Source organism: Rhipicephalus sanguineus, chromosome 5 (genome assembly GCF_013339695.2).
Source record: "Rhipicephalus sanguineus isolate Rsan-2018 chromosome 5, BIME_Rsan_1.4, whole genome shotgun sequence".
Lineage (NCBI taxonomy): Eukaryota > Metazoa > Arthropoda > Arachnida > Ixodida > Ixodidae > Rhipicephalus > Rhipicephalus sanguineus.
Window position 1 is genome coordinate 84,962,119 of NC_051180.1, and position 144,179 is coordinate 85,106,297.

The 144,179-nt window shown below is 46.6% G+C and overlaps 4 protein-coding genes across 4 annotated transcripts in view; all 4 read right to left on the reverse strand.

The window, feature by feature from the left end:
• LOC119393930 (uncharacterized) overlaps nt 1-8,698 on the reverse strand; it is a 103,200-nt gene extending 94,502 nt beyond the window's left edge. The window contains exon 1 of the mRNA XM_037661123.2: nt 8,399-8,698. Within this exon, the coding sequence (XP_037517051.1) occupies nt 8,399-8,453 (55 nt within the window). The 5' untranslated portion in view covers nt 8,454-8,698. The remainder of the gene's footprint in view (nt 1-8,398) is intronic.
• Nucleotides 8,699-30,192: 21,494 nt separating this feature from the next.
• Nucleotides 30,193-105,495, reverse strand: LOC119393931 (beta-mannosidase-like). The gene is made up of 10 exons (XM_037661124.2): nt 105,340-105,495; nt 103,751-104,055; nt 76,743-76,828; nt 73,553-73,731; nt 72,502-72,678; nt 54,759-54,856; nt 51,048-51,192; nt 45,442-45,650; nt 41,313-41,504; nt 30,193-30,696 (listed from the first exon to the last, which is right to left on the reverse strand). Exons 2-10 carry the CDS (start codon nt 103,916-103,918, stop codon nt 30,193-30,195), a joined length of 1,758 nt encoding a protein of 585 aa, XP_037517052.1. The 5' UTR covers nt 103,919-104,055; nt 105,340-105,495.
• A 5,952-nt stretch (nt 105,496-111,447) lies between these two features.
• Nucleotides 111,448-125,263, reverse strand: LOC119394782 (uncharacterized). Its single transcript, XM_049415986.1, has 11 exons — nt 125,120-125,263; nt 122,751-123,344; nt 121,583-122,667; nt 120,328-121,504; nt 119,791-120,229; nt 118,762-118,908; nt 117,183-117,331; nt 115,941-116,146; nt 112,671-112,741; nt 111,536-111,636; nt 111,448-111,480 (listed from the first exon to the last, which is right to left on the reverse strand). Exons 1-11 carry the CDS (start codon nt 125,261-125,263, stop codon nt 111,448-111,450), a joined length of 4,146 nt encoding a protein of 1,381 aa, XP_049271943.1.
• Nucleotides 125,264-137,392: 12,129 nt separating this feature from the next.
• The window catches only part of LOC119394783 (beta-mannosidase-like), a 163,995-nt gene continuing 157,208 nt past the window's right edge, over nt 137,393-144,179 (reverse strand). The window contains exons 18-19 of the mRNA XM_049415987.1: nt 140,112-140,303; nt 137,393-137,761 (exon numbers count right to left, since the gene is read on the reverse strand). Coding sequence (XP_049271944.1) covers nt 137,393-137,761; nt 140,112-140,303 — 561 coding nt within the window. The remainder of the gene's footprint in view (nt 137,762-140,111; nt 140,304-144,179) is intronic.

A 144,179-nucleotide genomic window follows, 5' to 3' on the forward strand; every position in this document is an offset into this window, starting at 1 on the left:
CTACGTGAATTCGTTTTCACCACTGCAGGCATTTACAATTGGTCGATGACACATACATCCGTCTATGCAGACCAACTAACATGTCTCTCCATCATTTTATTGAAACTACTTCATTAAATCCTTTGCTTAAGAAATAATCATTTATGACTCATATTTGCATTTTGCTGTGTTGTGTGCGTGTGCATAACCTTAATTATTCTCACACGCGTTTATTACCTTAGTGTTCCTGGCACAAGCGTGTATGTGCATTAAAATTTGAGTCTACTATTGTAATAAATTATTCTATAGTGTGTTCTGTTGCCACCTTCGCCTCTGCCTGATGTATAGATAGAGAGAGAAAACCTAGTCAAGCGGATATGGCCGCCATTTATTCTCAACCCTCTTTCTCTTTTCTCTCGCATCTTTCTATTCACTTTCCCCAATCCCCCAGTGCAGTGTAGCCAACCGAAGGCTTTGACGGTTAACCTCCTTGCCTTCTGTTTCCTTCCATCCATCCCTCCATCAACGTTATATTGCTTGAATTTATTATTATTATTATTATTATTATTATTATTATTATTATTATTATTATTATTATTATTATTATTATTATTATTATTATTATTATTATTATTATCTTTTTTTTTGAGGTTGGTGCCTATACATGGCTCCGGCTGCTCCTCTTCCCTTACTTATTAGTTAGCGTCACGAACTTATAAATAAAAGTAGACTCACTCACGGCAATGTCCATTTAAAAGGAATGTTCCCACGTTATGCATAATGTCTACGTGATGACAACAATGTTCACACACAAGACACACAAGAATCGTTCGCACTTTGCCGAAGAGTTCATCTCACAGTCCTTTGTATAATGTGATCACATCACACAACAGTCACTGGGCCCTTGCCATCACTTTAAACACAGCTGTCTTGAATCACTAGAGGCAACGCGAAACATGTGACCAGAAGTATCTCAATGTGAAGAATAATTACAAATGTGAATCAATACTTTTTTGATATTCCCGACTCTTCTAAAAACTGTACTAGGGCGCGTGCAGTAATGTTTTGAAGAGTTTCTGTTGGTTATGGACCCCACACTTTTGCTAATGATAGCGGCCGTCTGTCCAATCTGCTTAGTTTTTGTAAGAATTTTTTACGGGGAACAGCATAGTTTATGCAGTGTAGAAGGAGGTGTTCTATGTCTTCTTCTGCCTCTTCACTTATTATTATTATTATTATCATTATTATTATTATTATTATTATTATTATTATTATTATTATTATTATTATTATTATTATTATTATTATTATTATTATTATTTCAGCGGTGAGGGTCCTTCTCAGGGCGCCGTTTCTGTAAAGGAACTACCCCCCATGGTGCTGTTCATTCAAAAATAGCTTTTACAACGTCTTGGTTGCGAGTGGTCTGGTGAAGGTGGTTATTATCGGGGAGTCCCAGACACCCGCGGCTTGCTGGTAGCAGCAGAAACATTGTTTTCACTTTCTCCCAGCTTATTTTCACGTAGGAATGTTTCCGATGTGCGTCGTGAGGCGTCTGCCTCGCAGCGTATTAACTCAACGTGTGTGGCGTAAAACATTCGGCCGCTGTGTTGAGTCTTGATCGCGGCAGCACGGGTTCCAAGGGCTTAAGATGAAATATTGCTGCTCTTTTTTTTTCTTTGCCTTGTACTCTAAGTAAGTCTACTAAATTTGCCAGGAAGCGAAAGGAAAAGCAAACTGCAATATAAAGCAGCCATATAGGACTCGCCAGGATGGCATCAATATCGGTACACAGTAAAAATGTTTGATTGGTAAACTAATTTCGCACTTTAGCATAGCACAGAGCTACGTGCATGAACTCGACGCGTACGGTATGTTCATTAAATTTTTAAAAATTTGAGAAACGTAGAGTACTCACGGATCACAACGCGACATCGTTTTGCTTTCTTTCTTGTTATTCTTTTTTCTTCAGTATAACGACTGCTATGAGCAATCGTTCTCGATAACCGCGTCGTCTCGCGGCAAATCTGGCCGTTCAAGGTAGTATTGGGTGTGATGCAAGTATTCGAGTCAAAGTTACGCCGATATGGAACCAAGCGTTGACGCTGGAAACGAAAGTAAGCGCATTGCATAGCCACAAATGTTCGGGTTTCAATCCGTGGGTACCGCATATTGACTCCGGAGATGTCATATGAGTGTCAGGCATAAAGAAGACATCTCTGCTATGCTGTGTGAAAGCAACTGCTTGGCGAAATGTGAGACGCGTTAAGCAAATTCTTTTTTTAATATCAAATCTAGGCTGGCGAAACGTATACAGCAGGCACCACGAAACCTAGAAACTAAAATTCGCCGCGCACAATTTTGACTTACGCTCACGCGTAGCTCTAGTGTTTTAACTGTATACCGCTTAGACAGCTACCGAATCAGTAGGCAGTGCCTTAAAAATTCCGCCGAGCTGAGAGCGAAAATCCTAACCAGCGGTAATTTAGAGACCGTTGATGAAGCTTGTGAGAGCGACGCGTAGATTGACTGCATCTAAACTAGCAGTACAGTTTTGAGAGGGCGAAGTATGTAAAGTTAAACTACAATAGAGTCGAGCAAACACACGAGAGTTGCTAGGAGCCGGACGACCGTACTGTCAAGAAAACAGCATAGTTCAGCTCACGTAGCACGTGACCACAGCGTGCTGCATGAGTTATGCTCGCGACGAACAAGCGTGGGAAGCCGGAGCGCGCGCTTTTCTAGCCGCGACAGCTGGCCGAGAACGGTCGACAAATGGCCCCAGGGGTATGCGACTTCAACGCCGAGACTAACTTGTCTTTTCTTTTATTTTTTGCTAGCCCAGCACATGGAACACACGAGTGGCTGTAAGCCCACAGCTATGAAAGTGGGCGTCCGCAAACACGGCGCAGCCACAATTCTCCCTTACGTTTCCTCAGTATCACCTTGTTTTTTTTCAGACCCGTTAACCTCCTTGAAAAACGACAACGCCTGCGTAAAGTCACACTTTTCTTTTTCTTATTTCTTCGATTTACTGTACTTCCGGTTTCTCCCCCCTTATACTTTCCGTGTAATAGATCAAAAAAAGAAGAGCTGTAAGAAGCGAAGCCGAAAAGTTCGCACACCGAAGGCGTTATTCTTGAGGGAAACGAGGCGACAGGAAAACGTCATTCTCGGCCTTGCGTGTTTTTTTTGTTTGTTTTTTTCTTTCCCAAACTATCTGTTTCCTTTGCCTCTTACTTGTCTTTTTGCTCTTTCGTGTGCATAGGTGACCACGCTGGCACGTGTTTTCTTAGCCTTCACTCTGTCTCCACTGTGCTCCCAAGGTGCCAACTCCTCCGCCGTTTACTGCTGCCGAAGGTTTCCCCCTCGCTCTGCTGTCATCACCAGTGCATGTTTCGGTCCATTGCGCCGATGCTTGTTTCTTTTTTTGTTTGCTTCGTTTCAACCTTTAAGGCAGCTTTAACGCGCGTAAGTGAGAGCGAACAGCGTTTTAGGCGACCCGCGTTTTTCTGAAACTAAACCAACGCACAGTGGCGTAAATCCAGAAAGATCACAAGAGGGTACACATCAGACCATGGCGGCCATTTTGTTTTTATACGTACGGGTCGTATTTTTATTTACGTAAGAATTAAACCATGCTTTGAAATAAAATTTGAAAAACGAGCATGGGGTCGGAACTCGAGCGATTTCATTGTTCTATTCAATCTTCTTTGAACCGGTCGAGCGGCTTTTGCGATTTTTATAGTCTGACACAGCTGAGGGGTATTCAACAAAGGTAAACACTAAAAAAAATCGGCCCTTAAAAATGTTTAATGCGCTATACTTAACTGTCGAGTAATTCAAATATGTGATGTTTTGAAGCTAAATCTCAAGGGGGGACACTTGCAAGGGGTGTCCCCGCCAGTCTGAGCACAAGGGGGGTCAGGACCACCCTGACCCCCCCCCCCCCATGATTTACGCCAGTGCCAACGCATGTTTTAACACGCAAGTTATGCGTATATAGACTTCTTTGTTATATGGAGTAGCAGTAAAGCAGACTTTTGAGCGAATTCGTAAGGTTCCAGAAAAGGTAGCGCAATAATATTGCAGGCAACGCAAGCGCTTGCCGACGGAGGTCATATCGCGATAGGAAGGTGCGACGTAATTTTTCAAAGCCCAGTATCTTATCTTTTAATAATATCTGGGGTTTAACGTCCCAAAACCACGATTTGATTATGAGAGACGCCGTAGTGGAGGGCTCCGGAAATTTCGACCACCTGGGGTTCTTTAACGCGCACCTAAATCTAAGCACACGGGCCTCAAACATTTTCGCCTCCATCGAAAATGCAGCCGCCGCGGCCAGGATTCGATCCCGCGACCTTTGGGTCAGCAGTCGAGCGCCGTAACCACTAGACCACCATGGCGGGGCAGTATCTTATCTCCTTTGTACATTTTTTCGTGTTCCCCTCTGTTCCGCTCTTTTAGGTACTCATAATTGTTCCAATTTTTCATGAACGCCTTTCTCGTACTATACGTGTTCGTTTCCTTCAATGAAACAGCGGGTGCAGGTAGGCTGTTGTATTGTCCGCTTCTCTCCCTTCGCATTTCTAATTTCTGCGCACTTTTTTTTTAACAGCAGTAGTAGTAGTGTCTTATCCGGAAATGGCAGCAGTTACATTAGGCATGTTGCAGATACGTTCGGTTTTTATGATGCACGCCACTGTTTTCGTAGTTTTAGAGTTAATCAGTTTCCTTTCCTTCTCTCGTTTACTGCTCCAACAAACACAGTGCACGAAAAAAGAAGCACACACACGTCACTATCGAACACGAAACGAGAAATTTCTGTCTAGCTTCAAGGAGCAGCTGCGGTATTACGAGGCATAGAAAGAGAGTTAGGTGCCGTCATGACCTATTTTCAATCGCATCGTTGTGCTTCTAAGGTCTTCGCTTAGTCGAAAGCCTCGGAGTTAGGAGTCCGTAAAAGTGCAGCTTCGATAACGCAATTCTGCGTTGTAGAAACAAAAAAAAAATTTACTGGCGCAGAAACGACTACCTGTACATTCGATTTTCCTTACTCCACTGTTGTCATCATCTGCGACTTCCTGGAGCTAATGCGGTGTAATCTTTTGAAAATTATTACGAGTGATGCCTCCACAATTGTGAAACTTCAGCGCCGCGACGAAGCAGTTAGAAAAGGTAAGCTTTACTGAAGAGCACGACATCATGGCCGGCGAACAAGGCGAGGGTCGTAGCTGTGACGCAACGTTACAGTGGCGTAGCCAGGGGGGGGGGGGGGGGGGGGGGGGGGAACACCGGGCCCGTGCCACCCTTCCCTCCCGAAACAAATTTCTGCCTACGCCACTGCACCGTTCACGGATATACCGGGTGTTTCAAAGTTAAATACCAATGTTTAATAACCACGCGATGCTGTCTGCGCAAACTCTGCTTAAATTGGTGATTTAATGAGTTTTGACGGTCACAGTTATTGCAGACAATTACAGCCATTCTCGAGGTTCTTCTTAAAATTCGGATTTCTCTAGAATTTAGAGCTGTATATCGGCGGCCAAACCCTGTTTCACGCTCTAGGATCAGCTTTGTTGAAGGTTGAAGGGGGTTCTGACACCCCCCGAAATTTTTTCATGCTTTAACTTTTCGGGTGGCACTAAAATACTTGCACGATTCACAGCGACCACCAGTTGCCAAAGTTAGCCGTACTATACACAAATACCCCCCGAAAAGAATTCCTGGGTACGGCCCTGGCTACGGGCCTTACTGTACACGCTAAACGTCTTTTCCGGCAGTTTAATCAGTGTTGCCAGCGCTGACACGATACGCTATGACTTCTCGCTTGACATCCTCGCGCTTGACTTGATCACGACGAACATGTGACAAAACGGGCACCACATTTTAAGTCTTCACGAGAGGCGGGATTACCAAGAGCAGTCGCAACACGTCAACAAACAATGCTTATAACAATCCATATTTTGGCAAAGCCATGGGTTTTAATTGGGAACATTGGCCTTCGTTGATGACGTACCTCGCAGACGGGATTCGCCGGTCTATATTTAGCGAAGCGGTCCCTCAGATTAGCTGATCTTTTATGACAACGTCTGTTTCTTTTCTTCTCTTTCTCCATAGTGGTGGGCAACATCCGAAGATGCGGAAGCGCCTTGACTGGCACTGCGACTGTCTCGAATATTGAGACGGCAGCATGGGAGAAACCATGTACTGTTCCGGAGAAAAAAGAACTAACATTACCCCTGGTTTTGCGTGCCAAAACCCCGATACGATTACGGAGCACGCCGTAGTGGAGGGCTACGGAAATTTCGACCACCTGGGGTTCCTTAACGTGCACCTAAATTAAAGTACACTGGCCTCCAGCATTTCGCCTCCATCCAAATGCGACCGCCGTGGCCGAGATCGCAGCCGCCACTTTCGGGTCAGCAGCCGAAGAAGGAAAAAAAAAAGAAGAAATGCAAAGCAACAGTTTTTTTTATTGCTTCGCTGGTACTGCAAGACCAAGAGAGCGAAGTGGCGCCGGTGAGGACTCTGAGCTCTTGACCAGGCAGCCTGCCTTGCAGTGTTCTTACATGCAATAAGAGGGACTTTGCAATAGTTGGATAGCCATCATCAGTCTTCTCAGCAATATAGGCTATGAAGCCTGCATTCCCCGCCGACTCCGGCCAATCGGGAAGCAGGATAAATAGGGTGGCGCACTCATGCCAGCAACCCAGGCTTCATTGCACGTCTAGTCATTAAACGTTGAGCTTCGCCAAGATCTGGTTTACAGTGACCTTAGCGTTCCTTATTTAGAGCGTAAACGCGTCCAACTGACTTTGATCATGCGCATTCGGAAATCTTAGGGCATTGGAAACTATTCCAATCTGCTAAGAGATCCAAGTTGTCACGATGAAGGCGTATCGCGTCTTTCCTGGTAAACTATAGATACAGTGGAATCAGACGTGTTCTGGCGATGCCGTCAAATGTGGAAAGCTTCAGCGCGAGGTGCCTATATTCGGCACTCGCCAAGTAACCGATTTCTCGCTATAATCCAGCGTTACGCCGGCGCAGGCAGGTCATAAAAGCGAACACTGCGACCGATATCCGTGGCATCGAACGACACCAAGTCGTAAGCGCTGGCCACGCAGTGACAACAAAGTGCTAACGAACCTAAACTATATGAGAAGGAATCGTTAATCTCATTCCAGGCATGCTCTCGGCCTATACACTGCGAATCGAAGTGCAATAAATCTTCCGGGACAGCTATACACGTGGTAATCTACCGTGCCGATATGCAATCTCTGCAAACCTGTTGTTATATGATCTGCACTGCAAGAAAAGAAAGAGTACAAGTTAATCTTTCCGGTGGGTTCTGGCTCGCCACGTATACGACTATCTTTAAAGAGACAAACGTTAACTATCTTTCGGGTCCCACTACTCTCCTGCGAGACTATAATGATCTCCAAAGAGAGTTCACGTGTCTCTTTAAAAAGTGTCACATACATGGCGAGTCAGAACTCGCAAAATAGAATCAAAGGACTCTTTTTTTTTTTCTTCTTAGAGTGTTGCACCGAAACTGCGTGTCGATTACGGCCCCGTAGACGTCAACGTCACGTACGACGGGAGTGCGGAAGCGCAAAGAAACACGCTATTCTGATACATCTACGTCGACGAACACGTGCTTCGCGTCCCGCATAAAAAGCGAGACACGGATGCGCTTGGCTGCTCCGGATAAAAAGCGGTAGGGCACGCGTGTATACGTTGGCGACGTGGAAAGCAAAGGTCGCGAAGTAGCTTCATATTTATGAAACGGCACCACGAAGTACAACAAAATCACGGAGGCACACACGAAACACAATTAAGCGCCGAACTCCCAACAACTTTTATTCGCATGTGCGGAACACAAATATATACCCACACGTGGCGACCCACAGATAACAAAAAAAAACATATAAAAATAACCCTCTACCCAAATAAGTACAATATTTCTTTGTATCGCAAGACGATAGATAGGAAGCTGATGCATGGCTCTGCAATTTTGTATATACCAAGCCTCGATTATATGTGTTGGGAAATCGCTGCGCATACACTTGGACGAGCACAAGGAAAAACAATGTAGAGAGAAAGAGCACAAACTATCAACTGTCTACATTTCTTTCTACATCGTTTTTGTCCTGTGTTCGTCCGACTGTATGCGCAACGATTCCCACCATAAAGATGCAACAACTCGCCCAGCAAGATGTTCTTCTAAAATCCTCAATTGTCTCTCGATCTTCGTGTTCTGCGTGTGTGAATAAAAGTTCACTTGAAAGTTTGGCGCTTGTGCTTCGTGCGTTCCTCCGTGATTTTGTCGTAATTGGTGGCGCCGTTTCGTACTTATAAGTGCATACCGACTCGCCCAATTGTCAGTCCTACTAAAAGCGAAGTAGCTTCTCACCGGACAGCGTGGCGTAGGCCCACAGCGCCAACAGCACGGGTACGCATCCATCCATGCACGCGTCGGCGGCGGCGGCGGCGCTGTCCGGGAAGCAGCGACGTCGTGCCGCACTCGCGCCCACCGCCGCGGGCGCCGCCACTTGGCTCTGGTCGAGCCGCCGGTCTGCGCCCCCTCGAAGCACGCGCGCCGTGCGAAGAGGCCCTGGGCGCGCGATCGCAGCGCACTCCACGGGACCAGCCCCGTTCGCGAGCCTCGGTTCAACACGAGGGAAAAACGCCGGTGTCCCGACTCGCCACAGAACGCGCGAGTGGAGTGGCGTTGAGGCGCGACTCCGTTTTCTTAAACTTCTCTCCCTCTCCTTCTCTTTCACTTGTCCTCCCACATCGGCGCGGGTGGCCAATTATTGCCGTGAAACACTTATTTTTTTGGAGTGTGAAGGATTCTGTACGGGAAGTAAACTGGGAACTGCTTAACACCCCAGTATACATCAGAAGTATGTTAATGAGAACTAACAGACAATAATGCCAAGGAAACAGGGGCGTAGCCACGTTAGGGCACACCGGGCCTGTGCCCCCCCCCCCCCCCCCCCGAAACTTTTTTTTTGCCATAGCATACAGAGCAGAAAATGACACTCGACCACATCTGCCTGCTCGTCCCCACTACAGATCAAGGAGGTGCCCCCCCCGAAAAAAATTTCTGCCTACGCCCCTGCAAGGAAAGTATAGGGGATGTTACTTGTAGTAATTAAGATATAAATGTGAAGAAAGCACAGAAGACGAAGAGATAACTTGCCGCCGACAGGGGCCGAACCTGCGGCAAGTTATCTTTTCGTCCACTTTACTTTCTTCACATTTATATGCCTGTTACTACAAATAACATCCCCTATACTTTCCTTGGCGTTATTGTCTGTTAGTTCTCATTAATATTGTGTCTAACAAAGAAAAACGAGCCCTTGAAAAGCCATCTTCTTTCCATCAGAAGTATGTGTCACTTGCTAAATGGAAACACCTAGATGCGCATTCATTGTTTCTTGGTTGATCCGGTGAACTTTTTTTTTTCTTCGGTTTATGTTGCAATATCTCGATGACAGAATTATCGCTGTTTTTAGGCATCGTATACGACATTTTCGTACTTCCACATATATATATATATACACATATATAGCAACTTATCTGGAACCGCAATAAACAGAAAAAAATTATAGCCAGTTCCACGCCTGTGAAATCTTAGTAAACAGCGCAGATGGCAAGCAAGCGCCACCAGTTCTTAGCGAATGCAGGTTGAGTTCTTTATTCGTCTTATTCGTTCTTTATCTCTTTCTATTAGGGGCGAAGCTCCTTAAAGCGGCACCCGTTCGTCCCTCGTAGTCGTAGTGCGTAACCAGTCGTAACACTAGTACCAGATCTTGACCTCCAAGGTGGTGCCGGTGGGAGATATTTCCTCTGCGTTGTTGAACAATAAAAAATTCGCAGCGTGCGCGTTAACTAAAAGCCGAATTCTTCCGTCTCTCATTCCCCATTAGCAGCCATTGGCATGTTCCAGTAGGAAACGTTAGTAGAAGTAGAAGTGTAAGTGTTAGCTAAAAGCCGACTTCTTCTGTCTCTCATTCCCATTAGCAGCCATTGTTTACCTCCAAGGTAGTGCCTGGTGAGATTTCTCCTGTGCGTGATTAAACAATAAAAATTTTGTTCAAAACCCCGTTGATTGATGAAATAAACCAACGAAAGACGCCAGATGTTTTCTAAAAGCAAAACGAAAGAATGCCAGATGTTTCTAAAGCAAAACGAAAAGACGCCAGCTGCTTAACGAAAGACGCCAAATGTTTACTAAAGCAATGGTTTTCTAAACAATGAAAATTCACAGCGTACATGTAAAATTAAAGTGAGCTGCAAGTCGTCATAACTCTCATCGAACCTTTAGTATAAACGCGCCCGATCTCACGTCGGTGATGATGTATTGGGCAGAATTCACGGAAGATTCACGGTTTACCGATGAACCTCCGCAGCTTCGCCCACTCATCATCATTCACTCCGTGGATATGCTGTGATTTTTTGTCCTCTCTCCTCCCAACCCTCAGTTCTTTTTCCCACCCCTTGCTATGGTATACTGTACATGATTATGCCATGGTTTACCCCCTCACCTCCTCCATTTCCTCCTCACCCTCAGCTCCTATTCCCACACCCTTGTTATACTGTACCGGGCGTACCAACTATCACGAAGCATGGTTTTAAAAGAAAGAAGAACGGTGTTACGCAAATGAAACCTAGTACATATTGTTTTCAGTAGACTGGAGTAGCCATCACTAATTCTTTTGTTAATGAGCTTTAATTAATTAGTAATAATTTTATTGATAACTTGACAAGTACTCACCTAACTATCAAAATGCCAATGAGGCATATGTAAGCATGTTCAAATGACATCTAACTGCAGTATATTTTTCAACAACGTACTAATTACGTGCTCATTTTTACCGGCTGATAAAGAAAGCCCGCGAAATATGAAAAAAAAATAATACGTGACTAGCTCCCACCCGCAAAAGAAAGCAGCGCCTTCAGATAAGTTTCCTGCAAGCAACCGCTTTGCCTGTTGTCCGTTGCCAGAGGCAGCGTTTCCGACTTTGGCAAGGTCAGGCGCCAACATGCGTCGCATTCTTGCAGGGATTCACTCCACTCAATTGTACGCCGCTATCATTATGCAGATCTTAGGGCCGACTGTTTCCATTGATAACGCGGCAGGGGCGCTGTTCTGATTACAGCCTGACTCTGTAAGACCAAAGCGGCTCGTTTCTTCTGCCGGGGCATGGCAGATAGGGCGATCCACATCTTTTTTCCTTTACGGTGGCTACCTCACAGTGAGCCTGTTTGAGGGCGCAGCTTTCTGATGCGCTCAACAGACTATAGTCGGATACAGCTTAAGAAGACAGGAGAGGCCCCGCCCAGACGACCGAAGCGCGGCAACCGATCGCCTCCGCGACTAAAGAAATAGTCCCGCTCAAGCACGCGCCGATGTTCTCCGAAGGCGGAGCCACCGGCCGTCCCGCTCATGACGTCAGTCCCGAGTGAGCGCCCATTGGAGCAGGCTTGTGTTCATCCGCCTGTGAGGTGGAAATGCCGCTGCCTTCTAAAGTTGTATTCGACTACAGTCCCCTGTCATTTTTCAGATTTCGCGGGATTTCTTTATCAGCCGGAAAAAAAGAGCGCGCTACTAGTAAGTTATTGGAGATAGCGCAGTTAGATGTCGTTTGAACATGCCTATATAAGCATAACTGACATTTTGATAATTAGGTGACTACTTGTCGAGTTATAAATATAATTATGACTAATTAATTAAACTTCATTAACAAAAATAGTAGTGGCTGCTCCGCTGTACTAGTAACAATATAAACTAGGTTCGCTTTGCGTAACACCGTTCCTCTTATTTTAATCGTTATGCGTGATAGCTGGGACGCCCTGTATCTATACATACTACGCGTGGCTATGCTATGCTAGGAGCTGCTTGGGACACACCCACTGTCTGTGGCGCACAAACTATACTAAACAAGGCTATGCCACGCTTTGCCTTTTCCCCTCCTCCTTTCCTTTCCTCTCACACTCACTTCCTTTTCCCACCCGTTTGCTGTACTATACTATGCATGGTTATGCTATGCTAGGAGCTGCTTGGCACACACCCACTGTCTGTGGCGCACAAACTATACTAAACAAGGCTATGCCACGCGTTGCCTTTTCCCCTCCTCCTTTCCTTTCCTCTCACACTCACTTCCTTTTCCCACCCATTTGCTGTACTATACTATGCATGGTTATGCTATGCTAGGAGCTGCTTGGCACACACCCACTGTCTGTGGCGCACAAACTATACTAAACAAGGCTATGCCACGCTTTGCCTTTTCCCCTCCTCCTTTCCTTTCCTCTCACACTCACTTCCTTTTCTCACCCGTTTGCTGTACTATACTATGCATGGTTATGCTATGCTAGGAGCTGCTTGGCACACACCCACTGTCTGTGGCGCACAAACTATACTAAACAAGGCTATGCCACGCTTTGCCTTTTCCCCTCCTCCTTTCCTTTCCTCTCACACTCACTTCCTTTTCCCACCCATTTGCTGTACTATACTATGCATGGTTATGCTATGCTAGGAGCTGCTTGGCACACACCCACTGTCTGTGGCGCACAAACTATACTAAACAAGGCTATGCCACGCTTTGCCTTTTCCCCTCCTCCTTTCCTTTCCTCTCACACTCACTTCATTTTCCCACCCGTTTGCTGTACTATACTATGCATGGTTATGCTATGCTAGGAGCTGCTTGGCACACACCCACTGTCTGTGGCGCACAAACTATACTAAACAAGGCTATGCCACGCTTTGCCTTTTCCCCTCCTCCTTTCCTTTCCTCTCACACTCACTTCCTTTTCCCACCCATTTGCTGTACTATACTATGCATGGTTATGCTATGCTAGGAGCTGCTTGGCACACACCCACTGTCTGTGGCGCATAAACTATACTAAACAAGGCTATGCCACGCTTTGCCTTCTCCCCTCCTCCTTTCCTTTTTTCTCACTCTCACTTCCCTTTCCCACCCGTTTGCTGTACTCTACTATGCATGGTTACGCCATGCGAGGAGCTGCTCGTCACACGCGCGCTTTCTGTGGTGCGCACCCGGCCGAGTTTTCTGCATGTTTACTACACCGGCCTCACTCCGAGCTTAAACAGCTCCACTGCTGAAATATGAGTCAAGTAGCTAGACATAACTATTACATCTTGTAACCAAAGAACATACGCGAGTCAATGACTAAGCTAGGAGTGATGAAGGTATATATTTCTTTTTTTTAAATTGACGCTTGCATCGAGCACGTACGCACTAAAGTAGGGCGTTTTCCACTGAAAAAAAAAAAAAAATACGGCAACGCGACCTCAGAGTCACGCTTAGCTCACTTCATCGCATTATGACTAAACCCATAAGGCAAAAAAGAGAGAAAAGTGCGGGACAAAGTGCAGAACTAACCTCCAGACAACTTTTCACTGATAAGGGCACATCATGTACTATGTGGAGTTCGGGAATGTATAGTACACTCGAAATACACTGAGTGCATCTCCTGTATCCGCAGCAGGTTAGCATTAAAAATAAAATTATTAGAAAAATAACGCGCGTTAGGGCAACGAAGAAAATGTCTAATACAAAATAGCAAAAATTAAAGAAAGCAACGTAAAACAAAAAGAGCACTGCATCGCGATCAGTTAGGCAAAGTTAGACCTTAGAGCAAACTTACCTTCTTCTTTGTATTTCATTTCTTTCAACGCGACTACATTAAGTATAACGCAATACTATTTCTACTACTGGTTGCCACACGTATACTATAGTGTGCAGTTGAAGCGAAAACGAAAAGCGCCCACCTATAAGGACCTAGAAGAAATTCGCAGCTAGGAGAAAATGAGAAACAGGAGCGTCCCGAGGGAATATCAGATATTTTAACGCTCACAACAAAGTAAGAAACAAAATTAAAGGTTACGTCTTAATGTCACATCGACGCTAAGCCAGTCTTGACGATCCACGGCGCGCGATATCGTCCACGTTCTCAGAACATCGAGTGTTCTGGCTACACGGTCGGGTTTTTGAGAGCAGCCGCAAATAAAATAAGAAAAAGAAAATGAAACACGAATAAAAGTTGTTGCTTCTTTTTTTTACTTTTATTGCTCTATCCCTTTCGCATTAGCAAATGTGACCCGAGAGCCTTGCACTTTTACTCGGAAAAAAAGAAAAAAAGATACAGTAAGTCTTGTTCGCCAGCGGCATTCCCAGTGGAGAACAGCATCTTCCCCATCGTATACTTCCTGGCTGTTTCAAACGTCTACGCAAGATAAAAGCTTTTTTCTTCTTTTTCTTTTCTATTTTCTGCGTCACCTGGAAAACATACTCACAAATTAGATAGAAAGCAGAAGAGAACATACGGCGTCGACAGTCTCTCATGTTCAAGAAAATATATTTTTTAATGTTACACAGTTGAAGTTCACGGGGTGGGTTTGGATGAATGCTGCTCGACGCTCAACGCCTTCTTTATATCTCCCTACCCTCTCCATTTCTCCCATTAATTGACCGTGCTTTTTTTTTTTTTTCGCTATCGTTCTCGCAGGAGGGTGTATGCCATTTTATTTCTTTAAACTTTTTTTTTAAATCCCCGACACGATTTTCACTATCCCTTTCCGAAATCAACTTCCCGAAATAAAAAAAAGGTTATCACAGCCTACGACGTCTAATTTCGCTCCGCCTCTCTTACTTTTGCATCAACTCGTTTATTTGTAAATTTATGACACAAGCACAGCCGACGATGCGGCGGGTTTTTTTCGCAACCTCGTCCAGTGCTAATCGCTTCAGGCTGCCAGCGACACTGCATTGAAAAAACGAGACGCCCCTATGATTAAGTGCACAATTGATGCTCTAGAAAACGAGTACTTGCTTTTGAACTCGTGCGCATGATCGAACGTTGTCGCTTCTATAATATAGCTTAAGATATCGCTAACGATCTTTATTAGCTGGGTATACAGTGACTGAAGGAGCCTCCAGAACACGTGTCCGGCAGCCTGTCGTTTAGCAAAGCTGGTAAAATACTAAGTTCTGCGGAGCTATTGCGCATGAGCGGTCACGTAACTTCCCAAGTAACTGCGGAAGAAAGCAAGAAAGACGTGCGAAGAAGTGCGGTGCAGGTAACCACTTCGCACGCACATAGCTCATCTTTTGATTTTTCAATCAACATTTAAGGTTATTGAGAATGTCGAAACTGGTATAAGTTGCAAGGTCTCAGTTGCATCAGTACAAGTGCGGAATCAGCAGGATCGCATACTGCTCAAAGCGAAATTCATTCACGTAAATTCATACAGCATCACGAAGGCATTATAAAATGGTGTAGGAAGTTGAGAAACAAGAAAACAAAATTCACAACAACGCGACTTGTTACAAAGCCATTTTTTGCCGGCGCACTCTTCCTTTCCCTCAGCTATGGCGACGCACGGTTTTGTTTGCGCCTGAAAGAAGTAGGGTACTTGGAGTATAACCGCCTCAAAGTGGTAAAAGTTGTCACAACAAGCACGATAATGTATTGCAGAGAACTGCATTCAGCAGGCAATGTCAATGTTCAATGTTGGCACGACCGTTCTCTTCTTACAGCACGTAGAAATTATTCATCATTCTATTGTCCACTGCAGGACAAAGACCTCTCACAACAATTTCCAATTATCCTTGTCATGCCTTAGCTCGCACCGCGTTATGACTTCAAGTTCATTTTATTTCCGCAGATAAGCGGCGGCCGTTCTCGAATGCACTTCCTTTCACTGGTCAGCCATTACAGAACTAAAAAACACCGGGTCCCTTATGTATTCCCTTAAGACGACTTGAAGGCGAAAGCCATCTTTTTCTTCTCCGTCGATGTGTTGATCCTGTGCTGCCACCATACGAAAGCTTTCAGTACATAACGTGGTGTTGCACTGCATCCGTGATCGGCCCACCTTTGACCAGGCTAAGTGATGATGTCATCATGTGACACCACATCACAATGACGTCATGATGACGTAATAATGACGTCGCACATTTTGACTATCTGAGACGTCATGATGACGTCATATGGTGGCGACATCACGTGACGATGATTTTTTTGTATCGCTCGTGTTGTCCCCGATGCCGTGGGACGCCAACGGCCAATTTTCGCGTTAGATGAGGCGCCTAAGGCTTTCGCCTTAAAGGGGTCATGAACCACTTTTCCAAGTAATCATCTAATGACCTCAGTATCGGAGTTTACTGCCTCCCGAATCGATTGCCGCAAAAATTTCTCAAATCCGTTAAGAATGAGCGGAGTTAAGGGCTTTCTCTCTTTTCTCGTGCCGACGAGCGCACTGGAAGCTAGACAGAGAGGAATGGCATGGGGCTAAGAAGTTACGTCAGCGCGCGTCATGAAACGCGATCACTCTCCCGCTGTGATTCGCGTGCGCGAGTGCGGCTACCGTGTAAATTTAGCAGACTGAGGAGTGCGGCGCGGGCAAGTGGCAGCACCCTGTGGCAAGAAGCGCATCTCATCCGGCTATCGGCCAATAAGCATGCTATATCTCTTGCGACGTAAACTGGCAGATCCGCGACGTCAACGTGCAGACGCCCCGCCCACCGACGAGAGTGAGAACCGGCCTCTGAAAAGAGGGCGCCTGAGGAAACGGCAACTTCGCGCTCCGCTTGTGGCCTTTACGCGGCGCGCACGACTGTAATATTTTGCAGAGCAGTTCATAGCCGTGTCAGCTTTCCGCAGGATGTGTTTCTTCAACAAGCACAAGGGGTGCTTCATGACCCGTTTAAAACAGCCCTGTGCGGCCCAGTACGCTGTGAAAAAGCGGCGACAGCGGGCTGCACTGTGTTATGAGAAAAAATGTGATGCAAAAGTTAGCCTTTGTTAGAAATACGTATGCCCACCTCGTCAATGAGGAATACGCTGTTCCGATACGCCTTACGTACTGGCACCTCTGGTGTGCGATGGCAGTGAATTTCGGCCCATCGTTCACATCTTAAAACGGCTGTTCTAAGACGAAGACGACGCATGAAAACAAGCTCTGTGATATTAACAACACAACCAAACCATTTCGAAGGAGATGCTAATATTAATTCTCTAATCCATTAAAGTGTTTATGTCACATTTACGAACAATTGCGGGCTCGATGGCATGCCCCGCCAACCATTTCTTTTTCAAGTCAACACTCTGATCCCTCCAGCACGCCTATTTCTTTACCGCTACCACTTCCCTTCGTGTCTGAATTGCCCATGAACATACGCAAATGGAGAACACATGCCCGGCTCCCTTAAATCCTCTCGCTATCGTAACCCCCACATCCCCACTGGCGGGTGTGGTTGGCGTCGGCGGCCTTCGCCGACAAGCTGGCCATGATCCTCTTGGCGGAGGAATATCTATAGGTGTTACTCGGACCTGTAGCTGTAGGTTGTTTCTCTTCTAAAAGTGGGTATTACCATGATTACCTTTGTCGTCATCATGGCAGGATGTTTGTTGGCGTGGGTAGCGGCCCATCCCTTTTAGTATACAATGACAGTGTGCGATTTTGTGATAGTATGTTGACGTTTGGTCACGAGCGGCATGGAGGAACCGCGAATACGTACGAGACCGCCACTTCAGACCCGCGTAAGATTACCGAACAAACGTACTGAATATAGAAGCAAGCACTGCGAGATCAACCACTGGCCAAGGCCGAACGAACCAATGTTCAAACCGATTAGAAAGCGGATGTCCATGGACGATAGCGAACGATCATACCGGATACCCTTCAACCGGTCCCTGCCTGCGGCAAGCTATCTTTTCTTTCACTTTTCTTTCTTCATATTTACCTTACAATTACTGCTAAAAACATCCCCTATACTTTCCTTGGCATTATTGTCTGTTAGTCCTCATTAATATTGTGTATAACAAAGAAAACGAGCCCTTAAAAATTAACACTTCTTTCCTTCATTCATAGCGAGGGTCTCGTTCTAGCAGACTTGATGCTTTCAGGTAGTATGCGAGGGATTATTGGTCAGCTGCCAGCTCGTAATAAGTTCACGTGCTACGTGACGCCAACAGGCAGAAAAGGAGTGTTCCACACTCGCCGTCGTGGCTACTGGCGGCGCTGACTGACGCTCCCACGTTTAAATGTACATATATACCGTATAAAGTGGACGGGGGGATGGCCGCCGTGATAGCTCAGTTGGTAGAGCATCGGACGCGTTATTCGAAGGTCGCAGGTTCGTTACCTGCCCGCGGCAAGCTATCTTTTCGTCCACTTTTCCTTCTTCACATTTACCTAACAATTACTACTAAAAACATCCCCTATACTTTCCTTGGCATTATTGTCTGTTAGTACTCATTAATATTGTGTATAACAAAGAAAACGAGCCCTTAAAAATTAACACTTCTTTCCTTCATTCATAGCGAGGGTCTCGTTCTAGCAGACTTGATGCTTTCATGTAGTATGCGAGGAATTATTGGTCAGCTGCCAGCTCGTAATAAGTTCACGTGCTACGTGACGCCAACAGGCAGAAAAAGAGTGTTCCACACTCTCCGTCATGGCTACTGGCGGTGCTGACTGACGCTCCGACGTTTAAATGTACATATATACCCTATAAAGTGGACGGGGGGATGGACGCCTCGGTAGCTCAGTTGGTAGAGCATCGGACGCGTTATTCGAAGGTCGCAGGTTCGGTCCCTGCCCGCGGCAAGCTATATTTTCGTCCACTGTTTTTTCTTCACATTTACCTTACAATTACTACTAAAAACATCCCCTATACTTTCCTTGGCATTGTTGTCTGTTAGTCCTCATTAATATTGTGTATAACAAAGCAAACGAGCCCTTAAAAATTAACACTTCTTTCCTTCATTCATAGCGAGGGTCTCGTTCTAGCAGACTTGATGCTTTCAGGTAGTATGCGAGGGATTATTGGTCAGCTGCCAGCTCGTAATAAGTTCACGTGCTACGTGACGCCAACAGGCAGAAAAAGAGTGTTCCACACTCGCCGTCATGGCTACTGGCGGCGCTGACTGACGCTCCCACGTTTAAATGTACATATATACCCTATAAAGTGGACGGGGGGATGGCCGGCGCGGTAGCTCAGTTGGTAGAGCATCGGACGCGTTATTCGAAGGTCGCAGGTTCGGTCCCTGCCCGCGGCAAGCTATCTTTTCGTTCACTTTTCTTTCTTCACAGTTACCTTACAATTACTACTAAAAACATCCCCTATACTTTCCTTGGCATTATTGTCTGTTAGTCCTCATTAATATTGTGTATAACAAAGCAAACGAGCCCTTAAAAATTAACACTTCTTTCCTTCATTCATAGCGAGGGTCTCGTTCTAGCAGACTTGATGCTTTCAGGTAGTATGCGAGGGATTATTGGTCAGCTGCCAGCTCGTAATAAGTTCACGTGCTACGTGACGCCAACAGGCAGAAAAAGAGTGTTCCACACTCGCCGTCATGGCTACTGGCGGCGCTGACTGACGCTCCCACGTTTAAATGTACATATATACCCTATAAAGTGGACGGGGGGATGGCCGGCGCGGTAGCTCAGTTGGTAGAGCATCGGACGCGTTATTCGAAGGTCGCAGGTTCGGTCCCTGCCCGCGGCAAGCTATCTTTTCGTTCACTTTTCTTTCTTCACAGTTACCTTACAATTACTACTAAAAACATCCCCTATACTTTCCTTGGCATTATTGTCTGTTAGTCCTCATTAATATTGTGTACGACAAACAAGAAGTAACTTTGGAAGAGATTCGACGCTATTTGCCGCTGGACCAGCAACGGGTTTCGTGAATATCACGAGGGAAACTGGAAATCCTACCGAAATATGAGTAATTCGTATTGGACTGAAATATATGATCCATACGATGTGAACAGAACGCACAGAGTAGATGCGTATGTATGAAAATAAACAAACGACTGCGCAAATGATCGCGCGCGCGCGCGCACGCATGGACGCACGCACGCACTCAGGCACACACACACACACACACACACACACACTACCGTACTATTACGAAAGCGCACAATGCCAGAACGTCCTTACTCTTGCCACCAAACGCTTTCATGTCGATTCACTAAATCTTACGACTTGCCGGCGGCACGAAATAAGTACTTTTTACCGTTCCCCTATGTATTAATTGCAATGCTAGACGCGATATACACTGGTTCTGCAACGCTCACTTTCAAGGCAGGGCAGCTTGCTACACGTATACCTTATGAAATATGCTTCGCACAAAGTCAACAGCGAATTAAAGGACTACCGAAGAACACCAAGTGGGCTATCGCAGGATGATAGCCGCCGTCTTTCTGAAGATTTAAACTCAGTCATGACAGCAAAGGGCACTGGGACGTCTTCGAGCCATACGTTGCGTTGACGGGTAACATAGGAAGTGTGCAGTAGAGTTGTGGTAGCGCGATGTAGCTGAAGACTGACTCCTGAGGTAACGACAGACGTGTTCGCGACGTGTATGATCGTGCTGAAGCATTTTTTTTTCACGTGCCACAAGTGAAAAACCCCGGGGACCTGGAACGTACACACAGCCTCCTCGTTAGCACTGCGAAGGCAACGGTTTTTTTTTTTTTTTGTTAACCACTCGTTCAAATAGCCGTAGCGAGAACCACGGTAAGTTATGCTTACCCAAAGTAATTCAAAAGCAGTAAAGTCCCGTATGGAATGAGGATATCATCGATGAGTGCAGAGAAGCCGTCACGGTAAGCTGTGGTCTGGTAAGTGCTCCTCACTGAAACGTGCGAGGGATAGCTCATGTGCAGTGCCAGGCTGGATGTCCTTCTCCTGGGCCGCAATAGAAAACAAACGTTGGAAGCCTGAAAAGCCAGCTTTTCAACCACTCATTAACATAGCTATAGTAAGAGTCATGTGAACGTTCTGCTTGCTTAAAGTGTAAGAGCAGCAAAGCCATGTTTAACAGTAGGACGTCATCGACTATTGTAATGAAGCCATCACGGCCACACTTGGACATGTGGCGCTTAGGGTGATATCCATCGAATCGAAGGCAGGAGAGCAAATATGTAGCTAATAACGCTGCAACAGGGGCTAGTTGGTACGTGCCAGACCTTGCAGCGCATTACAATATGCAGAAATATGTATATAGCTGCAGGCCGGATACCTTCGTACGCCGCGATAGAACAGAAATGTTTGAGGCCTTCAAATACGCGGAACTTATTTGCTAACCACCCGCAGAGACAGCCGTAGAGCGAGACGCATTTCACGATAGTTACCAATAGCAGTGCGATGAAAGAAACGACGCTCCTTGTGGCAGCACCACATATATCTCACCGCTATCTCCCCTTGGGCTGAGGGGAGACAGGCTTCGACGTATTTTCGACGGTTCTACAGGCTTCGACGCAGGAACGGGACATCTGCCGGTTTTACGGGATCTCAAATAATCACCGTGGTTCTGGTTAAAAAGTGGAAGTGAGTAACGCGCGTACTCGCCATAAACTGCGGTCGTGCGCGAGCTGTGCTGCATTGACTCGCGCACTGTAGGCGGCACGTGGAAACACGTTATCTGAAAAAGCCTCAGAAGCACATAGTGGGCATGGCACCCTGGATAACAAGAGCAAAGGAAAACAGACGAAAAACTTGCAGTAGTACCAGCAACAATCTACATTCCGGTCGCAAATTTGCTTCCGTCAAATCACACTTCATTCAATACCCCTTCGCGCACTGGCAACCTAGTCATAAAATAACAGTCCGGTCGCAAGAGTATTCAGAACGGGTCAATGTCCCTGATGCAACCGAAAGAGGAAAATTTCAGCTATCCTGCCAAGCGTAAGCTGCCTTCCTAGTGTTTCGCTGTGCCTACCCGTCCTCTTCGATTCCATCACGGGGAAGACTCGCTGTGGCAGCAAGCCGACCACAAAACCTTGGGCTTACGAACTGAGCACCAAAGCAAACGATGCAAATTAATGATTGAAAGGATGACAAGTTCAACAAAGCTGCCACCCTCGCTAGCTTGGGGCCCACATATTGTCCTACTTCCTACGCCGTGACAAAGCTCACCACGGTCAGTTCACGCTGGTGCAAGAAGTGGCTCCTTGACTATGACGGGCCAGCCGTCGATGTATGGCGGACGGATGAACGGGACATCCCTATGGTGCACTTCTCGCTTATCTGAAATGACAAACAGGTTCTTATATTTATGCAAGCGGAAAGAAACAACGTACTCACTCACCATGATCAACTTCCGTGCGTGAGCGGGCCCGTGCCCCATGCATTGAGCATGAAAAGCGGCGCGTCGAACGAAGCGCTATGTCGAAGCTCAATTTGCGCTGCAAACAAACGCGCCGTTTGCCGAAATGGGTGAAGAGGTAAGGCCGACACCAAAAAAAGAAAAAAAAAGAACTCGCACCAGCCGCAACAATTGCAAAAAAAAAAGGGGCGCTTTTGCCTGCAGCACATCTGCGCTCTGCTGTAGACCAAAGTCAACGGTCGTTGTCCGATGCTGCATCTATAACTAAAGCTGGCGAGGCAATTCCTCATCTTGCGACATCTACGGTGCGCGGGCTGAACCGGAGAGCTGTTATCCGCCGGCTTGCGGTAGGGCTGGTAAGGCACGATACGCCCCAAGGATTGAAATAATACGTGCCGGTCGTCACATGCATTCAAGTAGCTCGAATGGTGGGCGATGATTGCCGAGAAAGATGAGCTTTAAAATGTCCACGGTAGCTGCTCCAGCGCAGGAAAAGCATTGAAGGCATTTCTAGGGAACAGCCGGAACGCGCCGACTGCTGCGATGTCGGCAGGCGTGCCGGGCACGAAGCCTCTCGAAATATGCCTCGCATTTTCCAGTTCCGAAGATGGAAGCCCGTTTTTGTAGAGTGCGCATAAATGTAGGACCGGAAACACAAGTAGCGTGCAACATCGCCGCGCACTGCAGCTATTGATGCGTAGGTACACCATTGCTATTTTTTTAATAATATCGCGCGAGAGTTGACCCTTAGATATGGTGGCGCCTTATGTAGGTGAGAAGCACCGAGATTTCATACGTGATGCACCAGCGCAGAGAGCACACTCGTGTACGAGCCGGTCGACAGCAAATGCAAAATGGCGGCCCTAGCTCTCAGATTCTCGCCTCTTGACGACGACGATCACGATGTCTAGACCTTTGGCGCATGCGCTGGTACGCCAGGACATCTTTGTTCTTCGAGCATTGGCCCGATCTGGCAATACGTCACTCGCTCGCACACCGTCACTCCGTTGTTATCTCCGCGATCGGCGGTCAGCACAGCGGGTGATGTGACGAAAAAAATAATCGAATGAAGGATAAATCGCAGCCCGCACGAAGTTGGACGAACACGACACATTCTTGAAGCTGCTTCTGCGCCCTTTGACAGCAATAGCGTAAGCACTGTCGCCGTTGTTTTACTTATAACAAGTTAGCAGGCGCTAGCATTGGGATCTTGGCGCTCTTGTTGCGACCAGAACATGACTCGCGAAAATCTCCAGAAAATCTTACTTGAGCTACTCTTTACAAAGATGGGAGAGGCTCACGAATGATGATGAGAGCTAAACGAATTTCATGTTTTAACGATACACGTGACGCCGAATACAGAGAAATGCTAATAAAGTATCCTCCATTCATGCAACACAAGCAATTTCGCGCTTTTAATATTGAATATTTTATGTTCAAAGCCTGTTTTCGCTTCTATCTGCTTGGAAACATCTTTTTTCTTTAATATAGTTCAACACTAGACTACTAAGCCGGAAATCCTTATTGCATTCGATTCTATTCACACTTTTCGTTACTCAATTGACACCTCGACGGTAGTTCAGCCGAAGTCAATTCTGACACACGTGTAATATATATATATATATATATATATATATATATATATATATATATATATATATATATGTTACACGTGTGTCAGAATGGACTTCGGCTGAACTACAGTCGAGGAGTCAAGCACTGGTTGGGCTCAAGCACTTAATTCCACTTGAAGACACGAATATGACTGCCGACATTGTTATGAGCAAGTTTCCTGACTTATTTCTTTTTGAAGCTATATGAGAAAGAACCAACTTCAATAAAAATAAGGCTCCCCGGTACCACTATTTCTTTTCAAGATGTATTCAACACAACGCGCCGTATAGAGTCCATGACAGGTCATAGGGTACTTGCTTGGAGGGTGACGTGTATTAAAGGAGTCGTGCGAAAACGGGCGCGAAACGCACCCCGTGCCCGATTGCGACGTTTTCTCTAAAAAGACTTCTTTCAGAAAAAAAATGAAATTTTGTTTCGTAGGTACGCTCAGGGGTGGTTAAGCAGCTTGCAACCTACGTAAAAAACACTGCAAACAACGTCAAAAGATAAGCCGGTCCTCAGTTTGTGTTTTTCTTTATTGTTTCTCACAAACTTTTTGTACACTCTAGAAGGCAAGCCCTGTAAAAGCTACCACACACACAAAGACCTACGAATAACCTCCTGCAACACCTTTTCAACGCTGGGCCTCGTCTTTGACACTCCTTGTGCGGAGTTTATTAGCTGCTACGCAAGATCGCAGTTCCTTCAGACCGTTTTTTTCTTTCTGACTGTGTTTTTATACGTGACATCGTTTTGATCGGAAAGCAATAGACAGATGAAAGTTGCCAACGGCTTTATCGAGACATTTGGCCCGGCGTCGACCCGCTGTGACCCAACCCTCTTATCTGGCTTCGTGCTCCGTCGGCCGAGGTAAACGGTAAAGGGATTGCGCTGACGCTGTATTGCACCCCCCCCCCTTGCCCTTCTCCACCACTCCCGAGAGAAACTGTCGCGCAATCTGCTAACGCCAGCGGTGCCTTGCGACGGATGGAAGCGTGTCCGCCTGAATGCACGACTCGAAAGAGCAAAACGGTTCACCATGGGAAAAGCTGGCTTCCTCGCTGCTAACTATCATCGACCTCTTCACGCCTTACTTGACGCCGTTACCGCTCAAATATTGTCCCATTAGTAACGTGCAATGCAGCGAATGACGCTGTAGCGAGTGAACCCAGCGATGCGAGTTCAGTTCTGCTTCTGTTTCACGCGGCATAGATTAGCGTTAGCGGTGCACACGTCAAAAATCAGAGAGGCATCCGAAGCGTGGTTATATTAGTTGATTCCCGTTTTCGCGGATGTTCATTCAGGCAGAAACAACGAGCGTTATAACACGATGTGGGCGAATGGATTCCGCACAGTGGAAAGCAAAGGCCTAGATATTGTGCGACCTCTCGCCTGCAGTGATTTACTCTCAAGGGCCCGCACGTTTAACGTACTGCCGTCATCGTCACAGTATAATCAACGTACTGCTCTTAAATATGGGGCATAACATGCGTGAATATTTATGCAATCAGTTGCCGTCGTTAAATAAAAACTCACGAGGCAGTGAACATCCTCTTCAGTGGAAGTGTATATTGTCGAAGGTATAGTAGTGTAGCTGACCAATACAACTACTGGGAAATGGGCCACGACATGGCGAAAAGTTAGCGTTAGCATGAATTGAAAAGCGCTTGTACGAATTATTATCCTTGTTAAAACGCTGAAACAGTTTGGTAACGCGATGGCAGCGGAGTGTGAAGCTTATTTGGTTGTGTACCTTACAATGTAAGACCATTCGAAAGCACCGGTGATGCATCGACACGGGCAAACTGCGTCCTGTGGACATCCTGTGAAGGTGCTGTCACCCCTGTAAAGTTGTTTTCGCCGCATGGCACGCTCGTCCCGTAGATTAGACGCAGTTAGCTTAAAAAGCCGCCGAGCGAGAGGTGGCGCTGTAATCGCGCGGTGTATAAACACAGGGACCTTAGCGGTGTAAGGTGAGCAGATGTATGGATGGATGCTATGAGCGTCCCCCATTATAGGCGATGCGCAAAGCGCCGACGACGCCATCTGCCGCCATGGCTCGGAAGCGCTCGCGGGGCCCGGCGAGCAGTGTTCCCGCGAGCGTATATATACGCGAGTGCACGGATGGATGTGTTTTTCATCGTGATTTAACGATTCTGGCGGGCCTCAGCGATGTCGAAAAATACCTGCTGCGTTGTCGGCTGCTCAAACACACACACACAAAATCGCCAGGAACGCACATCTACAGGTTTCCGATGCTATTTCATGAGCGAAAGCGACGGCGGCGGTGGATTGCGGCTGTACGACGTAGAAGCTAAGCAATCCCGCTTTGTTTACGGCAGTGTTAGAACGATTACCGTGTTTTTATTTCTTCTTTTTTGTCGCCACGTTTTCAGCGAACGCTACTACGTTTACACTTGGTCGCCTCGCCTGCATTGTAGACACTACAATTCACATGAGGTTGTTATTACTGATAAGACGCGATACCTTGGCTCACTTGAAAAATGAATGGCGCGAAGCGCAATGCGAGAGAATGTAGGGCAGGTGAAGCGCCGTGGAATCACACGTGTGCTGTACGAAATTGGCTGCATTCTACCTATTGATGGCACTGGAATGCGATCATCGGTGCAGAATGTTCGCTGTGCGCTTCTGCACCGATGATGACAAGCTTATCGTTTATTTTTTCACAAGTTTATCGTGCTGGTTTCAAAGTTTTACCAACGCTGACCCTTCACGTGGTCGACCCTGTGAAATCTATACGCCGGTGCGACAGCGCTCCCTCAAAATCTACTATATCAGCACATGGCACATAAACGAAGCTACTGTGTCGAGAAAAAAACATTGGTTCACGCGTCAACACATGCAGGCGTTAGTGATCGGGACGTTATAAAGAAAGCGGTGTACTTACGATGAGCTCCACTTCGTAGGAGAAGCTTGTTGTCGATTGTCTGTGACAAACACTTGTCGCGTATGGGGACATTGTCGTCCCACACAGCTGTGACATCGGACACATGTCCACTATTATAAAGTGCGGCTCCTTTGCGCACACTGCTGCCGCAAAAGTAATTATCTGGGACGCGCACAACCGGCGAATCGCACGCGCGCAAATGAGGCATCTGCTACGCGACCCGCGAGCGGTTCCAACGGCCGCCGCTACGCGGCTTTCAGTGGCGCCCCTATAGGCGCTGCGCATCGCGGATAACGGGGCGGTGACGTAAGCCACCAGACTCGACAAAAAGAAAAAGAATAAAGAAAAAAAATTTCTTTAAGTTGGCCTAATAGGAGATGGATGGATGCATGGATGGATGGATGGATGGATGGATGGATGGATGGATGGATGGATGGATGGATGGATGGATGGATGGGTGGGTGGATGGGTGGGTGGATGCAACAGACATGCTATGAGCGTCCCCCCCACCCCATCCCCCCCGAACGGGGCGGCCACCAGCCTCGACAAAAAAAAAAGGAAGCTCCCTCCCCCCTTTTTTTTAAGTTGGCGTAATGCCTTGTCTACTACGATTAAATCAATCTCACTATATAGAGAAAAAAAAACAAGTTCACAGCCCAATTCTCTACCCCTTACGGCATAATGTCCTTATTTTTCCCACTATTTATTTTTGTCCTCTCTCTCTAATATTCGGCCACCAATACTCTAACCGTCTCTTACTTATTTTAACCACGGTGTGTTCAGTTTTCCATTGTTGTCCCTGAAACCCAAGCCTTCATGTAGGCTCCTGCCCAAACGTACACCTGGGTGGATATCTCTACATTCAATCAGGACATGCTCCACTGTTTCCTTATCTTCCCCACAGCATGTGCATTGTTGTTCTTTACTGAATCTCGCCTTATAACTACGCGTTCTAAGGCAACCCGATCTCGCTTCGAAGAGTAAAGCGCTTCCCCTCGAATTATCATAAAATGCCTCCCTCCTTATTTCCTTTTTGCCCTTTTGGTAGTTACTCAGAGCCGGTTTTTTTTTATCGCTGCCATGCAGTAAATCCTCTCCGCCTCTCTGACTTTTCGTTTAACGCTCTTTGTAGCCGTATCGCTTACACTGCCAGCCGTATATTTACTGGTGAGCCTCCTAGTTCTTTTTCTCCACTGCGTGTCAAAGCTCTTCTTATACAAATAACGGAACGCCTTCTCTGTCCATCTACTCTCCTTCATATTCCTTCGCCTCTCTTCGAACCTCATTTTGCTCTGAGCTTTCTTCACCTCAAAACTTCACCTCATTTGTCGTCTTCCCGTGAGCACCCAACGCGAGGCGTCCCACAGTCCTTTTATTCACATCCATTCCTGATTGCACCTCTGACTTCATGCACACCACTGACCGAGTTCCCAAATGTAAGCCTCGGAACCATTAGACCTTTCCACAGACCTCGAAGCACCTCGTACCTATTGTATCCCCATAACGCTCTGCGCTTCATTAATGCAGCAGCCCTCTTTCCCTTTGATGCCGAGGCTTTTTCCTGTACTTCCATGTACCTATCGCCCTCATTTACCCATACTCCGATGTACTTGCATTCGCTTACGCTTGGTATTTCTTGGCCCTGTATTGACACCGCCTGATCATTGGGATCATTGAACACCATCAATCCACATTACGTTACACTGAATCCTAGTCCTAGAGCTTCACCTTCCCTTCCGCATATATCCGCCAACCGCTGTATATGATCTCGACTGTCCGCGAATAAGACAATATCGTCAGCATAAAATAAACTTGGAAGGTTCTGCTCAATCATCACGCCGCCCTGTTTGTGCGACAGATTAAGACCAATGTTGCTACCTTCTAACTCTTTTCCATTCGCACCATGTAGAGCATGAATAACAGCGGGGACAAAGGACATCCCTATCTCAGCGCCTTGCATTCTCTTTGCCACTTATTCCTTCCCATTCTATGCAAACTGTATTTTCTCGATATATCTCTGTATACAGTCGTCGCCTATGCCCGTCCTTTCAATATGTCCCACAAAATTTCCTGATTAATGTTGTCGTACGCCCCAGCGCTGTATCCTATCGCTGTTCCCCACAAGCCCAGCGCTGTTCCCCACATGCCCGCCTATCCTCGTCCCCTGGCGGGGACGAGGATAGGCGGCCGTGTGGGGAACAGCAGCGAGTCTTTGTGGTTTGGCGGCTTGCGCAGGCGGAGGTCACCCGCGGTGGTTTTACGGCGACGATACCGCGGATCGTTTCCACTGGACCCCTCGTGGTGAGTCGAACGTCGGCGACGCCGCATTCGCGGTACCTTGTATATGCGCTATGTTGCCTGGGTTTGTTGTGTTTTCTATGTATTGTATTGGTATTAAGTAAGCGTGTTACTAGTTATGTATTAGAATCGGCTGGGGAGCTCGCCGTGATGAAAAACAGTGTTTAATAAACGTGTACGTGGTTGCTGTGGCCGACGACGTGACTCTCTCCGCGTGTTCCGAGAGCAGCGATCTTTTCAGACTCCACAATCTTCAAACTTGTTGTAGGTATGAAGGCAATTTCGAGCAGTCATGTTGATTATTGATAGACTACTCGGCATCTAAATCGATTCTAAAAGCAACAAACCATGTAGCACGTGGACGAAGCTTGTTCATGCAACAAACAATCAGCTGACTAGCACACTTCCCGGCTCGATGCGTTTTCTTGCTTCCGGCACACTTCATATGAAGTGTAGGCACAAGCTACTCGATAAAGCTTTTGATTGATTTCGGAGCCATGGCTTCGTTATCCAGAGTCATCCATCGTGAAAGCGTAGGGCCGAAACGCTCGATACTAGCTCGGTCTAAAGCATGTGTCTGTGTAGAGGCTCATAGAATCTTGTAGGCCTACATATGCTCTAAAAGTAAAGACCTTGCGCTCAGGTCTCATGTGTTCAGTCTCTTCATTTGCGCGCTAAAGCCCACCATCCCGACTCTTAACTAATCCGAACGCCGGCAACAGCAGCATGTACAAACGGTAATAAATCCTAGCTTGGCCTGCGTTTTTCTGTCTTTTCTTTTTTGGGAAAGATAATACTTTCACTGCTTCATCGAGGACTAATGAACCCTTCCTCAAGCAGCCCCCTAGGAACGGAATATCGAAAGAACTGCATCCAAGCTCATTCATTACTGCAAGCGAGGGATGGAGCTTCCTTCAACGAAGTCGTTCGGTGCAAGAAAGAGTATAGCTACAATCCCGGTGCGCCTTAACGAATAACCAAGTCAGTATCATAGGCATTCATGGCAGAGTACACTTTAACGATGCAATTAGCCATGGGTTCTTCTCTTTCGTTTTGCTCATAATCACAATTATTCCATCTCAGCACAGCATACTTCACGAACGTAATTGCTCCCACAACAGAGAAACGCTGAAGATACCGGGACGGCGGTGATTTTACTGCAAACGATGCGCATGCTTAGGTGAGGTAACCTTGCAAAGCGCCCTAGTTGGGCCCCACCGAAAGGCATTGTTTCTACACTCTCGTCTCGATCATTGGCGAGTAGTGGTATTTGGACAGGCAGTTCAGGCAAGTGGCCGTGAGGTTGGAGCGAAGCTGGTCGGAGGTCACCGACAGGCCGCTCGTGAAGGTCACGCTGATCTGGCGTTCGGTCATGACGAAGCCGTTGTCCGAGAAGCGACCCCTGATTTTGCCGGCCGACAGCCAAACAAACAGCGCTACGCCGTCCGTGGTCAGGTCGATCTCGTGGACGTTGGACTTCTCTTCCGTCGTGTTCGCAGTATCTCTCTCCGACTGCTCTCGAATTGACGTCCGGTTGGCGCCTTCCGGGAATTCGGCGGTCGACGGAAGGTCGCGAACTGTTGTTGACCCTATGCTGTCTGGGGCCTTCTGTACGGTTGACGACACGCTGTGCAAGGTGTTACCGGTTGTCACCGAGGTGTTTTTCCAAATCAAGTTTCCAGACTCCTTAGCCAATGGAGATTCACGTTGCACAGGCTCGCCGGCTGTGATGGTAACCTGCGCCAAGCGCATGCATGAACGTTTTTTTTAAAGGAGAAAGCCTTGGATGCCCCATCAAACGCGAAAATTTACCATCGGCGGCGGCAACACGAGTGATGCAAAAAAATCATTATGTGATGGCGTCACCATATGACGTCATAATAGCGTCACAGGCAAATTTTTTGACGACATCATGAGTCACTATGACGTGTGACGTCACATGATGACGTCATCATACGTGGCGCCTTTTTTTTGTCTTAAAGAGCCAAATCCAGAAACCAAAACTGGGCTAAATTTCATGGGAACATAAAGCATGCCTAAGTGTCTTTCAGATTTAGAACATGTGTAATCATAATGGGGCCCCAATTTCTGATTTCGAAAATGAGCCAAATGCAGCACCTGTCCGATTCAAACTGAGCCCGATTCATTAAACCAGCGCTGAGTCAACAATTGTGGCCAAAACCACCAACGTGGCCACATCCAATCTATTTCATTGGTTACCTAGTTGCTTTGTTACCGCGGTTTCGCTCCACAATTGCTTTTTTCTTTGGCGAGCTCGTACTTACTGAAGGACACAATATTGTAAGGCAAAACTCGAACAGAAAGAGTAAGGTGCCGACTGTCCTACTCCTACCTGTCTGTTAGTGTTTCTCTTCGAGTTTTACGCGACAGTATCATATTCTTTTTTCGCTCCAAGACGGTATTGCAACAAAACGGCAAGTTGGGCTAGTTGGTTGTGATTCATTTTTTCACTCGGTCACAGCGCAACACAAACAAGGACGGTATATTTGAAATGGAAGACAACGGAAATGAAGTTATTGGGCACCGATTTATTCCTTGCAGAAGAAGAATTGATCTTAAATGGCGAGGCATAAAACCACCTAGAAATTTAGAAGAAGATCTTAAGCATTTTTGGAGGCCTCCAATAGATGCCAGCAACAAGAAAACGCTGCGGACAGTCCAACACAGTGCGCATGGTTCAAGGAAGGAACACTCGCTCTTCAAGTCTAGTCATCGCCATTACGCCCATGAAACAAACGACGGCACCGATGAAAGCACAAGATGGTGCTAATTTTGTCGCAGAATATTGCTATGTCATTCCTGCGCAGCAATTTAGACTACTTTTATACAGTCAGATCAAGTCATCATTAAATGCTCCAACCTATAAACGCTAAATCCAAATTTTACTCCTGAATACCGACAACAGTGAGCTGTATAGATTTTAGCCGCAATATAGGTTTGAAGTATTTTGCTAGCAAGAGCACAATGGCAAGAAATTGTTGGAGCAGGCCCGACCATATTGTCAGTAGCAAAAAAAAACGGCGTTCTTAGTCTCCCATAAAGTAGACTTGGCTCTTAAAAAAAGAGAAAATAAAAAAAAAAATCCGGCAGATCCCACGCACTGTGGGAATCGATTTAATGCGAAGCAACCAGCAAAGAGCTGCATACATCGCTTTGTTAGTCTTTGAGACAAATGAAATCATTCATGCCATAGCATATAGTTCACCATATATCGCATGTTTGATATGCACGCATGCATGCAAAACTTAGTATATACCAATGCCAATGAAACATATATTCTGGTATATACAATGCATGACCTTTCATTTATATTCATCACGCACTCGTATCATGCCATAACAATTTTGGTATATTTACACTTAAAACGGCGGAAGCGCACCATGACAGTGTCATGTAAATTATACCGTACATGACATGCATAACATGATTCGCATCTTAAACGTGTCATTTATGTTCGCCATACAATCACATCGCGCGATACCAATTTTGGTGTATATCAAACGAGCGAAATGGCCGCGAGTGCACCATGAGTATGGCATGTAAATCATGCCGTACATAACATGCGTATCATGATTTTCATGTCACACACCTGTCACTTATGTTCGTCATACAGTCACAGCGCGCAATACCAATTTTGGTGTATGTCAAGCAAGCGAAACGGTCGCGAATGCACAATGATCATGGCATGTAAACCACGACATACATGACGTGCATGCCATGGTTTTCATGTTACCACCTGTCATTCATGTTCGTCATACAGTCGCGTCGCGCAATACCAATTTTGCTGTATATCAATCTAGTTAAACGGCCATGAGTGCGTCATGAGCATGGCATGTAAATCATATCGTACATGTCATGCATGTCATGACTTCATGTTACCATCTCTCATTTACGTTCGTCATACAGTCACGTCGCGCAATACCAATTTTGGTGTATGTCAATCTAGCGAAACGGCCACGAGTGCACCATGAGCATGGCATGTAAATCATGTCGCACATGTCATGCATGTCATGACTTTCATATTACCGCCTCTGATTTACGTTCGTCATACAGTCGCGCCGCGCAATACCAATTTTGGTGTATATGAAGCTAGCGAAGCGGCCGCGAATGCATCATGAGCCTGGGGTGTAAATCATGACATACATGACATGCATGTCATGATTTTCATGTTACCACCTGTTATTGATGTTCTTCATAGAGTCACATCGCACAATACCAATTTTGGTGTATATCAATTTAGCGAAACGGCCGCAAGTGCGCCACGAGCATGGCATGTAAACCATGTCTTACATGACATGCGTATCATAATTTTCATGTCACCAAGTGTTATTTATGTTCGTCATACAGAAATATCTCGTCACAGAAGTTTTCGTATATATCCATTCATATAAACGGCCGCGAGCGCCCCGAGATTATGTCATGTAAATCATGCTGCACATAACATGCGTGTCATGATTTGCACGTTAGGACCTGTCATTACGTTCGGCATGAACTCTTGTCACGCCATACTAAGTTTGGTATATATGAAATAACGGAACGGCCGCAAGAGCCCAGAGGCCGTGGAATGTAAATCATGCTGTTCATGACAAGCGTGTCATGATTTTCATGATATGACCTGTCATTTATGTTCGTAATAAGGCCATGCTATGACACACCAATTTCGGTATACATCCGATTAACGAAACGGCCAGGAGACCACAAAGTCGTAGGCGGCTATATAGATAGATTAGATAGATAGATAGATAGATAGATAGATAGATAGATAGATAGATAGATAGATAGATAGATAGATAGATAGATAGATAGATAGATAGATAGATAGATAGATAGATAGATAGATAGATAGATAGATAGATAGATAGATAGATAGATAGATAGATAGATAGATAGATAGATAGATAGATAGATAGATAGATAGATAGATAGATAGATAGATAGACAGACAGACAGACAGACAGACAGACAGACAGATAGATAGATAGATAGATAGATAGATAGATAGATAGATAGATAGATAGATAGATAGATAGATAGATAGATAGATAGATAGATAGATAGATAGATAGATAGATAGATAGATAGATAGATAGATAGATAGATAGATAGATAGATAGATAGATAGATAGATAGATAGATAGATAGATAGATACGCTGAAAGTCGCAGATGTTCGCTAAGAAATGCTTCGCATTTAAAAGCACACATATGACATCGTCGCTTGGTGAATTGTGGGCCCATTACGGAGGCAGCGCAAAACCAGGTGTGGTTCAAAACGCTTTCAGAAGGGGTGGGGGGGTATCGATACATCGACTTAGAAGAAAAAGAATACGATGGCTTTCGTCTTCGAGTCGTCTTAGGCGAATGCATAAGGGACCCTGTGGCCTTTTTGTTTTTCTTCAGCGATAGCCTGGTAAGGCGAGCAAGCCACTGCCTTTATAACAGTGGATATACGCACGGACGTACGGCCTGTTATAACGCTAACCTGTTGTTTTACGGTCAGCAGAGTGAAAAGCTGCGCTCTGTCTCCATCTGTTTCTCTCCAGAAGCACAGTGGAAGAGGCGAAACGGACAACGTATACGTTCACGTCATGTGAATACCTCCTACAGTTGACCCGATTACGCATGACAACGTACCCTCGACAGCCCGATTTATTCTTTTTTTTCTGTGAAAGCAAGTGTACATGTATTTTAGTTAACTTCGGAACATTCCCATCATGGAAAGGAGGTCCTCAGCGTTATTCTCTTGTCCAGCGTAAAGCCAAGTTGATCGTAGATGCTCGTAGCTACGTGCACACCTCCGCTTTATGAAAACACAACCACCTTGTAAGTTAGTGAGCGAAACGTAATAATAATAATAATTCCCAGAGCTTTACTTGCTAAAACCACGATATGATTACGAGGTACACCGTAGTGGAGGTCTCCGGAAATGTGGACCATCTGGTGTTCTTTAACGTGAATTGACATCGCACAGAACACGGGCCCCTAGCATTCAGCCTCCATTGAAATGCGACCGCTGCGGCTTTGATCGAATCCGCGAATTGTGAGCGAAAAATTCACAAAAATTCTCACCAAACTAAAACAGAACTCATCCTAAACTTTACATACTTTTGTCTGTTTTATAGGTAGAACATGCGTATAATTGAAGCACGAAGGGTATTGTATTGAACGCACCCAAAGTTCACGCCACTATTTCGATTTTCTTTAGAAAAATGAGCGTGTCATTACTTTTTCCTGCCTTGCTTCATAAACTAACAATAAGCATGTCGCAGCACGCCAGACGGCAATGAATAGTCACTCAATAATAAAAAAAAACGTTTCTTTTGTTTGTTTTCTCTTCCGCAGACTTTTAGCACGTCAGCCAACGCGGTAGCGTTGACGACTTCATGGCGTGTCGCCCCAGACTGACACCAAAACCTGGCAACCTTGGCCCAATATTGAGGCCAGCGTTGACTTCAACATCGATCGTCAAAGCACAATGCTGGTATACCAGAGTTCTGACACGTTGCCTAGCATTTTCCTAAGGGCCGCAACAGCGTCGAAACAGAATAGGTTGTCAATAATGCATATGGCTTTATCCCCAACAGTCCCTGTACACGCAAGTTTAGTCGCTATCAATTTGACGTTGTTATGCGCAAGCGTAATGAGGAGGCCAGTAGGGAGATAAGCGAAGCCATACACAACCGCACTCGAGGAAAACCAGGAAGGAATAAAAAAAAAAGCCGGCAGATCCCACGCATTGTGGGAATCGTTGTAATGCGAAGCAGCCAGCAAAGAGCTGCATACATCGCCTTATATGTCATTGAGGAAAATGCGTGTCATGGTTTTCATGTTAACTCCTATTATTTATGTTCGTCACACAGTAACGTCGCGCAATACCAACTTGGGGGTCGATCAACCTAGAGAAACGGCCGCCAGGGCACCATGAGCGTGGCACGTAAGTCATGCTGTACATGACATGCGTGTCATGACTTTCATGTTAACTCGTGTTATTTATGTTCGTCACACAGGCACGTCGCAAGATATCAATTTTGGTGTATATCAAGCTAGCGAAACGGCCGCCAGCGCACCATGAGCGTGGCACGTAAGTCATGCTGTACATGACATGCGTGTCATGATTTTCATGATAACTCGTGTTATTTATGTTCGTCACACGGTCACGTCGCAAGATACCAATTCCGGTGCATATCAATCTAGCGAAACGGCCGCCAGCGCCGCATGAGCGTGGCACGTAAGTCATGCTCTACATGACATGCGTGTCATGTTTTTCATGATAACTCGTGCTATTTATGTTCGTCACACGGTCACGTCGGAAGAGACCAATATTGGTGTATATCAAGCTAGCGAAACGGCTGCCAGCGCACCATGAGCGTGGCACGTAAGTCATGCTGTACATGACATGCGTGTCATGATTTTCATGATAACTCGTGTTATTTATGTTCGTCACACGGTCACGTCGCAAGATACCAATTTCGGTGCATATCACTCTAGCGAAAAGGCCGCCAGCGCCCCATGAGCGTGGCACGTAAGTCATGCTGTACATGACATGCGTGTCATGATTTTCATGATAACTCGTGTTATTTATGTTCGTCACACGGTCACGTCACAAGATACCAATTTCGGTGCATATCAATCTAGCGAAACGGCCGCCAGCGCCCCATGAGCGTCGCACGTAAGTCATGCTGTACATGACATGCGTGTCATGATTTTCATGATAACTCGTGTTATTTATGTTCGTCACACGGTCACGTCGCAAGATACCAATTTCGGTGCATATCAATCTAGCGAAACGGCCGCCAGCGCCCCATGAGCGTGGCACGTAAGTCATGCTGTACATGACATGCGTGTCATGATTTTCATGATAACTCTTGTTATTTATGTTCGTCACACGGTCACGTCGGAAGAGACCAATATTGGTGTATATCAAGCTAGCGAAACGGCCGCCAGCGCACCATGAGCGTGGCATGTAAATCATGCTGTACATGACATTCGTGTCATGATTTTCATGATAACTCGTGTTATTTATGTTCGTCACACGGTCACGTCGCAAGATACCAATTTCGGTGCATATCAATCTAGCGAAACGGCCGCCAGCGCCCCATGAGCGTGGCACGTAAGTCATGCTGTACATGACATGCGTGTCATGATTTTCATGATAACTCGTGTTATTTATGTTCGTCACACGGTCACGTCGCAAGATACCAATTTCGGTGCATATCAATCTAGCGAAACGGCCGCCAGCGCCCCATGAGCGTGGCACGTAAGTCATGCTGTACATGACATGCGTGTCATGATTTTCATGTTAACTCGTGTTATTTATGTTCGTCACACAGTCACGTCGCAAGATACCAATTTTGGAGTATATCAAGCTAGCGAAACGGCCGCCAGCGCACCATGAGCGTAGCATGTAAATCATGCTGTACATGACATTCGTGTCATGATTTTCATGTTATGACATGTCATTTATGTTCGTCATACAGTCATGTTACGCCATACCAATTTTGGTGCACATTCGATTAACCAAGCGACCAGGAGAGCACGAAGTCGTAGGCGGCTAGATAGATAGATAGATAGATAGATAGATAGATAGATAGATAGATAGATAGATAGATAGATAGATAGATAGATAGATAGATAGATAGATAGATAGATAGATAGATAGATAGATAGATAGATAGATAGATAGATAGATAGATAGATAGATACGGTCAAAGTCGCAGAAGTTCGCTAAGAAATGCTTCGCATTTAAAAGCGGACGGTTTGTTTTGCGTCTCGTATTTCTGCAGAACTACGAGTCGCAATGACCAGCTGTGGATCTAGCCTGCCAGAGACGGAGGAGGCCTCTACGCGCACCGCATTTGGGATAAGCAAATAATCTTCATGCTACGACGAAAAGCACTTTGCTAAACGAAGTGCGCGCTCGTGGCTGTTTGACATGTTTGGCACCTACTCAGTCAGAAGCTATTGTGTCGTTATTGTCACTTTAACGCTCTCTGATGCCGTGCACTAAATAACCGTAGTACGCGCACTAAATAAAACATGCCTCGCGTGTGACAACTGTGATGGTCTTCTTGATAAGGACTGTAATACACGCCTGACTTTATTAATATTTCTGTCGGAACTAGACCATTTACGGGGACCGCTGTCTTTAGTTCCTGTCCTTTTCTTTATGGTTGAACTGACGCGGAATGAGTAAGGGCAAGAACCAGTGGGGATTCCTCTATTGGGGATTACTCCAGTGGGGATTACTTCATCCAGGGACCAATGAGGATTAATGGAGCACTCACAGACTGAAACGCGAACATTTAGGGCTATGTGATGCAGGTACTTTCGTTTCCAGCGTCTGCAGTTCGTGTCAAATCGACGTAGCTTTGACTCCAACACTTACATCAGAGCCAACGTTACCAGATTTGCATCGACATAACCAGAGGCGTGCGCAGGGTTCCTCATTAGGGGGGGCGAAGGTTCATCGCAGCGCCCCCCCCCACCATAAAAAGTCCATGTATGGGCAGATTTTGCCCCCCCCCCTCTTAGGTGACTAGAAAGGTCAATGTACGGGGCAGATTTTGCGCCCCCCCCTCTTAGATGATCAGGGGGGGCGGCCGCCACCCCCCCTGCCCCCCCTCTGCGCACGCCTATGGACATAACGCGGTTGTCACGGGCATTCGATCATAGCAGTAGTTATAAAAAAAATATAATAATAACGATGTGGCGTTTTAATTCGTGACTGAGTACTGTAGATGGCTTCGTTCAGTTGGTGTGTGCACGTGGTCCTTACTAGTAATAATCGACAGCGGCAACTGCGTCTTTCTTGGCAGCTGTACTCAGAGAAATCATTGTTTAGTGCAAGTATGCGGGAGTGAATAGTTTACATAGTAAACCTCGGTAATACAGAAGGCTGCATACTCGTGTGCAGGCCCTAAATGCATGCCTTATATGTGTGTTCGTGCAGTTGACCGCGGAAGTATTTTGCGAGCTCTTCTGCAAGTCTGTGGAACGAATAAAAACATGGTGAAACCCGTAATATACGGCATTATGAGTGACAGAGTGACACAGCCGGTAAAGTTGACCAGTGGTAAAGCATGGGTCGCGGCAAACAGCATACGATGTGCTTTTCTTACAACTAGACGTTGTGCCAGGTACAGGATGATCCTGAAAGTTATTATGAAGCAAAGTGTAACATCGAAGAATCATTTCTTTCACTTGCATAAAATACCACTTAGCTTCGCTAATGTTCTCTCATTGTTAACCGAGATGTACATGCATGATGCCAAGTTTCCTGGGAACAGCATGACGAAGCAATTCCTTTTTCAGAGTCTTTTTTTTCTTTTCACAGTTTTCTTATGCCTTGAAAGCGTGACCTTCTCCACAGACAGCGCGATTAGTACTACAAAAGATTATATTGTAGCGAAGATAAACGAATGATAAAGTGGGCCACGATCTTCATTGACATCTAGTGGGTCTATCTCTACCGCGCATTGCTCGTGAACGCCGCTCGCTCTCAGGGTCCGTGAATTAAGCCGTTGATCAAGCCACCGGTCGACTCGTATGCTAGCGTTCAATAAACGCCTTTAGGTGAACCGTGAGGTTCAATATCTATAGTTTATAGAACACCACTGCCTTATTACAGAGCCATCATCAACCCCCACCACCCTTCCGATTCCAGCCTTGAGACCTTAGCAACAACTACCACCACAACTAAAAGAGTCAAGGCCACTGCTTTCCGAACCATGCCGTCTCATAACGGAGTGGGAGACAGTTTGTGCGATCAATTGGAGACAGCAGAAAGCAAGCTGCGAGGCTTACATCGTTTTGCTTTCGGCCGCTCGAGGTTTCGGTGATGGAAAAGATGGCAACAAAACACACCGACCACTCACTTGGACGCAGTTGCGCGCTTGTCAACAGAGGGACGTTGCTATGCGTAGTGTTGGCCAAAAATAGAAGACGAATACATTGGTACTCCGCTTTCTTTTGTCGTTTGCGGCTCAGTACTGATAACAACTTTTTTTTAAATATCCAGCGATCTAAGACGCCTAGCGTCGACACCGTTAGGCACTCGTGACCACCTCGCCATGACGTCACTCATTATAAGAGCCCTGTTCTAAGTACAAATTATCTTTCAACAAATGAGAAAGAACTGCGTTGCATAGGACTCGACACACCATCTACGATTGGTTGCATTTTGTGGTGACTCCACTTGCCAAGCGTGGTGGCTACTTACAGCGTGACAGAGGCGAAGTGCTACAGATACGTGCACTGTGCGATGTTAGTGCACGCATAGACGTGCGCACGGGGGGAGGGGGGGGGCAAAATCTGCTTCGTACATTGACTTAGTAGGAGGGGGGGGGGCGCCATGGGGAACCCTGCACACGCCTATGAGTGCAAGTAACAGAATTACCAGATGATCAAAATTCTCGGAACCCTCCACTGCGGTGTGCCTCATAATCATATCGTGGTTTTTGCAAGTAAAACCCCACAATTAAGTTATCATCTTACAGCGCGAGAAAAAAGTGGGAGAGGGGCTACGTCCTTGAATGTAACAGTAGCCGCTGCTGCTGCGCTCCCCTCTTTCCCACTCTCTCTTCTTGTTTCTCTCTTTCATTTGATATCACCACGCCACAGTCCTGTACAGTACGTATGAGTATGACAACCACTGCGCTGTAAATCACTTGCCAGGTACACCGAGACCGACGGCAATGCCACTAATGCTCGCTGATTAACACAGCCACGAGACGTTTCGCGCAGTCACAATAGCGTCACCAGCGTCTATCATGAAGACTTTACTCGCCGCTTCCACCTCCAAAATATCGCACCGGTGACGTTGGCCGAAACTGTTTTTCGTGAGGAGATAACCCATGATAACTAGAGAGAGAGACCGCTGTACTATGGCGGACGCCGGTGACGCCGTGATATAGTGTCGTCGGGAACGTTTTACGGCTGTGTGAATCGTCCCGCCATGGTAATAGTGTTCCACAGCTGACCCGAAGCTCGCGGGACCGAATCCCGGCCGCGGCGGCCGCATTTCGATGGAGGCAAAATGCTATAGGCCAGTGTCCCTAGATTTAGGCACACGTTAAATTAAAACAAAAATAAATCTTTCGAAATAAATCTTTCAGTTGCGAGACAGCGCTCGTACTACGCACTCTGTGTTCCTTTCGTCTTCGTCTTTAGCGCTGCATCAATCATGCATGCATTCCAACTAACCCAACTAGCATTCCAAAAGAACGCCAGTTGGTCGGCATTTCTGAAGCCCTCATAATCATATCGTTGTTTTGGAACATAAAACCCCCCAAATTATTAGACGGCTGTGCGAATCAGGCCTATCGCCGCGACCCACTTGAAGCGTCACGGATGCGATGTCCTTGGCGAAGCGAGGCACTTGCAGGAGCAGGAAGTTCGAGGACAGCGTCGCGTTGTCGGTCGCGTTGAGCAGGCGGAACGTGAAGAAACTGTTGTTGCGGTGGCACGAGGCCGAAGCCAGCAGCCTGGACACGTTGGCCACGTATGCAGCGTGGGCGTAGCTGGACACCTGCGCCAACCGGGCCAACGGCGAACACGAAACGCACAAAAACGTTGCGTTAAGGCATGGAAACACGTTACTCACGCGGTCGTTAGTTATATAGCATGCGAAGGACGCGAAACTAATATCGTAATTCAGCGAAAATCACGCCCTCTAAGCCGCACGCTGCCAACACTTGCGGTTCGTAATTAAAGTGAGGCGACGCCGGGTGGGCACCGGTCACATATTAGAGAAGCGAAGCAGGCCTGAACTCGAAAGTAGACAAAAAAAGTAATTATAAAGATGAGGAACCAACAGCTTGATTGCTTTTGTTTTCGTTCTTCTTTATGTGCGATGCTCAAATCATGACACGATAGTCCTGCAGTGCTCGTGATATCAGATACCAGCACGTAATCCTTAAAGTATTTTTCGTTTGCAACTTCACATGCTGCCTTATGGAACGGGTGAGGGAGAAGGTATCGGTGAACAGTTTCTGTTGGCGTTTACATAAAACCTCATGACACGACCGATTTCCCAGCGAAGCAACATCCTTGAAGTCAAGCATTAAGAATTTATGCAGTACTTCATGGCGTTTCGTTATTAGGAAACGCAAACTGACACCTCTGCAGGACCTGCAATGGCTGCTTCATTGCGTGAAAGAGCGAATAATTTATGGGAGCTTCATACCAGCCATTATTCTTTCATGTAACTTTCCCGAATGGCCTGGGGTGGAGTAAACATTCATGATAAATGAAATATTATTTTTTCTCGTATCTTTTCGCTATGTTTACAGAAAAAGAAACTGTCGCTATGAAGTACTTAGCGATGCCGTTTGCGAGAAAGTGTTAAATAAGGCGACGAGGTACGCACAACACTCATGCGTGGCCACTCATGTGTTTTGAGGCTATGCTCGCTTCATTTATGTCGCACGCTTTCCGTTCGCCAAGTGTAGGCTTTATAAGATCTCGTAAGAAAGTCCGCTCCTGCCCCTTTATCCTGCCACCACTCCTTCTCTCACTTTCTTTCTCTCTCTCTGCCATTTCGAACGAATGGTATGGCGAACTGCTCCATTAATGTGATACTCCTATATATGCGGTGAATTTTTTCCTCTTACTGAATTCCTGCAATGCCTTTATGGGGATACTACAGAAAGGGGCACGAATGGGGGAGGGGGGGGGGGGGGGGAAGGGGTTGAACATACAAAGTATAGATAAATAAACACGTTACTACTCGAGCTGTTATTAGAGGTACGAAATACATTACTAGAAGTACACGACGAGTGACTTCAAGTACAAAGACATATCACTACACAGTTAGCGCAATATGAAAATATAATCATAACTTTCTTTTGTATGCCTTGTTACTGCTAATCTAACCCGCATATTTTGTTTTGTTTTGGTTGTTTTTTTTTTTACTATCATCTCTGTTATACCTTGTTTCACTGCTATGTAAAGCGTTCGCTTGTATTTTTTTGTTTTTTTTTTTTTTTTGGGGGGGGGGGGGCTGCCGGCCAGGCTCTGCTGCTCAAGCCATAGATGGTTTTAGCAGGCCAAGCCACATGTACTGCTTTACTTAAAGAAATAAAAAGTATTATTGTTACCAACAAATGGTAAAGTTGACAAGTCACAACGATCAAATAAAGGAGATTGGAATCGGTTACGTTTACTGCATGTTCAACTCCAAGGGGGTTGAGTCAATTCGCCAATTGTTTTTGAAAAAGAAGGCGCTAGCAATACTAGCCTGAAATAATAGACATGCACTTTTTTCGTGAACTTTTTTCGTGAATGCTTTGGATTGATATGTGTCTAGAGTGTGAGGTGCAAGTACATCCCTTTTCGTTACCCGGAAAAAATCTGTAAAGAGCATGTAGAAATAATAAAGTGTGCAGAATGTAATGCGCCCGGCTCGCTTGCGAAATTCACTTAGGAGGAAAGCGATCTGGCAACACGCTCTAGTAGGTCTGAGAGTGCACGAGCTTCGCAATGACCGTACGTCGCTAAATAATAAAAATAAAAGGCTAAACAAAACAAAAAAAAGAATAAACGCCAACCGGTGCAGGTGCGTGGCAAGTTTCATTCTTGGAAAATGCGCTGCTGCGCATGACTCTTGCAAGCCGCAGTGAAAAGCCATTAATTTTCCTTACGCCTCGCCTCACCACAAGAAAGAAATTATGACCGGGCGTAGATTTTTTCCTATCTTCCTTCCTCTCACCCTCAAGTGCCTCCCCTCCCCCAATTTCGTAATATTACGTCAACCAAAACGTGCCAGAATGGCAAAAACTGCGTAGTCAAAAAAAAAAAAAAACGTCCGTCGTGAAGGCAAAGCGTCTTATGCTACTATTATAATTTTGCAACACTTTATACTATGCATAGAAAATTACTTTATTGCGATTTTTTTTGGGAGCTTGACAGTTCCTCCTGCTTGCTTCCCTATACATTTAATATTTCATCATTTCGCTATTTTTCGTTTTATTAAGTCCTTACTATACCTATTTAATTATCGTTTCGGCAGGTACGAAGAATCGAGGCCAATTATAATATGCAGAGATCAACTTCTCAAGTTCTCTCCTCCTGGTACCACCCCCTTCCTTCTTTTTTTTTCCTGACGATACAGGCATCTACCTTTCTTGGCGCAGTCATAGCTTTGTTTGGTCCCAAAGCAGGAAATAAGCAAACCTGATTTCTCAATCTTCATTACGCAAGGTTTAGTTGCACTAAATGCCTGTAATATAAAAAGATGCTTGCAAGAGGTAATGTCAAAACCATGCGCAATAAGGCGAATGCGAGTTAGAAATCACGACATAATAATTGGAGAACCAACCATTCCCCAGCCCCAAAGTAAGCCTTTCCAAAAACTACCGTCGTGCAGTCACTTATCAAAGCTCGAGGGCGGCGCAAAGATTACGCAAGCGCGCTCCCAGCCGGCTCGCGGCGGGACAAGTGGAAAACTTCGTTGGGCGGACATGCACGCTATTTCTGCCATAGTGACAGCTGCAAAAAAAAAAAAAAAAAACTATGACGAGCAAATAGAAGAGCCGCCGTAATCTCCACCAAACAAACCACATTTTTTAATATCGCGCAGGGGGAGTAAGCATTCGCGCAGCGTAAAAGTCATCCCCAAAATGTTATCATATTCGTGTGACTTGTTTTACAGTAGCCGGCTTTGTGCGTAAAGCGCATGGGGACTAAAGTGGCAATATTCGAAGAGCGGCGGAGAAACGTACTTGCGTTTGCAGCGCGCATGACTCGTGAAAGTTTTCGTTCTTGCTGCATTTATAGCGTACACCAATAACTCAAGAAAACCGCAATTTAGTATCACTCTCACGAGTTTAGGAAACACAGCTACTAACCTGATGGACTCGGTGAGCACGCCGTGTCAGTGGACCACGCGCTTTCTTTCTTCCTTTCTTTCTTTCTTTCTTTCTTTCTTTCTTTCTTTCTTTCTTTCTTCTTTCTTTCTTCTTTCTTTCTTTCTTTCTTTCTTTCTTTCTTTCTTTCCTTCTTTCTTTCTTTCTTTCTTTTTTGTACTCAGATCTTTTCCTTTAACGAAACTGTGAACAAACGAATCCTTTAAAGCTTCAAATAACGTGAGGATGTGGATCGATGAATCCAACCGACCGACCGACCGACCGACCGATAAATTGACAGATCAATCAATGAATCAATCAATGAATCAATCAATCAATCAATCAATCAATCAATCAATCAATCAATCAATCAATCAATCAATCAATCAATCAATCAATGAATCAATCAATCAATCAATCAATCAATCAATCGCAACCCGTACAATAGCTGCGACACTGCCAGAAATGATGCACTCTAGGACGCTGTGACTATAACTATGATTCGACTTCTCATCGCAGCCATGCTTGTGAAAAAAGTTCGAAGCATAATTAAGCAGAAATTAACAACTGAAAGCACTGGATCACGCGGCGATGTTACGAGTGATCTCAAAAGGTTCGCACCGTGATGTTGTGCGTGAGTGAACTCTTGGGCTCCAGCGAAGCGTAGTGGTAGAGCTTGACTTCCAAAAGCAGGTCGTAGGGTTCGTCGCGGTACAAGTCGTCTAGCACGTAGACAACCAGGCGGCCGCCTTCTTCGTACGGAGACACGAGCAGAGGCGCAAAGAAGCGCTTCGCGAAGTAGTGAAGCATCTTCCATTCGCCCGCGTAGTCTGCACCGGCGAGCGAAGAACAATAGATATACGCAAATTCTAAGTTTATACTATTCATGAACTTCACTTTGCTTAGTGCGTATGCTACAATAGATGCGATAGTTAGGTACTCGTATGAATCGGACGAACTTGCACACAACAACGTGTTAGTTCCAACGATTCGGGTGGAGTCCTAACGGACACCGGACCGCGGGCGAAAGGTTTGAACTAGATGCGTCATTCTTCGCACGTTCGCCCGCTTCGCATGTATGCTTGAGTTTGATGGTGTGATTTAGCTCGATATATAGCACTGTGTTTCGGTCCCGTTCTTTCGTGCGACCGTTTCTTCGCTTTACAGTTTAGAAGAAGAAAAAAGGCCAATGTAATGCGTAGAACTCTTCATGGACGCATAACTTAAATGATGATGTATGCACAATGGTGGTAATATAGCCTTTAGCAATAACAACACGCTAACTCTGCAACAGCAGCGACCCAACCTCCAACCTTAATAATAATTGATGGGGTTTTACGTCCCAAAACAACGATATGCTTATCAGGTGGGCTCATAAAATTTTGACCATCTGGTGTTTTTTAGGGTGCACCTAAATGTAAGTATGCGGGCCTCCGTAGCATTTCGCTTCCATCGAAGTGCAGCCGCCGCGGCCGGGATTCGATGCCGCGACCTTAGGGTAAGTGGTCGATAATCTCCAAACTTAAAAGTCGCATTCGGTAAGCTGGAGACTATACCCATCAATAAACGCCGTTGTGGCTGTTCGTGCTTAACAAATCGTTTAATAATCGTGATCTTTGTGTCGCCCTGTCTTCAAGCAGAGTGTGCTGCCATTTCACTAGAATAAAAAGCTCGTAATTTATGATTCACTGACGCCCACAAGCCCATGTCTTCGTATACAAAAGGTTACGATTGAATCGCGTGCAAGCGACATACTATACTTGTACGCACTCAACGAAAGTTCTGGCGTTTTACTCTTATTTCGTCGATCATAAATCAATATTAAGGTATCACATGTCATGTTTCATTGATTCAATAAAACAAACATGACCAATTTCAATATGTGCTTCAGCTGGCTGAAGAACGGAAGGCATGGCAGCGACTGAACATCTTAGCTGACATTTCTTAAAACCCTTTCACGTGGGCGTTTCTCGCAAAACTTCTTTGTTTGCTGCGCTTATTCGAAGCTGCACGCAAACAAACCTCATCATAAATTGCATTTCGCAACTGAGTGGGCCTTAAATTTCGTGCCGACGTATAGAAAACACTTGTGTTCCCGAAAACATGCCGGGCTCAAATTCTGGGATCGTCGCCAGTATCTCCCGGCCCCTTCTACAACCACAGCTTTTTTTTTATTGAAGAACCCGCTTTTCAGAAAACTAGATATCTTTTTTTTTTTTTTGTAACACGATACATGCGCTACAGGAAAAAATATTTAGACAACATTTATCGGAAGTGAAGCCGAGGCATCGTAAAAAGGTTACACGGGTCATAAAACCACGCGGCTCTCCTTTAAGCAGATGTACATGCTCGTACGATAGACGTGTTATCTGAGACAAAATTAAAAAAAAAGTAAAAAGAACACTCGACAGCCCACGTTTCCAAAATGCCCGCGCTCCTCAGCAGCACTAAAAAGAGGGAGAAAAAAAAACAAAAGCTAAATTCTTCATGTCGCAATACCTCCCTTTCTAAATAACAACGGGGAAGCAACTCTGGCGAATTAAAAGGCCTCGCGTCGTGTATGTAACACAAGCGCTCCTACACACTATTTGTGTTTGTTTTCATGCTGGCTAGCTTGCTTGATGGCTTGCTTGTTGACTTGCTTGCTGGCTTGCTTGTTGGCTTGCTTGTTGGCTTGCTTGTTTTCTTGCTCACTTGCATTGCTTGCTTGTTCGCTCGGTTGTTTGTTGATTTGTTTGCTTGTTTGTTTTTGTTTGCTTGCTTGCTCGCTTGTTTGTGTGTGTATGTGTGTGTGCGTGTATGAGTGTGCGTGCGTGCGTGTGTGTGCGCTTGCTTGCTTTCTTGCTTGTGTTTGTTTGTATGTCTTGTCTCTTTGTTTGTTTGTTCGTTTGTTTGTTTGTTTATTTGTTTGTTTGTTTGTTTGTTTGTTTGTTTGTTTGTTTGTTTGTTTGTTTGTTTGTCGCCGGTTTACTTCCACACTGGGTTGCTCGTTTATACAGACGCTAAACCTCTGGTTTGTTTGACAGACGCTTAGACACGTATGGTCTAACGTTATCTCGTCCCCGCCCCCACCCAGCTTCCCGCGACAGGGATAGACAGTGGGACATCTCTTCCTTAGCCTATCCCTGTTACACGGTCCCTGTTTCAGCCAGGAATAGACTGATGGACTACCCCAGCTCCAGCCTGATAGACTGATAGACTACGGCTGTTTCAGCCGGAAACAGATGGATAGGCTGTTCCTGTGTAAGCCGGGAACAGACAGGGGTATCCGTCTATCCGAATCTGGCATTCCGTCTATCCCCGACTGAACACAAAAGCGACGCGCTTTCTCTGACATATCTGAAGGGAAACTTGTGCGCAAAATCCAGACAATTCACAAGACGAGATAGACAGGACGGGCGCTTCAGCTATGCACCATCTCGCCGAATTTCAAGTTTTATTCTCTGACATATCATAAGCGTTTCCGTGAGCGCGGCGTGCTCAAAAGTACGTCGCATGCAGATGCTCTGCAATTCCACGTATCCAACCGCTTTCGTTTGCATCTTTTACAGCCTTACACGCGCAAAAGCATTCCACAACTGAATGGCAAATAGACGCGACGCCGCGAAACAATTGTTTGCGCAATATTGAAAAAAATGAAAGGATTTTTCATAAAACACATCGAAGGCCCGCATACAATATATACGTGCAAACTGCACGCGAAGGACGCTCTGGTGTTTGGCGGTGAAGCCTTCCTTTCGTGACCTCTATTCACGAATCAATATGCGTCGCCGAGAGAAAATTATTTTCCTTTTCTCTGCTGTTGGAATTGATATTTATCTCGCTCGCCGGCTCGTCCGTTTCTCATAAGGTACCAGTCTGCGCGTGGATGCGACGCGACGCAGCCTTGACGTGACGCACTGCGCGGCGACGCCTGTTTCTCGAGGCGTCGTCGTCGGGTCGATTCGAAAACAACACGGCATACATGAGCCGCTTACCCACGATCGATCACGTGCGTTACTCGGTGCCGTGACGTTAGAAAAAAAAAATGCCGTTCTGGCGCGTGCGTTGGGCGGATTCTTTTAAAGCACAAACCGCTTCTCCCCTGCTGCGATGTCAAGGCATGACACCACCAGCAGCCGTTATTTCCTTTTGTAGACTGCAGCATTTGTACCAGAATTACGCGTAAATTACTAGCACGGCTTGCAGTCGCAAGTTCGTACAGACTAGAAACTAGGTTCTCCTGAACAATGAGGTCGAGGTTTTCTTTGCGGACAGCCTAGAGTAAGCCATACTGTTTCCTACAATATTTACCGGAAGGTACTGGGGCGCTGCGTTTGTTCAGCCACTAGGGAAATGATGGGTAGTACATGAATTTGCCTAGTCTTCGTTCTTACGGCTTTGAACGCGCTTGTGGTTTTGTTTATTTTTGTGTTTTGACTTTTGTTTCGGATCGAAGATCGGCTCGCTGTGAACCTCGTGAGCTGATTTGAAATGGTGAACCTAAAAGGTATAAGGTGGTGATGTGGGACTGCTGAATTTTTGCTGAACTTCGTCTTGCGACAAAACGGCTGCAAGCCACACGGAGCCACACGGAGCCGCCAAAAGAACGAAGTTTACGCAAATGTATGGGCTACCCATCATTCCCATGCTGGCTGAAGCGTCATGCGTTGCAGCTCCCATAGACACTAGCGCCAAATTTCCCTGCAGTGTACTATACTATGAAACCCTATGGACCTGACCAACTTGGTTTCTGGCTCGAAGTGTTCAGCAGGCGCAATTCGCTGGTTAGCGACTCAGGCTTTATTAAACGTGCGCTCACTTTACGTACTATAGCCCAAACTAAATGCTAGCAGGCAAATCGAACAGGCCGGCACAAAGGCATCAAGAGGGTCCCGCATTAGAAGAAGCACCCACAGGCTGTCTGCGCAAGATCAGGTGCCGGGCAATCGAGGCGTCTGGAATTATTTGCGAAAGCCGTCGGCAAATGACAGCCAACCATTAGAATAACAAAAGCTTCGTGGATTAGGGTCCTTGTTCGTAAAGCTTTAATCAATGACACTGACGCGTTCAAAGCAAACTTCAGCTACGCTATCGCAAGACACCCATTTTACATCCTTCGAACGATCGGTGTCCAGTAAAGGGAAGCGATTAGGGAAATCAGTGTCATGTTATAAGCGTGCATACTCCTACTTATAATGCGAAGGATAGATGAGGAAACGTTAGTCTACCACGCATTCTTGTTGGTTTTGCAGATAAAGGTCAGCTCTTGATACGCTCCTTTTCGATGATGCGCGTGCTCCATGCCCGCTTATTATTCAGCCCGAGCTCATCTGCCACGGAACGCAAGATGAGAAAATTGTAGACGTCGCGGAGTATTGCGAAAACCGAAGCTGTCGTTCAATGAACCCGCCTTTGATTTTCTTGACAGTTGCTGCACATCACTAAAATAAGTTCTTCACTTTCTCATGCTAAATATGGTTTTCCAGTCAACGCACACCGCAACTGGTTTCTTGCAGGCGTGAAATCCAAATACCACGTCTAAGACATTCAGAAACGCGTAGTTTCTTATTCTTTTTATTTGAACAATCGAGGCACTCGCCGTGCCGAGTTTGGGATAAAAAATTATGTAATGAAAATTGGAATAAAGGTGGCCTGTAATGAATGAATTGCCTTGGTGCTTTAGGACATCTAGATTTGAGACAATTAAGGGCGCAGCCAGAAATTATTTCGGGGAAAAGAAAGGGGGGGGGGGCTGTTTGGATGTGGGCAGATATGTAAAAACTGCCTGCACGTGCAAACACATATAGACATGCAAACTCGAAAATTGCAAATGAAAACTGGGGGGGGGGGGGACGAGGCCGCAGACCCCTCCTCCCCCAAACCGAAAGTGGCGGCAACAGCGCCGCGACGATGACCAATAGCATGCAGTTTTTACATATTTGTAAAGAACGCATGCGTCCACCTTCTCTGGGAGCTCCGTTATTTCTTGTCGCTGTGATCTTAATTCTCCCAGCGCTTCGCCTACACAATTTGAGATTTGCACCTATGGTCAACTGCCATTGAATAGACTACTCCTTCACTGCATCTAATGAACGCCATTCCATTCCAGCCCTTATCTTTTCGAAGTCATTTCGGCTAGTAACCGAAGCCACAACCTGGGGAAGTCCGCAGCAGAAAGTCGCCGTCATTGAACCACGGCGAGCGTCTGAAATGTTTCCGATATGAACTCCTGCATTGACACGTACCGATCGAGGACCACGAAGGTGCCTGCCAGACGTCGTTGAGATGCCAGTAGAGGGCTCCCATAGTCAGACCCTGAGAGTGGCGAACCGTGAGCCGCTGCCGGCGGTAGTGCTCAGACTGAGTCTTGACGCCCATCGCCTGGTAGATCTGCACGTACGACAAGCTCCGGTCATGCTTTACTATTTACTTTACGGGCAGTTGGGCAATTAATTGCGTTTAATTATGTAAAGGCTATCCACTTCTTCAAAGCCTTAATCTTCATTCACTGATCTCTCCATTTCCCACTACCTCCATTCTATAAACCAATTTCTCCAATTGTCTGAAATACCTCAAAATGTATTTCACACAAACGAAACCTCCATCTTTGATGGTGCAAGTAAAACTGCGCAAGCGTATAAACTCGTTAGGTGCGAGGCACTGCACAGCTTCAGTTGAAAATTTCCCTGAAGCACGTTGCTTTGTCATTCGCTCTGGTAATGTTGCTACCGGAATCCATGTTGCTACCGGAATAATGGCGTGCTCCCCATGTATTTTGCTCAGCGACGCATACATATATAAACAGCAATAATTAAAGCCTACCACATTTCGTATACGCGTAAGCAAAACAGTAATGTGTTATAAGTATGACTGGAGAAAAAACAAAAAAAAAAAACATCAAATGTCGATGTTCTGCGGTGTTTGGTGGCCGCCCATGTCCCAACAGCCCCGCCCTATCTGGCTTCGCGGCAGTGCTGTGTATAAATTGACTTAATGTCCATTCGTGCATGCTACTTTTTGGACTCATCGCTATGAGGTTTTTTTTTTTTTTTTTCACTGGCTTGCCTTGTCTTACGTGACTCCAGATGGGATGCCGCTGGCACGTGCCCCCTTTCTTTTCCTTTCTTTCTTTCTTGTCCATCTTTCTTTTTCTTTGTTTTCTTTTCTTCCCTTATTGTCTTCTCTTCCTTTATTTCGTGCTTAGCTTGCTGTCTACTTGCGTCTCACTTTCTCTTTCTTAGTATCAGGTGGTTTGCTGTGTATACCAACCACCAGCAAGTGTTGCGTCAGCGACAATCATCCGGGTTGCTCCTGCAAAAAAAATGTACTTCTACGCCCTCATCGAGCGAACGTGAGCCCTTACACGTGCTTACTGTAGCGAGCACGGCCACCGCCGCTGGCGCCACCACGAATTAAATGATTGACGAGTCCGTCTGCGTTTCAATGTTCAAAAAGAAAGCGGTACAAAACGTGCGATGAAATGATAGAGCTTTCGTTCGATGCGCGCGGTGAAGTAGTACAGGCTGTCGCTCGACTATAGTTGGCTGGGCTAGACGCATTAATGTTTCGCCAGATGGCGTTCCCCTTACTATTCTGTAAAACCTGTCTGAAAGAAGCGTGTCGGTACCATAAGATAAAAGATAATGATAAGTCTGGACGTACTTCTGCATGCATGTATAGCCCGCAACTGGTGCTGCAAAGACCAAGGCTAAAAGTTTTTACTGGCCTTGACAGTAGGGCCGCAAATTGTTGGAATTTTAGGACTGAAGATTATAAGGTTTCCGTCGCCGTAGGCTCAATGAGTTGGCAGCGTATTTATCACTGTTTAGACGGCTACTAAACAATTCGTAGCAATTTATCGACACTAGTTTGCTGGGAGATGAACAAACTTAGAAACTTTGCATCTTTTAAATGTACCCCACCGAGGTGTCTTACTTGATAACACTGTACCCATTGTGTGCACATTCAAGGGGGAAAAGATTAGTTTTATACAGGGTGATTCCTTTAGAACTGACCCATTTCATTGGGCTGTAGTTTTGTTACAAATTATCCTACTTTAATGCGGTTTGCGGCAGAACATTAAAAAAACACAGAATTTTAATTGCCTGTCCCGTTTTTTGATGTCCAACGCTGAAATAAAAGACTAAATAAGAAATAACGAAAACCGCGACATTCCGCGAATTTCATACAAGAGGGATGCCGGGCGTACGCATGCCTCAAGGCGACGCGGCTCGGCACGCGCGTGAAAGTATGGAGCGCTTGGTTTTGGCGCCAACGTGAAGTGATGAACCTGGCGTCGCCAACTTCCACTGCCGCTGGCTGCCGCGCACGCTGCGCCGTATTAGCCACCCCTACTTGTATAGCATTTCATTGTTTTGGTTATTTCTTTTTTACTCTTTTTTTTTCGGCGTTGCACATCAGAAAACGGGACGAGCTATAACATTTCCATCCTTCCTGAATGTTTTGCCGCAAGCCACATTAAAATCGGATTCTTTGTAATAAAACTACAGCCCAGTGAATTAGGTCAGTTCTGAAAGAATCACCCTGTAGTATTTCTAACGGCGTGTGATAACTTCGAACACTATCCTCGCACTGGCAGAAAAACATAAATAGAGCCTTTGAAAAGCTGTGACGTCGGTTTCACTCTCGACCTCTACCCCTATGGAATGCCTCCTTTGTGGGCTTTTAGAAGCATTTTTAAAGCAAGATACAACTGGTATGTTTTTGGAGGATTCGACGCCGTTGCTGGCCCATAAAGCAATGAAGTAAAGTTTTTATTGAAATAGTTGAAACACTGCAAAGAATATTTTTAGGAAACATAAGCACAATAATGAGATCCCTGCAGGACTCAAACGCAATCATTGCGATCTTTAATCGCGGTGTACGCGGATAGGGTTTGTATAGCGAAAAGGACTGTGTCGTATCCTATTAAGTGCCCCGCGAACTCGTACTCTGTCGATACAAGACCATAATAACGTAGCAAACGGGCGGCGGGAGACATCGGGAAATATTTGTTTTATCGAGCCACCAAGGTTGAGTAGTGTTGACCCAGACTGAAAAACATTCGCTTCATTATTAAATGTCTTATTTGTCTACTGCCGAATAAATTGAGACGGAGGCTCGTATGAAAACAACCGGTAAAGCGGTTCTATGTTCACCGGTGTACTTGCGAATGCAACTACACAGTGCCGGTATTTTGAGTTGTACTATCGCAGCTACATAAAACTATAAAACTATAACTACATAAAACTATAAAAGTTCGAATCGAAACAGCAAAAGTAGAAGGTTGTAATCGTGTTATGGGACACACTACAGTTTTCTCGATTAAAACTGCGATGTTAAACGTTCTCTATTTTGGGTACAGAAAACGTTGCATTCCTAAATAAAATTGAAGCAATCATCGTGTTACTTTACATTTTCATAATGTGTGAGTGCAAACTACAGCTTCATTCGCGAAACTCATTTCGTGGTAAAGGAGACGAAATATGTCTTGACGTTAGCTAGAGGATATATAGAAAACGAACTGTTTGCTCATCTTGTGTGAGACTGACCGTAACGGCGTCTCATCTGTAATTAATGAGACGCGAAGGTATACAACTAAGCGCCCATCTTTGTAGCAGCCTCGTGATGCACTCGCTACGGTTTACCTTGCACACATATACGCGTAACTCCGCCAAATATTTATTATTGCTGACTCATCCTATTCGTTGTTCTAACGCGTTTAATCCAGAAACCTTTCCTGTCACAGGGTTAAGAAGAAAACTCCCCATAAATAGCTGCCAAGAATGCGTTTTATGTCACTAGAACTCGTTAATTAAAGACATTACATTAGAGGGAAACCGCACAATGGTCTGAAATTTTACGTTTATAGGCAGCAGTTATTCTCGGGCGACGTCATGTCATATGACCCGTAGGCCTGAACGACATAGAGTAGGATTCTTCTTGGCTATTCGTACCTGAGACAGCAAGATGAGGATCCTTAGAGCGTGGTCGGTTCCATCCTTCTTGGGAAGCGTGAAGACAGCCGACATGTACGTTTCCAGCCTGGCATTGGCTTTGGTATGTGAAGCACAAGAAATATCATAGCTGAAAAAGCAGTCTCAGTCGAAAGTAAGTAAGATCACGCATTGTAAATCCTCCGCTAAATTTGAAATGAGCGCGCTTACACCTCATTGGCCAAAGTGAGATCACGTGACCTACCGGCACAGGCAATAATAATAATAATTATTGGGGTTTAACGTCGTCTGCTGTATCTCAACGCAGTACAATGAAGACCAGAAGTGACTAACAACCTAGCCCCCGCTGCAATGCCTTCGTTAAAGATATCGAAAAAAAAATATCAACCAACAAAATTTCAAAGTCCGAAAAACGGCTCCGCTGGCGTCACATTCTACATACCGGCCATCACGCAATAGCTGAAGCTGGGAAACGTACATACCAGCTCACATTCGACAAAGAAACGACATCTAATTCGAATGAAAAAAACAGCCGAGTCACTTGGCGACATGAAACACGCGCGTAGGAGACTCCGATAATTTGAATGAATATCCTGTCTGCCTACCTGCCTCAACCTGCCTCAATAACCTGCCTCAACAGTTACTTTTTAACAGCTGCTTCAAACAATTTTGAAAGCTGGGCTCAAAAGCTGCAACGGCTACGAGGATGCTAAACACACACTGACCTAAAGTATAATCACATGGTGTAAAATCTTAATTAACCTCGCGTGTTGGTCTCCACCCTGGAAGCAACTCCTTGCATGTAGATGGGCGCCCAAGTTTCACCGTGCGCTCAGGAATTATCGCGTTAACATTACAGCCCACAACTTGGGTCGATAATAATATCCGGGGCTTTTCGCGCCAAAATCACGATATATTTATGAGGCACGACGTAGTGGAGGGCTCCGGAAATTTCGACCATTTGGTGTTCTTTTAGCATGCACTGACATCGCACAGTACATTGACCTCTTGTGAACGATTGAAGAAAGACAAAACTCAAATTTGGTTAGAATTGAAAAACTTATATTCTTAGAGATAAAACAAAGAAAGAGTATGAAACATCTTAGCGTCTGGACACACGTTCGCTCTCTACCAGATCTTATGAGCGTCTCCTCGTGCACGCAGGCACGCAGTCCGTCCCCTCCTGCCGACGTAACCGCACACCCCCCCTCACAAGCACAACACACGCGGAGCGACGCACTGCACTTCTTCCGTCAACACCGCGGTCAAAGGTTGCCCCGCCGAGGCTCTGTTGGCGGAGGTGGGGCGCGGTCTCACGGTTCGATGCCGGCAGACGAGGAGTTCCAGACGCTTTTCCGGGAAAGCGTCCGGACCGCGCACGTGACGTTCAACAAGAATAAATGAAACAAAAAGAGAAATACAACACACTGCCCCCCAAAAATGAGCAAGCTCATTTTTTCTTTAGTTGCTGAGTTCTACTGGGTACAACAGTTGCACAGGCCGGCGAAGAAGTTTACCGTCTGGCAGACGCACAGTGCAAGCTCGCACTTGCCTGTCCCGACTGGGGAGCACCTCGTGAATAACGGCTTTTTTCCAGAGAAGCCGAGGAAGCCTCTCGTCGTGAATCAAGACCAGGTCTCCCTTCTTGAGTGCGTTGTTTTCTTTGCTTGCGGAATGATGCGCCGATCTTAGTTGAAGTAAATATTCGTTCCTCCACCGACGCCAGAAATGGTCAATTGTTCTCTGGCAATGCTTCCATCTTCTTATCATTTCCTTGGCTGAAGCAGTGGACGGAGCACTCGGTTGACCGTCAGGAAGTGCGAGCAATCTTTTGCCAGTGAGAAAGTGCGCCGGTGTCAAGGGCGTGCCCTCGTCTGGCGATACGTGCAGGAATGTTAGGGGGCGTGAATTAATGACAGCTTCAATTTCGTTGAGCATTGTCATCAACTCTTCAAAGCTCAGATGTGCGTTTCCCAATACGCGCCGAAGACATACTTTGACGCTCTTAACTAAACGCTCCCAAAACCCCCCCCACCATGCTGCTCGCTCAACAATGTACTTCCACTGTATCTGGTGATCTGCACAGTAGCTGGTGAAGTCTCCTTTCTTCATTGAATTGAACAAGTAAAAAAGGTCTTTCGATGTCTTCTTAAACGTTAGGGCGTTATCCGTGTAGATGACTGACGGCAAACCACGGCGCGACGTAAAACGTCGAAAGGCCAGCAGGAATTTTTCTGCGGAGAGATCCGATACAAGCTCCAAATGAACAGCACGAGTAACCGCGCAGGTGAACAGCGCTATGTATGCCTTTTCTTCACTGCGTTTCCCCCTTGTGAACAGTGGGCCGGCAAAATCAATGCCAACAACCTCAAAACAACTGCCTGGCGAGGTTCTATCCGCAGGAAGCGGTGCAGTCGGTGCTTTAGCTGCTCTCAGTCTCTCCCTTATGCAGCCATTGCAAGTTCGAATGACTTGCTTTACAACCTGACGTGATCGCGGTATCCAGTAACTCTCTCGGATCTGTGTCATAGTGTCCTGGACACCACCATGCAACACATTCAGGTGACATTCTCTCACAACGAGTTTAGTGAACTCGTGTGCAGGAGGTAGTAATATGGGATGCCTGACAGTTTCTTCCTCTTTAGAATGCTGTAATCGTCCACCAACATGGAGAAGTCCGGCGTTATCCAAGAAAGGGCTCAACATGGATATATCCGACTGTTGACCTACGGCTCTCTTTTCCATTAGGCTTTGCCTTTCTGTGCCGTAAGTTTCTTCTTGGGCAGCCTTAACCCAGTAAGTCCTTGCTTGGTCGAGCTCTTCGGCCGTGAGATCACCATCAAGAACTTCTCTTCTCGTCTTTCTAAGGAATCGGAAGGCCCAAGCAGTGACACGGAGAAGCTTCTTCAACCGGCTATACTTCCTTACGTCTATGATTGGCTCTCTCTTAGTAGCCGAAGACAACTGCAGCACCGTTTTATCTTTCCTTTTTTCTTCTTCTAATTCAGTCTCTTGCGTAACCTTCTTTTGTGTTGCACAGGGCCACTTATCGCAGTTGTCGCGAAGCCAAGGTGGGCCATGCCACCAAAGTGTGGATTCTGATAATGCCTGGGCTGACATGCCTCGTGTGAGGCAATCTGCAGGATTTGCGCTACCAGGGCAATGTCTCCACTGCTGAGGGGCACTCAAACTCTGAATTTCGGATACACGATTTTGCACAAACGCTTTCCACTTCGTAGCGTGACTCTGAATCCAGTGAAGTGCAATTGTGGAATCCGTCCAGAAATGAACTGTCATGCTCAATGCTATTTGCTTGCAGACGTAGCTTGCGAGACGAGCTCCTACGACGGCTGCCATCAGCTCGAGTCTAGGCAACGAAAGGTGCTTTAAGGGTGCTACCCTTGATTTAGCACAAATTAGCTCATTGCTAAATCGGTCATCGCTGCCCTTCGCTCGCAGGTACGCACAAGCTCCATACGCTTCCGGACTCGCGTCGCAGAAAACGTGCAGCTCAAAGCTAGCAATCTCGTTAGGCTCCACAATGCACCTCTTGAAGGTAAGCTGCTGGAAGTCCAGAAGTTCATCACACCACTTCTTCCATTCTTTCTTTAAGTCATCTGGAAGTGGGGAATCCCAGTCTAACGCTCTTTCCCACAAACGCTGAAAGAGTATTTTTGCTCTGACGACGAACGGGCTGACAAGTCCAAGGGGATCAAAAATCCTCGCAGCCGCTTGGAGTACTGCTCTCTTGCTGCTCGGACTACCTCTGACGGCTCTCAGGACACTTTCTGTAGGAATAGACAGAAGATCACTTCCTGGTTTCCAGCGCAAACCGAGAATGTTATGAATCGCGTCAGGATCATCTGCGATGTCGTCGCTATCGAACGAGTTTCGTAGTTCTGCTGAATTTGTTGCCCATTTGTGCAACTTCATACCTGCATCTGCCATGATTGCCTTTGCAACTCTGTACATTTCTACAGCTTGACACACTGACTCAGCTCCAGTTATCAAATCGTCAACGTAGAAAGACTTCTTGAGGACCTCTGAAATGTGTTTACGCTCGTCTTTTTGTTTCTCGAGGTGATAAAGTATCGTTGCATTGAGTAGGTAAGGGCTTGCAGATGTTCCGAAGGGCACTCTTGTCATTCGCCACTCTTCTACCTTGGGAAGTGAATGAGGATCATTCGGTGTTTCTTCGTACCAGAGAAACCTGAGCGCGTCCCTGTCTCTTGGCTGCACAAGAATTTGCAAAAATGCCTTCTCTATGTCAGCGGTTAGTGCCACAACATGAAGACGAAAGCAAAGCAAAATTCGAGCCAAATCTGCAATAAGTTGTGGTCCCTTCTCTAGCTGGTCGTTGAGTGAAAGCTGTCCTGGCAAATGCGATGAGCAGTCAAAAACAACTCTTAGTTTCGTGGTAGTGGATTCCTCGCGTATTACTGCTTGATGGGGCATGTAGTAAACGTGTCCAGTGTCTTCTGACTGGAGAGGTTGCACACGCTCGGCATGACCTTCTCTCAGGTACTCTCGCATAACGGAGTCGTATTTCTCTAGCAGTTCTCCGTCGCGTCTGAGCCGTGTAGTCAAGCTCTGAAGCCGCTTCTTAGCTAAATCTATATTACTGTGAGCTCCACCAGCAGATTCTTTCCACGGCAGTGCTACCTGATAGCGGCCCTCAGACAATGCAATTGCACTCTCAAATTGGTCTTGTACAGCTTGGTCATGCAGGCTCGAGTTGTGCTCCTCTTTTATGCCTAAAGCATCAAGTTCCCAGAAGTTTTGCAGGAGAGAGTCTAAGTGGTCTGGCATGCGTGTCTCTATTCTTAAAACACATGTGTTCACTGCAACAAATAATGAACTGGTTGGGCTTACCGGGCCTTGGAAGGTCCACCCAAATGCAGTGTTGATTGCCACTAGACCTGTAGAATCTTTGCAGTGCTCAACCTCATTCTTCATAAATTTCCACATGTGGTCTGATCCAATCAAAAGGCTTACTCCTGGAATGGCTGGCATGCCGGGAAGCAGCAGCTTGTCAGCGATAGGTCCTCTTTCTGCCTCGATGGCCTTCATGAAATGATGCTCCGTTGGTGTGTGCAGAATATCTTTGCAGATGAAGGGGACCTCGACTGCTTCGATGACGAATTCCTGCCCACTGTACTGCGCTTTCAATCGAACTTCCACAACACGACAGCTTTGTTCGGTGCTCTGGTGCTCGCCGAATGTTGAGATATTGAGAGTGGTGAATCCCGACTCCCGGAGCTGGAGCGTTTTGGAGACATCTTCCCTGATGAAAGTTCTCTGGCTGCCTCCGTCTATCACTCCTCTTATATAACCGCCTTTCTTTCCGCCAATGGCCCATGCTCGAAAGGTCTGCAAGAGCACGTCGGAATCTTTGGAATCTGTGGCAGAGGCGTAAACGTTGGTCGTAGCGATAGATGGAGGTTGTTGCCTCGGAGCTCCGGCCGATCTGGCGTTGCACATAGAAAACACATGTCGCCCTCCGCAGATAGTGCAGTTCACTCTTTTTCGACAGTCTTGAACGCGATGACCTCGTACAGTGCAGCGGAAGCATCTCATGTCAGCCATTAATCTGTTCCTTTTTTCTTTGATATCAAGAGGATCAGGACAGAGTTCCGTGCTGTGCTCTGACGAGCCACAAAAACAACACTTGGTCGTCGTCTTTGTTGCTGTCTTAGTGTGGAGAACCGCAGCGGTCGGCCTCCTCGAACTTCTTTCTTGCTTTTCTTGCACTGCCCTTTTCGGTGCACGGTCGGCATTAACACTCCTCTCCCTGCTCTCTACTTCGGTTAGGAGGAACTCAAGCACATTTGTCAGCTCGTCCTCAGCCCTGGTGCTGTCTGCCCGTGTGGGCACTTCAACTTCGCCGTCTACTTCATTGCTGACTCGCTGTGAAGGTCCTTTAGAACGGCAAACTTGTCTGTTGTAGTCGACAACAAGATCGTGCGGCAGCGATGTTAATATGATGTCGCTCATCATAGTCGAGTACGTAGCCGCATTCACTCCCAGACTGCGCAGCCCGCGTATATGCCCCTGAACGTGGTCGTATAGCTTCCGAAGTCCACGCAGGTCACTCGATGACGAAACGGCGGGTAAGGCTCGAAGCTTAGCGAGATGACTTTGTTCAATTTGCCTTCTGTCGCCGAAACGTCGTTGTAATATTTCAAGGGCGTCTTCGTAGCAAGCTTCGGTGGCGTTAAGGCCCTTTATCGCCACTAAGGCTGATCCATGCAACAACGAGCGAAGGTACTGAAATTTCTCAGTAGTTGAAAGGCGCGGGTTATTATGAACGGATTGCTGAAATTGTTCCCAAAAGGGCATCCAGTTGGCCAACTCACCGTCGAAAGTCTCCAAGCGTAGCTTGGGTAACTTCACGCCGTCGACTCTGAGAACAGCTTCCCGTTGATCATTACTCGATCGCGGTGCAGTCTCGGGTGCTCCGTTGTTGATATTCAGGGCGCTGAGCCTTGCTTGAAGACGGCCGATCATGGCTGTGGCTGCGTCGTCGCAACTTACAGCCTCGTTGTACTCCGCCTCGAACTCTTCCTCGAGGATCAGCGGCTCCAGCTTGTCGTTGATCTTGCGCAGCTCCTCGTTACTGGTTTCCAGGCGCAGTATCAAAGTGGATACCTGGCTGGGTGTCCCGTCTCGCAGCGCAGGCTCGGCCTCGTCGATGATGCGAGAGTTGTGGCCGCGCCGTACACGCCGTTTTGCCAGCAGCTTTTCCAAGCGTCGATCCATTGATGCACCAGTGGGTGACCAACTCACTGAGTCCAAGCGGTCGGAAAGTTCAAGTCCGCTGTCGGCTTCGATGTTTCTGTCCCTCTATCCCGGGTTTCGGCACCATGTGAACGATTGAAGAAAGACAAAACTCAAATTTGGTTAGAATTGAAAAACTTATATTCTTAGAGATAAAACAAAGAAAGAGTATGAAACATCTTAGCGTCTGGACACACGTTCGCTCTCTACCAGATCTTATGAGCGTCTCCTCGTGCACGCAGGCACGCAGTCCGTCCCCTCCTGCCGACGTAACCGCACACCCCCCCTCACAAGCACAACACACGCGGAGCGACGCACTGCACTTCTTCCGTCAACACCGCGGTCAAAGGTTGCCCCGCCGAGGCTCTGTTGGCGGAGGTGGGGCGCGGTCTCACGGTTCGATGCCGGCAGACGAGGAGTTCCAGACGCTTTTCCGGGAAAGCGTCCGGACCGCGCACGTGACGTTCAACAAGAATAAATGAAACAAAAAGAGAAATACAACACCTCTAGCATTTCGCCTCCATCGAAGAGCGACCGCCGAGGCCGGGACCGGAGCCACGATTTTTCGGGTCAGCAGCCAATCACCGTAACCACTGTACCATTAAGGCGGACGAACTTGGGTTGAATAGAAGCGCGATTTAAAAAGAACATGCGATGGCGTTGATGCCTTCAACTTTCTACTGTGAGCCAGCTTTCGCAAACACACACCATCGCTGACCGTGCGAGCTTTGTGAAAGATTCAGACTCCTTTCTTGAAAGGCTTACATTTAACAAAGCTCAATGTCAGCGCCGCTCGTACGAAAAACCAAGCCGAGTTCAGATCCTCCGCGAAGTGTTGCTTTTCCGAGTCGTCGTGAAAGCAGAAAAGCATATTTCGAAAGCTCTCCGCTACCACCTGTCCCAAGCATAGGTCAGCAAACTCACTCATGAATCGATTCACTCAGACTCACTCATACTCAGATCGAGCTCCGAGTCTGTCTGAGGGAGTCCGCGTGAGTAATGAATTCATGAGTATGAGTCCGAGTTAACGCCGTAAAAAATTTGTGTGTCTGAGTAAGAGTGAGCCCTAAGTGCAAAATATATTTAATGAGTGAGTCCGAGTGAGCTGCACATTTTTTCCCAGGACAGCCAATGCATGCACGTGAGCATGTATTGACTCGATGTTCATTTTGTTAACACCAGGGTGTCGGAACGAAATGTTTTTCGTTTCGGTTTTAGTTTCGTTCCAGCGCAAAAATTTCCGTTCCGTTCCTGTTCCGGAACGAAAAAAAAAAAACGTTCCGTAACGGTTCGTAACGGTTTTTTTTCTTTTGTATGAAAAAAAATTGAAGGTGAGGCAATCCTAAAAAGACCATTGGATTTGTGATGCAGTTACTTGCCCTCCTCTTAAGAAAGTGAGACAAGGGTAAAACACGTTCTTCAGAGGAGCGTAAGTAACTGTACCACGTATTCCTACCAACTAGCACAAACCAGTATTCATTTCAATGTCATAGTATTTATTTTCTCACAAGACAAATACGAATTTTTTTAGTGGGCTCAATGCTTTGTGTCAAGGGAGTGAGCACGATCTCAGAAGCAGCACGTCATTGAGTGTACTCTGTGATGTGCGAGACCGCTGTTCTGATAAAAATATCGCCAGGTCTGCGTGGAACACGCAGAACTGTCACAGCAAAAGCTAGAAGAGCGGACTTTGTAGAGCCCGTTGTTGTCTCTTGGGGCAACTAATACAAGTACACATGCAAGGTACCCACTACGTCATAAATCTTCGCAATTTTTCTGAAGTAGCGAAGTTCCCACTATGCCATTTTTCGTCATTCTTCGGAGAATCGCGGTACCCGCTACACATCTGTAAGGCATTATCTGCACTTTGTGCTGTGGCTGATGATGATGAAGAATTATGGCTGAGCACTTTGCAGTGGGTGTTGCGGAATGGGCGCCTCCATTCCATTCCAATTCCATTCCGGGGAATCAGAACTTGCCGCATTTCCATTCCTATCAATTCCTCGGAATGAAAAACTTCCCATTCGCACTCTGGGAATGGCCTGGCAGTTCGATTCCATTCCTGCAATTCCTCAACGTAGGAAAGGCATCTTGATAGTTTTATCGAGTTAAGAATGAACGCCCTATAAAGCTGATGTCATCAGATGCATTAAGAACTACAAAAGTACACAAACCACATTACCAAGGTCGAGGGATAGTAGCTTGGTGACACATCTGGTGCAGTACAACCACCCTACTAATTTCCATAGGGGCGTTCTCCCGCTACCTATAGTATTTGCATGGTCAACATGTTTGAACGAATGGTGGTGGTTCAATATTGTTTATGCTTATATATGTTAATGCTAATATGACGACATAGCATATTTTTATGCTGACAAAAGTGCCTTTGCATCGAATACGGAACACTGGGCCGCACGGCTCGTCAGCACTCACGCTTGTCAAGCGCGCCTCGAAAGCATGGATGGCGTGAGGAGAACTTTCTGTGTTCGCCTGTGCGCAGGCATGCAATGTCTTCCTTGTCGCAAAGGGTATTTACGTGTGTCGGGCACTAACCTGCTCGTGAGATAAAGATCAGGGTGTGCATAGAGTATTCAGCACTTTCGTGTGGGGGTATCAATGGGAACCAACGCGCAGGGGTAATTTGTTTTTCCCTTCGGTATCTGCTTGGATAATGCATTTGTTTGTACACTAACTTATGCCTCGGTTTGTAGTAGGCGCGTTGCTTATAAATGTACCGTGCTTGTAATCAGCCAAGCCATTTTAAAAATACTGCTTTATTGTTAATTTGCGAGGCTCTGACTTACTAACGTTTGAAGCCTGAAAAACAGCACGTAGACGAAAACGTGCTCTATTTTCGGAAAAAGACGTAATTCCATTCCCATTCCATTCCGTGCAAAAGGCGCTTAATTCTATTCCCATTTCATTCCGGGGTGGCGAAAATGTGGAATGATTCCGGAGTCATTCCAATTCAGAAGTGGCAACTCCGCCACACTGGTGGGAAGCATTAAACCACACACTCTTTGCGCTGTTAGCATTTTGTGATGACTGGTTGTTTTTTTACTCTTCTGCCACGCTATATTACATATGTTAACGTGATTCCTTGCCCGACATGAAGCCCGTATAGAGTATTTTTGCGATGGAGTTACAGGCAGCAGCGTGGCACTGTGGTGGAAGACCCGACTGCCACGCAGAGGGCGCGGATTAAAATTCTATCCGATCCTAGAATTTTGTTTCTCATTTAATTGTTTCTTATATCACGCGATAGCGATCCCGTACACCGGCGGCGGCGGCCAACTATGGCGCCAAAATCGGCTGTTGTGATCTCATAGCAGCTTTCCCTGTAACAAACTTCAGCGCCGACAATGCTCTCTCCACTTTGGCCTGCTTGACAGGCTCGCAAAAGTCCACTTGCGTTAATATAAACATCTCTGGTTGTCACTGTTTTTGTTTTTCGCACAATTTCAACATATCTTTGCCCTGGAATTCCTGTCTGAGGTACGCGCTAATATTACACCCTGAGATATGCTGACATTGCATGAGCTGCGTTCCGAATTACGAAATTTTCTCGTGAACCGAAAAACGATTGAAAAAATTTCGGTTTCGCTCCGGAACGAAATAATAGATAAAGTTTCGGTTACGTTTTCGTTCCGGTCAAAAATATCGTTTTTTTTTTTCGTTTTTCGTTTTCGGTTTTCGTTCCGTTCCGACACTCTGGTTAACACATACACTCGACCTATAAGTACCACGCCGTTCCGTAATGAATTTACGGGAGGAGTGTAACCGAGGAGAAACACTTGCGGATGACACGTATATGTGCTTCCATATAGCGTCCGGATCCATTGCAAGTACACGCGCCTCTCCTAAAACGGGTAAAGCTCCAAACACATTCAACATTTCCCGTCGGTGTATAGGTGAGACTCTCCACATAAGCTGCCGCCAGCGCCAAAGTGCTACGCAAACACTCCAGACGCGCGCGCTGGTGACACCGAACACGTTGAGTGCTATCGAACCGTGGGGGACTGGCTCTTAAGGGTTCGTATAAGAAAGAGAGTGCAGACGTGAAGGTTGTTTTCGAAGGTTTCCTCTCTCAGTCTTAGACGTGCGCGGCATTTGCACGCGAGCACTACATTTATATTTTTTGATGACCAGGCAGGTGCCACATGCTTTAATTGCAATCAAAACAGTCCATATACCAATTCATGAGGGTTACGAAACAGCTGATTCGACAGCAACAGCGCTGAAAATCACAACGATAAAAATATCCAAACAAATATTAAAGTTAGAGACACAAGAGATGAGGTATAACGCTTAACGCTGCATACTTCCATGCAGGAGCCTAAAAGGAGGCTGTGTTGCGTTTCCCGTGTGTTCTGTCTCTACACTCTAAATATTTTCACGCGTAGTAAGCGTGAAACGCGCCCCTCGGCCTCCTAAAATTCGTTTTGTGTACCACGTGACTCAAAATACGCGTTGTTTTCCTCCACCCAAGCGTGACGCCGGTCGAGGAAACGCACATTCGCTGTATTTTACGCGTGATGCGGGATTCTACGCGTGAGAACCGGAAAACTCACGCTGAGGAAAAGTTTGCGACGCCGATCGCGCTTCTCCCCATCACGCGTATATATATCCTGATAAAATCGCCAACACAGCCGTGCATGCGACGGCGCCGTTACTCGCCTCTGATTTGCTGCTGCGCTTTGCGCCTCCTTTCATTTATGTTTGTTTTTCACGCGAAGGCCTTGAACGGTGGCGCTTGCTTCGGTATATACTTTTGGCGGGAAAACGGGGTTAGAGTCGTTGGAGTCATTGACTTAGCAAGCACATTGTGCATCGTCTCTGCCTGCCCTTCGAACGTGTACTGTGCGGAGGGTTCGCTTTGTGGTGTTGAAAAGTGGTGAAGTCATGAATAACTTGACATCGATTGACCTGCGTGGTGTGCCGCGCGGTAGATGCAAGAACACTGAATGCGACTGCCCGGAGTTCTCGCGCGACACGGCGCCAGTCACTGCGAACTCTGCTATTCCGGCAGGATGGTGTGCATACTGCGGGCACTCGCCTGCCATTCACGGCCGCTTGGAATACCTGGGTAAGCAAATATTTCGAAATGTGTTTGCTCATTATATATTTTACAACTATTTTCCCAATAGTGACGTTTCTTGCTATTGACCTCTGAACTAGACAGTATAGTAATCAGGCCAAGTGCTCTGTGTACAGCACTGACGGACTGAAACGCGAAAATTTAGGGCTATGTAATTCACGTACTTTCATTTTCAACATCTCCATTTCGTGTCATAGTGGCGTAATTTTGGCTCGAACACTTACATCAGAGCCAACATTAACTTTAGATGCCGGATTCGTAGCGACGTGACGTGGTTACCTTGAGTAATTGCTCATGGAAGTATTTCTACTAAAGAAAGTGATGTCGCTTTTCAGTCCGAGAGTTTCTGTAAGGGGCCGCCTGGCGCCTCGCGCGGTGAATAAACAGCATGATAAACAGCGCCTGCTTCCTCCGTCCTCCGCAGAGCGCCTCGAAAATGACTAAAAATATATTGTATGCCGTGAATTCATGTAGTCGATGCGTACATTACGAAGCGTTAAAATTGTGCCATATCCAACAAAACACGCGCGTTAAGGCCACAATAAAATTGTGTGTTTTTGCTGCACATCAAGGCTGAAGTTCGCTTTTTTTATGTGAGTGCGCAACGCATGAGACCATAAGTATTGTTTGAAGCCGCTATTGCCAAGAGACCGATCTGGTTACAGGCGAACTATTTATGCCCCAACCTAGCCTTTTATAGTAAGATAGAGACTGCGTCACCTTCAGGAATTTCAGGCTACTGGGTGAAGTCGCACTTGTGCGCATTGATTAGGGAGTTTTCGAATAGGGGCCCCAAACGTTTGGGGCCCAAAGGCCTCTTGCGTAGGCTCGCTTTGGGCCAAGCAGGGGTTATAGTTTTCGAATAGGGTCTGCGGTGATTTGGGCACTCCCCCTATTCTAGGTCACTGTGGTCTTGGCCGAGAGCCGTCGCTTCGAAGTGAGTGCCGTCATGTTTGTTTGACGCAAAGCTTTTGGGGCAGGCTTTGGAGTTCTCTCTCTTTCTCGCTCTTTCTATCTTTATCCGCTGTCTCTTTTTCTCCTGCTGTCTATTGCTCGATTCCCCTTTCGTTCAATTTAATTCTCTCTCTCTCTATTATTGTTTCTCTTCGTTTTTCTCTCTTTCTCTCAGTCTGTCAAACTCCGTTTTTGTTCTATTTCCTTTTTGTGTCTGTTCTTTTCTACCTTTCTCTCCATATTTCTTTATCTGCCTTTCTATCTTTTTTTCTCTTTGTGCCTTTTCATTCTATATGTCACTTGTTCTGTTTCATTCCATCTCTTTTCGCTTTTGCACACTCTCCTTCTCTGTACTCGTTCTCTCACCCAGCCGAGTTATTGCATCCCACGCCGGACATATCGATGCAGCCGGAGAGCGTGCGCCGAGCGCACGTCTTCGGGGAGACAAGGAGAGGATGAAGCGAGTGCGCGTCGTATGGGGATGGTAGTTATCACGAACACTCCGCCGGGGTTTGCCGAGCATAAGCAGCTCTGCTATTCAGTTTATCAAGATACGTTGTTCATGTCCAAGAGCACTATCGCTAAGTACGGAGGCCAGGATTACTGCTTTGAGAAATGCTTTGTTGCTTCGGAGTGATGGTCAGCTCAACATAAATGACACCTTTCGAAACCTATGAGGCGCGAGTCGTGCGGTGCGCGTAAAAGTCGTTCTACTTCCACAAACACTATAATTGCGGAAGAGTGCTTAGCTTACCTGGCTGCCAACCGTCAAGACAGCGGTTCGAGTCCCACCGCGGGCACAAATCTCTTTTTTTTTTTTTTTGCAGCTGTTCCTCTCTATGGATGAACGGTTGCACCACAATGTTTCTTCTTTGGGGCTTGCAGTTGCGTCATACGGGATGTCAAACATACGGTTAACCTCTCTGCATTTAGTCTCGAGAATGACTAACGGTTCTGCCAACGTAGGGGAACAACTTTTGATTGAAAAGCTCGCAAGATCTGTTGGAGTGTATGGGGTTCAGAAAGAGGCACTCGTCTTACTTCCGCAATTATATTTATCGCTGTGAAATTTATATTTGTTTATCTGTGCAGACAATAGATTAAGAAGGACATTCTGAAAGCGGAATAGATGCACCCCACGTGAAGGCACTTTTAAAAGCATCCTTTATCATGAGGAGCACGTCACCAGTGGCGGTATTACCGGCTTATCTCCTAAACGAAGAACTGGTAAGACAGTTCTGTACTTTCTTATGTCCCTCTTTATTTCTTCAGATTGACATATTTGAAAAGATTTTATTGGCGCCCAGTGTAATCTGGAGCACTCACTTTTTTTTCATTTGTGCTCAAACAGATTGCCGGTGTACGCACTATACTTGATCTTACGACTTCAAAATTCCTTTGTACTATTCTTGCTGACCTCTAATGCCGCTATAATTAAATCAACAAAGAGCCACGAAGTTTTATTGATTGTGCGCTGTATTCTGTGTTCATGAAGTTTAATTCCACGTTTTCTCTTTCAGCTTGCCTTTGAAAGTGAACTGAGATTTTCAAGTACTATCGAGGAGAATGTCAAGCGTCTCAGCAAAATTCTGCCTGCAGTGGCGACAGTGTCATCCTTAGCGGACCCATCGTACACAGAGGTGGATGCGTACCTGAGGCCAAGGCTCGCAAAATGGCCCTAATTTCAGAGGTGAGTAAAATAGTTTTTTAAGAGCCAAAGTTTCAGAAGCAATCCATAACGTCATCATTCTTCTAACACTACTCAGTTTTCAGCAGTGTATCAGAACATTTAACGCCGCAGTCGCAATGTCAGCTTTGTCGACAAAATCATTTTCATGCATTTGTAGTTCTGTACCAAGTGAACTTGGACAACGGTTCATTCGATCAGGTACCAATTTAATTTCTCTTTTTTATCTTTGACAGGTTTCACCCGCAGACATTATCGGCCCGTGCATTGTGTGGGGCGACATGGAGGAGCTTGTATGCGGCAAAGAGCCCAGCGAAACCCGGAAGCTACAGCGGAACACGTCGCTAGAAAAAGCACCGGTGCTTTGTTTGTGTGTGTACTACGACAAGGACCTTGCGTATCCTGCTGCTTTTGGCCAGTTGCTTGGGTTAGTTCAAGCAGCCGTTAAACGTGCCGGCATCGACGAAATTCCATGGGCGCAGAAAGGGCTACGGGATTGGTTCACGAAACTACACTTCGTTTGAGTTAAGTACACATCAAAGTTTATGTGCTGCTTAAAAAGACATCAAAAATTCAAGCGCCTATTTTACAGTTCCTGTGTGTTTTTTTCTTGGATTGCTCTTCAATAAAAAGAAACGTTTTTGTAAGTTATGGTCAATAAAAGTTTTAGTCAAATTTTAATTCTTGTAAATATTTCGTTCTACTAAACCCCTTATCTTTGATTCAAAATGTAAAGTGTCAGAGCACTCCGCGCAAAATTCCTCACTCAAATTTCTGGACTACCGTATACATAAGTAATCGCCTCGAAAGAATGCATGCACATCAGAGGCTTAATGGTAGGATTCGCCAGATGCACCTGTGGAAGATGCTTTATGAAAGTTTACCTTGCACTGCCTTCCATGGCGTTGGGGTTTGTGACTAGCGAAGTTTGAGACAATCCAGAACGCCTTCATTCTGCTAACACTACTAAATTTTGAATGGTGTATAACGAAGATCTAACGCCGCAATCGCGATGTGAGGCTTGTCGATCCGTGACGGGAGGCCTTCCTAATGCTTAGTTAAGGTGTAAGAGAGGATTTTTACTTACTTGATGCGGGATTCTCCTGCTCTTTAAAATGTGTTTCTGACTGTCAGAAAGTGTTTAAAAGTAAATTTGAGAGAAGATAATATTTGTTGTGCTGTATATATTTGTTGATGCTTGGCGGCTGTTTGGCGGATATATGTGCTCGTTGCCCGGCATTAAATAGCTAATTACAAAAATCAAGTTTCAATTTTCATGTTGCGCATGTGAACATCCCATTGGTTCTGCGTAACACGAGCTTGGTAGCTGCACCGTAAATACAGACAGCACTGCCGATGTTGAGCTGTGCGTATATATGCGCCGTTGGGTACAACATGGAAAGAGTAGCCAGTGAATTAATGAAAGCTTGTGTCTAATTTCTAGCCTACTCCCTGTACTACAAACCGAAATACATATTTATGTTTCAACCAGAAAGCTCATTTTACCGTCTCGCAGTGTCGCGTTCTATAGTTTGCACATGTGCAAGATGAAAAGGGAAAATTAATTTTTTGTGATGCGCTAATTAATGCCAGGCATCAGTATGTATACTCTCCAAGAAGCCGCCAAGCATATACAGCACAACAAATATTATCTTCTTTCAGCTTTCTTTTTAGATGATTTCTGACGGTCAGAAAGGCATTTCAAGGAGCGGGAGAACGCCGCATTAAGTAAGTAAAACTCCTCTCTTACACCTTCTCTAAGCGTTAAAAAGGTTGCCAGTCACGGTTGGCAAGCGTGGTACGCTTAGCGTGAAAGCGCACCACGCGTAGAACAAGCGTGCAAAAAATCGCCCCCACTCACGCTCCGCAAGCGTTATGCATCCGGCAAGTCATGCATAGGGAGCGTGATTTTTTCAGCGTGAAAGCACACCACGCATAGAACAAGCGTGCAAAAACACGCCCCCTACTCACGCTTGCTACGCGTGAAAATATTTAGAGTGTACTCTTCCTCACAAAAAGCAGCCGTCTTTATTGTTCGTGATTTTAACATTCACAATCTCGGCGCCTGGTTTGCTTCATCGACATCTTTCGAAGATACGGTTGGAAGTTTCATTAAACCGCTCTTTGTAGGCACAACATTGTTCCTGATTATGCTTCTAAGTAAATTATGTAACGCCCGTGAGTCTATGACAGCATAAGCGCCAAAATATGGAGAATTTAGCCCTGTCTTTCATGCTCAGTCTTCTCCTTTTTTCAGTAGTGCAGGCTGCAATAATTAATTCACAAAAATAGGAGAGAATGGAAAGGCTTTTGCCCATTTTCTCTTCCCAATGTCGTCACGGTCTTCCGACTACATCTACTCCTCATAAATTATTTCTCGAGGAATATTTTCTCCCGATGTCAGTACAATGTTAGCACGCCGAGTGAGCTTCTCAATAACTAATTGAGCTGATTTTCTCGTGACACTTAGTTTATGGTCTATCTAAACAACAAAAGCGTATTAACGACGCCGCTATTTTCTCTCGGCACAGTTAATATTAAAAACTAGAATGTGAATATTCGATGCCAGTAAATATTTAATGTCAGTATACCAGCTGTCCGTGGTATACATACAGTAGGGCAACAGGAAATCGGTTTTCATCACTGGTACAAATAACTTTACCCATAAAAGTACCGCATTTACACACAAGGGGCGGAATCCACAATATTTTTTTCTCCTCCTGAAGGGCTCATCGTGACTGGCCGACTGGCTTCACTAATTATACTTCCACAATCACGATTGGCTGAATATCTCTCACGAACAATTCAAGCGAAATAGGTTTTCGTTATTACAATATCCATAGCGTCACGGTCCCAAGCAGAAGATCGCAGTTTCAAAAACCTCTCGTGTATATACTGCATATATGTAGTCTGTACTGGCTACGCGTGGCTATCACTTGACTAAACACCTAACCCTTCGCTCTGCGTTATTTTTTCTGATTCTGCACTCAAGAGCCGCTGCCTTTTGCGTTTAAGGGCCCTAAGTCATAAAGATAATTCAGGGCCTTGTGTGTTTCGTATCAGGCGTCTCTCTAATAGTGCAAGTGTACGTCTGAGACGTCTAGTCGTCGTTATTAAATATTACAATATTACATATTGACATTGTCCGGGCACTAGCGGCGAATGCTCTCCGTCTATTCAAACTATACTCAGACTGAATTCGCGCTGCTGTTGGCCAGCTCACCAACCTAAGTGCATCCTGTTCTCGAGCGCTTGCGGGAAGGGCAGCACCAAGTCTCCGGGTTCCAGAGCGGTGGACAGCGTCTCCATCGACGGGAACGAGACGAGTCCGAAGCTCGAACAGAAGCGGGGCGTCGGCACAGAGTCCAGGCTCCAGGGAGGAGAGTAGTAGTCGAAGTAGTGCACTGTCAGTAGGCCACGAGCAAATGAGAGAGTGAGACGGGAAGAGAAAGAATCGAAGAGCCTAGACAAATGAGTGGCATAAAAAACAGTGATACACAATATAAATGAAAGCAGCAATCAAGAAGAAAGAGGCAAAGAAAACAAGGGAGGAAACGTGATAGAGGAGCGCTCAAATGTATACCGTTTCTTCGCGATTTCAGTTTCAAAAGTTCATATGAAACCTTACAAAAGGCTACCATATTCAGCGCAAGGTCCAATGGCGCAACAAGTGTAGGCGGAATCTCCTGTGAAAGTAAAAAAAATAAACAAAACGCCAACAACATAGGAATAAAATGTTCACAAATGCGTTAATACAAATGTAAGTGGCATAAGATATTAACAAGAAATAGCCATACACCTATATCCCAAAAAAGAACAATACAGAGCTATACATAAAATACCTTTTTATTACCTTTAAAGAATGACCTGGCTTAGCTATTTTCTAAAATTAAATCCTGGGATTTTACGCGCCAACACCATGAAATGATTATGAAGCAAGCCACAGTGGGGGACTCCATGTTAATTCTCATGACTGGGGGTTCTCTAACGTGCACATATACCTAAATACAGGGTTGTGCTTACCTTTCACCCCGTCGAAATGTGGCTGCCGTGGTCGAATACGCACCCTCGTGCTTATCATCGCAAAAACCACAGATGCTAAGTCACCGCGGCTTGTCTCTGGTGACACTTGATAAATTATAGTTTGTCCTTCACATTTTTCTACTCACAGACAAATTCATAACGCAAAACTTACAAAAATAGGCTCTTAGTGTTTTAAGTCTAAGCAAAGATAGTGTTTCTACTAAGTGTTCCTTCCTGTGAACGAAGAATATGTACCATCGCCATAGAGCACGTCGTTCGGGTTGTCATGAATACCGCCGCTGAGTTCCGAGAGCAAGCCATTGGAAGGGGTCGAACCCACGAAAGGTCGCGACATGTCCTCCTCGTAGACGACCTTCTGCAACGTTTCTACGTACAGCTTGACGTAGTCCTCCCGGTGTTCCGTCGTAAGCAGCCTGTGTCATACATTCATGAGGGAGTGGGTGAGAGAAGAGAAGAGGAAGGAATTTGGCAAGTTTATCAGTACCCGTGGTCGCGACAGTGGGTGAATGAAACAGGTTTAAATGCCGGCACTTAATCACGTGTTGAATCGCTCTAAAATTAGGCGCATGCGCAGGAAAGAACCGAAAAGAGATGTTCCCATCGTTTAACAGCTGTCTTTCCCCAACTATGGCAACAAGAAATATTCATGTATAGAGACTAGTGCGAACAAGTACGATGCTACCCGTTCTCTCTTCATCGTAGAAGAGGAAGGCGTGCGGATACAAGAACAACAGGAGAGAAACAAGCAACATAAACACCGTGTGTCCCGCCTCACAGTGAAAAGTGCATGAATGAGTAAATGTCGAGACTCGAAGTACACCGGACTGCGCGCGCGTTTACAACCGCCGGCTCATTGTGTTCACCGTGTATTCTGGGCATCCGAGCAGGGACTGCAGTAGAATAATAATATCTGGGGTTTTACGTGACAATAACACCACATGATTATGAAGCACGCTTCCGCGGAGAGCTCCGGAAATTTCGACCATCTGATGTTCTTTAACGTGCACTGACATAGCCCAGTACACGGGCCCTTAGCATTTCGCCACCAACGAAATAAGACCACCGCGGCAGGGATTGAACCCGCGACTTTCGGGTCACCTGCCGAGCACCGTAACCCCTGAACGACCCAGGAGGCGGACGGGGCGCGGTAGAATCTTATCGCGTTAGGACTTGCCTCACGGCGGTGAAAATTAACCTTTGTTGTCCATACCAGTGTTTCCAAAATAGAGTTCTGGACTCCGACTCTATATTCGTTGCTCATAGGTACCCGCCACAAAAAAAACTCGCGCCAAACGCCTCTCAACAGTTTCGCTGCGAAATTCGCAACTACAGCACTCCTAAATCAATGCTATCCGCCTCCGCACTGAGTAAAAGCAAAACGACACCTAAATGTACATCTCTGAGGCGATTTCACAGAGTTTTCCGTGAGTCGTTTAGACGACTGCAAAAAAATAACAAGAAAACATCAGTCGGCTTTTTTATAGAAGGCAAATACGCCGTTAGGCGAAAGCGATGCCACCGGAAAAAGTAAAGACGAAAAAATGACAGCGTTGGGACTACATGCGTCATCTGATTTCGTGCGAAAGCGTCTATACGTTTAACAAAAAAGAAAAGAAGAGAAGCCCTGGGCATTGTTTACGCGCGGCATTAACCCCATGAGTCTTCCATAGCTGCTGAAATAACGGTCGCGGCGCGGTGGAACTCGAACTACTTTGGACGAGTTAGCCAACTCTTTCGAAAACACTGCACGCCGTAATGTTCGCTCTTGGGAAACTGTGCATTTGGTCTTTCGAAAGTAAACCGCTCAAACTTATCACTACATGGCGACGCTCCCACGCTCTCCCTCCCCTCTCCCTTTCTCTCTCTCCATTGCTCTTTGTGGTTTTATTAGTAGGGCATTGGTTTGGGATAGTTGGGGTATGTGATCCATAACGTCATTTTTTACGCCAAATCAAAGTGGACAACGGCAGAGAAGCATGAAAGTTGTACAAACGTTCGCGCTTGTGCATGTTGCGTTCTTAAGTGTCTTTGTCGACTTTGATTTGGCGCTAAGAACAACGCGATGAATAACTGGTTTTATTTGTTTCTCCTCTAGTCAAAGAATACGATGAGAAAGTTGGCACCTCTCTCTACGTTTAAATAGAAACTGAGGACCGCATGCTACCAGGAACAGCGGCGAGGTGTATCCGCAATAGAGATCGTAGACGGCGTCTTGGTAGTGTAACAATATTGCAAAGCGCTCTGTTTGACATTCGTGTCTGACAGGAAAGTATATAGTGTCAGGTGTGGCGAAGTACTTTGATGTTGCTCGTTCCCACTGCATCGTCGAAAAAAAAAAGAAGTAAGGCGTGTAAACACGAACGCAAGAACAGAAACAGGCATCAGCACAAATGCCGTGTGTTCCGTGTACTCCACACTGAAAAAAGTACATTATGGAACTGAATTATAGTTTTGCAAGTCTTTTGTAAGTCACGGGTATACACATCCAACTGCGCTGAAGTTTACAACTGCCGCCTCATTGTGTGTTCTCAGTGGGTGTTGGGCATTCTCGAAATCCACCTATTAGCGTAACTGTAGTTTGTACAGCGCCACGATTCAACGGGACACAAGAAAGGTTCACACACAACAGAGCGCTATGTTTTGTGTGAGCGTTTCTTGTGTCCCGTCGATTCGTTGTGCTATACAAGATATAGTTAGGCTATATAACAACCCGACCTTATCATTAGCGCTTGTAGGTTACCTCGCCAGAGTTGAATTCGTACTGGTGAGTAGTTTCTGGCAGAGCTGTCAAGCTATTGCGCATTCAGATCACGGTGCATTTCACACCTCTGTCGGTATGCGTAGTAAGTGGAGTTTCTAACCCAAAACCCAGCCGATTTTACGGAACACAGGGCGAGTTTGAGGAGCTTACATGATGCAGTATTTCTCGTCGAGTGGTCAGGGAACGATCTCGAGACCATCAAAGTGTCCCGGTATGAATGTGCGATGGACCCACTTTCTTCCCGACGAAATTGTGTGTTTATTAAAACAACGAGCAGGACAGATTTAAACGTACCCATTAGAACAAGTAGCCGCTTTCAAGAGCGGTTATTTGTTCTGTCTACTGTTTACTATACGTTTACTGTTTTAACAGTATAGTTTTGGCTCTTGAAACTCTCTTAACATGAAATGTCGTTACATTGAAATATTTTAAAGTTGTTCATGGTGCTACGCACGTAATGTAGATCTTTTCTGATGTACTGAAAAAAAATATTACAGCATATTTCCAAGGATACGAACGTGACGTCGATTGGATCCTCCTATTTTTCTCCCACGAGAGTTCACACGTGACATAGTAGTCACGATGGGGCCCGCGGAAGCGGCGTCTTTACTGCGCGGTTATAGTGTCAACTTTGAGCCAAGTGGAACACGGTATGCCACTCACTTCCACCAGTTGTAAGCCAAGCCGAGTTCGTTCTCGCTGTTTCCGCACCAGAGAACAAGGCTGGCGTGGTGACCAAGACGGCGTACCTGCAAACGCCACGGCATTTAATTAAGTTTGCTGCACTAATATCAGAGATGCGAGCTAAACTCAACATGCAACAATAATACGAACTATTCCTTTTTTTTCACTCCCTCACAACAATATATGTAGACAGTCTATAAACACTCTAAAAATGGGTTTAGACAGTCTATAGACTGTTTAAATCAATTTTTGTAAAGGCTGTTTGCTACTGAGACAATGCAAGATGAAGTATACAGCCTATTACAAGTATTTCATGACGTAAACGCGTTTGTAGTGACGTTCAAACATTGCAGATACCTGCACCTTTTCCCTTTTTTATTTCAAGTGACACTGGCGTAGCCAGGGGGGGGGGGGGAGGGGGGAAGAGTTAGAGAGCTAGGGGGTGGGGTGAATCAAGCTCTCCCGAGAGTTTTCAATTTTGCATGTCTGTACACCAGCACAAGCATACAAACGCATGCACGCATGCACGAACGTGCATAAAGTATGCTCGAACCCCCCCCCCCCCCCCACACACACACACTCCATTCGAAAAAAAATCCTGGCTACAGCCCTGGCAAGTGAAGAGAACGGTGGCTCGCGGTCGCTTCGGCCTTGACGTCTACAGGCATGGATACTAAAAGAGGAGACGGGCAAAGTATGGGGCGGCGACGCTTGCCTCGGCGTAGTGCGGTGGCTCTGCTTCAGTATTATGTAGAGCACGGCGAGAAACCGGAGTTGGCGAGCTGGCGCAGCGCGCTCACGCCTGAAGAACAATCGGAGGGGCGTCGACAGCAGCAACGCGAATGCAGTAAGCGAAGGCGGGACCTTGCAGATGCAGGGAATGCGGCCAAAAAAGGCCCCGAGTCCGAGGATGAAAGTCGCTCACGCCGGAGGAAAGAGTGCAGGGGCTTATTCAGCAGAAACGCGAATACAAACGGCAGTACAGCTTCGCTGGTAATCCGTAACCGTATGGCTGTTGCGGCCGCACGAGTTTTGTTCCGCTACTCTCGCTTCACGTTTTAGATGCGAAGCAGCTTATGGTGGGCCTTTGTCCGTCCCTCTCTCCTTCCTTCCCGCGGCGTCCACCCCCCCACTGCGCATGCGCGTCCCCTTCCCCCCTCTCTCCTCTAGGAATCATCTACTCTACGGAGCGGAGCGCACGACAGGTGGTGCGACAGCTGCATATACCACTGGGGGCGCCACGGTAGTTCCGCGGTATGAAGACGACGGAGCGCGCGCGCCTCATTCTCTCTCCTGTGCAGCGCCGCGATGAGCGCTCGCGCCGCTGCCGCTGTTAGATACGAACTGCGCACCATTGCAGCATCCAGCTTTTCAGCGGATAAGTGCGGCATTCCCACAGAGGCAGGGGAGTGTGAGTCATCCCCAGAGCGACGCCTTCGCGCCAGAGCCGAGGTGGTTCGTATTCCACGTTCATCGATCCTGGGACGATGGCCTCACCGGGATGCAACATGATGAAAAGGACGCATTGCATCTCTAGGCGCGCGCTCTTACACGCAAGAGTGCAGTCCACCGGCAACAAGGCTCTGGGTCTCCCATTGGCCGAAAGTGACGCCACCTGTTTGAGACTGCCAATTGGACGAACCTGACATCATCGCGCCCCAGTTCTTGATTGGCTGGAAGTGACGTATGGGAAAGCTTTATAAGAAGCACAACCATCGAAAGCCGGGTGTGTTCTCCTGGCCGTGGTCCGCAGCGTACGAGATGCTGCCGGCCGAAACCATGTTTATCTGCAGTCTTCTCATCCTATTTTATTAATGCTCATATTGTAAATAAATCTACGTTCTTCATCGCACTTCCGCGTCAATCAAGGCCAACTCCCGCACCTCAGCGGCGGGATGCAATAACTGGTGGCAGCGGTGGGATGCAATAACTGGTGGCAGCGGTAAGGATGGACCCTCGATCCAAGAAGTTCTCAGCGACAGGGAACGGACTCCGGAAGGACTGAGCGTCTGGGTACGGCGAGTGAGGAAGCCTTCAACCCGCAGAGTCCTGAGCAACTGGGAAGAAAGACAGAGTGGAGTCTTCGACCCAGAAAGTCCTGAGCAACTGGGAGCAGCGGACGGATGAACCAAATGGCATGGTGTTGCATCCGTGGGTGAGCGTGTGGCTTTTTTCCTTTTGATTCGCCAGACTTCAAAACTTGTGTGTTAATTTTGATTGTTCTGGGAATCGGGTGATTTGTCGCAACTGAGTGTTTGCACAAATTTAAGGAAACAGTTCGAACCACCGGTCAGAGCAGCTGAAATGGATCTGAGAAGGTTGACGAGGTCAGACCTGCTGTTGTTGTGCGATGAGTTGGGAGTGGATGTGGACAAGAATATGAAAAAACCAGCTATCCAAAAGGCAATTAAGGAAAGTGAAAATGACGATGAGAGTATTCGGATTGCTTGGGAAGTGTTGCAGGACGCGCAAAAGCGAGAGCTAGAGCGGGAAGAACGCTTGAGAGAACATGAGCGACAACAGCAAAAACACGAAAAAGAAATGGCTGAGATACAGGTTGAAATACTGAAGTCGCGTGCAGCGGCGGGTATCGAAGGGGACAACCTTGTGAGACCAAGCGATGTCGAGCCATGTCGGATGGACCAGTGGATTAAACCCTACAAGATGGGAGAGGACATTGCGTTGTTCTTGGTCCATTTCGAGAGAACTTGCGAGAGGTGTAAATTTTCTCCGAGCACTTGGTCGCAGCGCTTAGTGACGTTGTTACCCTGTGAGGCAGCGAATGTAGTCGCAAGATTGAGTGTGAGTGATGCGGAGGACTACGGGAAAGTAAAAGCAACGCTTTTGAAGAGGTACCGAATTTCCTCAGAAGCATTTAGGCAGCGTTTCAGAGACGCTAGCAAAAAGAGTAATGAGGACTACTCTGAGTTCGCGTACGGTTTGAAAACAAACCTCTTGGAGTGGCTGAAGGGCGCCGATGTCTACGAAAGTAGAGATAAGGTTGTGGAGTGTATATGTCTCGAACAATTCTACCGCAGTATTCCACAGGCAGTGAGGCTTTGGATACAAGACAGAGATGGCGTAGATACGATAGACAAAGCGGCGCTGCTAGCTGCTGAGTATGTGATGCGGCGAAAGCTCACTACTGAAGACGAGCGTTCGCAAGGAAGAGATAATCAGGGAGGATTTATCTATCCCAAAAAGCAGAAACAGGAAAAAGCTATTGAGAGGGTCGAACCTGCGGAAAAGACACAGGAAGGGAACCACGATAACGGAGTTAGCAACACTCCCGAAGAAAAACAAAAGAAGGCTGACGCTCGAGAATTCGAGAAAAGACGGCCGTTCCGATGTTATAATTGCCAGGGTCTAGGTCACTTTGCTGCGGAATGCAAGAAAGAAAAGGCAGTAGTGCTTTCCTACGTGAACGAAAGCGAAGAAAGCTTTGAGCTTCTTCGTCCATACCTACAGGAGTTACGTATTAACGGAAAGACCTGTAGTGTATTAAGAGACAGCGGAGCAACCATGGACCTAGTTCACCCTTCTTTTGTAAGCGCAGATGACTATACAGGGAAGGTAATCTGGATTAAATCAGTGCTAGAAAATCACAGCGTTTGCTTACCAATAGCGAGAGTCACAGTATCCGGTCCTTTCGGAGACCTGGAGACAGAGGCAGGCGTCTCGGAGGCACTGTCAATGAACTATCCTTATCTCTTTTCAAACCATTCGGAACGTTTGTTACGGGATCGTGGTTGAGAGTTCGGAGAGAAAACGGTGCAAGCATCCACGCGCTCGCCAGCCCGCCAAATCGCCGCTCAGCTGGCGGACGAAACAAGCATAGGGGCCAGACGTAAGGAAACGCATTCCCAACTGGAACCTAATGCCGCGGCGGAAAAAGCAAAGAGCGTGATAGATGAAGGGGCGCGTAAGTTGATTCCCGCTGAACACCGTCCCCGCCAAGCTATGGCGCCAGTTGAAATAACAAAAAAGGAGACCGGCTCCATACTTCCTCCTGGATTGAGTAGCGTTGTCTTGCCTCCTCTCAATGTAAACAGAAAGCCCGTGAGCGCCGTGCGAAAGAGAGACCGGACGCTTACAACTTCAAACTACGAAGCGAAAGAATGCCATTCTATGCGGAACGTAAGCATTCGCAAAGAAGGAATGGAATTCATCCGCGTAGCTACACTTTGCGTGTGTATTATTCTAGTGTTTCTCATTATTCATTCAGTTTCTCTAAATTTTCTTTGCAACGACAATGGCATGCGGACCTTGTCGGCATTTGAGGAAAAATGGAAAGCTGTTTTGAAGGGTTGTTCGAATTTTTGTGTCAAAATTGAGCATAACGACAGTGTTGATTTCGAAAATGTACAAGCCTGGCGAGTCAAAGGTCAAGGGCCTGCGCTTGCGCATGGAGCAGCGCTATGTTGTTTTGTTTGTTTGACACACTTTGTCCAGGACGTGGGCCAAGGAAGTCATCGAACAACGGTCGCCGCCAGTGGGCTACAGGCTTCACCTCCGTTCTTCATGGCCAGCGAATTGTGTTCACCGGCCATTCCGAACTTCCGGGGCGAGGAGGAGCTGTTAGATACGAACTGCGCACCATTGCAGCATCCAGCTTTTCAGCGGATAAGTGCGGCATTCCCACAGAGGCAGGGGAGTGTGAGTCATCCCCAGAGCGACGCCTTCGCGCCAGAGCCGAGGTGGTTCGTATTCCACGTTCATCGATCCTGGGACGATGGCCTCACCGGGATGCAACATGATGAAAAGGACGCATTGCATCTCTAGGCGCGCGCTCTTACACGCAAGAGTGCAGTCCACCGGCAACAAGGCTCTGGGTCTCCCATTGGCCGAAAGTGACGCCACCTGTTTGAGACTGCCAATTGGACGAACCTGACATCATCGCGCCCCAGTTCTTGATTGGCTGGAAGTGACGTATGGGAAAGCTTTATAAGAAGCACAACCATCGAAAGCCGGGTGTGTTCTCCTGGCCGTGGTCCGCAGCGTACGAGATGCTGCCGGCCGAAACCATGTTTATCTGCAGTCTTCTCATCCTATTTTATTAATGCTCATATTGTAAATAAATCTACGTTCTTCATCGCACTTCCGCGTCAATCAAGGCCAACTCCCGCACCTCAGCGGCGGGATGCAATACCGCGAAACGGGAGCGGCGACGTGGCGATCCCGAACTTCGGGTTCGCGAAGCCGAAAGGAAACATGAACGGCGGCAAGCGCACGCTGCACTTCGGGTCCCGGAAGCCGAATCAAAACGTCAACGTCGAGCGGCGGATCTCGAGATGGCGCGGAAACGCGAAGCCGAATCGAAACGTCAACGTCGAGTGGCGGATCTCGAGGCGGCGGGGCAACGCGAAGCCGAATGGAAACAAAAAATAATTAAAACAAAAAATTATACCATCTCCCGTTCAAGCTAACAATCTCCCCGCTTCTTCGCATCCACACATGGTTCCCTTTAGAAGAACAGACTGTTGGGCGAGTTGGTAATGCATTATGTGAAAACTGCGCGAAGAACGTAGACAAAGGGAGAAACGGACGACACAAGCGCGTACTAACAACTGTTAGTATGCGCATACTAACGCATACGTAAGCATACGTAACGTAAGCGCATACTAACGAGTTGTTAGTATGCGCTTGTGTCGTCCGTTTCTCCCTTTGTCTACGTTCTTCGCGCAGTTTTCACATAATGGTTCACTTTAGCGGGAGATGGTGTAATTTGTTTTGCATGTGTAAGCATTCTAGGTCTACTACCCGCCAGAACAAAAAAAAAAGAACAAGAACACCGTGAGTCCGCGAGGTATCTAGCTGCTGACCAAGGGGTGCATGAGTTCTTACGTTGGTTATTATATAACAATGCCGCATTACTGCAGAAGGACTGTATAGTTGCCGCTACAAGTAACCACATACAAGCTATAGAGCAGCATAAATGACGGCTAAAAATGGCTAGTGTTCCCCAAATGATGACTAATACTGGCTTGTGTCGGCTAAATTACGAATAATGTCAGCTAGTGTTGCATAATGTACACTCTTAAAAAAAAGGGTGTCTGTACTGACTACCTTTGGGTGATAACCGCCTTGCTACACATATGATGACCTTTTGGGGTGTCAAAGGACTCCCTTCGTTCTTCAGACCAACGACTCCCTTCTTCACCAGCAGAGAGAGAGTATGTATTACTCCCAACGCAGGAGTCTACGCGACTACCTTTTATTTCCCGCTAGTACCTCCAGGTAGTCAGGGTGACCCCTTTGCCATGGTAACGCTGACCCCCACCGGAGCGTTCCTTTGACTTCGTTGCCCTTAAGGACAGTGGTGTACATGACTCCCCTGGCAAGAGTCAGTGTGACCACTTCGTGGTACTCAATGAGACGCTCTGCAACAAATAATGCGTTTATTTTTTCTTCTCGGTCGATATTGATGAAACTTGCTGAGTTTAGGTTTACTTATGTGGCGATTTCAAATATGCAATTATCTGGAAGAAAACGCAGTTTTAACATATACAAATTTCATGTGTCTTGATGAGGAAGCCTTTCCAAACTTGGAGAGTTACAAAGTAAATCGACATATTGCTATAGTTAAGAGATAAAACCTGTATGCAATAGTTTTAAAGGAGTTTACTGCGCTGTTCTGGCAAAATGTTCATGAACCCACTAGACCACATACGAACCCGCGTTTTAAACCCATTTGAGTTAAAAGTTACGTAATATTGAACTCTCGTGAGCGAATCACCAGCTAGACATACACTTACTGGTCAATGTTCAGCATACTATAACTATTGTTAAGTGGGTTTAGAACATGCATTCTGGTTATGTTGCATACAGTTCCCGTTTCATATTATTGTGATATGCTTACTTTGTAACTCGTGCAGGCCTAACATGGCACATGAAATGTTTGATATACTTAATTAACGCGACATATAATAGTAAAAAAATATTTGCATTTTCAAAATCAGCGTACAAATACACATAAACTAAACAAGTTTTATAGAGATTGATCAAGAATTTCAAAAGAACTTCAAATCAGAGCGAACACCATTAGGGTTTTTATCTGACAATCGACGAAAGTTGGTGCCGCTACCTCTTGTTACTCAACAAGGCACTTCCACCGGGTTTACTCAAACAGGAACACTGTGGTGGATGCATGACAGCCGCAACAAGTTTTTGTAGCAACTTTACAGTGGTGCACTCGATTCCTCTGGGGGAAATAAAATACTACTCGAAGTTTACATAGATGAGTCTCAGAACAATTGCCGCTCGCGTAAAACAACAAAAAATGTTTATTCTAGAAGAAAGTAAGCCATGCAACACGGAAACAGAAGAGATGCGGACAGCTCAAACGCTAGCGTTTGGTTTGTCTGTGTCTTTTCTCTTTCACGTCTGCATGCCTTCATCCTACAATGAATTCCTATAAACAAACTGAAATTTCTGTGATTCGTAAAATTATTCTCTGGATCGGTTTTAAACACTTCATGCCATTTCATACATGTTCACATTGTAATGACAACCTACTGTTTGATCAATAAGCACCTAAACTATAGGCATAACATCCTGCGAATAATGCGTAGTCCTTAGCCACGTCTCCATCATTGTTAAACATTATATATATATATATATATATATATATATATATATATATATATATATATATATATATATATATATATGTATGTGTGTGTGTGTGTGTGTGTGTGTGTGTGTGTGTGTGTGTGTGTGTGTGTGTGTGTGAGTGAGTGAGTGAGTGAGTGAGTGAGTGAGTGAGTGAGTGAGTGAGTGAGTGAGTGAGTGAGTGAGTGAGTGAGTGAGTGTGTGTGCGTGCGTGCGTGCGTGCGTGCGTGCGTGCGTGCGTGCGTGCGTGCGTGCGTGCGTGCGTGCGTGCGTGCGTGTGTGCGTGTGTGCGTGTGTGTGTGTGTGTGTGTGTGTGTGTGTGTGTGTGTGTGTGTGTGTGTGTGTGTGTGTGTGTGTGTGTGTGTGTGTGTGTGTGTGTGTGTGTGTGTGTGTGTGTGTGTGTGTGTGTGTGTGTGTGTGTGTGTGTGTGTGTGTGTGTGTGTGTGTGTGTGTGTGTGTGTGTGTGTGTGTGTGTGTGTGTGTGTGTGTGTGTGTGTGTGTGTGTGTGTGTGTGTGTGTGTGTGTGTGTGTGTGTGTGTGTGTGTGTGTGTGTCATTCCATGCCAAGTGTCCCAGACGTGGCGCTCGCACATCGCAAAGTTTGCTGATAAAATTTGTGCATTTTTCCTGTGCCACAAGGAGTATTGTGGCAAAACACTTTTGCTCGAAAAAAAATTTGACAATCATGCGCCCCCTCGAAATCCGCTTCTATTTATTAAACTGTACCTAATAGAAAAATGTGTATAAAATATATTTTTGTGTGTTGAGCTACGAAACCGCGCTTGCGCTATCGCAGATGTTCTGTTTATTTGTCCCATTCATTATTTCCGAATTTTTGTGTTTCACTACCAGCTATACGTAGCTTCAAAAACTACAAAAATCTTCAAAGTTCGTGAATTTTTCTCTAGCTATCTGGAACTCACCCTAACCAATATTAATAATAGCCTGATTTCCAGGAAAGTGTATTTTAGTACAGAAATGTTTAGGGGTAAAATAGACTTCAAATCTTTCCGAAAAAAATTGTGATATTAGAGAAAATGTACGATTTGTCGCATGTTTGACCGTATTTTTCATACTGATGCGGTCCAAGTAAAAATCGTCGTCATATGGCGTTTGATAGAAGACTTCATCGTTAAGTAATGAAGAAAGTCCAATCAAATCATTTTTTTGTTTTAAGGAAGAAAATAATTTTTGAATTTGGCCCTCCGAACGCGCAGTGCATTTCATTTTGTTGCCACTTCACCGCAAAGCACGTGGTCGCCCTTACAGCTGACACTAGTCACAGGCAGCGGCCAGATGCGAGATGTATGTCAGTGGCTCGTGAGTGGTCAAAAGTCTTGCCGCGCTGTCAGGGCGACGAGTAATGAATTTGCGTTACAATGTGAACTTGCTAGGCGGGCCCGATGGGAAGTATGGACGCCCGAGAGCAGCCTGTGGAGTCGTTGGCACAATGTGCTAGAGGGACGTCTGCACAACTAGCATACACATAGTGAAAGAAATAATGCACACTGTATACACTTGTTTCTCAGGGTATACGTGTTGTACACGAGTGTGGATGCAAACCGTTGTATAAACAGAGTACTGCTGTTTTTCATGACGCGGATCAGCGCACGCGAGAGATTGTGGAGGCAGCCAAAATGCAAAGGGAGGGCAGCAACTGCGTGAGCATGACGTCAGTGTCATTGACACAGAAGGAAATGGCTTTCTTGGAAGGGTCACTACATTTTGGGGGAGTGAGTAGCTGATGCGCGCTGACACACTGCACACCTGTGGCATTGGTGTTTTTGTTTTGTCATAGTCATATTTGTATATATTTAGGGCACATGTTAATAATAAATTCAGTTGGAAGTTTGCGCCCGTCCGTGTCTGTTTCTTCCGTCGTCTTAGAAAATTTTGCGCAAGAAGTAGTGATCGTGGTCGTACCTTTTCGTGAAAAGTGGCAAGTCATCTCACTTGCGCCAGCGGATCGCCTTACCTTTGCGTGTGGCGTTTGGTGCTCATCTGTTTCTTTCGAGATGCGCGCAACCAAAACCGCAGTAATATCAACCTTTTCTTTCTATGTTTACAGATAAGTACCACACATCGCACCCAAATAATAAGCTGTTTACTTGTGTATTTCTGAATGCTTGCAGATTTTCCTGATCACATACTGCTTCGGCGCACCTTCATTAAACTATCATCACCTCCTTTTCACGTGTAGCTCCGAGCTTACGTAACAGAGAAGCCACGTTTCCTGCGCGTCAGGCGCTATCAGTTTCGATTTCGTCCTTGAAATTCGAGGATGAATATCACGAATTACGTGTAACTGTCGCGATTAAAAAATATGTGTATGCCATAAATTGGCACGCGCTACAACTTTCTAATATAAACAACTACCTCCAAGTCAGGAATTAAAAGTTAATTAATGAGTTTTTGTTAATTAATCTCTTCATTGCCATTTTAGTTGCAGCAAACTATTTCCTTCTTGACATAGAGTGCGTGCGCGAAAACATCTTGAGCGTGACTATTATACAATTTTGATAAGAAATATGTGTTTTCTAAAAAAACATCCTTCTAATTGTACGGAGGTCATGCAGCGGAAACAGTTGCAGCTGGCTAAGGGAGTAACAGACCCTCAAAGTACAGCAAAGTTAATGAGTATCCCTGGTTTTGTTCATTGCCATGACACTTCATGGAATCTGGTGTGTGAGCGCTGCCCTTATCAGATTAAAAGGTGATCGATCTTTCTGTCATCATGTGTTTGTTTTTGTGCACTTGACTATTTCAGGTTGCTTCAAGACTGCACATTGAAGCTCTACAGCTGCATTTGACCAGGAAGCCTCCTTGGAAACTTCGTGTCTCGAAGTAGTGAAGACGTGTCCAAGAATTCGGAATAGCCACGCTTAAGGTCTGGCCGTGAGTGGTCTCGAATCAGTGCAACCTGCTGTCCTTTTCGCCAGAATGCCACCTGACCCTGACATGGTCTGGGAACACGACACTGCCAAGCTCATGCACGCAAGCTGTGTCACCTATTGGGGTCCTGTATCTCAGATGACTACATGAGAATGCTGTACTACATGAGAACTACACATGTTAAATGCTTTGCGCTGTATGCCACATAAAATGTGTAATGGATATCGTAAAGAAGTGTTTGATGGCTGGCCGTTGATTCCTATTCATAAAAACTGACTGCTGGCTATGCTAATGTTTATGCCAGGCCTAATACATTGCCGCATTTGACAGTAATGAACGATGTTAGCGAAACTATTGCTTTTCATATCTCACTCATTCTGACAGTAATGTGTCTCGCTGTATTTCTGGACGGTGTTTCTGTATTTCAGTTCTGTACAGAACTCTCCATACCACCGCTAAATATATATATTTATATATATCATACCTTATATATATATAAGGTACTTGACACACGACGTACGTTTTAGCATTAGCATAGTGCTAAAACGTACGTCGGGTGTCAAATACCTTCCTACAGTATCAGGACCTCCGTGATCTTTCTGTAGCTCTTATATACATGGGCCATTGCATGCCAAGTGTGCCAGACGTGGCGGTCGCACATCGCAGATTTCGCTCATAAAATTTGTGCCTTTTTCCTGTGCCACATGGAGTATTGTGGCAAAACATTTCTGCTCGAAAAATTTTTTGACGGTCCTGGCACCCCCTCGAATCTCGCTTTTATTTATTAAACTGTACCTAATAGAAAAATGTGTATAAAATCTACGTTTGTGTGTTGAGCTTCGAAACCGCGCTTGCGCTATCGCAGAGGTTCTGTTTAGTTGTCCCATTCATTATTTCCGAATTTTGTGTTTCACTACCAGCTACGTAGCTTCAAAAACTACAAAAATCTTCAAAGTTCGTGAATTTTTCTTGAGCCATCTGGAACTCACCCTAACCAATATTAATAATAGCCTAATTTCCAGGAAAGTGTATTTTAGTAGAGAAATGTTTAGGTGTAAAATAGACTTCAAATCTTTCCGAAAAAAAATTGTGAAATTAGAGAAAATATCCGATTTGGCGCATGTTTGACCGTATTTTTCATACTGATGCGGTCCAAGTAAAAAACCTCTATTGCGGGCCCCGCCGAAACTCACTCCGCACTCCCCGCAACATCGCTGATCAGAGGCGTTACCTCAGTTTTTCTTCTTTTTGTGAAAGCAAGTCTCGGTTGCGGCAAGATCCTCCTGTTGTGCGAAATTACAGAAAGGACCGCGGTCGCGTTTAAGTCGCGTAGACTTCGTAGTCAAGCATAGAGGCTGCATTCGAGACGGAATTCGCACGTAGTCTTTATTCCAGAAATACTTCCGGCATAGCAGGCTTGCTTTTGTAGGGTAGAAGATCTTGTTCTTAATAACAGTGACCAACTATGAAGCCGTCTTGTGGTCTCGAAGGAATTTGTGAAATGCGACTTCATCGCGACCGTCGCTACTATTGCAGCCAAATGCCGCACAGAACTCGGCATGGTGAGCACGCTCAGACATGCTGTTGCAAAGTCCGTGGAAACGCTGCTGGTAAACTTCGGTATCGCAAGAATCTCGAAGTGAGCGAATTGGACGGTCCGGCGGTTAGAAAATCCCTGCGAACCCCGCTGCTGACGCTTCCCTCGGCAACAAGTAAAGGCGCAAACCGATGCAGCGATCTTGCGTGGCCCTCCCGATGACGTCACTTCTCTACGTTTGTCTCTGCCGTCCTCCTCTCCTACGCTCCGCATGCGCAGTGGACGTTCCCGCGGCCAAAGTTTGCCCGCTTATAGCGCCGTTGTTCAATTAAATATCGCGAATAAAATCTACGTAGGTATGCTGTAAGAAGTAAAGATTCCGAGTTACCAATAGATTCGAGAATTGAAAACCTCTTCGGTGTCCCTTTAAATCGCCTAACCGCTGCGCAATTAATACGTTTGGACGCCTGGTTAAGTGGTACGCTTCTGCGACGCAACATGTACTCGCCACAGCTCTTCTTCAACGTTCTAGTACGATTTAGGAAAGCTCGCGTCGCTCTTGTCACTGCCTGTCAATCGATTGCTCTAAAAGGTTTCATCGATGCAGTCGATTAAATGAAAGACGGACATCAGTGACTATTAATCGTTTTGCAGGACACTTTTAATCAATTAATTGATTAAGCATTCGTCGATATTACCATCCCTACTGAGACTACCCCCGATGGACGACTTAGGTAGCACTAAATAACTAAATAATCATGAAGTGATCAAAAAATGCACAGGCACTGCCAACTTGTCTTCTTTGTCAGGATGCTCACTGTCAGGGCTTTCTAGAGCTAATTTAATTTTATTCTCTAAGACAGCCTGCCGTGTGGAAATTAGATAATGTATGCAGAAAGAAAATGTCAAAACGCCTATACAATTAAAATCAAATCTTCTTAAAGCTTCAATGATACCTTGTGAATAGGTGATGACAACGACATCGTCGGACAACAACGTTACAAAATATTGGCAACTTCAAAAAAAAAAAAAGAATAGACGGACCATTTTGTAAAGCGATACTTCCCAATGAACTTCACTAGTATAAAGTTTCTACCATCGACGACTTAAATTAACACCTTACTCGCAATACGTCTCTCCATATCAAAGCACGCTCACGAATGTGACAAATTACCTAACAAGTGGGTGTCATTTGGTTGCCGCAACGGGGTACTCCGCCGCCACACCTTGGTGAACTAGGTAAAACTGAGAAGCATTATACAGAAAAAATCCTCACCGAGTGCAGCGCACACGATAGCTCCTTGCTTCCTAAACACTCACCCTGTCATTACTAAAGCATCGTAAAAGGGTTGCATTTTCCTAAGTACGCCACGTTGGCGTAGGATCCCGCAAGGATTTCCCACTATAATCAATCAGCCTTATATAGGTGGATAGGTCACGGGAAGTCAAGTGTAAGCTGAGGCAAAAAGCATTAGAGGAGCCGTATAGTAAAGCTAGGATTTTGCCGACAACATATTATAGAATACACACGATGTGAATAGCCGAGACCCACGATAGGCAAAACCACGATAATTACTATGACCTTGAACACGATGTTTGTTAGACAAGAGCCTTTTGGTTTGAACCACGTTTAAAACATTTCAGTTGAGTGATTGTTGGCTACCAATTTTTCCTCAAAACTTTCTCTATCGACATCGCTTGTGGATGCAGAGGCATGCAGTAAGATGAGTACCGCATCGCGAGAATAAAAACTTCTCCTTATACTTGCCACTTCTGCACTTTCGACAAACTTTTTTTTTTGTGGTAAATGCAATGTCAAGACTAAACTAAAAAAAAAAGCATCCAAACCAACCAGCTCAAACAGCCTCCGATATTGGAAGTTGGCTGTCGCGGAACACTAGCCATTTCTCTCTTCTCTTCACTTTTCTTCTTTTTTCACGTGCTGTCGGTGCGCTCGTCCATAAAACTGGCGACTTCGCTCTTTTCTCGGAACCTGTCGTCCTTCCATCTCGGCCACTAGCGTTGTTTACCTAGTCCGCGTTTCACGGCCGGCCACGGGCACGACTAAAAGTACGGAAGCTGTCTATCAAACGTGGCGGCGGTTACTTCCGGAAATCTGGGCCAGCCAGTGCCACGTTTCCACCATCCCGCGAGCTTCCGCCAGAGCTTATCGTTCTTCCGCCTTTTTTATGCCACCCCATTGGTCCCTTTCATAGCCTGTGAGTGAACGCAATGTATAGATGATCGACCAAACAAAGCAAAAGAACAAAAAAAATAAGAAAATTGAATAGTTTAGGTGAGCGTAACCTTGGCGTTTATCGTATCTCTATAACAGTGGTTGAACACTATGAGCAAATAGTAAGTCCGGAAACACTAACCAAATACCGTCCTGTAACTCTGCGAGCGTCTTGTCATGCCCGGATGCGGGTCTTTGCGGTAGGATAGCTAGGTGGTAGTGATGCAGGACAATCGATGATGCTATTGACACTATCGATAGCTGAGTCACTTTCGAACTATCGATGGTAGAAATGCTATCAATAGGGCTATCGAAAGTAAATTCGATGGTACTGTCGATAATATAAAATCAACAGCGCGAACTCATTGCAGAAAAAACTTGGTTCCCCGCGCGCGTGGTACATAGTGGAGCAGGAGGAGCAGGCTGAAAGGCAAGAAAGTTGACATGCTTGTGTTCTTCACCAGAGCGCTTTGCTGACACATGATCATAAAGTCATACTGTTCAGCTGCAGCGGAAAGCAAGTCGTTACTTGTGGTAGAACTGCGCGGCTTCTATTTATACTGCATTTTATTCAAAATGAAGAATGTATCAAGAACTAAGTTTGTTCATTGTAAGATGTAGCTTTTTCTTTTGAATATGAATTTATTGATGGACATATTCCGCCATTTTCACTGCGGAAATAATTTATTTGTCTCGCCACAAATTGCTCATGAGCTAAGCGAAGCTGATAGTATGCTATCGCAAATATTTTGGCAATATGGCCGGCCAGCAATAGCGTCATTATTCACACCACTATCGATATCATTGTGACGTGGTTGTGACGGTGAAGAGTGCTGCGGCAAGACTGGGAAATACGGAGCTCTTTATTTAGGCGTACTTGTGCCCAGAAAATCAAAACTCAATATACAAGCGATATACAATGCGCACTGATAGCGGCGAGAACAGTCCTTGGCCGTCGAGTAATCTGATAATCGGTGGAACGCGTCGTTTTTTATACATCAGTCATCGAACCTTACAGCGTTGTCGCTGGTGCTCGCGTAAGCTCTCGAATGAACTTGACTATTCGCGTCCAGGCGCGTAATCTTAATTAACAGAGTGATCTCAAACAATCGTGAAGCTTCTCAAACATTACGGCGCGGTCTGCGTCGAACGTTGCTAACAGTCTTCGTGGGTTAAACCCGGATACATCAAAACGAAGCAATATAAACACGCATGGCAGTAATATCGCTGGTAATACTAACAATGGTACTACCAATTGCACTATCGATAGTTTGTCGATAGTAGAACTATTGATGGTTTGTTTACACTATCGATAGTTTCAAAAATATCGATGCTCTCGATAGTCAATTCACCGGCAGTTCTGCATGACTTTTAGGTGGTCTAGTCGGTATATCATAGGTCCCGAAGAATTTCGATCGGAAGAAGACGAATATCACACGCGCTTGTGTTGTGTGATCCCATCTTCCGTTTGTCGTCTTTAAAATCGTTACCAATAAAATCATTACTTCAAAATCACTTAAATGATGACTTCGGAGCCACACCAACTCCAAAAAAAATTTTTTTTTTTAATGGCGCAGCTTGCACTCAGTCGAACAAGGCTGGGTCACAGCAGTGCTGGTGGTGTCCACCAGCAGTGCTGGCGGACAGCTGGGCCTGGCTTGGCTAGACTTTTACTTTCCCACCTCTCTCTTACCTGTACTACACTACACATGGCTATGCTTGCTCTCTTTCTTTTACTATTTTTAAATGCGAAGCATTTCTTAGCGAACCTCTGCGACTTTCAGCGTATCTATCTATCTATCTATCTATCTATCTATCTATCTATCTATCTATCTATCTATCTATCTATCTATCTATCTATCTATCTATCTATCTATCTATCTATCTATCTATCCGCCTACGACTTTGTGCTCTCCTGGTCGCTTGGTTAATCGATTGTACACCAAAATTGGTATGGCGTAACTCGACTGTATGACGAACATAAATGACAAGTCATAACATGAAAATCATGACACGCATGTCATGTACAGCATGATTTACATGCCACGCTCATGGTGCGCTGGTGGCCGTTTCGCTAGCTTTATATACACCAAAATTGGTATGTTGCGACGTGACTGTGTAACGAACATAAATAACACGAGTTAACATGAAAATCATGACACGCATGTCATGTACAGCATGACTTACGTGCCACGCTCATGGTGCGCTGGTGGCCGTTTCGCTAGCTTTATATACACCAAAATTGGTATGTTGCGACGTGACTGTGTAACGAACATAAATAACACGAGTTAACATGAAAATCATGACACGCATGTCATGTACAACATGACTTACGTGCCACGCTCATGGGGCGCTGGCGGCCGTTTCGCTCGCTTGATATACCCCGAAATAGGTATTGCGCGACGTGACTGCGTGACGAACACAAAAACACGAGTTAACACAAAAATCATGACACGCATTTTCCTTAGTGACATACAAGACGATGTACGCAGCTCTTTGCTGGCTGCTTCGCATTACATCGATTCCCACGATGCCTGGGATCTGTCGACTTTTTTATGTCCGTGTCTTTCAATCTCTTTTAACACGAAAGTGTTTTATGCCGGGGTCCACCACGGCTCCACTGACGCATTTCCGTCACGGATATGACGTTGTAAAATATAAAGACTAGCATATGGCAAAGAAAAAACTATAAGAAAAAGTTCCGCCACCGGGAGTCGAACTTACGACATCTCCATCGCCAGCGCGCATCGCGAAACGATTCCGCCACAGACGACATGTTCTCTGCTATGCTAACGGCGAGCTATTTATGTACACCATTTGCCGGTGGTGGTACTCAGAGATCGGCGGTACAGCGTGTTTTCGTTATCACTAGCGAGATGGCGCGAAGGGCTCGAAGAGCGCGCTTTAAAAGTCGTCCCCCACGCGAATTAGCGCGCGCCTCGACAGGGCGTGGTCGCTCGTGCGAGCGCTTATCTCGTGATCTCGGTGGTTTGTACGTCTTGCGCTCTGCCTGCAAGTTTCCGTTGAGAGCACTAAGGTCACCTCGCTTACTGCAGCGGCCGCTTTTGCGAAAGGAGCGCGCTGCTCACACAGATATAAGTTACAACTGTGACAGTTCGCGCTCATCCTGTGTATGTTCGTTCTGCGCGTCCTTTCTGCTTGAGCAGCGCATTGCAAGTTTCGAGTGGCTTGCCGTTCTTCGCGTAACATTACAATTTGATGCTGTACCATTCATTCCTTCGCGCTTGGGGCGAAAGAATGCACAACAAACGCTCAACTACGTCTGTGAAGACACGTTTCACTTTCGTGTTATACCGATTCCTATGACAGAGGGATCAGCCATGTTTTTCCTATCTTTTCCTATTTTTCTTCCCACTCTTTTTGTCATTTTCTCTTCCTCTTCCTTTCTGTGTCTTTCTTTCTCTCTCTCTCTCTCTCTCTACAGTCGTTCTTTCGCCTTCTATCTTTTCTCTCTTTCTTCCCTTTCTTTCCATCTGTTTCTTTCTTTATCTCTCTCTGTGTGCTCGTTCTCCCCTCCTCCTTTCCATCCTCCTCACCCATACTCCATTTCCCACCCTCTTGCTTTGCTATATACGTATACAAGGTTATGCTATGCTCTGCTATCGTGTCTGGATATCCGAGTGATTACGACGCTCGCCTTCGGATTGAGAGGACGTGGGTTCGAATCTCGCCCAAGAAATCTGTCTCGGCAAGAATTTCTTTCTACCTCTTTCTTTGTCGCTCTATCTCTGTACTCGTTCTCTCGTCCATCAGAGTTATTGCATCATACGCCGGAGAAATCGGAGCACGTGTTCTGGGAGCGAAGCAGAAGAGGAAGGCGATGAAGAAGAGGACGAGAAGAGCACGTGTCGGATCATGATGATGAGAATTTTCTATCTACGACACACGGCAAACGTCGACTCTAACAGCTCTGCTGTAAAAGAAAGCTGTCGCTGTACACCGATACATATTGTTTTTCTTGACCTTGCTCGTATTCAAAAATCATGTTGAGAACGTTACTATCATCGCTCATTTGCGCCTCTTAGATTCTGCAACTCGAAAGGCGGTGCACAACCCAACTGGATGCAAGAGGGATGCTAAAATTACCGCAAAAACAGTTCAATGCAGTGAGGACTAAAGTCCCTGAAACTTCGTAAAGTAGCGACACTTTCCTCCTCCGCTCGCGTTCCTCCTCGTTCTCCTCTCCTTCGCACTCTCTTTTCGAGCATGGCGCCACCTACCTTGCTCTTGCGTAGCAGACGACGCTTCGCAAAGGGAGCGCGCGCTTGCCAGGCGGCGCGCTTTGAGCATTCGCACTAGCCGTCTAGATCTTTGTATCCTTTTTTTTTAATTTTATGTCGTTTAGGAGATGTTACGACACGTTTGTAAAGGACATGTGTGATGTTGAACGTTAATGTCCCGCTCTACATGAAGCCTTCTGAAACCTATATACGTTGTACACGTCGTCCTCGCGAGGCGAATTCGCCGCGCATACCAATGACGCACTGAGGCTGCCAGTACGCACTAGAGGTAGCCGTTCCGAAGTATCGATTGGGTAAATATAGTTAACGCCGCTATACGTGCCTGTATCATGTAGCACTGCACACTGCAATAAAAAAGGGCGTATTTGAGACGTCTCTTTCCTACAAACCAATATCCAGCATCTGGCTCACTTGTTTTTTTCTTTTTCACCAAATCTCTGCGCTCGCTATTTTCTGTTAACTGTTTAGCAACCTGACAATAAGGGCGTGCTATGGGGCGTATTTCTGTCCCGAAACATAACTATCAATCTCGCGTGCCTTTCCGTGCATTATCGCCGGGCGCGCCGTACTTTCAGGTCGCGAATGACGTGCGTGTTAATAAAAAGCATCCTTGATAGGAAAGTGCCGAGCGCCGAGTTTTCAAGAAAGGAAGCGCAAACTAGCCAGAGGACGGTTATTGGTGAGGGGCAAGAAGACTTCACAAAAGGTGCGGACAGTTTTTAGAGTGGAAGAAACACATGGACAATGGGTGTTGGCTGTATTAAGAGTGACGACTATTATTTATTTAGAAAATGACTGTCAGTGCAAGCAGCAGCTCGGAGCTTCATTGAAAGAAGAATGCCCCAGAAGGCGTACATCATTTCCAGTCGATACATTTAGACAGCGTTGGTTGATTCGTTAAGAGATTAGACGCACCAACCATAGTGCGCAAGTGTGCCTCGTAGACGTACTTGACATACGAACTATACTCGCTGCTCAATGAACGAGCAAGCGAACGAATAAACTAGCCTGCCACCGTAAACGTTTCCTTCGCGAGAGCTCCACTCGCGGATATTAATATCATTTGGGGTTTTACATCCCACTACCACGATATCATTATGAGAGACGCCGTAGTGGAGGGCTCTGGAAATTTTGACCATCTGATGTTCTTTAACGAAAACTGAAATCGCACGGCACACTGGCTTCAAGCTATTCGCCTCTGTCGAAATGTGACCGCCGAGGTCGACCGCGACCTTCGGGTCAGTAGCCGCGCACCGCAACCTCTGCTCCACCGCGGCGGAAAGCCACTCGCGGATATAAACCTCCACACGAAACGCACGTAAACCTTCGCGCTAAATAACACGTGTACGTGAGGTTCCTAAACGATGAATGCACCCTGCGACTCGGTTGGACACGCACGCTTTGCCTACCTACCTTTTATCGCAAGTCCACCGGCGGATCTGTCGGCGTCAAAGAGCCAGAGAAAGCTATTTGCTTTGGGAAAAAAAACAGAAAAAAACGAGCACGCAACAAAAACAGAGAGTACCACACCTAATGTGAGCTTTCACACGGTAACTGTGTTTCTTCAAAAGAACTGCGCCGAATCTCTGAAGTTTCGCAGTCACATTTTCGAAAAAAAAACACTTAATACAGACCCCGCAGAAGCAGCAATAAAACGTGTGAGGAAAAGCGACGTACTGCCCAAATAACTGAGACGTGTCTGCGGCGTTATAGCACGCAGCGATTTGCGCGAACCTCGACGAGTACTTATAGTGAGAGGATAGCAACTTACATCGCATAGTCGCGTCGAAAACGTCGGCCGAAAGTTCTATCTTCCGATTCGGTGTAACTAAGCCTTCCTTCGCAACTCGTTGCGCTTCCCGGACGGTATCATAAACAGCTTTTTGCCTTCACTTGATTTGTTTCGGCATCCGAAAGCGCAGCAGAAGCCCATGGCAACCAACCGTGACGTCGGTCTTGTGTGCAAGGTATCTCGGAGCACAACGCACGCGGAATGGAAAGCGCGTATCCATAAAACACATGCGCTGAGAACCAGCGAACCCGCGCTTCGAGAGCGAAGATGGCAGTCGCGAGCGACTGTAAACTAGAGCACTGCACGGGCTCGGGCCTACCCGAAAACCCGAGCCCGGCCCGGCCCGTGGGCCGGGCCGGGCCGGGTAAAGTAGTTTTCACGGCGGGCCCGGGCCGGGCTCGGGCCTCGAGCTCCGGGCTTAGGGCCGGGCCCGGGTTTGAGGTGGCGGGCTCGGGTCGGGCCGGGCTTAACTTTGCTCAGTTCTTAAAGGGACACTAAAGTGAAACACTGAATCGGTTTAGGCTGATAAAGTGTACTCTGAGAACCCGAATGTCATTAATTTCATCATTATAGGTTTATAGCGGAAAAAAATCTATTTCAAGGTTCCATTTTTAAATTTCGCTCCGAAATCTTTGCGTGGCCCGTCATGGATTTCAAAGTGTATTAGTCGTATTTTGGCGACATTCGCTGAACAAAATTTTCTGAAATTTTCTGAATGTTGATGTATGTATGACGCCCTCTGAGGTCAATGTACTTCATTTTTGCCGATTAGGAACTACGTAGGCCCCGTAGACGCCGTCGAAATCTATGACGTCACGGCGCTTGCTGCGCGAATTTCAAGGTGGCGTCACTACCCGCATTTTATATTTGCTCGTTTTATCGCTTACCAAGAGTCTTGTCGCTCGCAGCGAGCGTGATTTTGGAATTTTAAAAGGGTAATTTTCTGGTAATACACAAATCGTTTTTCTCTTTAGTTTTCCTTTAAGTTTATTACACATACGCTGTGCATGTACGTATGTTCGACATTTTATCTTGAAAAACAAAAAAAAAAAACGTTTTTTTATTATCTGGGGCAGGCCATTTGAAGAAGTTTTCTGAGGGTCAAGTAATGAACTACTCTTGCTTCTTGCATATGGGGCTACCTGATTTATCTGAAATGGGCGAGCTAAAAGTAAACAGACGAGACGCCCCAGCCCTTAACTAAAACGCAAGGACTGCGCGGGGTATTGTTACACAGAATCCCTATAAAGACCCATTCTTTTTTCCTTCACGGCTCCCAGTGGTCATGTGACGCGAGATGGACATGCACAGCCTGCTTTGTGTGCTTTCGTCTTGTTACGCTATATCAGGGTTGTCGAACTCACCTCAGCTAACGGGCCGCATTCACGAAAATTTACTCCCGCCAGGGCCAAGACAGTGACGAAGGTAGGAGCGGGGATTGTGGGGAGAAAATGTATGTTCACGTTGCCATTTGAAAGAAGACCTTTCCCATATGTCATATATGGGTCATTACTGAACGGGATTTGGCGGCTGGATTCCAACAACATATAGATACCTATTTCCAAATGGACTAAAATCTGGCCGCCGATTCTGAAATATCGTTTTGTTTCACGGTTATGTATCAAGACATGGTGACCGCAGGGGGTGCCTCACGAAAAAAAAATCTTTAGACCTGTCACGCCTCTGTAGCTCCGGAACGATAAAGAAAATAAAAAAGAATTGGACGAAAACAGTAGCGAGAGATCAGCGGGCCGCATGAAGCCCGAGAGAGATATACATGATACTGCCGCAACAGAGTTGGAATGTGCAGGATTAGCATAGGTCCACCGTACCGGGTGATGTCCCCCTTACGTCGAACCACATTCACCCAATGAGTAAGCGTCGAGAAGTCGCGCCTTTATTACCAAACTGGAACGAACCCCGAAAATAGACCGAAATCGCTTCGTCCATCTCGAGCCAGTCTTACCCGCGTAGCCCAATGGCCATCTTCTGCCGGTGCAACATCGTTAGGAAGGCATACGCCCATCAGAACATGAAAAAAAAGCAGCATAGTGCAAACCGTGCATAACATACACAGTGATGCTACCGAGGACTTCTGATTTGGAGCAATTTTTGGAGCAGCAAGATTTCCGTTTTGGAGCACTTTGGAGCAGCAATATTTTCATCTTGGAGCACTTTGGAGCAGATAATTTTGCATCTGGGAGCACTTTGGAGCAGATAATTTTACATCCTGGAGTGCAATACAGAAGCATATTGCATTAACATTCAAGCACCTGAGTATTATTATGGGGCTCTTATGAAGGCTAGAAATATTTCGATTCATTGCAAATCTCATGGAAAAAATCATCTCAGGAGCATAGGCGTGCGCACAGGGGGGACTGGGGGGGCGCCCCCCCCCCCGATCAGCTAAGAGGGGGGGGGCGCAAAATCTGCCCCGTACATTGACCCTCGCGATAGCAATTATATGGACTCTCTCGGCGGATTTTTGCCGTCGCCGTTGGCGTGATTTTCCGTATAAAGTCCAAATTAATAACATCACGCGCATTCTAGCCGCGGGTAAAAGCTCGCGAGCGCTGGCGACGAACGCGGCTGAAGCGGAGATTAAACTAGCCGGCCTCTGTCTCCGCCGCACGGACAGCGCATGAGATAACATCTTCCCGCGTGCGGGCCTGTCGTCGATTGCTCGTCAAACAGAGAGGAAACGCGCCGCCCGTCTTTCGTAAGGAGCATGAAGGGACGCCAGGGGAGCGGAAGGGGCCCGCATCGTTCGAAGGGCGCAGTCGCTTGCGCGCGCGCTATCTCGAGGCATCAGGAGACGGCTCGTAAACTTGCTGTGCTCTCAACGCTTACTTCGCGTTTAGAGAACTCAGAGCAAGAAAACGCTTCGGTTCCTGGAGGGGCCATATTCCGAGATCGGATCCAAAAGAGTTAGCTGCTAGTCTTACTTCGTTTCACAATACATTTTTCTGGTATCGCATTCATTGCTTCGCTCTTAAGCGAAACTGAGTTTTTTTAACCGTTAGCTATTGACCCCCGAAAGCGAGGGGCGGACGTGTAACATGGCGCAGCCGCTTCACTCTGGGCCGTCAGCGACGGGCCCGCTACTGACAGCTGCGCATTTGGGGCTCCTCCGACCAGGAGATATGATTTTACTAATGAGATGACATTTTTAAAAAAGCAAGCAAAAAATTCGAATTGGAACCCTAGCACGTGAGCTCGAAAGGGCAGGGCCTTTTAGGGGGTATTTACCGCAGAGTGATTACAAACTCGGACGCGCTGGCGGAAGGAATTACGAAAAAGCTGTTCTGGATGAAGATCCGTGGATAAAGTACATCTGAGGAAAAGCGTCAACGCGTTTCCACCGTTCGCGTGCTCTTAGCAAGGAAAATTCGATATTGTCCCATATATCTACTGCGAGCGATCCCAGATTTCATTCCGCGATGTCCGGAAACAGAAGTGACAGACATTTTAGCGGCACTCATGTAGTTATTACTGAACATTGCTTTCCTTACGTGCCGTGCGACGCTTGAAACGAGCTATCAGCAGCGTTTCTCGAACAGACGACGTCCGCCGATGAATCACCGTCGCACTTTCTCGCTACCGATAGGCCTAGACGTCACGAGCCTCTGCGAAGAGCGCGTTTTGCTGTCGAGCCGACTTGTAGAACAGAAGCTGCGTCGGCACCGTGCATGGCATCGTGGCTTACTCGCAACGCACGCGCGAGCGCTACTTATTCAGCGGAATAATTCTTGGTCCATGATTGCGACTTTATTGGCAGCCCCAAGATCGAGCTGCACATGTTCTGACGCGCCGGCGGTGCGATTGCCGGTGATAGACGCCCCCAAACCCGAGACTTTGGCGCAGTTTGGCGCAAATTTCGTCGATATTATCAGGATGGCGCAGTAAATACAATTTGGCGCACTTTGGCGCAGTTGGCGCAGGAGTGGAATCACTGCATACACTGCTGAGAACTGGAAGCCCTCAAGGAGGAGTTTTGAACATAATATTGAAGAGTGGCACGTTGTTCGGAAACGAGAGAAATGAAGGGATGAGGTGGACAGCTACTATATTCATTCTGCAGAGGTCCACAAATATATCCTAAATTTGTCCAGTGGTAGAAGGTAAGAACGGCTACTGACGCCTTCACAATCCGCAAGGCAGATGTGCGCCCCTGCGGCTAGTGCAAGCGGCGCAAGAAACTTTAGCGCGGCTGGATATGTGATGCAACAGCGCAAGGCGTGCTTCAAGCCGGAATCTCTTAATTTAATTTTTGGGAGAATAACATGTGAAAAAATAAACTATAAACTATGCCACAAACAAAAAAAAAACTGTACCAGCAGTGGTGTGATATATGAAAAGTATGCTTTGACAAATAGTTTTTTTAACACGAAAGTGTTTTATGCCGGGCTCCACCAAGATTTTATTGGCGTATTTCCGTCATGGAAATGACGTCGAAAAAATATGCACGATCAGATGCAAAGAAAAAAACGTAACGTCAACGGGCATCGAACCCACGACCGCTCGGTCCGCAACAACAGACGCCGGGCACGCTATCCATTGCGCCACGGTCACAGACTCTGAAGGCTTTACGAACGCGCCTTTTATATCTACCATTCTCCCGGTCGGCTGGGTGGTGTTGACCTCTGGGAGTGGTAAGGTAAAGTAATTCGTCATTGCTGTGGCCTCCGCGACAAGCACCTGCAACGCGTTACGCGTCCGTCCCATTCGGCGCGTTTTCAATAGAAGTGTAATTTTGTCAATGCCTTAACACACCGCGAGTTGGCGACCTTTGCCCAAGCGTCGTAAAGTCGGCCTCGTTCATAGCATCACGCTAATACAAACCAAAAATAGCTCTGCGACGCGTGCCTGCCTCACCTGGCTGTGACACCGCGTTCCATGCTCACGCGCTCGCCCCGAGAAAAATCTCGGCCGGGCTACCGGGGCGGCACGACGCGCTTTGCGTTTCCCTCTAGTCCGGCCGTGGTGTTCAATCACATTTTAACATGCCGCGTGATGGCGACCAAGTTCTGCGTCCAATATGCGACGCTCTTCTGGCTATCACACCTCGTTCTCTGATTACGCTTTCACCGTTAGCTACTACAGCTACCACAAGGGTTTGTTTAATCATTTAACATGGACGTTCGTCGTCGCGATGGAGATGTACCACCAATCATCAAAGTGGCTGCATACACGTTAAACGGTGCCATTAGCTGCCAGACATCAATACACATTGTGCAAACTCTCTTATATCAATGTACACTAAGCATTCAGTTATTTCTGTAAGGGCATCTTTTACTTTCGTGTTATTCCGATTCCTATGACGGAGGGATCAACCGTGTTTTTTTTCTCCCTTTGGGTATCACTAAAAGTACGCCTGGTACACGCGGTTCGTTATAATTTTTATCTAGGATAGTGTATTTACAACGAAGGTAATACATATGGCTTTTTTCGTCTACTTCTCTTGCTGTGGCAAGGCGCTACTACGCTGAAGACAGGCGCTACTTCTCCAGAAGAGTGCGCGATTCATTTTTTCGTTAGAGCATGCTTTAAATTTCAATAGAGCGTGCAATAAAAACAACTATTGCGCTTCCTATTGAAACCGAGCTCATTCTGTCAATCACTTTCTGTCAATATCTGCTACAAAACGCTCTTGAAGATCCTAACTCTATTTGCAGAAAAAATAGGCGCCCGAACAAACGTTCATCGTACCCCCGCTCAGCTACATGTTTTCACCGTGAGCCGCTTTTTACAAGAAATTACCGTAGGTTAAAGTATAATTGTTAGCGAAACATGCACGAACAAAGAGTAGAGATTTATCACTTGAAACGTCTTACTGTCGATTCCATGTACGGGCAACACCACCTGGATTATTCGCTCGGGCCTATGTCGGGCCCGATCTGCGGTCGGGTCGGGCCGGACCGGGTAAGCGAAAGATTTTCTCGGGTTCGGGCCGGGCCCGGGCCTCGCTTTGAGTCACCGGGCCGGGTACGGGCGGGTAAACTTGAACGAGTTCCGGGCCCGGGCCGGGCCCGGGCCTAGAATCACGGCCCGTGCAGTGCTCTACTGTAAACAAACGAACGCTCCGAGCGGTCCCACGTGACTGCAGTTGGCCAATGCCGACGCGGCGTCAGCCTCGGAGAGGGCAGACGAGGGAGAAAAGAGAGGAGGCGCGCTTTCATGCACGTATGTCGCTACTTTACGAAGTTTCAGGGACTTTAGTGAGGACTGCTTGGTGACCGTGCGGCAAAGACGTAGAAAAAGGAAGGCAGAAATTAACCGACCTCATTGTGCACCTTTACACACGATTGCGAAGAAAGAATTCACCGACACAGTTCTTCTACAACTAGTTGATTGCAGGAATTGCACTTCCACAACAAATATTGCTGCACGTACCCAACCAGGTGGATTGGTTACCCGACCAGGTACCCAACCGGTGGGTGTATATCTGCGTCCACTTCGTCTGTATCACGCACAATTAGACGGACGTAGTTCTATTGATGAAACCACGTGCTAGAGCTAGCATTTTAAACCGTTATATTCTATGAAAGTCGGTGTCGCCGTTACGTGAACCAACACGCGATGTGGCAAAGCGCACTCATGCGTCAAGCTGTTGAACACGTCTTAAGAAAACTTCAATCTCGGGCAAGTTGGTGCTAACCTGCTGTCGCGCCTCTATGGACACGGAGTCGAGGAACGCCGGGGTGGCTGGATAGAGGGCGCTGGCAAAGGCGAACTCCTGCCAGATCATGAGTCCCTTGCGGTCGGCCATCTCGTAGAAGGCGTCCGACTCGTACAGGCCGCCGCCCCAGACGCGCAGGAGGTTCATGTGTGCCGCTACGGCGGCATCCAGCAGGGCCTCGAGTCGCTCGCTGGTCACACGGTTCGGGAATGCGTCGGCCGGCAGCCACGTGCTGCCCTTGGCGAACAGAGGCAGTCCGTTCACGCGCAGGAAGAAGGTCGCACCTATAGGAGCGTAGGCGCGCACGGTACCACTTCAGCCAAGATGCTTGTTCGCTTAACCCTCTGATAAAGAGTAATTGGACACTAAAAGGCAAGCGGATATCTAGAAATACTGAGAAGATAGGTGTTCGATTTCCAGGTGAAGCTCGCATTGCCTGACTCTGTGTCGCCGTCGTTGTGGCTGTCGGCGTACGCTACAACTCCAGCGGGTACGTGCCACAGAAACTTGGTTTCCGGAAAAGGTATCCGCGGGATGCCTCTAAAGTAAACCGCCCACTTTTGTTCTATAAACAATGCGGGAGTGGAACTGATCCGATCAGTATAGCGCAATTACAACTTCAAACGACGTCGTTTTTTTCTCACCAGTTAAACGAACCGCGTATTTTTGTTACTGAGAATTCGTGCGGTTCTCTATGATGACCATTATATTGTTCGCTTCCGCGTTTGTAATGAAGTGTTCATTACTGTTCAATACATAACGACAATTCCTTGCTATACCGTGAGCTTATTGCATGTTCACTTGCTGCATATATTTAGCTGTATATAGCATAGTATATAGCCGTATATAGCATGAGGTTGAGTCGCGTATTTGCGTACTCTTCTGTTTGATGTCCTATGTGCTTGCTACGACCCAGTATGCTTTGAAGTGTTATATTGCCCCCACCCCCACCCCCGCCCACTTTCCCACCTTCCCCACAGTAATGACATGAGCCGCCGGGGGTATGATTTCAATAAATAAATAAATAAATAAATAAATAAATAAATAAATAAATAAATAAATAAATAAATAAATAAATAAAGCTACTCCTTAAAGCTTTGTCATTTCGCCGGGGCTTCTAGAGTGACTTCTGAAGTAACTTCATTTTAAAAAACGGGGCGTGCGAACACGGACATAAGACAGAAGTTAGGACTTCTCTATTGTCCTGAAGCCCTGACATTTCTCTAGTGCCCGTGTTTGCACGCCCCGTCTTTTCACACGAATCCCTACCAACTAGATCCGCTTTGTTATCCTAAGGTTATAGAGTAAGTCGTGCCAATAACGCCTACGCCAATTCTCACGCCCTTCGCTGTCGAATGAATCTCACAACAGCTTCAGAATAGTGTGCACTTGCGCTCTTTACTTGGAGTCTAGTACCCGCTGGCTACAGCGTCCGACTACAGCAAATCGGCAGCCGTCGCCGTCGTCGTCGTCATCATGATCGTAACACCTAATCAATAAGGGGCACACTCATGCATCATGACGTCGGAAATGCGTAGTTGAAGCTTCACGGCTCGCTGACCACTCACCCGTACTATTGACGAGCGGCTCCTGTATCAGTTCCACTGTGCGAAACCCTACGCTCCTCGTGATTTTTGCAGTGTCGTCACCCAGAGACAAGGAGACGGACAGAGTGTACAAACGGTGTCCTCCGTAGCCGTTGGGCCACCACGGCTCGATGGGCAGGCTCTGCAATTAATTGTTCGACGTTCAGAACAGATCAATGTAAACACTGAATTAATTATTTAATTATTTAATTAGTAAATAAATAATGTGGCGTTTCTCTTTTCTTCTAAAAGATCCAAGTCAACTATAGATGAAATTGAGAAAGACACAGTTTGGTACTGACTATATGGTCAGGCTTGCTCCAAATATTTTTCGCCAGTGTGCTCATGCCACCAGAATACCTCAAACCTTTATCGCTTCGCGGCTGAAATCTGTGTAGCCCACTATCGTTGGTATTCAGGAGTAAAGTTTGTATTTGCCTCTTAGAGAGAGGAACATTTTATGTGTGCTTGAGTTGGCTACGCAAAATAAGTATAAATGGCAGCAAATGAACAATATTCGCCACGAGATCGACCTATAGGAGGCAGCACCGTCGCCGCGTTAGTGTGGAGAGGCGGTCGGCGGCGCGTATACAAATGCACACAGCGGCGCTTCTTTGTGAGCTGTTTGATCCGTTGTCGGCGAATAAAATGCGTTGATTGCAGCTTACTGGTAATATATACGCTCTTCATTGTTGAATCGATGCACGAAGATCATCCAACATTACTATTACTAGTGAGAGAAGCGCAATCTGCCGATGAAAGGTATTCTCGCCCTGGGTGACAGTCTGCGCTTACGCACTATCGTTTTTTCTGGTTTTCTCTGTACGTGTTTACCGTGTGTTCTGTATACTACGCACTGCTGTAGCACGCCTGAACTACTTAAGCGTTTACTTCTTCTTCATTTGTATACCAGCCCATATTCTTGTGCAATGAGTTCAATAGCACTGTTCGCGCCAATACGCATACGCATATAAGAGTGTTTAGCACAGAGTTTTCATCGATTGATTACGTGCACGACAGTGATGCAACAAAGGTCCGGTTATTTTATAAAATAAGGTTTTTTTAAATGCGAAGCATTTCTTAGCGAACCTCAGGCACTTTGGCCGTTTCTATCTACGTATCTATCCATCTATCTATCTATCTATCTATCTAGCTGCCTACGTCTGGGCGCTCTACTGGTCGTCTCCATACCTTGTAATATACCAAAATTGGCATTGCAGGGGATCAGTGTATGACGAACAGAATTCACTGGTCATGACATGAATAACGCAAAATACCTGTCGCGTACGTCATGAAACCCTTTCTCTCAGTCACGTGTGGTACATATCCGTAAACCAGAGTTAATGTTATGCGGGTATGTGCCACAGCTGATACCGAATCTCAACAAACACAGTAACCGCGAACACACACATTGACACGCAAGGAAAGCGATAATAATAATTGTTGGGGCTTTATGTCCGAAAACCACGATATGATATGAGAGACGGCGTAGCGAAGGGCTCCGAAGTTTTGGCCATCGGGTATTCTTTAACGTGTACCGAGATCGCACAGAACACGGGCATCTAGCATTTTGCCTCCATCGAAATGCGACTGCCGCGGTTGGGATCGAACCCGCGACCATCGGGTCAGCAGTCGAGCACCTTAACCGCTACACCACCGCGGCGGACGCAAGGAAAGTTAGGAAACTGAAGACAGAACACCCCTGGAAGACGCTCAACTACCGTCCACTCGTCCACGTGGTCCGCAACGTGGACCACGTGGATTACGCATGAACTGGCGTCAACGCTTCCTACAATAAATCTGCTGAGAAAACCAGGCATGTCATCATTACCGGTGACTTCAACATTGATTTATCAAGGCCCAACAACGCTTGCTCCTTATACTGCGTGAAAGACGGATTGGACGTGGAGAGGGCATCAAAAGACCTCGCTGCCACGTCCACGACAGGAGGCATCATAGATCATTTCATCGTAAGAGGCATCCAGGATTTCCACCAGCTGCACTATACCTCGCACTTCACTACACTTAGATCCATCATAGCCGCGATCACGAACGGATCCGATTAACAAGTCCGGTCTAGCTACTCGTGCTCTCACTGATCACGGTGATGATGACCTTGTTCAAGAACTGTCAAGAACCCCTTCTCCAAATACACACGGGTTCGTGAAACGTGCGTGCATTCTCTGTCATAACGGACAAATAAAAGCATAACAACTGTAACTGTGACTGTAACGTACGTGCAGTGCGCCTGCGCGTGCCACTCGGCTGTGTATATATCTGGGCAAACTTTCCTGAATGAAGCTTAGTTGCGTGGAACGCCTGTCCTGTGTATCTGTGTTCCTTCTTTGTCCTGTTCGGATTCGCGCTATCCAGTATTGAAGAATATAAGCACTACATATCAGCTTACCGCGTCTAGTGTTGGTAACACCCATGTTGCTGTCGCCATCGTTACGCAACTGAAAACAACTGGTTATGTAAAACATATACAACTCTTCAACATATGAGTGTGCGTAACCACTTCCATATTTCTCCAGCGTCATTCCGTAACGTTTCGCTCATTGTGAAAAGCTACGCCACGGCCACCACCCCGCGCATGCTTCGTATAACATCGATACTCACGGCACGTGGGATCTGCCGAATTTTTTTCTTGAACTAATCATGTCCGCTGCCTTCCATCAATTTATAACAACTCCACACAAACGCTCAAGATAATGTAAAAAAAAAAAGGATGAGGTTTTGCGTGACATTATACGACAAAAATGTAAGGCACGCCGTCGGGATTAATTTTAAACATCTGGGTTCTTCGAAGCGTACCTAAATCTAAGCACACGTGTGTTTCTGCATAAATTTCGCCCAAAGTTAAAATTGCGCGCTGGAACTCCGTTTTATCACTGCCGCGTCATTCCACTGTCTATTTTTTTTAGGGGACAGTTTGAGTACCGAAGTGTCAGACCTCACTTGATAGAAATATTTCGCTGTAGTAGGACAACGACCGTACAATAAAAAGAACATCTTAAGCACAACTAAAGCTCATCATGAATTACAGTGCCGCCGTTATACTCCTAACAACAACGCCAAAGTGCATGAGCCTCGCTATTGTTTACCACCGAGTCGGTAAAACGCGGCATTCGCACACTATTTAATACTCCTTATGTTTGGGACTAGAAAGCGGCACCAACACTGAAATGATTCTGGCGAACGAAGGGTACGACACCAATACACAGCCTTCTAGAAAGTCGCACTCACTGATCTTATTACAATGCGCATGCAGCTGAGCAAGCCCATTTGCTTCTGTACACCATGTTAGGTATACGTATGAGCAGTAAAACTCGCGCTAACAAAACAGAACAAACCGCCCTTTGAAAACGTGCAGGACGTACGAGCACATGCAAACACGACGTGGCTAGCAGACGACGCAGGGAGCAATCCACACTAGGCGCGCTTCAGTCAGTACCCGCCAGGCGGCGACTCTGCTCGATCTCGTGGCCAATAGCAGTATTTTGCGATAAAATTAACACTACCTCTGTGTTTTCGTTCGTGCCGTTCTTTGTTGCATGTACGTAATGGCGATGACAAGACTCGAAGAGCGAGTAGTCCTTCCTGGCAACAGGCGCGTTGTTCTGGACTGTCGGCAGCGTTTTCTTGTTTTTGGCATCTATTGAAGGCATGGGGGGGGGGAAAAAATAGGAGGGAGCGCGCGTAGCGTCTACGAGCCAACCTTTTATGAAGCCGCTACCTCCTCGTGTTCATGTCCCAAGTCCCATCACGCTCCTGTGTCATTTTCTTTTTTGCTAGGCTCATAGAAAACGCGCCTACCGTCCACAAGCCAACCTCCTCTGACGGCGCTCACCATTCGCACTCCATGCTATAGTCACAGTTCCCAGCATATTTCATATTTTATGGCTGGGCTTGAAGATTGTCACGTGACGCTCCCTTCCAGTTTTTTTTTTCCTGCACGATTGAAGGCCTTCAAAAATATTTCAGCTCTTCTTCTTCTTAGGTGGACATGTTTTACGCCGCGCCGTTTAGGATCACTTCTTCAGTTATTTTTCCCTTTTAGATATAGCATCTTGGAGCAACAAGAGGACATGTTATAGTAGCGCAAAACTTAAAAAGAAACACTAAAAGAAAGAAATAAGTAGGAGAGCCGGCCTCTCACTCTTTCCGTTCGAGTTTTCCCTTCAATATCATGTCCTTCTGTAAGTACCACCTAGCCCAAGAAAAAGCAGTTGTGAAGCGAAAGCACGATAACAAAGCAACAAGGTCACAAATGAAACATATTTGATGCGGCCATGTTGGTTGTTTTGGTCACGATTGTTGACGCAGCGCTTTTTTAATGGATATGGCTCAACATGATCCACGTAACAATTAGAAGGTGCTTTAAAAGTGAAATACCCTTTGACGTGCTTTACGTTCGCATGAAATTTAGCCCAGTTTCGGTTTCTGGATTTGGTTCTCTTACAAAAAAAAAATAATAATAAGCGCCACAAATATAAGGCTAAAATGTGCCGTGGGTAATAATAATTTCTGGGTTTTTACGCATCAAAACTACGATGTGATTATAAGTAGCGGGGGGCTTCGGATTAATTTGGACCGGCTGGGATTCTCTAACATGTGCCTAAATCTAAGCACACGAGTATTCTTCGCGTTTCACCTCCCTCGAAATGCAGCCGCCGTGGCCTGGAATCGAACCCGAGCCCTCAAGTGTAGTGTGGGTAAATAATGGTGGTCTTAGAAGCATTATTCACGCTGTGCGACTGAGATTATTTCGGGAACGTTGGTTGCCCACGTTAGCTTCAGCTTAAGCTTTAAGGGACCGACAACTGCCCAGAACATGAAATGAGATGACTCCACTAATGGTAAGATTGTCCGTCGCATTGACTCAAACCAACCCTGTTTTTTTTCGTGAGAGATGAATTTATATTTTTATTTATTAATTGAAAGTCGCGAAAAATGATGTGGCGCCTCTGGCGGCAAAAACATGAATGATCCGATGAAACGGGCCACGTGACCGTTGACTGCTGTACGCGGTCGACGATTTGTTTGTTAGTAGTGAAATATTGTTCGTTTCTTTATATTGAAACGTATTACTCCATAAAATTGTACATATAGGACTGCGTTAGTACTATGCATTAAAGTGGCGCTGCCTTCGCGTGACGTAATGATCCCATGCTCATCAGCGCGTCTTGAGCAACTTTTCAGCGTGCTCATGCAACCGTGCACGCAGTTTCCAGGTCGCTACGATTTTTGAGCAACATAGTTTTTCTACCTACACTTCGGCTCAGAAATGACGCGCGCTGATACTCGGCGCGGCCCCGCATATGCGTAGTGACGTTTTCGATGACTTGGCTTGGCTCGTGCATCGAAAGAATAACGACGCCGGGACAAGCCACTCATGACACAGGCGCAGGCAAACTTGGACGCATGTGCACACAACGCGGTACATATACAGGGAAGGTGTATAATGCCACATCATCTCATTGTAACAGCTTGTTATTTCCAAAAATAGTTGAAAAGCTCTAAATAAAGGTGGTTAAGCATAGTTACAGGAACTCCTGTGAAAGCAGAACAACGATAGCTTTTACAAATCGCGAGAAGGGCTGGCGGCATCGCTATCAATTCTCAGCCTTGCTGGAGGAAAGCTCCGTCCGTGTTTAGAGCCTTTCATATCGAAAAATACTGCTTGTAAAATAACTACGTGATTTTGGGATTAACTACTGCAGCTACAAACACTGCGAAGGGTGAGCTTTCTGGCGCGCCGTAAAGAAATGGGTCGAGAAAAATCAGTTGTCGGTCAGCATTGCGTTTGCGCTTCCCGGCGTTGAGAATGAAACTTCATGCAAAGCACAATAAACTTCCATCGACAAAAGTACACATGGCAGGATTTCCCTAATTATACCTTTTATATTGCGGAAAACAAGCAAATACACAATGTTTTACACCCTCCGGTTTCTGTAGGCACATTTTTGTTGTCTCATATGCTTTTATGACCGGGTAGTGTTCGTGAATCGTCATCAACGTTTAGTTTACTTCATGAATGAAGCTTCATTCCACACTTCAAAAAGAAGAAAGGAGATGGTAGAAAAAAAGCTACACAGGTGATAGCTTGAGCGTGCTTGTGGCCTTACACAGAACCACAATGCACAGTGAGGCATGGGAGATGCCGCGAGATACTTGCCTCCGGGATCCGTAGCCGGAATCGGTAGTGCGCTCCGAGTTGGTTGTTCGCGGTCACCGATATGTTCTTCTTCACAGTCAGGCGATCGTCCAGCACCAAAACTGAGTAAGAGCTGCGCCTTTACGCTGAATGCAACTTCAAGGAACAAGCCCACGTCAAGGGACCACCTGCCCGGCCTTTCACCATTATTTTGCGATCCTGCGAGTGAGCGATATGTGTGCAGTAAAAAAAATAGGGCCGTTTACGTCTATACCATTTCGCTAACCATTAGCATCAACGGCAGCTGAACACAGACGACGTGGCCGCTGGTATGTGTAAGTACTGGAGCCTGAAACATTCTTGCGCTTGCACATCGCCCCCGAGATTTGGTGCGCCGGTTCGGCGCGCGCAAAGCTCGGGGGTCATGGCTTCCCTCAAACTTCTTTGCGCCCAATAACAACGTCTACATCCTCTGCACCTTTGCAGCGCTATTACGGCCGTAAAGCTCGTCTACCACCACGCAAAATATTGATTTGTTGTTAGTCTAATAACGAATCAAATTCAAAAAAAGATATTGTGGTAAAGCACACCACGAACAGCGGATTGTGACTTCCGGCGTGTCACTAAAATTTGCGGTGGGACCTGCTGGGTGGATTCGAAAGTTCGCAATTGTTCCAGATACGGCAAATTCGTCTTTCACAGATGTAAGTCTTGTGAACAAGTAACATCGATAAATACACAACTAATAAAAATTGATTCACGAACATTTCTTTCGACTGTGCGCTAATTACGTTTACTTTAAAAAATCTTCATGGCGAGCGTATCCAAAAACAGCTTCATTTTAGTTGACTTCTAAGCTATTTGTATTTCAAGAGAATAACTGCGCTAATTGGATGTAGGCGGGTGTGCCACCGTTGAGACGTAGGTCTCCGCAGTGGCACACTCACCTTATTACATACAAACTTCTATATAACAAGACAGTCTAAATGTCACGCATATCTCATACTCTCATGCTCGCGGTTGGCGGAAATAGCACTGGCTTGCCCCTTCATAATTCCTCGAAGAGTCGGCAGATTTAGGCCAGAATGCGGTTCTGGCTAAACACATCCGGTCAAATAGGTTTCGCAATAGTTCCTGGTCACCTTGCACCACTCACCAAGGCGTCGAGTCCTGACTACCATGTCGCGTATGATCACGCCGTCGTACATCTCGATGCCGATGTCCTTCCTGCATGAAATATTAAGAGAAGCACGCATGCACTCGCTAGAAAGACAAGAAAGATTTCAGTAAAGCCTGTTTCAATAGCGAAGCTGTTTAAGCCGGAGGTTAGAGCGTTGGGTGCTCGCAGAAAAGCCTCGCCGAGCGATGACGCCCCCACACGTCGCGTAGCAAGGCGTTGGAAGAAGGAAAGGAGGAGGAGAGGAGAAGTGGAGAGCACGAGAAGAAATATATAAAACAAAATAAAATTTCTTCGCGAGGCGGGATTAAACGGCCCACGGTCCGAAGGCGAGCGTCGTAAACACTTGGCTATCCAAGCACACCAGCAGCCTGGGAATCATGGATTATGGGAATCGTATGATTGCGTTGATACGGGTGAGGGAACGAGAAAAGGATAGGGAGAAAAAGAAAAAGAAAGAGAGAAAGAAACAGAAAGAAAGAAAGAAAGAAAGAAAGAAAGAAAGAAAGAAAGAAAGAAAGAAAGAAAGAAAGAAAGAAAGAAAGAAAGAAAGAAAGAAAGAAAGAAAGAAAGAAAGAAGGAAAGAAAGAAAGAAACAGAAAGCTACGCAGAGAGAGAGAGCCTCAACTTGGCTTTTCTAGGATTAACTGCCCCTATCTATGCTCATTTAGCTATATCCAGGCTTAATATGGCTATCTCTATAGGCTATGCTTGGCTGGTATGCTAAGGAAGGCTGTCCAGCTCCGCTGTTTTTTTCAGGCTTGGCACCACCAGTGCGAAGCTGCCCTATTTATTTATTTTTTTTTGCAAAGGCATTCGAGATGTCCTGATTGCAATGATTTTAATGAAGCCATTTTGTGTGCTACTGAATAACGTCTTAACGTCTCCAAGATATACCATGCACTCGCTATTTGAAACGTCGAAATGAAGTGCTCCGGATTAGCCCCAAAAAGGCAATATTTATTGACATATGCAAAACTTCAAGAAAATGCTGTTGTGATGGATCAAAATACGGCCATAAAGAGGCAGGAAATCGAGCACGCGACCTCGCGGACCTCTCCAAGCGAAGGCCACTGCGGTTGAAATACCGCGGCGTGTAGGGGGGTTACGATGAAGTGACTCATGCGTACTTCGACGCGAAACAGGTAGTCACAATCACTGTATGTATTGGTGGATTGCTCATTATTTTGTCACGTGGCTGTGACGGTAAAGATGAAACTTTATTGGGTAAACTTGTGCCCGGAGAAGCAACGTTACTCAAAATGCAACGATATCGGCGCAGACAGTGGTCGCTCGCCGAATAATCTGATCAGCGCTAAGGCGCCTCGGCATTTTATCACGCCGCATCGAAGATTCCAGGCTTATCGTCGGTGGCCGCGTTAGTTATGGAATAATCCCTACTGTTCGCGTTGCACGCTCAAGCTTATCAGAATAATCTAAAATAGTCGGGAATGTTCGATATTCCGGCGCGGTGCGCGCAAGACAGTGGGTACACGTGTAACTGGTCCGGTTACATGAAAATAGAAGAAGGAGCGCGCGCAGCATGTAAGGCGGATGCCTTTGTTTGAATCACGGTGTAAATAAAACAATTATTTTTCTTACACCGTGGTTTCAATGTACGTTGTGTATCGTTTTAGAAGCATAGCGAATATAAAGTTTTTGCGAACTGAGTAAGGTCCGAATATCAAGATGACGTTCAAGGCGATTGATTTTCAGCGGCACGACTACAGAGTGACAATTCGCAGTATTCCAGACCACCAAGTCAAGCGTCGGTGCGCGTTGTCCGAAAACCATGATAAACATAACAATATGAATACAAGGGGCGGAATGGATTGAAGTAAGCGCTGTATATAATATAGTGTATGTACATCAAAGTATGTCACAAATTAAAATTTGAGTCATGTGATCAGTAGAAAATAGTACAGTCAGCAATTGGTGTAAACGCTTAGGCAAACTGGTACGAAATTGATTGTTGTGGTTCAAGTGAAGAGTGATGTTCCAAGGCGAACGCCTTAGATGCCTCATCAAACGAGGAAATCCGCCTTTGCCATTTTTCTGTGCTGCCCTCTGCCGTGTTGGTAGGGTTTTGGTAGCGGCCGGGACAACCGCTATTGCCAGAAGCAAAGCTTCCGCGATGAAGAGACGTTTGGCGACTTTTCCGCTAGGGGAAGGGCGCATGCGCAGGGGCATCGTGAAGAAAGGCGGATTGACCGTGGACGTGGGCGACGGCGTCAACGCAGACGATGCCAGAAGTCCCGTAATCAGGGATTAAGACTGAATGACGTTACATGACGTCACGGAAATGTGCAGGAAATCGGGAACACTACGAGGAAATGGTAAAACTAGTTGCGTCTGCGAACGTCAGTCGGGGCAAAAATAGACAGCCCGTAAGTGAAGCAAGTTTGCTTGCTGGAAGCAGGCATAGAGTTCCCTACAATATTTACCAGAGGGAACTGTGGCGCAGCGATCATTCAGCCACCATGGGAATGATTGGTAGTACATGGATTTACTCTCGTGCTTGCGGCTTTGAACGCATTTGTGGCTTTATTTATTGTTGTGTTCTGGCTTTTGTTTCGGATAACGGAATGGCTGATTGTGAACGTCTTGAGCTGATTTGAATTGACCAGCCTAAAGGTATCAAGGTAGTGAAGTGGGACTGCCGAACCTTTGCAGAACTTTGTTTTGCGACAAAGCGGCAGCCGGCTACACGGCGCCGACAAATCGAAGGTAAAGCAAATCTATGTACTGTCCATGCTGGCTGAAGCCCCATGCGTTGCAGCTCCCATAGACACTAGCGCCAGATTTCCCTCTAGTATAGGCGTAGCCAAGGGGGGAGGGGGGGGGGGGGGTCGGGGGGTGTTCAACTCCCCCTTCCCCTGAAGCTTTTATTTCTGCATGCGTATATATACAGACACACATACGAACGCACGCACAAGCGCACTTGAAGTATGGTTGAACAGCCCTCTCTTTCTCGAAAAAATTTCTGGCTGCGTTACTGCCCTTTACTGTACTAATATGAAATTAAATGGCAACGGGGTCAGGACAATATATTTGAATAACAGAGTTCTCCTCCAATAACGCGCCAACATACACTAAAAAGTTGTTTTCTTTAAGGTGAATCGGCTTCCTAAATCGCGCTTAACCAATACTTGCAATCAGGCGTGGTAAGAAGCGCTCTTGAGACGTGACTTTCTTTAAGGCAGATTCCGTCTTATCATATGACGTCACTCGCGATGGCGTCACGCTCACCAGATGCCCTGCGTGGGGAACGCCGGTGCCATCTCCCAGCTGAAGGAAGCCTGTGCCTTGCGCACCTGGTTAACGCTGCATTCGCCGCGCTGGCGCAGCGGCGGGCACTCGGGCGGCACTTGGTGACCCTTGCTGTAAAGGCGCGCCCGTTCGCGAGCGTGCGTCACTGCCGAGGTGAACTCGACGCTCACGTTGTTGTAGCCCACCTGCGTGGAATACACACATCGCAAGACGCACTAACGTCACGGTGTATGACTTTTGCCCGACAATGAAATAGCTGTTTGCGTAGTGTACCGTGGTACCTCTTGACTGTGTAATGTTCCAACAGCGAAGCTGTCTTAATGTACCCTGTGCCGTTGTCGTCGTCGTCGTCGTCGTCGTAGTAGTAGTAGTAGTAGTAGTAGTAGCAGTAGTAGGTAGTCGTATAGTAATGGTAGTAGTTGGCGTCACGCAGGTCACTTTACCAGAACGGACAGTTAATAACGAAAAGTTTCCTTGACGAGGCGGGGTTTGAACCCTCATGGTGCGAAGGCAAGCACCATAACAATTGTGATAAACACCCACGCTTTTAGAATCAGGTGCAAGCGCGCATTTCAAATCTAGCGGCGCATTTACAACATCACGTGATCTCGCTAGCCGATCACACACATTCGCTCGCTTACAGCTTTGTTGTCGGAATGTTTTCACGGCGTGGGAACTGACTTAATTTTTCTTTCTCGATCTGTCTCTCTCCTCATCTCGCAACAGTTCCTCCTCACCACAATTTACACTTTTGCATTTCCATTTGATAGTTTCTCATGCATTCTTCCCGTGATGAAATTATGTTTCATTCAGGTGGACAAACGTGTTTACCAGTGTGATTTCCTTTGTTATTAAATGATACGTGGCTTCAGCTTGTTTTCCGGAAAAGGCCACATGCGAGCAGAAATGCACGAATCTATCTATCTATCTATCTATCTATCTATCTATCTATCTATCTATCTATCTATCTATCTATCTATCTATCTATCTATCTATCTATCTATCTATCTATCTATCTATCTATCTATCTATCTATCTATCTATCTATCTATCTATCTATCTATCTATCTAATCCGTTCACGGCTTATGCAGTTACTGCTCGTGGTTTCCGCTTCTTGTGATCGCCGAATTAAGTTTGGCGCGAGTTCGCGCCTGCCCGGCCGTGTCCACCGCCGCATTGACGTCAGCGCGCGTCACAATGTTACGAGCACGCTCTCATACCTTGATATGCTGTTTTATGTCGAACACGTATCGGACAAACATGTTGTCCGTCTCTCCCAAGGCCACATCGTTCACGTAGACAGTGGCCACGGTGTCGATACCGTGGGCAACGAGTAGGATCCGGCGGTGCTGCGTGTGCTCCTCTTTCACTGAAACAACACAAGGTCATGCGGAATGACTGGCTTATTCCGTAATCGTTGCGCTGATGAAAGCGACTTGCAACTTCGTGGTAAAGGGAAAACAAGAATTGTAGGCGACCGCAGTCACTAACTTAGGAGTATAATAGTGGCACTCTCACGTCGTCGTCCGTGCGCCCTGGTGCATTCCTTGAGTTAACTTTGTGTTTCTTCGCAATGCCGAAACGTTTCTCGGAGGTCACGTATGAAGAAGCGCATGGTTGAGATCTGCGCCGCCAGGCGCCGCAACGATCCCACCGGCTCACAAGAAAACCGCCTGCCCCTTCATTGAACTCATTCAGTTAATTTTCAATAATTATTCTGACAGTAAACTTATGCTCCGATATCATATGTATCCTATATGTATAACTCTTAGCTTGAACCAGCGCCATCGATTTCGTAGCAGTTTTTTCTAAAACACATTTTCTGAATATTCGGAAAACAGGAATTAAGTGCTCGACCGGAAGTGCTTGGACTAGAAACAAGAATGTCACTCGTTACTCGCGCCACTAAAAAGACCGTGAGGCCCCTTATTTAGCGTTGTATCAACTGACGAGACCATTGACTTTCGTTAACCATGCCTGCTCATGTCACGTTTACAGAAACATTCGTCTACGGAATAGGCGGCACTGTCTCGGACAAAACCACGCAATCCGTCTGCCGCTACTCTTTCGGGTCGCACCGGTGCTCTGTGCATTGTTAATAGCTTTGTATAGTGACCAAGTGCATGCCCAGCCACGAGAGGATCTTTTTCTTTTTTTGGTTTCCTCTCTACATCTTCATTCGTTAGGGTTTGCTTTGAGGTCACCCCCTGTGAGCAAACGAAGACAACTTCGGTATACGGAATCACCGCAGGGACAATCACGCGGACCTGTGTTCCATACAGAAAGCATGCCCCAGCAGCATTCGTTCTCGTGCGTATTGTACCCAAACGCGCTGCTTTCGGTGCAGCATAACAGCAAGCGAAAGAACATACACAACAATATTTCACACACGGTTGAACTGATTAAGAAACAGAGTTTCATCTATGTGCCTGCTTGCACATGAAACTCCATTTCTTAATCAGCCCAACCGCGTATGAAAGGTTGACATATGTTCTGTGACTAACGATGGTCCTCTCAACATGGAATTTGAACGATATTGTTTGATCTTTCGTGTCACTATATATTTCATGCAATTTACTGATAAAACCAGTTGGAAGTAAGCGCTCTGTTCTATTTAGCCGGCTCGGTTGTCTGTTCCTTAATGTGCCGTACCCATAGGAGTGCGCAGGGTACTCTCCATCATGGGGGGGGGGAGTTAGGGGCAGATTTTAGTGCAGCGCCGGCCGCGCCCCCTGTGCGTGCACCCATGTCTGTACCAGTATAAAAGCGATGACCTCAAAGCGAGGGTCGTATACGCACACTGGAAATCCCTCGTGTAGGTCCAGTTGTCATGGCCGACCCAGGCGAAGCGCTCGTCGTTGTCGCGGTAGTAGGCGTCGTCAATGAGCTTGGCGCGCATCAGGTCGGTATACACGTTGCCAGGGACCACACCGGAGAAGTGGTACGCTGCGAGGAGCACGTGGCATTCCCGTATCATTGAGGTCCACTCCTCCGACAATGAAGTGCGAGTGGAACACGATTCTTGAGGGCTTTACACTCGGAACCACTACGGGGAACACTAATGGATTCTGTTATACACTTGACCTCCTTATGGACTATCAAACTAGTTACTCCTGTAGATCTGACCTAACTCCATCCCACCTGTTGACACCACCCCACCTTTCATACTTGTGTAATCGACAGCTAAAGTAATTGCGGGGGCTTGCACACGAAAAACACGATCTTATTATGATGCATGCCGTAGTGGAGGACTCCTACATATATATACTGTAGCGGCCGGGAATGTCGGCTGCCGGAGGCAGCGAGAAAAGAGACGTGAAGCTGGTTTGGAGTTGCAGGGCAAGACTGTTTATTTCCACTCCGTGCGAGTGACGAGAGCTCCCCTCGACGAGGGAGAGAAGGAGGCACCCCCGCGTTCTTCTACAAGAAAGAGGAAAAAGGGGGCCCCCGAGCGAGCAGACGCAGCATGCCGCCGGTGCTAATTCCCGGAACCGGCCCCGACAACACGTTGTTCCCCGAACACGGAGGAGGAGGCGCTGGCGCCGCGCGTAGGCGAGCTGTCGACGGCCGGCTGCAGACGGGATAGAAAAGAATGCGGTGGTGCTGAGCAGCTTCCGCGACAAAGGCTCCCCCCCTAGATTGCGGAGCTTTTAAAGAAGGACAGCAGTTACGGGCTGAATAGTGAAAGGTCACAGTCCAATGGTTAGCACTGAAATCGTACGTGAGAGGCTGCTTGAATGGAAACCTCAATATGAGCAGGATTGGCGCGGTCAACGGCGACGACTTCTCGTTTCCCCCGCACGTCGATTGCGATGGTTTTGTTAGTACGTCCCAAAACTTTGAATGGGCCATCGTACGGCGGAGTAAGGGGCGGCTTCGTTGCGTCGTGTCGCACGAACACATGGGTAGCAGAGTCCATGTCAGGAAAAGTGAAAACTTTCCTGTTGCGGGCGATGCGAGGTGCTGTTGGCCTGAGTTGCGCGAGCCATGCGCGCAGCTTCTCGATGTTATCGGAGGCTGTTGGGGCGGAAGGTGTCTGGTCGGAGAAGAATTCTCCCGGGAGGCGCACTGTTGAGCCGTAGACCATTTCCGCTGCGCTGAAGCCGAGGTCTTCCTTCACCGTTGAGCGTAGGCCAAGAAGAACGAGCGGGAGCTTCTCCACCCAGTGCTGGCGGTCGAGTTTCGCTGCCAGTGCGGCTTTGAGTTGCCGGTGGAAGCGCTCAACCATTCCGTTGCTGGCGGGGTGGTAGGCGGTTGTATGCTGCAGCTTCGTGCGAGGAGCGTTGAAAGTGCGGAAAAGAGGTTGCTCTGGAATTGCCGTCCCCGGTCAGTTGTTATGCGGGCGGGGCAGCCAAAGCGGGACACCCATGTTTGAATGAAGGCCTGCGCGACGGTCTCAGCTGATATGTCCGCAATTGGTATAGCTTCGGGCCACCGGCTGTACCTGTCGATGCATGTGAGCAGGTACCTAAATCCTTGGCAGGGCGGTAGTGGTCCCACGAGGTCGAGGTGAACGTGGTCAAACCGCGACTCAGGAGTCCAAAATTCCTGTAGTGCAGCCCGATTGTGGCGAGTCACTTTCACTTGCTGACACGTTTCACATGTCCGAGCCCATCGTCGCACGTCCGCGTTGACTCCGGGCCAAACGAAGCGTTGCGTTATCAGCCGCTGGGTGGCGCGGACACCTGGGTGGCTGATGGAGTGGAAAGTGTTGAATACCACTCGGCGAAAGTTCAGTGGGACGAAAGGTCGTGGTGCTGCCTGGGAGGTATCGCAGGTTATCGTGCTCTGCACGTAGGGAAGTGCAACCTCCGAGAACACGAGTGAAGATCCCCCTCCCTTCAGTCTTGTCAACTCGGGGTCGTCCCGCTGAGCTGCGGCCATGGCTTCGAAGTCCAGGACTTCTGTGCCGGAAGCGTTGACGCGAGACAAGGCGTCAGCTGCTTCGTTTTCGACCCCGGGAACGTGGCGGATGTCTGTCGAAAACTCGGAGATGAATGAGAGCTGACGGATCTCTCGTTCTGAGTAGGAGGAACTGTTGTTTTTGAATACGTAGGTGAGGGGCTTGTGGTCTGTCAAGATGTAGAACTCACGGCCTTCGAGGAAGTAGCGGAAATGCTTAATGGAACAATAGATTGCGAGCATCTCCCTTCCAAAAGTGCTGTACCGTGCTTCTGCAGGCTTCAGACGTTTCGAAAAGAAGCCCAGTGGCTTCCACTGGGCGCCCTCCTGTTGCTGCAGCACTGCTCCGACCGATGTGGAGGAAGCGCCCACCATGAGGCGTGTAGGAGCTTCAGGCCGTGGATGAATGAGGAGGGTAGCCGCGGCTAGCTCGTCCTTAGCTTTCTGGAAAGCGTTCTGGTGTTCGTCAGACCAACAAAATTCTGGTGCCTTTTGGTCGTCTCGGCGCAGCAGGTCGGTCAATGGCTGGAGCACTCGAGCACAAGACGGAATGAAGCGCCGGTGGAAGTTTAAGAGCCCGAGGAACTCCCTCAGCTTGCGAAAAGATGTTGGAGCTGGAAACTTCTTGACGGATTCCACCCTCGATTACAATGGCATAATGCCCTCAGCAGTGATGTGGTGGCCGAGGAAGTTGAGCGCCTCTACTCCAAACACGCACTTTTGAGGTTTCAACACCAGACCGTGCTCATCCAAACGCTGAAAGAGCTGGCGGAGGTGCTCTTCGTGCTCCGCAGGCGTTCTGCTGGCCACCAAAATGTCATCCAGGTAGACAAAGATGAAAGGAAGACCCCGGGTGACTTCATCCATGAACCTTTGAAAGGTCTGTGCGGCATTTTTCAAGCCGTAGGGCATGCGGACAAACTCAAACAGGCCGAACGGAGTTGTTATGGCTGTTTTTGGTATGTCCTGCGGTTCGACGGGGATTTGGTGGTATGCCGCTACAAGGTCGATCTTGCTGTATATTTTCGTACCTGCCAGCCGCGCGCTGAAATCGTGAATGTGTGGCAGAGGATACTGGTCCGGCGTTGTCGATGCGTTCAAGGCTCTGTAATCACCACACGGGCGCCAATCGTCGTCCTTAGGCACCATGTGTAGCGGCGATGAATGGTTGCTAGACGAATGGCGAACAATTCCCAGCTGCAGCATGTGCTCGAACTCCCTGCGTGCAGCTTGAAGCCTTTTGCTGGACAGCCGTCGTGGCCGGGCGGTGACTGGCGGCCCGGTGGTGACGATGTGGTGAGTCACGTTATGTTTCACCGGCTGTTCCGTGTTGCGGGGCTTGGTGAGCGAGGGGAATTCGGCCAGGACGTGGTGGTAGGCTGATACTGGCTGGAAGGCGCAGATGCCAGATGAGCAGATGTTTGACTCCAAACCACGTACTTTGAGGGATGTGTTGTTATCCTTGAGGCAACGGTCACGTACGCTCACATCCAGGTTGAAGTGGCTGAGAAAATCTGCTCCGAGTATGGCGAAATTAACATCCGCCACCACGAAGACCCAGCGAAACAGGCGCCTGAGTCCGACGTCTATTGTCAGCGAGCGGAAGCCGTACGTAGCGATGGCAGTGTTGTTCACTGCCTGCAGCGACGATGTGTTCTTGCTACGTCGGCGATCCTCGGGGGTTGCCGGGACAATAGAGATTTCGGCTCCCGTGTCGACTAGCAGGCGCGAGTTGCTTACACGGTCGACTACGAAAAACAGGCGGCTGGGTGGAGGGCCGATGTCGTAAGCCGCCGTTAACGACTGGCCGGAGCGTTTCCCGGAAACGAGCAAGGTTGAGTGCAGCGGCTAGCACCCGTGCCGAAACGACGGTGGTACCAGCAAACTCCGTCCTGTGTATCTCGTGCATGGCTTCTCTGGGAAGAGCTTGGCTGTCTTGAAGGGGATCGGTTGCGTCGTTGCTCGTCCTGTTGGGGAGCGCCAGATAGCACAAGTTTCTGCATGGTCTCGGTAAGGTGTTGCAGTTTCTCCTCAAGGCGCGACAGTCGATCTGGTTGCTCATGTGTTCTTGCAGCAGCTATGGGCGCAAAGGTTGGAGTTGAGTATTCCGTGATGCGATCGGCAAGTTGCGCTAGTTGATCAAGGGACGTCTCATTTGAACCCGCGAGCACCACGCGCACCGACTGGGGGAGCCGTTGCAGGAAAAGTTCACGAAGAAGTGGGAGCTGGCCGTCCTGACGCGCGTGCACACCGAGTAGTTGCCGCATACGGTGCAGCAGTTGGGAAGGTCGTTGGTCGCCCAGCTCTTCGCGACACAAGAGCTGCTGCAGTCTGCTTTCTTCAGGCGCCTCGAGGCGGTCCAGCACCGTCTTTTTGAGGGTGTCATATTGTTCTTGCGCGGGGGGTGAAACCAAAATGTCGTCGATAGCGTCGGCGATTTCGGGGGGCAGGGCTGCGACGACGTGAAGATATTTTGTCGACTGCGAGGTGATATGCCGGAGCTGAAAACGGGCCTCCACTTGGCTGAACCAAACCCTTGGATTTTTCGGCCAAAAATTTGGTAGCTTCAGTTCTGTGGCGATGACCGCAGGCGTGGAGGCAGCAGCGTTGTCGTCGGAGCTCATCGCGGCGTGTTCGTTGAAGCGTTCGGGTCACCAATTTTGTAGCGGCCGGGAATGTCGGCTGCCGGAGGCAGCGAGAAAAGAGACGTGAAGCTGGTTTGGAGTTGCAGGGCAAGACTTTATTTCCACTCCGTGCGAGTGACGAGAGCTCCCCTCGACGAGGGAGAGAAGGAGGCACCCCCGCGTTCTTCTACAAGAAAGAGGAAAAAGGGGGCCCCCGAGCGAGCAGACGCAGCATGCCGCCGGTGCTAATTCCCGGAACCGGCCCCGACAACACGTTGTTCCCCGAACACGGAGGAGGAGGCGCTGGCGCCGCGCGTAGGCGAGCTGTCGACGGCCGGCTGCAGACGGGATAGAAAAGAATGCGGTGGTGCTGAGCAGCTTCCGCTACAATACTTTGACTAGCTGGGGATCTTTAGATTGTGGAACCTCTACGCAAATCTTCAGTACTCGAATGTTCCTTTAAATCGGCTCAAGGTATGTCGGGTTACCACAGGGAGCTACCACAGGGAGTCGTATCAATGGTTGCGACCACATCGAAAACGTTGCAAGTTCCACAGGCACGCAACTGTAATGAGGTGAACCTGCGTAGCTTTCCAATCAGTCGCGCCTATGTTCAGTGTTGTTCGAAAACAAGGGCGGTTTCATGACACTTGTATCACTTGTATGATGTAAGCTGCAGTGGCGGAGTGCCTCGTTACTTATAAATTCCTGTTATACGGACTAGTATGCTCAGTATAACGGGACACTGAAAAAATCGCGAACTCTGCACACGTATGCGCGTTCTCTCTTTGTGTCATCTATGTTGCGCCGTTAATGAGAACTAACAGACAATCAAGCCAAGGATAGTATAGGGGATGTTATTTGTAGTAATTGTGATATAAATGTGAAGAAATTAAAGTGGAGGAAAAGATAACTTGCCGTGGGCAGGGACCGAACCTGCAACCTTCGAAAACGCGTCCGATGCTCTACCAATTGAGCTACGGTGCTGGTCATCCTCCCGTCCCCTTTATCGGGTATATCTGTACATGTAAACCTGGGGATAAAGCTGGGGGGATTAACACTCCCTGGTTTATATGCAGTGTATGCATGAGCAGAGGCATACGTTACCCTATTAATGGCGAGCCTACACGTTGTCTTTTCTCTTGTCAAATGACGACGCCTTGAATGAGTGTATACTGAGTAACAGTGTTTATTATGTGCTTGTTGATGCCATTTTTGCTCTATGTTGTGTCCAGGTGTTAACTACTTCAAATACCCCAAAGGTTTCATCATGATCATGGACGTTAGTCGTCGGGATGGCCATGCGCCACCAGGCGTCAACGTCGGTGCATCCGAGTAAACGGTGCTATAGCTGCCGAACACCAATAGTCATTGTGCAAGCTCTCATATATGCACGTACAATATACATGAAGACATGCTTCCCTTTCGCGTTATACCGATTCCTATGACGGAGGGGTCTACCATGTCTCTTTTTTTGTCATCTATTCAAGATTCCATCTTCCCCATAACTTCTTCCTTATTTGGGTGAGGAGAAAGTGACTGAGCGCGTCTGGAGGGACGACCGGCGTAGGTGAAAGTGCCTGCTTATTCTTTCTAACAGCATGTACGTACATTTATTTTCGATTGTAGACCCTCCAGTCTCCGTTGAGAGGCAGCACGGTGCACAGAGCCTTGGAGCACGCCGCCAGGAACGTGGCGAGACCCAGCAGCAGCGCAGGACGCCGGGGTCCCATGACCGGACAGTTCTTCTTCTTCTTCTTCTTCTTGTCTTCCATAGGGAAACATGCATATATGGATTCTTTTTATCTGTTGGCGCATACCTATTCCGGCGGATGGCCAGGAATTTGGTCGTTAAAAATGTAGATGTAGATGTGGATCCTTAAACTTTAAGGCGAAGGCCTTAGATGCGTCGTCAAATGCGAAAATCCTTCGGCATCGGTATCAACAAAAGTGATGCAAAATATTATCACGTGATGGCGTTACCATATGACATCATGACTTCACAGACCACAAATACTTGAGACCTCATCATGGCGTCATCGTGACGTTACTATGACGTCATCATATGACATCGTCACGCGGTCAAAGGTGTGCCGATCACGGAGGCAGTGCAAAACCAGGTGAATGCCTCCGATCTTGGAGGCCGTGCAAAGCCACGTTAGGTGCAGAAAGCTTTCGGAGGTGGCGGGGGTGGATCAATACATCGACTGAGAAGAAAAGGAAGAAGATGGCTTCCGGCTTCGAGAAATCTCAAGTGAACGCATCAGGGACCCTGAGAGGTTTTGGCTCACAACCTGTGGGGGACTGGCCAAGAATCGGGTAATTCGACACATTGTTTAAAATATTGAAAAGAAAATAACTTGAAGATAATCAACTTAACAAAATGTACAATTTTTTCTTCGTTTGTGATAGGTTGGTTGAAATTGCTCCTAATCTCCTCAAGCATTGATTCAACAAAGAATAAGTAAAAGGATGAACAACGTATACATTTTAAGTTTCATACTTAAATGCCATTTTCGCGTGACTGCAGTCGTATGTTTATGCAGACTCACGAAGATGGTTTGAAGAGAACGTACAACTAAATTGAAGACGAAAACACAAAATAATGGAAAGTCAGCTTGGGGGAAAGAAAAATGGAATTTGAGATAAAAATTGGTACGAATTAAGTTAGTAATAATAACAATAACAAACGTAGTTACTTTGCTTTTCGTCATGAAGATGACGAAAAGGGCTGGAATTGAACACCGTCCACGAATAAACATAAGACAAACAAAACCGTCACAGTTCCCTCACGGGAACCTTCTTCACAATGTGCATCCTTGGCTTTACTTATACAACCTTGTTCACAATATGCACCGTTTTATTTCACTTGCCTTCGAAAAAGAACTATCCGCAGCGCGAATAAAAATTCCGCCCCTCCTATGTCAAAAAAAAACAAAAAAAAAGAAAACAAGATGGTGACCAAGGTTACAGCTTGGCAACCGAAAAGTCTTCTTTTTGTTTTATTCATTGTCGGCGTTCTATTTCAGCTTCTTACAATGTCTGCTCATTCCGTGAAGCTCTTGACTTCAATATGAAGTGAACTTTAAGTATCGTTTGCGTGTACACAGTAAATCGTGAGTGGCGGCGCCGACCTTCGCATCGCTGTGTCCAAGGGCAAGCGAAGCTTGGCGTGGGCATGCCTGACATGCTGCTTTTCTTTGCCTGCAGAGCTGTATTTGCATTTGCCTGCAGAGCGGTGACCTGTGCTTTGCCGACACTTATTTTTCTTCAATCGTGCGTTCTTGAAAGAGAACTCCTAGTACTTAATCACTTCGGTTTAGCAACTACTTGTCACATATGTTACGACCCTGTTAGTTACTGCAGTTAGCAACGGCAAGGATAGTAACTTTTACTACCCTCGCCGTTGCAACCGTAATTAGTAGCGATTATTACCCTTCCCGTTGCTGGTCAGTAAAATATAGGGAGGAACGGTTAGTACCCAAGAAAAAGCAGTAACCGCTACTAACGACATTATTTCGCCTCACGAATCGCCCATTTTTATAACGGTCTAATTCGCAAGCGTCAGCATTACGACATAAGATCGGGTAGCACAGAATGTCATGCTTGTGGGCAACAAACATACATAAAAACAAAGCTATAGTCACACGTATACTTCCTTTAGTATAAATAGGTAAAGCTATGCACCTGTATTTATATGGCGAACAATCTGATTATCTGTGCGTGGTGATGTAGCGTAGAACTGTTAATCAAGCATAATAACGCAAGCAACATATTACGTCTATTTTTCATGATACTGCCATAACAAGGTTTAATACACAACACCCAAGACGAGGTGGTAAACTTACTAAAATAGACTCAATGCACTTGAATGCTTCTCCATGCTAGTAAATAGAGCGAAAAAAAGCTCATAATAACAAGTTTCACGCGCCAAAACGACGTGACCTTTATGAGGCCCGCCGTGGGGAGGGAATTCGGAATACATTTGACAACCCGGGATATTTTAGTCATACGGTTCCGCTAAAAACTGACATTTCGAGATAAATCCAGTTACTAACTTAATGCACTAGGTAGTGATGACAATTACGTTGGTACTAAACATGTGTGTAGCGAAAAGTTAGTAAGGACACGCGAGGGGTAGTAACCATTAAAGCTTTTAACTGTATACTAGCGTATAGGTAGTCAACAGGCAGCAAACAGCTAGTAATAGTCCAAGAAAGGTAGCAACATCAGCTCTTTTAGATGCGAAAGCATCTTATGCTCGGGGCCGTGTCCGTTCTGCGGCGTCCGCGCCCATACTGCGCATGCGCAAGCCCTCCCCCCTCTCCTCGCGTGAGCGCGAGGAGGTGGGAGGAGGTGGTGTGAGCGCTGCCTCCGCTTTGTTTCTCCTCTCCCGTTTCTCTCTCTCCGCCACAGCTGTGCGCTCGTATATAATGCGGGGCGCGTTCGCTCCCGTTGCACTCTCCTTCGCAACGGCGCTATATGGACGCTCGCGAAGCTGAACGTAAAATGCAACGTCGACAAGCGTTGCACTCTCCTACGTAACGGCACTATGGACGCTCTCGAAGCTGAACGCAAACGGCAACGCCGGCAAGCGAATCTCGAAGCTGCGAGGCTGCGAAAGCGCGCGTTCGCTGTGCTTCCGTCATTCTCTCTCTGTGCAACGGTGTGCGAAACGCCATGAACAACGTCAACGTCGGCGCTAGTTGCAGCGGCAGCGCCACCGCCACGGAGCAGAGGAAGGCTCGGGAGGCAGAATGTAAAGGTCAGCGTCGGCAAGCGGTAATTCAAACGCCTCAACAACCACCGTCTCAGAAGTCACATAAGAGACACGGAAACTCGATGCGCACTCCCCCCCCCCCCCCCCCCACGATGCTTTCGCATCCGACCATGGTTGCCCGTAGGGGGAGATGATGTGTCATTTTCTTTTTTTTAAAGAGTGTTAAAAAATCACAGCATATCCACGGAGTGAATGATGATGAGTGGGCGAAGCTGCGGAGGTTCATCGGTAAACCGTGAATCTTCCGTGAATTCTGCCCAGTAATTATCATCGACGTGAGATCGGGCGCGTTTATACTAAAGGTTCGATGAGTTATAACGACTTGCAGCTCACTTTAATTTTACATGTACGCTGTGAATTTTCATTGTTTAGAAAACCATTGCTTTAGAAAACATCTGGTGTCTTTCGTTAAGCAGCTGGCGTCTTTTCGTTTTGCTTTAGAAACATCTGGCGTTCTTTCGTTTTGCTTTTACAAAACATCTGGCGTCTTTCGTTGGTTTATTTCATCAATCAACGGCGTTTTGAACAAAATTTTTATTGTTTAATCACGCACAGGAGAAATCTCACCAGGCACTACCTTGGAGGTAAACAATGGCTGCTAATGGGAATGAGAGACAGAAGAAGTCGGCTTTTAGCTAAAACTTACACTTCTACTTCTACTAACGTTTCCTACTGGAACATGCCAATGGCTGCTAATGGGGAATGAGAGACAGAAGAATTCGGCTTTTAGTTAACGCGCACGCTGCGAATTTTTTATTGTTCAACAACGCACAGGAAAAATCTCCCACCGGCACCACCTTGGAGGTGGTGCCGGTCGGAGATTCTCCCAGTGAACACTGCCATTACAACATACACTTAGATCAGTTGGCAACTGCTACTACCTGTGTACTCGAGCATGTGGCGAACACGCGGGGCGCCGCCTATAGTTCGCACATACGCGGCTTCAAGATAGCTCATGATCTTTCCTCATAAGCGCCAGCTAAGGGCGCATTTCAATAGGCAGCACAGGAAATCGCTGTAAGAGCAAGTGACGAATGTCGACCGAACCAAATGAGGAAGGAAACACCTAGCTTAAGTCACAATGAAAACCCTCCGCGCTAGGTCTGCTTACATTTCAGAGTTCGGTTGCTTATTCAAGGTATATTTACTTGTAATATGCACAGTAAACTCTACTACAAAAAAGTAAGTTAAGCAACCATTTGATCCTTTAAGCAAGCTACTACAAGATAAATAATATGCTTGGAATGGTGCCGTTAAATGTCTGTTGCGAATGCACCCCCAAACAACGGACAGGATCTTACCAAACGAAGCACTTATAGCGATAGCCATAGCAATGAATGAATGAATGAATGAATGAATGAATGAATGAATGAATGAAAAATCTGCGCAGGATCTCTTTTGGGAGCTGTTAAAGAAGCCTTTTTTAACCACCTTGGCGGTGTCTATGTGCAAGAGCAGAGCTTTATTGTAGGTTGCAGCTTTTCCAAGAACGTTCTTTACTGGCAGCATCCGCATGGCGTCTGCCATCTTCTTGCTAGCGTTCGCCAGCGTCTGGAATGGGCAGCCGGATCCCGCGACCGCCGCGACGTTGGCATCAAAATTTCGCAACGTCTATATCTTCCTTGTGTGTAAAATCCTCTATGTCTTCTTCATATTTTGTCCTCGAAAGGGCTGTTATTCCGCTACCACTAAATTCAACGAAGCCTTCACAGAAAGTGTTCTTTTACATTTGCTTCGCACAGCGTATACAACGCGTTCGTATGGTTCAGATACCTTCACGTTCTGCAATAGTGAATGTTCAGTCCAATTAACAGCGGAGGCTCATAAGCGTGACCTGGTCTTACGGGAGTCCTTCATTGTCGCAACCACTCGGCTATCCAGGCATCCCAAGAAAATATACGGACCTTCTTAGCTACTACAAGCTGGGTAGAAGAACTGACCCACCCCGCAACCCAAGCTCACAAGAGACAGTGCTCTTTCGGAAACTTCACACAAGCACGTTCCCTCACGGTACTCTTTTGCAGGCTGTGTATCCCACAAACTACTGAAACGACTGCAAATTCTGCTCTGCAACGAATACACCCTACCACATGGTATGCGAGTGTGGTCGCAATCCAGCCATACCACCGATCACGGGACCAAACGTCGAGCTGTGGGAGACCCAACTGACAAGCTCAGGCCTTGAAGACCAGCGACGTCTCATTAATAGGGCCCAGCTGTCATCTCAGGCCCACGGCATCCTAGAGTAGGGACGCCGCGCACCTTCAACGGCTCTAGTGTCAGCTCACTCCACTGAAAAGAGTTTATTCCTCCTCCTCCATCGTCGTCACTTTCTCAAGAATGGTGGGCTACCATTGTGACCCGAATTCCTAAGCAGCGCGTGTACAATGTTACGGGGAGAATATATTTACAATATATATATATATATATATATATATATATATATATATATATATATATATATATATAGAAAAAATTCAGCGGCTGGCAAGATGGCGCCCAGCTTGCAGGGTCTGTTGATGTTGTCTTCTTTCTTGTCTTCATTGTGCTCCTCTTCAGCCCGTTACAATATTTTGGTCAATCTATCATCGCCTCGTCATTCACCTTCTTCCTAATATTCGTGAGCGCCTTAAGCGATCTTACAGTAGTCCCATCTCGCGACCACTGAATCGCGAGTTTGGCAGTAAATTTTCGCAGAGTATGTTTCCTCTTTTGTACAATCCTCCTTGTCGGCTTTAGCCTAAAAATTGTCCTGGAGAGAGCTTTGGAATGCGTAAGCATTTCTCTGTCGACTCAACAAGAAAGCGGCCGTCCGTCCATCCATTCGTTCGTCACGTAAGACGATCATCGCTATAAAGTAGGGGTGTGCGAATAGTGAAATTTCACCTCGAATCTAATTCGAATCGTATAGTGCCGAATAGTGGCCAAAAATATCGAATATCGAATAGTATATTTATATGAAGTGTGTACCGCCGGCCACGGCAACACAAAGGAAAAAAAAGCCGGCAGATCTCACTAGCGCGAGCTGCATTGAATGGCCCAGTTGTTCCTGTCCTTCCTGTAGTGGCCAGTATAACTGCGATTAGATATAGAAAATTTTCACTTCGTGCAGACGCCATAGAATCAATAACAGCTAGGACAGAATTTAGTCATTTAAAATTTCCGTGGAAGATCCAATGGTGTCCTACTAGACAATTGGAAGTATTAGTAACTAGACTACGATGTCGTGTGCCCCCGTTAAATCTATATTCACACAGGGCTGGTCTGGCGGTATCGCCCCTATGTCACTTTTGTTTAGAAATAGAATCAATAGAGCACTACTTTTTATCATGTCGCAGATACAGATTACTCAGAAAAAGACTTCTTGATAGCCCATTCGCTAACCTGGGGCTGCAATTCACAATTGACAATGTTCTTACCTTCGGTGCTTCAACTCTGGGCTTCAGCCACAGAAATGCGTTTGATGCCGTGTGTAGCTACCTTCAAGAAACAAAACGAATACGGCTTTAAATTTCCGCTTGTATAAGTATTATTATAACAAACAAAAAAAAGTTTTGATATTATTTTCATTATTATTGTGCTTCTTCTTATTATTATTTTTATTCTAATTCCTATTCGGAACAATGATTAAAGTGTCTGATCTGTATGTTTAAAAAACTATTATTGCACTCTTTCATTGATGCGTACGTGTTTTTTTTGTATATGCATTGCGATTATTTATTTATTTATTCTTTTTATTGGCATCAGCATTCAATACTCAAAATATTATTTTAAAAAAAAATTTTTTTTTGTAAGACAACTTCTTGGCCAATCCCCCTGAGTGGGTATGAGCCATGCAGTAGAGGCTACTACTACTACTACTACCACGCACTGTGGGAATCGATGTAATGCGAAGCAGCCAGCAAAGAGCTGCATACATCGTCTTGTATGTCATTGAGGAAGTGCGTGTCATGGTTTTCATGTTAACTCCTATTATTTATGTTCGTCACACAGTAACGTCGCGCAATACCAACTTCGCAGTAGATCAAGCTAGCGAAACGGCCGCCAGCGCCCCATGAGCGTGGCACGTAAGTCATGCTGTACATGACATGCGTGATATGATTTTCATGTTAGCTCGTGTTTTTATGTTCGTCACACAGTCACGTCGCGCAATACCAATTTCGGGGTAGATCAAGCTAACGAAACGGCCGCCAGCGCCACATGAGCGTGGCACGTAAGTCATGCTGTACATGACATGCGTGTCATGATTTTCATGTTAACTAGTGTTTTTATGTTCGTCACACAGTCACGTCGCGCAATACCAATTTCGGGGTAGATCAAGCTAGCGAAACAACCGCCAGTGCCCCATGAGCGTGGCACGTAAGTCATGCTGTACATGACATGCGTGTCATGATTTTCATGTTAACTCGTGTTTTTATGTTCGTCACACAGTCAAGTCGCGGAATACCAATTTCGGGGTAGATCAAGCTAGCGAAACAGCCGCCAGCGCCACATGAGCATGGCACGTAAGTCATGCTGTACATGACATGCGTGTCATGATTTTCATGTTAACTCGTGTTTTTATGTTCGCCACACAGTCACGTCGCGCAATACCAATTTCGGGGTAGATCAAGCTAGCGAAACGGCCGCCAGCGCCCCATGAGCGTGGCACGTAAGTCATGCTGTACATGACATGCGTGTCATGATCTTCATGTTAACTCGTGTCATTTATGTTCGTGACACAGTCACGTCGCAAGATACCAATTTTGGTGTATATCAAGCTAGCGTAACGGCCGCCAGCGCATCATGAGCATGGCATGTAAATCATGCTGTACGTGACATGCGTGTCATGATTTTCATGTTATGACTTGTCATTTATTTTCGTCATACAGTGATGTTACGCCATACCAATTTTGGTGTACATTCGATTAACCAAGCGACCAGGAGAGCACAAAGTCGTAGGCGGCTAGATAGATAGATAGATAGATAGATAGATAGATAGATAGATAGATAGATAGATAGATAGATAGATAGATAGATAGATAGATAGATAGATAGATAGATAGATAGATAGATAGATAGATAGATAGATACGCTCAAAGTCGCAGAAGTTCGCTAAGAAATGCTTCGCATTTAAAAAAATTTAATGCACCCAGCAAAGATGTCAAATAATCGATTAATCAACGAAAAAGCTTTCGTCGATAATGGTTCACCGATTAACTGCTAAGGTGGCGAATAATTAATCGTTAATCGATTGAAAGAATTAATCGACCATCGGTAGGCCGCTGCATGCACACGCACACTGCACGCACTATAAACACACTCAGTTTATTAACTGCCATTAATCTGATTAACTGTCATTAATCCACTCCTGCCTCGGTCTTTCGCTCGGTTACGCTCTAGAATGGCGCGAAACCCACGAATGGACGCATAAGAGACGCACTATAAAATGCAGTGAAAAAAAATGCAATAATGAAGACATGCAAGAGCAAACTTTTTTCATTCCTCTCTTTCTTTCTTTTACAGCGAAGCTGTGATGCTTTCCGTTATGCCGTTACGCATTCGCATAAACTATCATCATCATCGATGGCTTTTACCTTTATAAAGCGCGTGCAACGCAATAACTCGGCCTGCGCGCGCTCTGTTCGACCTCTTCTTCATCTTCTGCTTCGCTCTCCGAACTTGTGCGCCCTGCGCGCACTCTCCCCCTGCGCCGATTTGTGCGGCGTGGGACGCAACAACAACTTGGATGGGCGAGAGGACGAGTACAGGGGGAGAGAGAAAGAGAAAGAAAGATGTAGAAATAGGAAAATTCTTGGCGAGAAGAATGTCTTGACGAGACGGAATTCGAACCCGCGTATAAACGATTCGAAGGCGCGCATCGTAACCACTCGGCTATCTAGGGCACGCGGGCAGATCGAGACATAGCCTTGTGTCGTATAGTATAACAGGGGGGTGGGAAAGGGAAGTGAGAATGAGGAGGAGAGATCTGAGGGGAAGGATGAAGGAAAGGAGGAGGGGAGATAGTAAAGCGTGGTATAAAAAGAGAGAAAGAGAAAGAAGTGTGTGTATATATATATATATATATATATATATATATATATATAAACAATAAAAGTAGTCAGGAACAAAAAAGACAAAAAATTGAGAGAAGATAGAAAGAAAAGAAAGATAAGAAGAAAGAAAGCGAAAAATAAAGAGAAACAAACAAGGCCACCCAGCTCTGCACTTCCTTGAAGCTTGGTGCCACTGGTGCGAAGCTAACTTGGGGCACCGACCCAAAATTTCGCGGTCGAGATAGCCTGCGCGATCGATTCCCGTGAACATACCTTATCATCCACGCAATATTAACAGCGAACGTAGCTTGGGAGATAATCATAAATTTCGAAGTTCACGTGCGCGATTCAGCGTTATATGCCGTACCTCATGGCATTGACATCGTCTAAGGTGACCTGAAGGTGACCCCCAACTTCCGAGACGTCACCACTGCGGCCGAGCTTCGAGCTGGCGCAGCTAGTATTATTACGTCGTAGTCGTCGCCATTGCGCTTTTGCCGCGCTTGCACAAGCAGGCTACTGTTCGGCGGCTGCTCACGGGTCCGTGCCCGCGGTGAACGTGGGGAAAGTGTGGAATATTGAAGAAAGTGGTTGCCACCACACGACGACGATAACGACGATGACGGCGCAGCACACGCGGCAGGCGAAAGAACGCCATCAGACGATGCAGGCCGCGCCGAAGTGCTTCATGGGTCTGTCTGCCATTTCACTCGCTAGGTAGCGTTCGTTGCACCCGGCGGCTTGTCATTCTCGCAGCTTTCTCTAATCGAAACTGAGACTCGTTGGTAATAAACAGACTCTAATTAATTATCTGTCGCGCGCTGTAACCACAATGTGCCGTGCTATGACTCATAAGCCTGCCCCCAGCGACATATTGCAGCAAAAAAAAAAAAAAAAGCCACACCAGAATTCTTCGGTCAGTGCCCCTCTAGCCCTCGTAAGCGTTGTAGCAATTTCAGTGAGAGAGACAATAGTCCAGCGAATGAGAGAGCTCTTTATTGAAAAGCGGGTGTTCTTGCCGGCGTGGATACGACCAATGACACGCTATTCCGCATCGGGAGGAGGAATTCATGTCATATTTATTTCCTGGAGATGTCCTAACGGGTGCAGTTTGCAGAACTGCGACAGCTGCTTTTGGTGGACAGTTACGGGCTTGCATAAAGTGACGGACTTCTATCTTCTTCAAAGAGTGCCGATTTTCGGTAATCTTCGCACAGACTTCCAGGTCTGAGATTCATGACTTTGATTGCTACAGTTAATAAAACGCAGCTATCCCGCAAACGTAGTAAATTTAACCGAGATCGTCCAAGCAGAACTTTAGGGAAATTGCAGTTTACCACGAGTTTAAACTTCATCTTAACAATAACTATCTCAAAGCATCATTTGAGGTGCAAGTTAGTTTTATACGATAAAAGAATTATTGAATCCGAATATAACGCTGTAAGAGTGTTAGCCTTTGGGAATTGCATTATAGGAAATATTACGCAGAATAAAAATGTGTCTTCCGTGCATTTGCTACATTTGAAAGGGTGACTAAACAATACTGTTGTTAGCGGACAATGCTCGTAGGCATTTCCTTATTGGTTAAGTTAGCAATGTATATTTTGTTATTCAGCGCCCTTTGTGTGCGTATTGAATAGCAAGCAGTGCTCCTATTATTACATGGATCGGGAAACCCACGTTTTAGTCGCACATATTGGCAGCGTGCCACTTAAAAGTTGCCCACATCTTTATACGATAACCTTCAGTTTACCAGTAGCACTAATCAGCTTCAGCATCTGTAGCCATCTATAACTTTGTTCAGAAAAAACTATTTTTTACATGATTTCCCAACACTGCACACTTATACTACGCCTGCTTTGTCAGACGACACGCCGTTTTCGCGCACGGGGTAGGAATAATCTAGCAATATGGACTATCTCAAATGAAACCGTTACATGAGCGGCAATATAAATGGCAGCAGTCCAGTGGAATCTTGTCGATACGATTCTGCAGGATACGTCTCCCGGAACGATACGTTCATATTCTCTCTTCCCGGCTCAAACAAGAAAGGTACTTTCGTACAGTTAACGCGATCGCCTTTTGACCTGAAATTGAATCATAGGACTGCAGAAGTGGGCTCTTACTGGCATTTCTAAAACTCGTAGATTACTATTCCAAACATAAATAACATTCCAACAGCCCATTAAAAATGTGGTCCACGCCCACAGCCTTTCAGATTCTGCAGAAGCAGGGCAGAGAAAATACCGGCTAAAGCTACGTCGATATACGATACGTGTAAACGAACCAGCACCATTAGAGGGTTTTAGAATAGCGTAGAGAATAACGTTCGTTAGGTATGACAAGCTATTTTTGTTGCTCAACGTGGGTACCTAAGAGGATAGCCTATGACGCATGTACAGTGGCTACAATTGCTAACGCAAGGCTTTGCGTACCCGATTCTGAAACTGCCTAATATCCGCAATAATCATGCGCCCGCGATGCCTAGCACTTCCGCACTTGCCGAAAGAAAAACATGCGCAAGTAGTCTAGACAAATGTGTCCATTTTTAGCTGTAGAAAACGCTCTACAATAACAAGTCTAACATATACACACGAGATTTCTGCGCAGGTACGCGGCAGCAAACAAATTGAACAATAAGGACACTGCTTGCTACTTGAATCGACTATGTGCCTACAGACTGAAACGGAATAGAATTATCATCACTGGCGTTTCGAATTTACTAAAATTCCGCAATTTCCTCGAGATTAAGGTATTCAAATATCCGGTGTCATCTCAACAAATTTTTCGGTCGCGTGAATGTCTCACACGCAATCATCTTGTGTTCTTCGATCGACGCAGTTCATCACTAAACAACGGGTTTCTAATTTCTGCTTGAGTAGTGTAGCGCTTTGGGCGAGTCGGTGCAAATGCATCTTGTAATACAGCGTAAGGCACTCAACGACACAGCAAGGAGCGGACACACGAGCGCCGAAATCAGCAACATCACCACGCTCTTCAAGAAAGCGATCGTGCACCCGTACTGCAATGCGTCCTTGGGCGTTTGCGACTGTAATACAAGATTAACACACTCAAACTCGCTGACATCGCTACGCTACGCTACTCAAGTCAGCGCTCGTGTGTCCGCTCGTCGTTGTGTCGTTCTCTGCTTGCGTTGTATCAGAAGATGGGGATGGGAAGTTTTTGCTGTAGCCGACCGGGCACCCTCGCTTAGCCGTGCAATCCGAGACTGTGTAGACGGCTATGGCCTCTCGAAGCTGCTCGGCAGTCACGTTGTCGCTGGTATGAAACAGAACCGCCTTGGTGGGCTCTCTGAGCAGAAATCCGTTGTCGGAGAAGTGACCACTCAGGTGCTGCGAGTCGAGCCACACGAAGACCGCCACGTTATCCGTGGAAAGGTCCAATTGATAGGTGTACGGCTCGCGGTCGGGAAACAGTGGTCCCGTTACGGACCTCACCTGAAGAAGATTGGTAAAAGTGAGAGAGGATGAAGTAGCGATTTAAAAAACTGCGGCAAAAGACACAAGAGGAAGCGAGACTGGCAACAAAAAAAAAATCACAGCATATCCACGGGGTGAATGATGATGAGTGGGGCGAAGCTACGGAGGGAATCATCTGTAAACCGTGAAACTCTTCCGTGAAATGCGCCCAGTACATAATATAAAGAGTGTGAAACATCGTGTATATATTAAACATCAAACTTTTATTGTACTGTTGGTTTACGTGGTCCCTTCATTATCACTTGTGATCGGTGAAATGCAAGGAAGAAGTCCGCTCCCGAGCGAAAGAGCGCCAAGAGCGACCGCATTCCCCGCTCGCCCTGTGCGAATTAAAGGCAAGGCTAGAGGGAAGACAGGACGCGCGTTCCACGACGCGAGGTCGGTAGCATGCCCAACGAAAGCCAACGGAACGCGATCGTGCAAGTGCTCCGGCTTCGCATCGCCTCATGGTTCCATTTAGCGTCCCAAAACCAAACATATTGCTCAAGGTGTGCCTTGCGTTTTTCGTAGAAATAATTTCTTTATCATGTACATTAAGACGAAAAGTTGAAAGCTCACTAGAGTGTATCGCCCGCAAAGTATGTCTTTTAGTGTGATTTAACTCTCGTACGGCAGGGTCCTCGCGCCGTTGCCGGTCCACCTCGCCCGTTGACGATCGGGCGAGGTGGCTACATGCAACTACTACTACTACACTTTAAGAAAAACATCAGGCGTTCTTTCGTTCTGCTTTTACAAAACATCTGGCGTCTTTCGTTGGTTTATTTCATCAATCAACGGCGTTTTGAACAAAATTTTTATTCTTTAATCACGCACAGGAGAAATCTCACCAGGCACTACCTTGGAGGTAAACAATGGCTGCTAATGGCAATGAGAGACAGAAGAAGTCGGCTTTTAGCTAACACTTACACTTCTACTTCTACTAACGTTTCCTACTGGAACATGCCAATGGCTGCTAATGGGGAATGAGAGACAGAAGAATTCGGCTTTTAGTTAACGCGCACGCTGCGAATTTTTTATTGTTCAACAACGCACAGGAGAAATCTCCCACCGGCACCACCTTGGAGGTCAAAGCGTAAGACTTGTTACTCACTACTACGACCACGACGACTACGAGGGACGAACGGGTGCCGCCTTAAGGAGCGTCGCCCCTAAAGAGGTCACAGGGTTCCTTATGCATTCACCTACGACGAGGTGAAAGCCATCTTCTTTTTCCTCTCGGTCGATGTATTGATCCCGGCCCGTCACTCCCCGAAAGCTTTCTGCACCTAACGCTGTGTTGCGCTGCCTCCAGGATCGGAGGAACCTTACATGGTTTTGTACTGCCTCCTTGATCGCCACATCTTTGACCAAGCTACGATGCCATGTGATGACGCCATAGTGTGACGTTACGTTACGTGACGTCGTATATTTTCACGATCTGTGACGTCATGAAGACGTCATATGGTGACGTCATCACGTCATGATGATTTCTTGCATCTCTCGTGTTGTCTCCGACGCCGCGGGACGACGACGACGACGGTCAATTTTCGCATTTGATGAGTCATTTAAGGCTTTCGCCTTAATAAAAAAACGACTGAATGCGTTTACGGCAATTTAGTCGTCTGACACGTATGCAAAAGCCCGACAGAGCGCTTCCGATGCCGCTGATTTACGGAGGAAGGAAAAGCCATGGCGAATGGCGCGCCGGAGCTCGGCGTCGCACCATAACCGGAATCGCGAGGGAAAACTAGTTGTACCGGTAGGAAACCGGTCAGGTTGGGGCAACCCTAAATTCCATTAGTATGCTGGAATCGACGTGAGCAAGAACTTTCTTTCACGTTTATGGAAACGCTAGGGCATGTCATGTGCAAGCGTAATAACGCCTCATGACTCAAATATTTTTTCAAGTGAATAAAATGCAATGAAGCCAAACGCCTTTATAATGAGGTGCTGAAGACGTTCAAAATACGCCCCTGCACAGGGCACATTGATGTAAAGATCATCCACCATAAAAGGAATGCTACGTTATAAAGGTAATTTCAGTGCAGAACCCTTCGTTACAGAGGTGTTAGACAGTATAGTCAAACGCAAAGCTTCAAATGGGAAATTTTTCATCCGCATGTTCATCCGCATCCGCAATTTTTCCGCATCCGCAATTCATCCGCATCCGCAATTTTTCATCCGCATCCGAGCTACCGGGAAGCTACCAGATTTCAGCCTCGTGGGCTTAGCTCCTTCTTCCGCCACGCGGGCTTCTGCAGAACTGGCATGGCGATGTTTATGCTAGTAATGGCGCTGTATACCAACAAAATTCTTTTGCAAACCTCACCTTTATCGTTGCCTGCATTAAGGTAGCGTCGGCAAGTGGAGCGGGCAGCACGTAGGCCTCCGGCGCGAGCGAGAATCCCATCAGAGCGTCCTCCAGCGTGAGCCACAAGAAACATTCTGTACTCGTGCACGAACTGCTGTTCCACAGGCTGTCCAACGATATGGTGACTGCCTCAAAGGAGCTGGCACCGGGCTGCGACGTAGACGGCGACACTCGATTTATAGTGTCGCTTCTTTTTATTCTTTAAAACAGAATTGTATTTCACCTAAAGCTATTGTTTTACCTGGGATTAGACGAGAAACAGTTTCAGGCTATTTCGTGTACCAGGAAGAGTGAATTGTTTAGACTACGTCTCAAATATAAAATACTGAAACTATTGTCAAATGGAAATGAGTTCCTTGATAATCCGCAAGATTCCCTGCCGTGTGTATGGTTTAAATTCTAGGACGGACTCTCTGTAAAGAGGGGCGTCGCCAGAATTTTATGTCGTGGGTGGGGAGAGGGTGTAAAGGCGGATAGGTCCGAATCCACTAATCAACAGTTCCGTCTTTCAGCCTGCTAACGGCGAGCTATCTATATGCACCATTTACTTCAGCATGCTTTCTTAGTCACCGCATAGATGGCGCGATGTGCGCGCGTGGCGTAGACTCTAGCGTGGCGTACAGTGCCTCGATGCGAGCGCGCGGGCATCAAGGCACCCTAGCGTGGCGCGCTTTAAAGATCGTCGCCCCGCTCCTGCGAACGCCGTTGCTCTTCGCCTTACAGGGCGTGGTCGCCTTCGTGCGCTTATCTCGAGGAAAGAAGGGGGCGGCCGGGGGGGGGGGGGTTAGTGGAGCGGGAAGTTGTATGTCTTGTGCTTTCCCCGCGATGTCCGCGCTGAAGTCACAGAACGTACGAAGGTCACTTCGCTCGCTGCAGCGACCGCGTTTGCGAAAGGAGCGCGCTGTTCAAACAGAAATAAGTAACAACTGTGACAGTTAGTTCGCGGTCGTCCTGTGTGTACCTGTTCGTTCGTTTCGAGCGTCCTGCTTTACGTTTGAGCAGTGCGCTTCAAGCGTCGAGCTGTGACGCATGACAGTTCGCGCTCGTCCTGTGTGCGTTCTTTTCGTGCGTCCTTTGGGCTCGACCGACGCGCTGGCAATTTCGAGCTGCTTTCCGTTCTTCGCGTTACATTCTAATTTATTGCTATCGCATTCATTGCTTCGCCGTTGCGGCGAAACTGTGACTTTTTTAAATGCGAAGCATTTCTTAGCGAACCTCAGGAACTTTGGCCGTTTCTATCTATCTATCTATCTATCTATCTATCTATCTATCTATCTATCTATCTATCTATCTATCTATCTATCTATCTATCTATCTATCTATCCGCCTACGTCTGGGAAGTTTCCTGGTCGTCTCCATAGGTTGTAATATACCAAAATTGGCATAGCAGAGGACCAATGTATGCACAACACGATTCACTGGTCATCACATCAATAGCGCAAAATACCTGTCGCGTACGTCATGAAACCCTTTCTCTCAGTCACGTGTGGCACATACCCGAATACCAGAGTTCCTGTTATGCGGGTATGTGCCACAGGTTATACAGATTCTCAATCAACACAGTAACCACGAACATACACACTGACACACGAAGAAAGTGATAACCAACTTTAACCAGTGTTTGACCAGTGTTCTTTAACGTGCACTGAAATCGCGCAGCACACGGGCCTTTATCATTTCGCCTCCATCGATATGCAACCGCCACGGCCGGGATCGAACCCGCGACCTTCGGTTCAACAACCGAGCACCATAGCCGCAACACCACCGCGGCAGACACAATGAAATTGAGGGAGCTGAAGACAAAAGAACCCTGGAAGACGCTAGACTACCATCCACTCGTTCACGTGGTACGCAACGTGGACCTCGTGGATTGCGCGAATACGTGGGTCAGTGCTTCCTACAATATTTCTGCCGAAGGGACCATACCCCTCATCAATGCCGGTGAATTGAACATTGATTTATCAAAACCCAACAACGCCTGCTTCTTACACTGCATGAAAGACGGCTTGGATGTGAACAGGGCACCACAAGACCTCGTTGCCAGGTCCAGGAAAGGAGGAATCATAGATCATTTCTTCTGAGATTTATTTATGTTTGCTGCGTTTCTTGTTTGCTTTTATTTCTACATTTTTACGCGCTCCCCCCCGTAATGCCTTTGGCCTTGAGGGTAGCAGTAAATGAAAATGAAATGAAGTGAGTGTTTTGTGGCATAGTTTACAGTTCATTTTTCTACATGTTATTGTGCTAAAAGTCAAATTATCAAGACATTCGGCTGCAAACACGTCATGCTCTGTTGCATCAGATATCCTACCGCGTTACAGTTTCTTGGACTGTTTGGGCTAGCCGCAGGGGCGCACGAAATCTGCCTTGCGAATTGTGCAGGCGTCGGCACTCGTAGTTCTCAGATTTCCACCACTGAAGAAAATTTCGGACGCCTCTGCGGACTTTTGCAGAATGAATATAGCTTTCCAGCTCATCGCTTCATTTCTATCGTTCCCGAACGTCGTGCCACTCTTCAATATAATCTATAAAACTCCCCGTTCAGGGCTTCTACTTGCAAGTTTCAACAATATATGTTATGCGCCGTTTGTGCTGTGATCTTTCTTTTACATTATATTATTGTGTATGCCTTGCTAGCGATGTTGTATCGAGAAGGTAGTGATTGGACTACGTGGGTATGACTGGCAGGAGGTGGACGAAGAGATTTCGATATAATTTCGTGGTTCGTTCTAGATCGGTAATAAAGGTGCGAGTAAGCTTCCCGACGCTTATTCATTGTATACATATAGTTCGTGGTAAGGGCACATCATCCGGCCCGGAATTCGTAACTGCCTTTTTTTCTGGCCACGCATATCGTCAAGTGAATATGCTTTGCCCCACACCTTGTCTAATGAGCCTTTGCTATTACTGCACATACCAACGCTGTTGCGGCAGTATCATGTGGTTCTCGCACCGTATAGCGGAACACGACGAAAGCTCAGACGTTAACAATATGGGCACACAAAGCAGTCTGTGAATGTCCATATGTCGCATCACATGACCACTGGAAGCCGTGATGGAGCCACGGTAAAGGACGTGTCCTTATAATTATTTTATTTAACGAGACTCCGCGCATACCTTTCGTTTTAGAGGACAGCGGGAGCATTCAAGAACGTTGCCCTGCTTTAGAGCTGTGTAATCGCTCTTCCAATGATTAGTTAATAATATAAATTTATTATATGAATTTATTATATTCCATTTATCACTGTGATGGCAAAATGACACTTCGGATGTAAAATAAAAGCGAATACAATTAATAAAGCACAGAATATTGAAATGTTAACTATCCAAGCTCCTAGTCTATCAGTAGCCGCACGCATATGCAAGAAGCAATAGAAGTTCAATACTTGTCCCTCATAAAACTTTGCCAAATAGTTTGTCCCACATAAATGAAAGCATTTTTTGAGATACAATATGTTGAACGTATATGTATGCACAACGTATGTGGAACAATCTTAAGAACTGAGCAATGTCCAAGCCCGGCCCAGCCCGACCCGAGCCCGCCACCTAGAACCCGGGCCGACCCTAAGCCCCGAACTTCAGGCCCAAGTCAGCCCCTCGCCCGTCGTGAAAACGACTTTACCCGGCCCGGCCTGGCTCATGGGCGGGGCCGGGCCCGGGTTTTCGGGTAGGCCCGAGCCCGTGCAGTGCTCTACCTTGCACTTCACTCCAGTTAGACCACTAGTAGCTGTGATCACGAACGGAATCTATAACAAGTCCTGTCCAGATGCTAGTGCTCACTGATCACGGTGATGATGACCTTGTTCAAGAACTATCAAAAACCCCTTCCACACATGCACACGAGTTAGTGAAACGTGCGTGCGTTGTCCGTCATAGGGGATAAGTATAAGCATAACAACTGAAACGCCACTGTAACAACTGTAACTGTGAGTGTAACGTACGTTCAGGGCGCCTGCACGGGCCACTCGGCTGTGTATATATACAGAGAATCTTTTCTGAAGAAACCTTAGTTGCGCGTAGCGCCTG

What these genes read in the sequence shown, in the direction of transcription:
- LOC119394782 (XM_049415986.1), bottom strand. Translation starts at nt 125,263, where the DNA reads ATGGAAGACAAGAAGAAGAAGAAGAAGAAGAACTGTCCGGTCATGGGA. An exon ending in CACGAGATACACAGGACGGA is followed by an intron (nt 122,668 to 122,750) that starts GTTTGCTGGTAC and finishes CGCTCCGGCCAG; the next exon opens with TCGTTAACGGCGGCTTACGA. An exon ending in TCCGGCTACGGATCCCGGAG is followed by an intron (nt 111,481 to 111,535) that starts GCAAGTATCTCG and finishes GTTCTGTGTAAG; the next exon opens with GCCACAAGCACGCTCAAGCT.
- LOC119393931 (XM_037661124.2), bottom strand. Translation starts at nt 103,918, where the DNA reads ATGAACCTCCTGCGCGTCTGGGGCGGCGGCCTGTACGAGTCGGACGCC. An exon ending in ACCTTCGTGGTCCTCGATCG is followed by an intron (nt 45,651 to 51,047) that starts GTACGTGTCAAT and finishes TCGCCGGTGCAG; the next exon opens with ACTACGCGGGCGAATGGAAG. An exon ending in CACTCACGCACAACATCACG is followed by an intron (nt 41,505 to 45,441) that starts GTGCGAACCTTT and finishes CGGTTGGCGCAG; the next exon opens with GTGTCCAGCTACGCCCACGC.